A 138998-nucleotide genomic window follows, 5' to 3' on the forward strand; every position below is an offset into this window, starting at 1 on the left:
GGCTATGGTTAAACCCAGGCCCCTGATATTCATTCTGCAGACTGAAACATTGCAAATCTCCTTGCTCTTTTCTGTGCTATTCAGAGCTAGAGACAATGTCCAGCCATTTGGTTGATTGGGGACCTGGAGCAAAGCCAGAAAGCTCATGAAATAATTCTTCTCTCCTTCTCTCCTTTCTCCTTCTTATTTGCTGGTCCTGGGGCTTGAACTCTGGGCCTGCGTGCTGTCCCTAAGCTCCTTTTTGCTAGCGAGCGCTCTATCACTTGAGCCACAGTGTCACTTCCAGCTTTTTCTGCGATTCATTGGAGAGAAGAAGAGTCACAGGCCTTCCTGCCCAGGCTGGTTTTGAACTGTGATCCTCAGATCCGGGCCTCCTGAGTAGTAGGATTATAGGCGTGAGCCACCAGCTCCAAGGTCTCTTGTTTCTATTGGTATTGGACAGTCTCTAGTGATTGGTCACCCACACCCCGTTCCTCTCCCTTAGCTAAGCCCCTGGGTGCCTGGCTTGCCCATGAGATTCTTTTTTTTTTTTTTTAAATTTATTTGTTTATTCATTGAACACAAATTTTTTGACAAGGTGTTGTGCAAAAAGGGTACAGTTACATAGTAGTGTGTACATTTCTTGTGATATCTTACGTCCTGTCTTTCTATCTCTTCTCTAGGTCCGGTAGACATATATACAATATACAATGTATCAAGAACATATACAGTAGCCACGTGGCCACGCCCAAGAAAGTTCGCCTAGGGCTTTAAATGTAATGTTGATATTAGACCATATGTCGACAGTAGTCTTATATGAACGTACATACCTAGCTTTTGAGCTATTGTATTCCCCTGAGAGGTCAATTTTTGACCTTTATATGTTGGGTAATTGTTTGGTTTTAGTTACATACTGTTGGGTCGCTGCCCCAATCCTGTGGGGAATACTATTTGACAGGCAGTTTTTGGTTTCACAGACCTGGTCTCTACTGTCTCTCCGTCTCCCTTTGTTAACAGTCATATATCAGGGAGATCCTGATGAGATTCTTATCTCCAGTTAACTACCCAGAATTCAGTAGTAGAGGGATGGCTCACGCCATACAGCACCAGGCTCAGGCACGAATGAAAGAAACCCCAGGAAATGCTCAAGGGACAATGTGGGAACTCATCCAAAGCCCCACGTTGCTATGTGGGGGCCACCATCACTCAGCACAGCACCTCCACCTGTGCCTAGAAGAAGGTGCTTCATCTGCCCAGGGCGGTGTGTGGACCCCTTCCCCCAGGGCTGGGAGGGGGAGGCCTCGCATGGGGGAGGGGGGCAGATGCTGCTCACTGTCTTATCCAACAGCTTCCACGACCGCCGCCCCCAGGAGAACCAGGATGACTGCAGTCCCGGCCTCTGCCACCAGCCCTGTCTTTGAGAGGTACTGCCAGCCCCCCTGGGGTCCTTCACACCCCCTCCCCACCCCGTGCCAGACGCCCGGCTCTCAGGGGAGCCCGTGAGGATGAGCCGATCTCGCTGGCTGGCTTTCCCTAGTCACCTGTGTCGTGGTGGGTGCCATTGCTGTATGCAGGTGGCTACTCTGAGTTCACCAAGTACCAGGAGCGCTTCACGCCAGCACAGATGTGTGCATCTGAGCACACAGATGTGGCCGCCAGGAACGTCTCCGGGCCTTGGCCAGGTGTGCCTCGGTGGGCACGGCCCCCTCCAGCCCAGAACCACCGTCTGCCAGGCCTGGGGGCCTCACCTGGTGTGGGAGAAGCAGCTGCCCTCCCCTCTCCTCTGACACCCACAGTTCCCCCTCCCCCCTCCCCTCCCCCGCCATCTCAAGTATGTGTGTGGGATGTGGGGCTGGGCTCTGCGGCCTCCTCACCTGGCCGGTCTTATTCCAGCCCACCTACTTCCACCTGGAAGTTCATCGTCGCGGCTGTGGTGGCGACGGGCCTGCTGCTCGGGCTCGCTGGCTCTGTGGCCCTGTGCCTCAAAAAAAGCCGAGGAAGAGCCGGGAAAGGTGAGATCTCCACCCCAACCCCCAGCAGACCATCACGTGCTCCACATTTATTAAGCAGGCCCTGATGAGCCAGGCACTAGTGGCGCACACCTGTCATCCTAGCTACTCAGGAGGCTGAGATCTGAGGATGGTGGTTCGAAGGCAGCCCCGGACAGGAAGGTTTCCATGAGACTCTTATCTCCAATGAACCAATCAGAGACCTGGAAGTGGAGTAGTAGTTCAAAATGGTAGTGTGCTGCTAGCCCTGAGTGAAAAAGCTCAGAGGTAGTGCCCAGGCCCTGAGTTCAAGACCCAGGATTGACAATGAATAAATAATAAATAGAAAAGGGCGGGCCCCGAGTTCCAGAAATGGCAATTCTCACCCTCACTTTACCCAGGAGGAGTCTGAGGCCCCAGAAGGGAAGTATCCAGTATCCAAGTGGGACCCTCCAAGGACTCGTGTGTGTGTGTGTGTGTGTGTGTGTCTGTGTGTCTGTCTGTCTGTCTGTGTGTCTGTCTGTGTGCTAATATACTGGTGCTTGAACTCAGGGCCTCCTGTTCTCCTCTGACCTTTTCACTCAGGACTGGTGGTGCTCTACCACTTGAGCCACAGATGCACTGGCTTTTTGCTGGTTTGTTGGAGATGAGTCTCATGGACTTTCCTGCCAGGGCTGGCTTCAAACTGCGATCCTCTGATCTCAGCCTCCTGAGTAACTAGGATTACAGGCGTGAGCCACCAGCGCTTGGCCTCTTCTAGAACATTTGAATCAAGTTTTGAGCATGGGAATCTGCAGTACTTATGTTCTTCCTTGCTTTTCTTGTGTGGTGGGTGTGTACCACATGCCTAGACCATGTGCCTATTAACTAAATGCCCTGCAGGTGTTTCCATAGACGCACCTGTGTGACTGGGTAGATTTATATTAGAGCTCACGAAAATTTAGTTTTCCAAGTTATAAAAATCCCATGAAAGAAGATGACACGTTTTTTTCTTTTTTGAGAATTGTTGCCATGGGCCGGTGGCTCACACCTAGCTACTCAGGAGGCTGATTCGAGGAACGTGGTTCAAAGCTAGCCTGGGCAAGAAACTGTGAGACCCTCCAATAAACTACTCAAGAAAAGCTGGAAGTGGCACTGTGGCTCAAGTGGTAGAGTGCTCACCTTGAGAAAAAGAAGCTTAGGGAGGGTGCCCAGGTCCAGAGTTCAAGCCCCAGGACTGGCAAAAAAAAAAAAAGCTATTATATTTTCTTTTTTATTGTTGTTATATCATAAGGGTGATGTACAGAGGGGTTGCAGTCACATAAGTCAGGCAAAAAGTACATTTCTTTTTGGAGAATGTCACCCCTTCCCTAACTCTCAGTTTTCCCTTTTCTTCCCCACCCACAAGTTGTAGAGTTCATTTTCAACACAGCGTCTAGGGAGGACCACCGCTGCATTTGTTCACCCTATGTCCCTCCATTTCTGTGCCGCCCTGACCCACCCAAAGACAGATAAATGAACAAGACAGAAAGAAAAGAAAACAACAGCATTGAAGAGAAAAACCTCTTGTTTCCATTTCCTAGAGTTCATTTCGATAAATATTATTTTAGAGGATTGGAGGCATGAAGACATTGCGCCTTTGTGTTCCTCCTTGAAGAATGGCCTCCTTTGGTCTCTCTGTGTGGATGCCTAGAGTCCTATGTAATTCGTTATAACCTGGTGTACCTTAGATCTGACTTCTGCATGTGAGAGAAAACGAGCACCATGGGTGTCTCTGAGCCTGGCTGATCTCAGAGGATTACAGAATTTTATACATGTGTATCTCATACTGGGTAACATCCCTTGAGTGGCTCACCACAGTGTTTTTTTGACAGTCCTGGGGCTTGAACTCAGGGTCTGAGCACTGTCCCTGGCTTTTTTTTTTGCTCAAGGCTAGCCCTCTACCACTTGAGCCACAGCTTCACTTCTTGCTTTTTTGTTTTTTGGGGTTTTTTTTGGTGGTTAATTGGAGATTAAGAGTCTCATAGATTTTCCTGCCTTGGCTGGTTTTGAACCACAATCTTCAGATCTCAGCCTTCTGAGTATCTAGGATTGCAAGTGTGAGCCACTGGCTCCTGGTCCTTTCATCGTGTGTGTTTGTGTCTCACGAGTGTGTGTACAGGTGCATGTGTGTAAGAGGGTGTGCTTGTAGGGAAAATTGTGTTCTGCAGTGAGGTTCCTGGTTTTAAAACTTGGAAGGACATAACCATGTAGAGCTCTTACCAATAGAGTGGTCAGTTGGTGTAGAGTCACTCAGTATAACCACTGACTACATTTGATGGTGAGTTGGGAATTGTCAGTGGTCTGAACTAATCATTAAATCGACCTGTTCTATGGAATTAGCCACAGGAATCCAGTCTTGTCTGGTTTCTTGGTACTCCTAGATGCTGCCCTGGGGTGGACAATGCTCTGGGGTGGGCATTGCTCTGGGGTGGACATTGCTCTGGGGTGGGCATTGCTCTGGGGTGGGCATTGCTCTGGGTGGGCACTGCTCTGGGGTGGACATTGCTCTGGGGTGGACATTGCTCTGGGGTGGGCATTGCTATGGGGTGGACATTGCTCTGGGGTGGGCGCTGCTCTGGGGTGGGCGCTGCTCTGGGGTGGGCGCTGCTCTGGGGTGGGCATTGCTCTGGGTGGGCATTGCTCTGGGTGGGCATTGCTCTGGGGTGGGCATTGCTCTGGGGTCGACATTGCTCTGGGGTGGGCATTGCTCTGGGTGGGCATTGCTCTGGGGTGGGCATTGCTCTGGGGTGGGCATTGCTCTGGGGTGGGCATTGCTCTGGGGTGGGCGCTGCTCTGGGGTGGGCATTGCTCTGGGGTGGGCATTGCTCTGGGTGGGCATTGCTCTGGGTGGGCATTGCTCTGGGTGGGCACTGCTCTGGGGTGGGCATTGCTCTGGGGTCGACATTGCTCTGGGGTGGGCATTGCTCTGGGTGGACATTGCTCTGGGTGGGCATTGCTCTGGGTGGGCATTGCTCTGGGTGGGCATTGCTCTGGGTGGGCATTGCTCTGGGGTGGGTGCTGCTCTGGGGTGGACATTGCTCTGGGGTGGGCATTGCTCTGGGTGGGCACTGCTCTGGGGTGGGCATTGCTCTGGGTGGGCACTGCTCTGGGGTGGGCATTGCTCTGGGTGGGCACTGCTCTGGGGTGGGCATTGCTCTGGGGTGGGCATTGCTCTGGGGTGGACATTGCTCTGGGGTGGACATTGCTCTGGGGTGGGCATTGCTCTGGGGTGGGCATTGCTCTGGGTGGGCACTGCTCTGGGGTGGGCACTGCTCTGGGGTGGGCACTGCTCTGGGGTGGGTGCTTCTCTGGGTGGCTCGTGGCACTTCCCCGAAAGCTGATTGGGCCCTGGCCCCTCCCCGTGGGGGAGGTGCCGCCCTTTTACTTTGTCCTGGTGGGAGGTGGGTAGGGGTGGTCCCTCCGCTCACCTTGGCTGTTTTCCACACAGGCCAGAAGGGATCCCACCACGTCTACGATGACATTGCTGTGCAGAAGGAGGAGCCCCCGGTGAGTGGGCGCTGCCCAGAGGCCTCGCCCGGTTGCCCCGTGGCTCTTGTTCTTTCAACCTTCCCAGGGGGCGCTCACTCTTTCTATTTTTACCAACCCTTGACTCACACGGTGATGGCTCATGCCCCTGCCACCTCGTGGCCTAGCCACAATTCCCCGCATTTCCTAATTCAAGTGTGACACAGAGAGACACAGAGACAGAGAGTTTATCTGACCCAACTCCTCACCTTCACTCCCACGGTAGACAGCGTTTCCTATCTCCTGGGTCACAAGCCGGCCTATGGCTTGGCTACTATTGCCCAATCTCTGTGGTGGACTGCCAGGCTCGGGTCGCCTCCCCTGGCATGGGAGTGTCAGGCTCTACTCTAATCGCTCCCTTTCTCACCCTCTCCCCTGGTCACCTGACCCGCAGGTAAGGCCAGAGTGGAGTGGGGGGCTCAGGAAAGACCTCAGGTGCACGCGGCCGTACGAGATCCCTTGTCCTCCCTCCTTACCCACGAAGGAAGCCAGGCGCAGACGGATCTCGGAGATGCATCAAGAGCAAATCTGACTTAATAAGGGAGGGGCTAACAGTTGATATAGCAGGGGTGACGAGAAAAGGGGTGATTGACCAAGAGCTGGCAATAGGCTGGCAAGCTTGTCTTAAGACCCCCCTCATGAGGTAACATCACCTACATAGCACCACCCCATGGGCAAAGCCCGCGAAGATGGGGAGCACATAGGCTGGCGAGAAAGTTGGGGGGCTGGTTCCGGACCCAGAGAATTGTGGCCTGCTTCCACATTCCCCCAGGGCTGGGGGAAGGGCGTCGTCTCGGGAGCGCTCTCCTCTGCCCTTCCCCCTCAAGGCCAAAGCTGAACCCCAACAGTGGACAACACGGCTTCCCAAACTCCGGCTCAGGCCTGGGACTTTCCTCTTGGGCAGCTCTGTCCTGTAGAAAGAGCTCTTGAAAGCACAGAGCCAAGGGACTGTCTATGTCTCAAGTCCTCTGATCCAACCCACTCTGTGTAATGGGGTGGGGGGGGACGGGTCTAGAAACAACGTGGCTACCAGGTGGTCTTCTAGCTCAGCGCTACTCAAGCTTGCACGTGCGGACGGATCCCTTGTTCAGATGGTTTTCACACGGGCCACGTGATGTACATTCGTGCTCTAGGCAATCGGGAGGTAGAGGGAGGAAGATGAGTTCTATGCCAGCCTGGGTTATGTAGCAAGACCCTGTTCTCCAAACCCAAAGCCTGGAGTTGTAGCTTACACGTGTGATGCCACACACACACCACACACACACACACACACACACACACACACACGTTTCTTAGGCTCTGCTCCTACCTACTCTGCCTCAGTGGTTCTGGGTGGAGCCTGATTCGACATGTTGAGCAAGCTCTATGGTGAAGAGTACGAGGCTCAGTGAGGGTGGGTCCCCCGTGGGCCATTCTCAAGGGTTCTGTGTGACCAACACCCTGTCCCTCATCTCCTTAGCTGGGCACCCAAAAGCTAGTGCCCACTCCAACTGTAACCAGTGTCCCCTGTGTCTTTGCTTGCTGCCCAGGGCTCCGGTCAGCAGAGCATCTCCGGTGAGGATGCAGGGACCATCTGCTATGCTTCCATCGTCCACTTAAACCCGCGGGGCTTCCAGGATTCCATCTATGCCAACACGAACCCTGCCTGGAGGCCCACTCCTGACCCTCTTCTCTCCGTGGAATACACCACCATTGCCGGCGGCAGACGCCAGCTCTCCCTGTCCTCCACCCCAGAGGAGGCGGCTAGGGATCAAAGGCAGAGTTCCCCGAGCACTCAGCCGTTCCCGAATGCTCACTAGGTTCAAAGCCACCCTACCCGCCATGGAGGGACCCCGTGTCACTAAGCTGGCTAGGGGCCGCGTTATCCTGAAGACAGGGGAGGAAAGACAGGGAAAGCCCTTATCCACCCAGAGGGCTGCAGCTCTGCCTTCTGCGGGGTCCGGGACCTGGGTGCCGGGCCTGTGTATAACCCCGGCCCTTCCCTCTGTGACTCTGGCTTCCTTCCTGATGTGGGCTGTGCAATTCCAGGGGATTGTGCAAGTTCCTCTACGGGTGCTTCTCCAGACCCGGAAGCCGGCTGGGGAGCCCTGCTCTCCGGCTGCGCTGGCCTGCTGGGAAGAGCGCTGTCCAGGGTCCCTGAGCCCTTGCACTTGGGGCAGACAGGGGGTGGGGCAAGGGAGCTTCCTTCCCCCACCCTCCTCCCCCCCCAACTCCCCAGGGCTGAGCTCTGCTCCATCGTGGGGCCCCTGGCACAGAACTCCTCGCCTCCCGCTTGGGCAGCTGGTTTGTGACGGGTGTTGTCACCCAGGAGCAAGCCTGTCCCCAGTCACCAGGAGAACACCAGCCCGTCCCACAGAGTGGGACTGAGGCGGGTGGCAGCAAGGCCAGGAAGGGGGTGACATGCTGTGGAGGAGGTGGGAGGCTTGGAGCCTGGCAGGGTGGCCCTGAGGAGGGAAGATGAGTAAGCTCCCATTGCCTCTGCCTGTGACAATCTGCTGCCACCTTCTGGGGCCCCAGGGTCCAGATGTGGCTCCAGCCCCAGCTGAAGCTCGCTGGGGAGCACTGATGGAGCACCCCATTGAGCACGCTGGTGGAAGACAGGGGAGAGAGGCAGGCACGGGGAGGGGCAGGTGCTCTGAGCATTTCCTTGCTCTTGGAGTCTCTGCACCCAATCTGGGGGTTGGGGGGAGAGGCCCAAGTCCTTCTCCTTTGTAACCCGGATGTGCCTGCTAGAGGCTGCGTGATCACTGTGCATCCTATCCTGACCTTGCTCTGCAGTCATTGGGCTGACCTTGACCGCCCTTCACCATGGGCTCCCTGACTTGGGCCTCCTGCCTACCCTAGCCCAGCTGCAGCCAGCTCATGGGCCATTGAGGGACTGGGTTCCTTATGATTCCTCAAAACTCAAAGGATTTTCTCACATGGAAGTGCCTGGAGCTGAGGCCTGCGTAGATTAGGCAGTGGGTATTTCAAGGATGTCAACATGGATGGAGTCCAGATCCTTCTACATGCACCGATTCCCTAGAACTTGTTTCCCCCTCTTTTACAGATGGAGAATTTGAGGCAGACGTTGGTTAATTTCCCAAAGATACATACAGCAAACAGTAGATCCTCAGTGCTGATACTTAGCTGCCATGCTTCTGGGGATGCTGTTCCTTTCAGAATCTCATACCCAGGGCTGGGAATGTGGCTTAGCGGTAGAGCGCTTGCCTAGCATGCATGAAGCCCTGAGTTTGATTCCTCAGCACCACATACACAGAAAAAGCCAGAAGTGGCGCTGTGGCTCAAGTGGTAGAGTGCTAGCCTTAAGTAAAAGAAGCCAGGGACAGTGCTCAGGCCCTCAATTCCAGCCTCAGGGCTAGCAAAAAAAAAAAAAAAAAAAGGACGAAAGAATCTCATACTTGCCAGGTGCCAGTGGCTCATGCCTGCCTGTCATCCTAGCTACTAGGAAGGCTGAGATCTGAGGATCACAGTTCGAAGCCAGCTCAGGCAGGAAAGTCTATGAGACTCTTTATTTCCAATTAACCACCCCCAAAATCACAAGTGGAGCTGTGGCTCAAAGTGGTAGAGTGCTAGCCTTGAACAAAAGAACTCAGGGGCAGCACCCACACCGATTCTTAGTGCAAACCTCATGACCACCACCACCATAAAGACAAAAGAAAAAAAGAATCTCATGCTTGCACATGCATGTGTGTGTGTGTGTGAAGGAAAACAGTCCTGCCAGTACAGGACACTCAAGGCCATGTCCAGCTAGAGGAGGGCTGGGCTTTTGTGAAATGCTCTACCGGGCCGCTCAAGTGCGGGGGGGGGGTTCCCAATGAACCAGACCTGATGCTGTGCACCCCTTCTCTTTACCCTCGCGGCCAGCAATAGCCCAGAAGAAGCCCCTCTAAGAGCTGTGACCTCAAGAATGGGAACCGTTCTCCTGCCTCCCACACCACCAAACCACCCTGACATTCTAGATGGGGGTTGGGGAGAAGGAAGGAGGAATCTGCGATGCCTTGGCCTTTGGGGTGCCAGAAGATTTGGGGTGCACTGCTGATAACTGCAGTGGGGGTGGCATCCCTGGGGTCAGGCCGCCCCTCCCTCCACTCCCCCCTTGTCTGTGAGCCCCCATGTCCACAGAGACGGGGCCCTTGCCTCCTCCAGTTGAGTTTTCAGTGTTAAGCCACTAAGTGTTGGATACTTTGCGACGCAATAACAAAACACAAAAAGAATCAAAATAAATATCTGAGACGATTCCGGAGATCAAGGCCATAGGGAAAGCAGAAGCGACGCTTGTCCCAGAGAGGTTGGGATAATGACAGCGCCATCCCAGGATGGGTGAAGAGCGTTGAGAAAGAGAACGGCTGTGGCGACTTGGGGGGCAACAGCGCCTCCAAGTGGCCGATCGGCAGGGTGGGAGGCCCATGTTGGAAAGCCTTCCGTTTCTAGGAAGGTGAGCCATCCTCCGGCTGCTCATCACCGGAGGGGCCTGCGGTAGGTGGCCGGAAGCCGGCCGCTGCACCGACACCCTTGGTTCCTGCTTTTCTTAAGGGATCCAGCCAGGGGGAAGAGCCAGCGGGGGCCTGGACGGGTCCCGTGTCCTAGGGGAGCCATTCAGCCCTTCCAGGCTGGACTCAGCCATTGGAGGCTCCGGCTACAGGGGCGTCTGGGCAGGCTCAGCTCCTGACTGGCTCGGCAGCCGGCGCCTCAGAGGTCTGCGCTGGTCCTGCGGCTGCCACAGCCCCCGCTCCACTCCCACACTCACCCCCCCGCCCCCCCCCCCCATGAATCATAAGGCCAGACCCCAGGCCTGACGGTTGCTCAATCTCCAGGAGCCCAGTTCCTGTGGGCAGCGCCTGACCCTCGCTTTTCTGCACTTCAAGGGAAAGAGCAGATCTTGCACAAGGCACTCCGTGTCTGCCCCGGGCTGGAGATGGGTGGTATGGAGCCCCTCCGGCTGCTCGCCCTGCTCTTTGTCACAGGTAAGAGCCTTTCTGCCCCGGCCATGCCTCCGTGTTCTGTCTGTCCTTCAGCCTAGGGCTGGGGTGGGCATGAGGAGATGACCGTGGCCTGGCATGCCCAGATGCCCTGCCTGGCACCTTCTCCCTACCCGCCCTCCTGAGGATCAGAGCCCGCGCAGGGCAGAGCCCACGTGTGTGGAGGTTAGGAAAGCTGGCCCTGCGGGAAGGGAAGGCGTTCTGGGGGTGGCATTGGGCAGGATCAGTGAGGGCTGACTGGCCAGAGATACCAGAATGAAGCAGCACATGTGCATGAGACCCGCCCCAGAGAGCATCAGAGAGAGAGAGAGAGAGAGAGAGAGAGAGAGAGAGAGAGAGAGAGAGAGAGAGAGAAGTCCCCAGGGCTGTGCTCTGCACCTTCAAACCATCCCTTTCACACCAGGAAGATCTTCCTGATTATAGCTCTTTTTTTTGGGGGGGGGGTGGGTAGCGCAGTCCTGGGGCTTGGACTCAGGGCCTGAGCACTGTCCCTGGCTTCTTTTTGCTCAAGGCTAGCACTCTACCATTGAGCCACAGTGCCACTTCCAGCCTTTTCTGTTTATGTGGTGCTGAGGAATCGAACCCAGGGCTTTGCGCATGCAAGGCAAGCACTCCACCACTAAGCCACATTCCCAGACCTAGCTTTTTATTTTATTTTATTATTTATTTTTTATGCATGCCTGTACTGGGGCTTGAACTCAGAGCCTCGTCCGCTTGCTTAGCATTTATTTATTTATTTATTTTAAAATCTAGGCTTGTATCTTGCCATTTGAGCTATACCTCCACTTTTAGCCTTCAGTTGGCCAATTGGAGATGAGTCTTTTCTTCCTTGGGCTGGTTTTGAACTGCTATCCTCAGATCTCAGCCACCTGAGTAGCTAGTATGACAGGCGTGAGCTGGTGTTCAGCCTGACTTTAGCTCCTGATGAGAAGTGAGGATTCCACCACGGACACGAGTCCCTAGCGCCCCGAATCCTTGCACATGACTGTGTCTCCCTGCCATCGGGCGCCCTTGGCTCTCCCAGCACGATGGGCTCACTTGAGTGGACGAGGGCAGAGGATCGTGTGATTTGCTTGTAGCCCGTGCCCTGACCACAGATGGAGGCTTCAAGCCCATCTCTTCCACCTCCCATTCAAGAGGAGCCCCAAAATAGCCGCCTCATGTCTCCCTCAAAATAGCCCTGAGACGTTGTCCTTCTTGAAAGGGGAACAAAGCCGCGGAAATAGGGAAGCAGGGAGCTAAAGGTCAGGAAAGAGGAGCATGCAGAGTCAGTGCCAGGGTGGATGGCAAGCATGGTGGGGTGGGGAGGGGGGGGCAGCCCGGGGCCAGGACTCGGGGCCACCAGCCCCGATGCAGAGGAGACACCATGCGCTCGTATGGTAGGGGGAACTAGAGTCTCCAAGATCAAGGCTCAGGGTGGGGAAGTTATTTTTTTCCAAAGATGCCCAGCACGTTCCCGGATGAGAAACCAGACACCGAACCTCAGTTTCTTGGCCGCCAGCGGCGCCCCTCCCTTCCTCCCGAAGCTCCCGAAAGACGGGGTTTCCGTCTGTCCGGGTCACCGCCTGTAGTCGGTGTTCGGTCCATCCCGGGTGAGGGGTGGCGGAAGCGACCGAGTGTCTCCTTCCCAGCGCTGTCCAGAGCCCACAACGCCACGGTGCTGCGGGGCGTGGAGGGCCAGTCGCTGCGGGTCTCCTGCCCCTACGACGCCGCGCAGCACTGGGGCCGCCGCAAGGCCTGGTGTCGCCAGCGGGGCGCGGGCGGCCCGTGCCAGCGCGTGGTCAGCACGCACGGCCTCTGGCTGCTGGCGTTCCTGAAGCAGCAGAACGGGAGCACGGCCATCAGGGACGACGCCCTGGCCGGGCGCCTCACCGTGACCCTGCGGAACCTGCGAGCCGGCGACGCGGGGCTCTACCGGTGCCAGAGCCTCGGGGCCCGCGAGGCGCACACGCTGCAGCAGGTGCTGGTGGAGGTGCTGCCCGGTGAGTCGGCCGCCAGCCGGGCCTCGGGCCTGCGCTTCCTGCCGGGGCTCCCGGGCCCCTCAGACCTGGGGCTCCTCTCTATTGAAAGCAGTTGATGGGGGGGGAGGTGGGGATCTCTCCTAGGCTGGGAGACAGGAGACGGGGACACCCCCCCAGCCTGTGAACGGACCTGGGAGCTTCCTCCCGGGCTTGTCCCCATGTAGCCACCGCCCTTCAGCCCCCATCAGGGCCTAAGGCCCAGCCAGGCCTGAAAGGGCTCAGGAAAACAGTAACTGCCGCGACACCCCACACCCACCGCCAGTAACTAGCAGAGGTTCTCCCTGAGCCTGGCCCCGCTGTCGAAGTCGGGGTGGGGGGGACCTCACCCCTCCACTTTATAGGTCAGGAAGGTGAGGGGCTGAGGTTAATAGCTGATCCATGGGTAGGGGGGGTGTGCTACCACCCCCACAGTGGCAGCCTATAAGCCCACAGCTCTGTCCTCCACAGACCCCCTGGAGCCCCAACATGCTGGAGACTTCTGGGTCCCTGAGGGGTCAGAGAGCTTCGAAGGTGTCCAAGTAGAGCACAGCATCTCCAGGTACAGGGACTGGGCCTTCTCCAGATGCCTGGGCCATCCCCCTCCTCCACGCCGTGGGGTGGGGTGGGGTGGGGTGGGGGGATCCCCAAAGTGTGGGGTGGGGTAGTCGGATCCAGTACCACAAATCCCAGGGGCAGGAAAGGGCCTGGGTCTGGTCCTGTTCATACACCCTCACACAGAGAGCTGGTGGTTTGATGGGGATGAGGGGGTGGGGGGTGAGGGGGTGGGGGGGGTAGAGCACCTGCCTATCAAGGGTAGGGGCCTGGGTTCAAACCTTCGTACTGTCTCCTCCGTGTGTGTGTGTGTGTGTGTGTGTGTGTGTGTGTGTGTGTGTGTGTGTGAGACCTGGGGCTTGAACTCAGGGCCTGAGCACTGTCCCTGGCTTCTTTTTGCTCACGGCTAGCACTCTACCTCTTGAGCCGCAGCGCCACGTCCAGCCTTTTCTGCATATGCAAGGCGAGCGCTCTACCGCTAAGCCACATTCCCGAAAAGTGTTGTTGTTGTTGTTTCTTCAATGAGACAGCGGAATTGGCAACCCCCCCGCCCCCAGGAGACCCCAGAGGATCTTCCCCCTTCCCAGGGGCTCTGTGTTTTTGCCATAAGACTGCATCCTTCAGATCCCCTCGACAGGACCAGGATCTGCTCTGATTGCTCCACTCCCATGTACGGGTGTCTGAAAAATGCCCGGCACACACCTATGCACACGCATGCATGCATGTGCGCACACAATCCGTACATGCACACGCACGTGCACATCTGTGCACGCACACTGCCGAGGGCAGCAGGACGCTGCTGGGAGAGGGCAGGCGATGTGTTTAGGAGGTTGGTGGTAGATCCGGGCCTAGGACTCACTACAGACTCCTGAGAGCTTCACGAAGCCCCAGCCCAGCAACGGTGCCAGGCAGGGAAGCCTCCTGAGCCCCCTGGAAGCTCCTGGCTTCTCCCCATTTCTTCTCCGAGGGCGGATGCCCATGTACGAGTCACTACGAGGCTCCCAGCTACCCTCCTTCTCTCTCCAAGGAGCCAGCCGGGAGAGACCCCCTTCCCGCCCATGTCCCTCCTCCTCCTTCTGGCCTGCATCTTGTTCTGCAAACTCCTTGCAGCCAGCGCCCTGCTGGCCGTGGCCTGGCGTGGACAGAAGCGGGAGACACATCCGGCCATGGAGCGGGACTGTGGCCCCGAGCCGGGGCTTCGGCTCCAGACGCTGACAGGTGAGAGGCAGCTGGGGCTGGGTGGCCTGGTTGGGGGGGGTGTGGGGGGGGGTTGGAGGAGCTGAGGCCTCAGTCTATTGCAGGGCCAAGGAGCACAGGAGAGGACGGAAGCCCGGAGGAGAGGCCGGGTGAGGTCCACCCAGCCTGCAGGCTCATCAGCAACCAGGACCCCTTCGGCCCTGCGGAGCCTGGGCCCGGAAGCCAGGACGCCCGTGGGGGGGTGGGGTGCGGGCAGATCACCCGCCAGCCCTGGAGCTCCGGATATTAAACACTCACAGGCCAGCAGGACGGTTCTGTTCTACTGGATTTATTTAGTTTTGCGCCTCCAGAAGGTCTTGGTTTGCTTGCAGACTAGGAGAATGAATCTGGATGTAAAGATAAAGCATCTGTGAATGGGGCCGAGGGTCTGAGAGCACCTTGTCCTCCCTCCCTTCTCGCAGGCTCCGATCTGGCCCCTCATTTCCTTTTCCTTCTCTTCCTCTTCTTTCCTTCTCCTCCTCCTCCTCCTCTTCCTCCTCCTCCTTCCTTCTTCTCTCCCCTCCCTCCCTTCCTCCCTCTCCCTCCCTCCTCTCCTCCTCTTCTTCCTCCTTCTCCAAGTCTGGACTAGCTGCTTGCTGGTCTTCTCCACTCCTCTCTCTGTGTCATGCCGGTCCCCCGTCCACACGAGGCCTTCCCCCCCGCCCCCGCCCCCCCCCCCCCGCCTCTGCCCCCACTCACCACCAGCCAGCTGACTCACCCTCTCATCTCCCTGGAACTCTATTCACCGCTGTCACTTCCCCTCCAAAGGCAGAGTCACAGGATAGAACAACTAAGCAGGGGGAGGGGGAGGGGGACAGATAGCCGCACCTCTCAGTGAGAGGGGAGAGGGGGTGAGCCCAGGTCCCCGGGCTTTCACGGGGCATTCCAGGCACTCGCCCCGCTGGCTCATTTCTAGGCATTCATTTCTACAATCATTGCTTTCGAGCACCCCATCCGTGGCAGCCGCAATTCCAGACGATGGGGACACAGTGGCGACCCGCGTAGGCCCCAAGTTCAGCCTCCATGGGGTTCTACTGGGGAGAGAGCAGAACACACAGCGAAGACAACATTTGAAAGTGGGTGTTGAAGGGTGAAAGGCGTCGAGGAAACAAAGTGAACACACATCAAGGTGAAGGGCCCCGGTGTGAAGGCCCCGGGCGGCGCCATTTTGGATCCAGTGGTCAGAAGGGCCCTGCCTCACCGACTTCCACTTAGGCGGCTCCTGTGGTCCTGCGATCTGGGTCAAGCTGGTGTCTTGTTTGGTGTCTCCGACTCCGCAGGGTGGAAGACTTTCTCGTTGTGTCTGGAGCTTTCTGCATGCATCCAAGGCCAAGTGGAGGTGTTCAGATTAAGCAGAGCCCCTCCCCGCCCCCCACCACCTTTCCCCTCTACCTGCTCCCACCAGGGAAATCGGGGCTCAGGGAACAGGCCTAGCACTGGAGCTCGGTGGTTGCCCTGGGTTCTCGCCCCAGGATGGAGCTCTTTTGTTCTTGGATCTGCCCTGCCCGCCTCCCCCACCCCACCAGCAGCCGAATGCAGAATCCAGTCCTGTGCGCCACAAAACATCCCAGCTGCTCCATTAAGGTCAAATCATTTTCTTGTGATGTAGACGCACAAGCTTGGGCAAGAAAGACCCAGGTCCTAGGAGACCGCAAGCCCTGCCCTCTGCCCCCCACTTCCACCAGGCTCAGCTCAGCACAGGAGCTGGGGTGTCAGGTCCTGCTCCCGGTTTCCCATTTTCAGTGGCCTGTGCCAGAAGGTAGGAGTAAGGAAGGGAGAGAAGAAGGAAGCAAGCAAGGAAGGAAGGAAGGAAGGAAGGAAGGAAGGAAGGAAGGAAGGAAGGAAGGGGAGAGGAGCGTGGGAGAAGGTTCTCCTAGCTCTTTCCTAGGTTTCACGCTTGAGATATGGTAACACCCTCTTCCCCCATCCATCCCCACTCCTGTGTCTCTGACAACTGCTGCCCCCACTTCATGCATTTGACCCCAGTTCCCATGAACAAGGCCAGCTGCCTTCTGTGTAGGGAATAGGTTTGAGTCCTAGGAGAGGAAGAGAAGGAAGGAGGAGGAAAGCAGAGAAGAGGAGGAAGGAAGAGGAAAAGAAAGAGGGTGGAGTAGGACCAAGAGGAGAAAGAAGGAGGAGGAAGGAAGGGGAAAAGAGGAGGAAGAGAAAAGAAAAGAGTGAAAAAGAGGAGGAGGTGGAAGAGAAGTAGAAAGAGTAGGAGGAGGAAACGAAGAAGAGAGGGAAAGAAAAACATAATGAAAGAAGGAAAGAGAGAGAACAAGGGACGAAGAGAGACGGGGAGAGGAGGAAAAGGAGAGGAGAGAAAGCTTTGCTCTAGAACATAGATCTTCTCTAGGGAAGAAAGGAAAGGCTGCAAACCATTCTCTCTGGATGTCTCTCATTTCCAAGCTAATTGTGTTCAGAAAGACTCGGTCAGCTCTTTGCTCACAAGGCCTGGATTGTGAGGAAAGATGAAAATGCCCACGGAGCGAAAGTAGTATGTCTTGAATAAGGAGTGCTTGAGAACGAGAGAGGGAATCTTTTAAGTTAACACACATTTAAGGAATAAAATATTGGAAGAAGACGTGGGGGAAAAAATCCACAAGGAAATCTAGAAGGCAGAATAGAATGGACAAAAAAAGATCAGTGAGAGAGAAAAAAATAACGGAAACGAGATGAATGCTAAGGAGTCCACGTCCCATGAATGAACAGATTGCACACAGCAGGAAGAGGAAAAGGGACGACGGAGAAGTCACTATTCAGAGGAACACCTGTTTCCCGGAAGTGAAGGGCAGAGAGAGGACTTGGGAGGGAGGGGCCCGGCGTGTTCAGGCAGGACTCGAGGAAGGGCCTAGTCTGCTTGTGGTGGTGGTGGGGGGGACACTCAGAGAGAGATGGCACTGGGCTTGTGTAGGGCCCTTTAATCCCCTCTCGACCTCTTCAGATCCCTTTGGGAGACCCTGAAAGTCTTCTGGGGTCCTCTCGCCTCCCTCCCCCATTGGCGGGAGCCAAGACTCCCTTCTGCATCTTACCCACCTCCCCCTCACCCCCCCCCCCCCCCCCCGCCGGCTCTCAGCATCAGCGTCTGTGCTGGGAGCCAATCAGAAATTGTAAGCTCCCATTCCCCCTATCTCCCTCCCCCTCCCACTCCTGGAGGTACCCACCAGCCCCTGCCTACCCACCCCTCTGTGGTTGCGGTCACTGGGAGCCCAGTGACTGTCTCAGACAGATGTTTCCTGCGCTGGGGCCCAGCTGCGCCAGCGAGCCCGGCCTCCGCACTGACCTCTGCCCAGCCATGCTCCACGGCCGCCTCCTGCTGCTGCTCCTCAGTGCTCCGGGTGAGGGTCCCCGGGAGCTGCTCCCCCTCCTGCCCTGCTCACCACCGGTCTGGGGGTCCCAGGGTCACGGTTCCCCGGGGTGGGCCCCCTCTCCCGCCCCTTGCTCACTCACTCTGGCCTCTTTTCCTCCCCCAGGCTGGGGCTGGGCGGGCAGCCTCCCGGAGGTGCTCCAGGCCCCCGTGGGGGGCGCCATTCAGGTGCAATGCCACTACCCCCTGCAGGAGGCGCGGGCTCCCAAGGTGTGGTGCCGGTTCTCCCCCACGCAGGGCTGCCAGCCCCTGGGGTCCTCGGCTGTGGATCGCCGGGGCGCTGGGAGCCCGCGGACGCTCCTCACGGACATGGGTGGGGGGCTCCTGCAAGTGCAGATGGGCATGCTGCGGGAGGACGACGCCGGGGAGTACGGCTGCGTGGCGGACACGGCCTCGGGACCGCTGACTCTGCACACCATCGCCCTGCAGGTCCTCCCCACAGGTGAGCGGCCACCAGACGGGGGCGGGGGGCGGGCGGGGGGGGGGTCCTAGGGAGTGGGGAGGGTCGGGAGGCCTCAGAAGGGAGGCATCGTTGACAGCTGTGCTTGGAGAGGAAACCAGACTGGTTTGGGGAGCCTGAGATAAGTCAGCGAAGCAGCGGCCCTCCCCCCTCCCCCCCTCCCCCTCCCCCGCCCCACGCCTGCCACCCCCACTTCCCAGCCAGTGGTCTCCCTCCAGCCTTCTTCAGGGACCTGGTGCTCTTTGGTTTTATTTAGAAATGTCTTCCGTGAGGAGTGGAGATGAGCTTTCATTCCTCCCATGTTTTCCCTCCCTTTGCATTTCCCTAAGAGTGAGCTGGAAAACTTAACGCCTATTGAATTCCCATTGATTTCATACGTCTTCACTGTGGTTCTAGTAGACACCTGACCTACAGGTGGGATACATTCAGTGCCCGGAATACTGCAGCTCATTCAATAATAACAATAACAATAAGAATGAAATATAAGAATGATTTTTGTAGTTTCCAAGTGGGGAAGTGTTTGGTCAATGTATAAGCCAAAGCAAACTCCCAGCTCTAATTTCAACATTAAAAACAAAACAAAACTTTTAATACTGAAACCTTTCTAGTACCTAAGTGTTTATTTCAATAAAATTTCTGCTTTTCTCGTATAGCTACTGACAATTTTTCATCTTTTACTCTTTCTTTCCTCAAGTACTTTGTGTCCAATGCTCAGATAATAAAATTAAGCTTACCCTCTACCCTGCCCCCAACTTGGTTTTTCATGCTAAGTAAGAGGGTAGATCATCATTGAAGTATCTTTAATCCTGAGACCATATTATTTTATATTGAAAAACAGCCTCTAGTTATTCTTTGTCCTTCTTATTCTTGGATATGACAAAGTCTAGTAGGTCAAGGTGATCGATCTCTAAAAGGCAAGACTGACCGGAAAGAGGGGCAGGTACCTGGACCCCCCGCCCCTCCCCGCCCTGCCGTGGGACAGAGCTTGGAAGCCCGGGCAGGCAGGGGGACTAGGCTGGGGGCTTTCTGGTGTGGAAGAGGATGGGGAAGGGTAATGGGGCTCAATCAAGAACAAGGCCAGGCCCCATCCCAGATGGCCCGGAGGGCCTGGCCTGCAACCCAGTGTGGATGTTCTCACCCAGGGAAAGCAAACCAGCACACCGCAGAGAGGATGCCGTCCTGTCACAAAACTGAGGCACAGGGAGGGTCAGTTGGCATTGCACTGCATCCGGAGTGATCCTGAGAGCAGAGTCCCACCCCCCCAGGATGAGACCCAACCCATCTGCAGGAGGGGGGTGTGTGTGGAGACCCCATTTGAGACCCAATGGGAGCCTGGAGCAAGGTCACTGTTGACACTGACAGCTGAGGAAACCCGTCCCAGGGCGGCCACGGGCAGTGGGCACAGGTCGCTTGGTGGCGTTCTGACGTGGTCTGAGCAGCAGCCTGATAGGAACTGAGGGGGTTGGGGTGAGCCAGTAAAGGAAAAACTCAGGGGAAAGCAAGCGGGGCGTTGGTGGCAGAGGGAAAATCGGGTGTAATCCCAACCAGGTAAAGGCTGGAAGCGTTGATGTTATTTCCCAGGCTCCTATGCAACACGCCCGATCTCTGCTTCCTCAGGCCTCTCCTTCCTAGTTCCTCAGACCTCACCAGACCATCGAGCCTGCCCGCCACGGTGATGCACTCATCCACGTTTCCTTCTGATGCAGGTCCTGGCCTGCAAGGGGAGGAGGAGGAGGAGGAGGAGGACTCTCATCTGATTGGCAGTCTGGCTGAGGACCCGTCATTGGATCCTACGGGCAGTGCCAAGCCCGGGGAACTCAGTCAGCACTCAAGGAGGTACTCGCAAGACTGGATTTGAGGGGAACGATATGACTAAATCAAATGGGGGCACATAGGCTTCCTTCCCTTCCGGGGAGGCATCAGTCCGGCAGATGGACCAATGGCTCCGCCTCAGTTCATCCTGGCGGATCCTTAGCTAGAATACCTCGCCAGCGTGTCTCTCTCGGAACCCGCTGGCGTCCGCCCTTCTCTTTCCATCCCATCTCCCTCTCAGCTGTGGCTTCCCAAAGAACGTGGCACACCGTCCACCACGTGCAAGGCTCCTGGCTGGCAGATCTTGCAGGGTGCACATCTAAACCCGTTTGTTCTTTTCTGTCCCTCAGCCTCCCTTTGATCTGGGGTGCGGGGCTCCTGCTGAGTCTGCTGGTGGTGGCTGTGGTGCTGTTTGCTCTAGTGGCCAGAAGGAAAGGTACGTCCCTGTCTGTCCATCGACGCCCAGCCCGGTTCCGCTGGTTCGGTACCCGCCAGCTTTTCTCCAACACGAATCCAGGGTGCTCCTTTTACAAAGGAATGTGCTAAGGCTTTAGGCAAAACCATGGGCTTCCCATGGCTAGGGGACCAGGGGAGGGAGGGGGAAAGACAGGAGTTGGGGAGGGCAGGGCAGTGGGATTGGAGAGGGGGTGGAGAAGGCAGGGAAAGGCCTCCAGGCGCAGGTGGAAGGGGGCTGTGGAAGGAAGCAGCAACTGAGTGAGGAGATGGAGAGGTAGAGGTGAGGCTGGACGAGTAAGCGGAGTCTGCATTAGGAAGAAGGGTTCAGAGACGGCTGAAGGGAGCTGGGGGGGGGGGCGGGGAGCTGGAAGAGCATGGAGCCGGCCGCGGAAGTGACAGAGCTGCTGTTGTCTGTCTGCCAGGGAATAAGCTGGGGGTCTGTGGCCGTTTGCAGAAGAGCAGAGCTTCAGGCACGGTAAGAGGGCTCTGAAGGTCCCCAGCCCGATTCCCCAGTCCCTGCACCCATCATTCTCCCGGAGAGGTTCCAAGACGATGGGGTGCAGAGAGAACAGAGACCCAGTCAAGGCCCAAACCCTCCCTCTAGGGCTGTAAACTCGGCCCCAATGAGACTTTTCGGTATCTTACCCCCCCCCCTCCCCGAGATCTGGAGAGTCCCTTGATGATGTTTGAAGCAAAGCCCCTCGGCCCACTGGCATGCTTAGGATTTGAGAGGCAGAGCTAGTGCGGCCCCGGGCCTCCCCTAATAGGGAACTGGGACAGAGGAGGGACTCCTCTCCTGCTCTGATTTCTCTGTGTTCACCACAGGCCCCCTCGTCAGTGATTCACCACATCAGTGATTCTGGACCAGCTGTGACAGGCTTGCCTTCGGACATGCCCTATGTCAGGCTCGACTCTCCGCCTTCCTTCGACAGTCTACCTCTGGACCCCCCTGTAGGGAAGTCTCCACTCTCACCCCCGGCCTCAGGGCCTGCTCCGCCTCCGAAGGTGCTGATGTCCTCCAAGGCTGTGACCTACGCCACAGTCATCTTCCCGGGAGGGGACAAGGATGGAGGGGCCCCCAGGGAGTCAGCGCAGGACCCGCCCTCCAGCCAAACCCCACCAAGCTAACATGTCCACCACACTGATAACCAGAGAACCACGGGGCTTAGGCGTCCTCCATCTAGCACATGCCCTTGGAATAGCTGAGCGATGAGGGAAGTTAGGATTCAATCTAATTTCCTGGCTCGACCAGCAGGAAAATTATGCTTAGATCCGACTGAGGTGTCTTGTTCCTTCTTTCATGACATGCCAGGGTAAATAAATCCTAAAGAATGATATGCAAATGCTTAATGGTTGTGTGTGGGGGGGAGAAAGACTCGAATTTGACTAATCCCTTGGTCTGTGATCTGAAAAGACTGGTCCGGAGTTCGTACTTCATGATCTCTTGACCGTACTGCAGTGGGGAACAATTTCTTCCCTAACTAGACCGTTGCAATGCAGTTGGATTTCAGGGGCACCAAAGAGATTGCTCGAAGGCATTTCCTGCCTCTCTCGGGGTGCTGAAGTGTAGATTCATTTGCCTGAGTCAAGAAGGCTCTGCCGTCTTCTGCTCTGGGCTCTGTGGCACGTCACTTGCTATGTGGCAGTAGGTGATGGGCGTCGTGGGCGTGGGGTTAGTAATGGGGCAAAGGCGGCCCAGGACTGATGGGCGTGAGAGACGGGACTGGAAAGAAACAGGAGTAAGGACATAAGTGGAGATGGACACCACACCTGTTTCCCAAAAGACCAGATGATTGTTAGCATTGCGGGATAAAGACATCCCTAGATAACTGGCTGGCTGTCAGCCAAAAGAGGAAGAGGAGGTGGGAGTGGTGGTGGTGATGGTGGAGGCGGAGGAGGAAGAGGAGAGGGAAGAGGCCATAAATAAGACCTATGTCAGGCAGAAAGATTGAATTCACAATAACAACACTTCTCACAAGGAGACGCTCAGGCCTAGTTGGCTCCACTAATGAATTCTATCAGACATTAAAAAAATTAAAATCAAGGCAAAAGATTGGTGACCCACCAACCAATAGCATTTCCTGGGGCTAGAGGGGGGTCAGGTGGAGAGCAGTCCGTCTTTAGGTGGTGGTGGTGATTTGAGGGAGGGGGTGGTGAGAGGCCACTCTTCACTCTACCGCACCAGTTAAGAAAACAGAACACTTTGGAGAGCAGGAGAGAGGAAGAGAAAGGCCGCTCGAGAAGGCAGAGCGCCTCTTGTGGACCATGGACCACTTAAAGCTTCCAGGTATGGAGATAGTAACCCATTTGTACATCCACTTAAAAGGTAATAAAAAGAGGATAGAAGGGGGGTCTCCGAATACATGCCCTGTAGTTGCAACTACAAGCAGAATCTGATTTGGAAAACACACACACACACACACACACACACACACACACACAGAGTTCTATGCAGCCTTAAATAATAATGAAATTTTGTTGTTTGCAGCAAAACAGATGGAACTGGCAATAACACATTGTAGAGTGAGCCAGTCCCATAAAGACAAGTGTTGAATGTTTCATCTTTAGAGTATGAGCTGGGAGATAGTAAAGAGGGGACTATTAGAAATGTGGAAAGAGAAGGGGCAGGGAGGGAGGGAAGAGGAAAGTAAGGACAAGAGTTGAATATGATTAAAGTGCACTCTATGCATGTATGGGAATGGCTAAATGAGTCCTTTATCTTAGATCACTAATATATGCTTAGAAAAAATGAGTTTCTAGTGATGTAAGATCTGACTGTAGAAAGGGGGAGGCTATTTAGGAAGAGGAAGGGAATCAGTAAGAGGGGGCGAAGGACAAAGGAGGATAAAGGAAGAATGAATCGTTATATCTACCTATCTGTGAAAGTGTCACAATGAAGCCTTTTTTTTTTTTTTCTTCTGGTCCTAGGGTTTGAACTCAAGGTCTGGGCGCTGTCCCTGAGCTCTTTTGCTCAAGGCTGGTGCTCTACCATTTGAGCCACAGCTCCACTTCTGGCTTTTCGGTGGTTAACTGGGGATAAGAGTCTCATGAACTTTCCTGCCTGGGTGGCTTTCAGTCAGGATTGAACTACAATGCACAGATTTCAGCTTCCTGAGAAGCCAGGATTACAGGCATGAGCCCTTGACACCTGGCTTTAAAACCAATTCTTTACAAACCCTTCCAAAAGAAGAGGGGAGAATACTTCCCAACTAAGTCTAAGGCCAGTATTTACCTTAATACTAAAAGGGAGAGCACAAGAAATCTATTGATTGATATTCCTAACGAATGGATATAAAAATCCTCAACAACATACTAGTGAGTGTTACCTAGGAACCAAAAAAATTATATGCCATAATAAAATGCCCCAGAAATGTAACGCTGATTCCACACGTAACGTGGGGGGGGGGGGAAGTGTGTGAGAGGAAAGGAAGGAAGGAGAAAAAGATTGGTGAGGAGAGGGAAAGGAAGACAGCCCGTTGTGCACACTTTGGCGACTTCACTCAAGTCAGGCCACACCAAGGGGACCTCTGTATCCACCCCTCAAAGGAATTCCTGGTCTCTTAGGAGTTCACATGCACTGCTGTCCTTCTCTACGTAATGGCAACTTCTTTCTTTCCAAAGACAGTAGCAGAACATCCCTGGATCTTGATGAACCTCTGGTTCTCTCTTCTGCTACAGTTGTACTCATGACTCTGCTTAAAGAAGACGTCACGGCATGCTTTAGAAAGATAGCTTTATTTGGATAAGGATACAAATATCAGTGATTATAAAAGGCTAGTATGTTTGATATGTAACCTAAACACATATTTCAAAAGGGGTATTAGAGGCAGTAAAAGAATCACTGTTCTTTCTTTAGATTATTTTTCTTTTGTTTGAACAACTTCTTGAGTTTCTTCTGCAGCTTTATTTTCCTTGTTACCAGCCACTCTGTCAAATTCTGAAAGAAGGATCATAAAGACTATCAGAAACCAGACCTGCAAAAGGAAGAGAACTTCAGGGCCCAGAGGCAAGGAATTAAATTCTTTCTTTTCCTTGCCTATACCTTACCTTTTACTTTCATAGAAATGACAGTGACTTCTAAAACCTCCTTTCTTTCCTATTCCAAGGAAATAGCCCAGTTATTTAAGCTAGACCCAAAGAAAAACTTTCTAAGCCTAAGAGTTATAGATGCTAAAACAAAAGGGCAGAGGCTTAAGAAATTAAAAAAACAACAACAACCGTATACTTGTCTGTTTGTGCTGTATCAGCACTAAGAGGGGTTCTATTTGCCTCTAGAGCAAAGAATAATTCTTTACTAATTCCTTTTCATTTTAGATGTAAAGCTTTTGACTACTTCTAAAATATTGTTCTTCATGCCTCCCACAGAAGGTTCCAGGAAAGAATTCTTACATTGTAGTCCTGAATTGGTTTTCTAAAGAGTTGTTTTCCTCTAGGAACTCTCCCTCTATGGAAATTGTGGCCAGACAGGTGTCTAGAGGTCTGATGATATTCGTCAAGGCCATGGCTTCTTTCTTCCCACAGATCATGACAGTGGCCTTGAGCTCAGAGACCCAGCGGTGATAGACGGGGCAGGTCACACATCGAGAGAAGAAGTCCTTAAAGTACTGAAAGGAAGAAGCGTTAATGAGCTCTGGCATTGGTACTCTCTTCCCAACACACCATCTTAGCAGAGCTTACAACAGTCCCTACTTGCAATATATTCATTTGGAGGAAAAGCTAAGTCTGGAAATTTGGTTTAGGATATAGAGAACCTAGAATGTATGCTGGACTCAGAACAGACTGAGCCACAGAATAGGTGTGTTGAAGAAGGGCTAAATAGTTACACTATAACCATAGTGGGTAGTATCTGCGCAAATGGGGAACCATGTCTTAATCAGATGCAAGACTATCTAGGTAGGAGCTTTCTAGCTAGAGAAACAAGGAGTTCAAGGAGCAAAGGGAGACTGAGCCCATAAGGGGAAGAGCAGGGAGAGATGCAAGGGGCCCAGGGAGTCACAGAGAATTAGGGGTCAGTTGAGCAGCAGAGGGCTACCTGGAGGGCTTGTCTGTAGGACAAGGAGGGAATGCGCTCGCGGACACCCCTTGGCATTTTCTGCAACATGAGCACATTGCACTCTAGGAACCGGACAAAGCCATGTGAACCAAACAGGGAGGCGTTGGTTCTTCTCACCAACTGGCAGGCCTTGGAGAAGTGATGCTCAAACAGGTTCCACTGGGAGTTCTGGGCAAACCTGGAGGCGTAAGTTACAATTTTTACCAACCATGGCTGTTAGTCAGTCCTGTGGCACCGACGTGGCGAGTGCACGTGTAAGGATGGTTTAGAGCTTACCGGTGATCCGCAGACTTGCCAGGGCCTACTCTGGATAGTGCCAGGCAGGCACTCTTGCCACTCGAGCCCTTGTGCTTTTTGTAGGCTTTTCAGAGAAGGTCTCATGATTTTTCCCAGGCAGACCCAAACTGGGACCCTTCTACATCTGCCTCCTGAGTACCTGGGATTATTGGTATATTCCCAAACCAGCCCCACCTGTTCCTCTAGCTGTTTCCCCCCCACCCCCCTTGGTACTGGGGTTTGAACGCAGGGCCTTGCATTTACCAGGCAGGTGCTCTACCACTTGAGTCACACCTCAGCTCTCTGTCTAGCTCTTACAGGCAACCCTCAACCTCTGGGCTTAAACCTGCTAAGGGACACAAAGATCTTTCTAGTAAGATACAGGAAATGAGTGGTAAATGGTCTTTATAAGTTCATTAGAGATGTGAAGGTCTTGTCTGTAGGAGACAGATAGCTTAAATGGCTTCAGGGTGTCCCCCAAATTCTCCCATTCCTCCCAGATCCTGAGTAAGACATTACCACATGGCCAGGGAAGAGTGGAGCCCCAGCATAACGCCGCTCTGAGAGGCCAGAATGCAGCTGTGCTCATAATGTTGAGCGAAATCCAGGCACTCACAGAAGGGTCGACACAGCAATCCTGTAGACGAGAGAGGGAAGCAGGCTAGCTGGGCATCTGGTCAGTGGAGGAAATGGGGCGTAGATGTTGTGCAGGGAAGAAAACAAGACCTGGAAGGCAGGCACCCCTGAATCACAGTGCACTTCTCCAACGTTAGGTGACAGGGGCCAGGAGCAGAGACCATGCCTGAGGGACAAACCCAGGGCCCCCACCTGAGGTCTGAAACTCTTAGGTGTATGGTGCAGTGCTGTGTAAGGTTTACCTCTTCCGTAGAGCAGCAGGTCTAAGCATGCAGAGTAGAAGCAGGCCAGACCAAGGACATCATGGCCCTGAGAAATGAGCATCCACTGGCTCTCCAGCACATGGATACACAGATCAAATCTGCCAAAACACAGAGCGGCCAGGACCAGCATGGGGGTGGGAAAGATGGTGCAGAACTGGAGGGGATCCTAAACCTTAAAAGCCACCTGGCATCTCTGAGCGCTCGCTCTCTCTCTCTACACACACACACACACACACACACACACACACACACACACACACACACACACACACACACACACACAGGCAGTAGACAGGAGCCTCTACGGCCTCCTACTTTCCATAAGGAACATGGCGGGGAACGTGGGGAGTTTGTTCGTGCAGTTCTACTCTGCATTTCCATTCCTAAGCCTCGGCCAAAATAATGCTCCCTGGAGGGTAAGGGTGCAGTCAGTAGTGGTGACAGAGTAGTGGGAACGAAACAGCATCTCCCCCTCCCCTCCAAGCTTCTCTGGGAGAACATCAACCCCTTATGCAACAAAATGAGTGACGAAACATAATCTTAATACTTCTTTCTCAGGAACGTAGATCTAAAGAGGACTGAGAGAACCAGGTTATCCAGAGCTGGTTTCTTGAGGTGTCGGCATAGCTCATGGGCTTGAAAACCTAAGGAAGTTGAAGAGCACTGTGTGAGGTCTAGCTGTGGGTCTGGACTCTGAAAGCACCCCCTGCCCCCCGCAAGCCCCAAACCCTATTACCCAGCTTGATGGAGAAGTCGAGCTGGCCCAGGCACAGCTTGGTGTATGCCAAGGCCTGCATGAGGTGCGCTGTGGACAGTAGTCCCTCCCTGGAGAACCAGCATAGGTTGCTCTTCTGAATGGCCATCTGTTCACAGTGTAGCCACTTCTCCCTGTCACCCATGTTCTGGGAGAACTGGGAGACGTCCAGGTAGGTAGCGACAACCTGAAGGGCGACAAATACATTCCCATTACACGCTTACACACACACACACACACACACACACACACGTGACCTTTCAGTGTGGTCCTTGGCTGGGAAGGAGCCTATGATTATGCCTTGCTGGTCTCCCAATCCCAATTCCTTTGTCTCTCTTCTCCCACTCCCTTTCTCCCCAGACGCAGAAATGGTTTCTGCTACCCCTACTCCTCTAATTTCACTATTCCCACCACTCTCTCCTCCCTGTTCTCCCTCCCTTCCTTTCTCTCTCTCTTTCTAGAACTGTTGAGCCTCCCATCTCATACCCAGCCCACTGCCTGTTCTTTAAACGAATCACTTTCTCCACACTTTCTCCTCTTCTTCCCCCTCAAGGACTTTCCCCTTGAAAATGCTGACCAAATTCCCATTTTCTCTGATTAAGGCCTCGTTCCCGTTCTCCCTTCTTAGTGTCCTTCAGAAATGCTGCCTACCTCTCTACTATTACTAGGTCTACATTTGATGTGCTAATGGCTCTCTTCTTGTTTGGCAAGTTATCCTGAAGTCCCTTCAGTTCTCATCACTTGGAATTTTTACATGGGAGCTATAAACTCAGCCCTTGAACCTGCTCTCTTTTATACACTCACTCCTACACTTACCCAGTTTTATGACTTTAAAATAGCATTTACACACTAATGGAACTCATAATTTTATTTCCAGTTCAGACCACCCCTGTAACCAAACTACCTTCCCACAACTCCAACTGGATGTCTAACAGGCATCTTAAACATTTCCCATGCCTTGTTCCCAATCTGTCACCAATTTGTTTTCCTGCTGAAGACTTCTTGATTCAATTAAGGACATCTTAAAGCTCTGGATATAAATCTTGGGATTATTACTGACTTTTGTTTTTCTTTTGCATCCCAGAACAGATTCATGTTATCTGTATGATTGGTTATCATCCAGTAATTGTTGAGCCAATGGGTTAAAGACAGAAGACAGGATACTAAAAGACAGGATACTTTCCCTAAGTCAGTGGTTCTTTTTCAGATCACGGTCTTCTAGGAGAATCTAATGAAAGATATGAATGACGCCCTCCTCTCCCTCCTACTACACACCTTAGCTCTTCTGGACCCTCACACAAATTATACATTTAGTTCGTTGAGATCATACCCATCTCTACCCCTGAAAACCTCTCTACAAACTTCAAATTGAGAAACCAGGCTCACACACATGAGCAGTGGTGTCTAGCTAAGTCTTGGGTATTGGGGAGTCACGTTAAAAAGAGGAGCTGGGCAAGGCCTTTTTCCTCAATACCTGAGGCTTCTGAGTAAGGTCCAGGGATGTCTGACCTGGGTTTCATTTGCAGACTCCTCAGCTGAGTTCTTCTGCATAAGAGTGGCCAGGTAGGCAAGCCTGCGGCTGCTGGCTGTGGCCTCCAGGTTATAGAGCTGCCACAGCAGGGAGAGGCAGCGCACCCGCTGCTGCACGATTGCCAGCTGCTTCTTGCTGTCATAAAGCAAAGGGTGTTAAGCACGCCTTTTCTCTTCACCCATACCCAGCTTTTCCTTCCTACAAGGAGCTGAGGTCTACTCCTCATGTAGCTATGTAGAGACTGTCCAACCAGGAATGATCCTGAATCCCCTGCTCCTAACTCCATATTCCATTTCCAGTCCATCCCTCCTGGCCAAGAAGAGTAATTTTTTAAGAAAGATGGTTTGAATTGCTATTTTCCATTGTCAACTGGCTGGGAGAATAAGGTAGAAGACCTAGAACTGTCTTTTATATACTTATCGGTTATATGTACTGTGTGTCTTGTTTTGTATTTGGAGAAAATGAGGAGTCTTAGGTCAGTTCAGGCTGGGCCCTGGCGTCGCTATAGTGTTCTGCAGCCCTAAAGGGGTCCAGGACTGACTAGTTGGCCATGCTTCTCACTTCTCACGGAGGCTGTTTGGAGGAGGTCTCAACGAACTGGAATACCAATACTTTTCCAGAAATATTTGGAAAAAAACACCAAACCAGGTCCAAGGAAAACTCCTTTTTAGTAGATGAAGGGCTTGTCTAGCCAATCTTTTGGCCAAGGTGATCTGTCCCATGTTGAAACAGACCTGGAGATGGGAAAACAAGAAACAGCAATGGAAATATGGCAGGGGTACCATAGCAAGGTTTTGGATAGAACACACTGGCTGTGCTGGGTTGGAGAGCAGCCTGCTGAGTGGTGATATCCCGGTAACATGCATCAGTAACAAGAGCAGTAACAACAGCAGTAAAGGGGTAGGGAAACAGGATTTCATTTCCCACACGTGTCAGTGGGCAGAGGAGGAAGGTTCTAAATCAGAAACTGATGCTGCTAGAGGAGATAACATTGTCATCTGGCAGACACTCAATATGTTCTCAGCTACCAGGAAGCATGTGGGACATCACCAACTGCCCAGCTCTCCTTGCTTAAAACACTGCGCCACCACAGAGGGTATGGAGGTTGGCACTGGGAAGCTACCTGGAGCTTATTCGAAACCTTAAATCCTAAGGCTGAACCTCCCAAGAACGATGAAGTCTACGTGCTTCAAAAAGACCAATCTTGAGAGAGCCACACAGTAATTGCTTCACGTAGGGGAAAAAATAGTTTTGCTCCAAAAGCACAAATAATGCAATATTCTGGGCAACTCTAATATTCCCTTTGACTTTACATCTACATGTTGGGTTTATTCTCATAACCAGATTTTTCTCAGGATTTACATTAAAACTAGTTTATATCCAATGTGCAAAGGACACAAGTGGATAATCACAGAAAATAAATAAAAACCATGCATTAAAATACAATATGACTTTAAGGACTTTAAGCAAGTTTAGAAAAGACTGATAACATAACATTATGGGAAGAAATGGGAAAAACTTGGTGTCATTTTGGTGGGCCCCTTGGTGATACACACACACACACACACACACACACACACACACACACACATTTTTTGCCAGTCCTGGGGCTTGGGACTCAGGGCCTAAGCACTGTCCCTGAGCTTCTTTTTGTTCAGGCTAGCACTCTACCTCTTGAGCCACAGCGCCACTTCTGGCCTTTTCTGTTTATGTGGCACTGAGGAATCCAACCCAGGGCTTCATGCATTCTAGGCAAGCACTGTACCACTAAGCCACCTTCCCAGCCCCTTGGTGATATCTTAATTAACTGTAAAAATTTTAATATCTTCTGCCTTAGCATTTCTACCTTTGGAAGTTTCTCTTACAGAAAGTGAGAAAGAGATATTTAGCAAGAACATTCACTGTGGCTAAGTTTAGATAAACCTTAGAAGTAGAGACAACAGAAATACACATGAAAAAGGGAATAAACTATGGCATAGCCATACAATGGAGTTCGATAGCCATACAATGGAGTTCTTGCCAGCTACAGCTATGTGATGGGCCAATCACACAGTACCACACTACACTAAGATAATCACACTATGTACACCAATGTGCAAATCTATTCATCCTGCAAAAAGCCAGCTGAAGAAGAAAGAACATGTAGAATACTCTATTAAAACAGTGATAGGTGTGAACACTTGGTGGATCATGAATCTAGTATTTACTTGTAGAGGGCATGAAATGAGCGAGTGGAGGTGTTTTCACTTTCTATATTTTTATACTTCAGTATTTTTTAAGTGTTTAATTGTGTGTTTTGTTGGTCTTTGGGCTTGAACTCAGAAACTGGGCACTGTCCCTGAGCTTTTTCACTCAAGGCTAGCGTTCTACCACTTTAAGCAACAGTGCCACTTCCGATCTCCTCGTGGTTAACTAGAGATAAGAGTCTTATGGCCCTTCCTGCCCAGGCTGGTTTTGAACTGAGATCCTCAGAGCTCAGCCTCCTGAGTAGCTAGGATGACAGGCGTGAGCCACCAGCACTCGGTAAGTCTTTCATTTTTAAAATTTATTTTTTAAATAATATCTTTAGCTGTGAAAGGAGACTTCTACAGTTCAAATTAACCTTCATAATCACATGATCCCATTTATAATCATACACACTAAAGAAGGAATTTAAAAAGACAGAGTAGGGTACCTCTCAGGGAGAAACACCTAAAACCACAAGGCCACACCCTGCGCTCACCTCTGAGCGGAGACGGCAGAAAGTGGCTTCCTCAAACTGACAGATCTTCACCGTGTGCTTTTTCAAGAACAAGAACGCTGAAGGTTGGCCCAGAAGACTGCTTGCTTTCTTCAAATAGAAGAAGGCCTCCCGACAGGACATGGATGAAGACAATGGAATTCGGGTTAGGATGCTGCTGAGGATAAGGCTGGGAGGAAGGCTGGAGAGCGTGGTTGTGACCGAGAGCCCAGTGTGAGCGACGCTGAGGTCGCACACAGTCAGGGGCAGTGCCAGCCTGGGTTGGTGCGCTTTCACCACCACATTCCCGTCTGTCTTCTCCCGCATCCCTTCCAGCGCCCCGTCCTCCCATTTTCCTCCAGTTTCTACTTCTGGTTAGTTGCCAGTGACAGGCGTCAGTCCCAAGTAAAAGGGCTCGGCCGGAAGGCAGACAGCAGGGCTGCTCACCAGGTAATTGTCGGACAGGTCCAGGGCGGCAGCGGCAGCCTCCAGCAGGTAGTAAAATGTGCAGGTGGCTTCCCCCAGGACGAGGCAGTGCTGCACGAGCGGGGAGAGCACTGACGTCAGGATCTGTCTGCAGTAGCACGACGGGCCTTTCTCCAGGCTGTTCTGAGCCATTTGCCTGGTGACTTGATCCAGGAATTCCTCCTCTGTTCTTTGTGGAGAGAAGATGAAGAACTGAGAGTGGGGCTGGGGATATAGCCTAGTGGCAAGAGTGCCTGCCTCGGATACACGAGGTCCTAGGTTCGATTCCCCAGCACCACATATACAGAAAATGGCCAGAAGCGGTGCTGTGGCTCAAGTGGCAGAGTGCTAGCCTTGAGCAGGAAGAAGCCAGGGACAGTGCTCAGGCCCTGAGTCCAAGCCCCAGGACTGGCCAAAAAAAAAAAAAAAAAAAAAAAGAACTGAGAGTGGCCTCAAAGTTGCCACCTGTGCCAGGGCATCACCAAGTGTCAAAGCCATTTTTTAAAAGGACATTTTTCCATATAGTTCACTAATTCTATGTGTACTCTCCATCACTCCCTAATTTTTTTTTTAAAGTCAGGGACCAGAGTTGTAAATGCAATCCTCTGTTAGAGATTTTAAAAACCTAGCACAATCTAAATGGGGAAACACCACTCCTGAAGCATAAATTAACAACAGAAGTGTTAACCAAAACATTGAAATGAGACAAGGCAATAAGTAACATAATCTTCTTGCAATATATTTACCTTTTGTAAATGATATATTGGAATATTACCTCCTACCTTATCAATCCTGAAACTAAGATTTGTGATTATTTTTACTTGGGTCTCAAGTTTTGAGGTCATTTATATTTCAATTTAGAATAACAAAAAATCTTTTGTAAAGAACTTGATATGAATTCATGTCTCATTTCTGTAGATAACTGAAGGAAATAAGCAGTGATAAAACCTCAATTGGTCCTTCTTTTTTGTAGAAATTTTGATTTGAACTTTTTCCATGAAAACTTGTGACTGAGCATAACCTTTTGGAAAAGGAGTAAATGTTCAAGGAACTCAGGATACAAATATAACCTCTTGGGCAAACATTACCTTTCTTTACAAATGAGGGAACTGAGGCGTAGAGAAACTTATATTTATATGTGGTATAACAGGTACTGAGAGGTAAAGCCAGAATTAGTCTCATCCACCTTCTGTAGGGAGCCTGAACTCAAAAGAGATCAGAGTCAGATGTATCTGAAAAAGCAGAAACTGAAGAGGGCCTTGAAGGGTGGGCCAATACGCTGCTAGTGGGAGGCAGCAGAGACCACTCCAGCCTTCCCAAGGGAAAGCTGACACCCAGGGGAGGGTGTGGGTGGCTCCCCTGGAATACAGATTTATTTGAAAGCAGCAGGGCATCAGGTTAGGTAATGAGATTAACGTGTACAGAGAGGGGCTGGTAAACTCAAAGTGAGTACATTTAAAATACAATAGGCATTAGCAAGCCAGGACATTTATGATTGGGAAATGCATGTCCATTATCACATCACCTGAGGTAAAAATAAACAACTAGGAAGATAAAGTTATAGATGAAAAAAGACCTGCTTTGTTTATAGTGCATTTGAGAGTCATTAAATAAAGTTAATCCTAACAGTAAGAAATAATTTCCCTACAGATAACTGTCACCTTGAATTTTAAGTTGTACATGGGTCCTTACTTCTGGGTGGTCAGACTCCCTGTGGTCTGCAGGTGAGGCGAGTGTCCCACTGAGTGGCCATCTGCCGCTCACTCTGCCCTCTCCCCCCCCAGCACCCCCATCCACCTGCTGTGCTCACCTGAGCGGGCCTCCCGGCTTCTGGATGTCTTGGGGATCTGTAAACTATCTGTGGGCAGGGAAAAACAAAGGATTATCCTTCATCATACGTGTTTGGATTAAATAAACCCATTTAAAATTCCGGCCGGCCTTTTTCTTTTCCTCTGTAACAGATAACACAAAATTAAAACAATACATTACAAACTCTTTGGTGACAACAGCTTGTGGTTCACACAACTTCCCTCATTTTCAATGCCTCACTCCTGAAAGAATAATGTTCTAATTTAAAGGAGACAATATTTCAATATTTGCAATGCAGGAAAAAAAATATTGTTTCCATTTTGGTTTGATGGAAATCCATATCTGGTTCAGGTTTCTTTTTTTGCCAGTCCTGGGCCTTGAACTCAGGGCCTGAGCACTGTCCCTGGCTTCTTTTTGCTCAAGGCTAGCACTCTGCCACTTGAGCCACAGCGCCACTTCTGGCCATTTTCTATATACGTGGTGCCAGGGAATCGAACCCAGGGCTTCATGTATGGGAGGCAAGCACACTCTTGCCACTAGGCCATATTCCCAGCCTGGTTCAGGTTTATAACTAGTTCAGTGAACTCCAGAGCCTATAGCCAACTGAAGAAAACTAAGAGTACAAGATGCCACAATTCACTAGCTGACCTCAAATAGCCTTTCCCTCCAGATCTGACCCCTCTTCTGCCGCCACCTTTTGCCTCCTGAGTTTACCTTGGGGAGAAGGCAGTTGTAATTTGTCTGTGGCCACTTGTGTTAGCACTGAGCCTGTGTCTTTGTAAGTACAGAATCTAGAGGTCCTGCTAGAGCTCTTGGTAGAAGAGACTGCGAAACGATGGAACCGGACAAAGTCCCCTCCGTGGCAGCTGCTACAGCGGCAGGCCATGCCTTGGAGAAAACAGGCACACTCAAGATGCAGAGCTATCTGTTGTTCCTTGGGCCACAGCTCCCAGGCAGCTTCCCGCAACAGAGGCATTCCAAATTCTAGCATGTTGGTTTGAGATAGGAGCATTTCCTCTTGAAGCCTGAGAAGAGAGGCTGAGCCAGCATCTGAAATTTTGGAAAAATCCAAGTGAGAGTTTCCCATAGAGTCCTTTCATGCTGAAATATGGCAAACGGGTAAGTACAGGTTGCTACTTCATAAGAAGATTTGGTATGGCTGTCTCCTTTGTAGAAAGAATTTTGCACCAATCTGAAAGTGATACTGTAAGATAAGGTAAGACAGGGGAAATAGGAGCAGTTGAACAGAAGTACAGTGGAAAGATCTGTTCCCCTAAGTTAAGCATTTTTACTTCAAATTCAAATATACATAGAACTCAGACATCTTTCAAAGTCAAAGGGAAATTGTTTGTGGATATGTATGTTTGGGTCATTCATAGTACAATCTTACTCCTTTGCATGGAGATATGAGGTGGCAAGCTATTTAATTTATAGCTTGCTGTGTCCATGTCCGCACCAGTAATGTATATGTCTATTTTCCTTGTGAGTTTCTAAAATTAGGGACAGTGTATCCTTTTTCTTATATTTGCATCTAGGAAATAAAAGATGATGGCCATATTTTATGAACCAAAACCAAAACACAAATACTAAACACATAGATTAATACTGACATGGAATTCTTGGTCTTCTTTCCTCCCTAAGGCTGACTCGCTCTATTCCAGATCAGATGGCCTCCAGCTCATGCCCATTCGGCCTCAGCTTGTCCAGCACGTTTTTTTTTTTTTTTTTTTTTTGGTAGTACAAGGAATTGAACTCAGGACCTCACTCTTGCTAGGCAAGCACCCTACCACTTGAATCATTACTCCCAGTTCTTTTGCTTTTGTTTCTCACACAGGGTCTTATACTTTTGTCTAGGCCAGCCTTGGGCTGTTTCCCAAATAGCTGAGATGACAGGTGAGAACCATCACACTGGGCTTATTTTTGAGACTAGGTCTCACCAATTTTTTGCCTGAGCTGGCCTCGAACCTTGATCCTCTATCTGATTTCTAAGCAACTAGGTTACAGGCATGTAGCACTACACTGACATCTGGCTTTTCAAGGACCTGGAATTCTTTAAGACAATTCTAATGTAGGATATGTTTTTCATTTAACTATGGTTCCTTTATAATTTTAACTTTAAATTATAATTAACCATTAGCTGTCAGAAGGAAGCCCTTGTATACAATATTGATGGTCTTTCGGAGACCAGAATCTCTCCACTCAGTTCAGACCCACAACAAGGGAGCAGCCCTTCCTCACCTGACTTTTTCTTCAGCCCTTCCTCACCTGACTTTTTCTTCTCTTGGGTTTGATTGGCGATGTCGATAATGGAAGGAGGTGCTAATGTGGACTCAGCAGGAGACACTTGGCTTTCCCTGAGCCAGTGGAGCACGTGCAGATCCACAAGATCCCTCAGCACTTGCAGTAGTTTATTTTTACCCCAGCCAGGCAGGAGGTGTTGCAGCAGATCTACATGGAAGGAGTGACCAATGATTGCGGCACACCTGACCAGCAGCTGTTCTTCTGGGCTCAGTTGATCCATGTGGCTGACCACTATTTCTGTTCTCCCAGAAAAGATAAAAATAATTTAAAGAAGCAATGATCAAAGTGTTGAGCCAGGTGTGGTGGAACATGTCTGTAATCCCAGTACTTGGGAGCCTAAAAAAGGATAATTGTCCTGATAGTTCAAGACAAGTCTGTACTACACAGGGAGCTCCTGTCTCAAAACCAAACAAAGGACCCCAAGCCAATGAACAAAGTTTCTAGAAAATATACATTATTGATAATCTGTCCATCTTAAAACAAAAAGCTTGCCCTCCACTTCCTTCTTTATCTTGCTGCAATCCCTCCTTCTCTACCCAGACTGCCTTGTCCCCATGTTCTTGCTTCCTATTGTTAAACCACAATCAGGTTTCTACTATACTGCTGAAAATAGTCCTCCTTGTTCACTAAAATATTGTGAATAACTCAGTCACACCACTCTTTTCCATTTTCATGACCAATTAGTACGCAGACTCTCGCTTTTGCTTTCCTTCTCCTTCTCCCTTTCACTTCTTTTTGAGACAAAGTATCTTCGTTAGCACTTCAGATTTTCCTAAATATCAGAAATATCATTTCCCTTGCTCACTGTCTTCTGAGCATAGGAAAATGCACAAAAGGAAGCTCAAGACCTAACTTTCCCAAGTAACTGGAAATCTTTCCCGATCATCCATCAGCCCCAAAGAAAACAATGGGTCCTCAAGTGATGTTATGTGACTTAAAAGGGCTTTTAAGACATTCTAGAACTTAAACAAGTTTCTGTTTTAGAGGAAAATGAGGCAGAATGATAATGAGATAGCTTTGCTCAACTCACTCAGCCAGTTACCAATGCAACGACATCCGTGATCAGTTCACTTGAGGTACAGAGAGACTTACCTTTCAAGAATGGTGGCAGAAGTACAGTATCCAAGTTCACATCATCTTTGACTGTACAGACATAAAGTTCCTGTTCTTCAAAGTCGGCAGGAGAAATACTACACATTGTGGATTTTATGGCATTAGCTGTGGGTAGAAAACACTGACTGAGGAAACTACCGTGCTTAGTGACTTGAAGGCACAACAGTGTAAGAATTGAATCAAGAGACCACGGGATGAAGATGAATAAAATGTACTGTAGTGTAACATGTTTTACTCCAACCCATTCTACCTATTCTTTTTGTTGTTGGTGGTTGTAAGGCTTGAACTCAGGCCCTGGGTGCCATCCCTGAGCTCTTTCTGCTCAAGGCTAGTGCTCTACTACTTTGAGCCATAGCACCACTTCTAGTTTTCTGATGGTTAACTGGAGACAAGAATCTCATGGGGACTTTTCTGTCTAGGCTGGCTTCGAGCCATGATCCTCAGATCTCAGCTTCCTGAGTAGCTAGGATTTCAGGCACCTGCCTATTCTTAATTTATCTTATAAACTAACAACATTTTCTGTATCATCAGCATCTAACCATGGTTCACCTTATTTATTAAAATGTTCTGCTTATTACCTCTCCACCTAGGATTTACATGTGCTTCTACTTTTTCCTCTTCCCTCATTCTCCCCACTCCTCCCAACCCCACCCATTTAAGCTATGAAGCCATCCTCATCAGCAATGTGTCAATGCTAGACTCTGGTAAATCCTACTTTACCATCTCTACTTCCTGAAACGTTCCCGATCAAATAGAAACTACTACAGACTGGTTGACTCAATTAATTATCCTAGGCAGGGATTTAGCGTTTTTACCATGCCTACTTAATATTTGTAAAGTGGCCTGTCATGTCAGCATGGAGTAATAAGTACATGCCTCCTAAAGGCCTTGGTAATGTGAGACTGGAGACCGTCAGGGTAAACCCGGGAAAGCGGAGTATACCTGAGAGCGATTCCCATTTGCTGTTCTCTTCCTCCTCCTCTTTTAAGTCATGAAAAAGCAGCATATCCTTAGAGAGAAGGTCCTGGCATAGCACCTTACAGTACAGGGGGTTTCCAGCACACCTGTGGAGAAGGTAGCTGCAGAAAGGTAAGTAGGGGATTTCTGATTAAAGATGCTTACTTGTGGGAAGCCAAGTCTAAGTGTACTTTATACTGGAGGATTTTCTTTTGTTAAGGCCAGATCTTGATGATGCACACTAACAGAGGGAAGCCATTTCACAGAAATATAAAAAGAAAACAATTTCTGATTGGCTTTGAAATATATCTGGCAGTAACTTCTTTCTCAACTACTTTGCTTCTATGGATGTTAACAGGAACTAACATTCCCTGGCTAAAAGGCCTGGCAAGAACTGGCCCAATCACAAATAACTGACACATTAAGCAAGCCATGTAAGTCCTACTGTCTGAGAAAACCCCTGAAGAGCAGCCTTTTACTGATCACTGTCTCCACTGAACGTATTTGTAGGCCTCATCCTGGTGAGGTCTTTTCCTCCCACAATTCCAGTGAGACCTGAGCGCCTCATTTATCTTACAAGCACCAGCTCCTCCCTTAATGAAGTGTCCACCTAATCCTTGCCACTCACATCTGCAGCTCTTTGGGGATGCTCACCACCCCAAGTTCCCAACATGCCATTCTCAACAGTGAAGTTGCTGCCAACTTTGAAACCGGCACAAGGACAGCCCGAGGGCTCCGCAGGAAGTGCAGGGCCTCGGCACACAGGCTAGTGGGAGGGGTCAATGTCATCACCATGGTGATAGGCAGACTGGAGAGCAATGTTTCCAAAAATTCCCAGGAAGCTGCATCCATAAATTGGGCCTCATCAAAGAGGAAAACCAGTGGTGTTTCCCTCACTGCCTGGAAATAACAGCAAAGAAACAACAACCACCTCAGATTAGAAATGAAATCACTTGCTTTTAAACTCTACGGTGAATTTCCCATTAATAATTCTTTAAAAAAATGCCAACATAGGCTGGAGCTTTCAGAGTATTCCAAGGTATTCTAAGTGCCAGCAATTATCTTACTTCTACAAATGAAAATACAGCCTATATCTAATGAGGTCTTTTTGGACAAGAAAATACTGTAACTAAAAGGTGGAAGTCATCATCAATATATCCTCTAAATCAAACTTGAAGCTTTCAAATATTTCATTTTGGTAAAGGCTTTATCCTGGATGGAATTCATAATACTTTAAAACAGTACTTCCAACCCAGGCTATACATTAGAGTCTCCCTAGAGTGCTTGCCAATACTGGTAGCAATTACCAGGCCTTCTTCTTGTGTACTGAAAAAGTATATTCACTTTTATCTCTACACCCCAGTCCCACTTAGGTGACTATTCTAATGTGTTTGTCCTATATATTTTGTTATTTTGTTCTTATAAAATGTGCACTGTTATTTTGCCAAGTAAATCTTTAAGCAAATGCTACTGGATGATAGACTTCATTCAGAAATACACATAGTATATTACTCCCACAATCTTTTTGTTCAGCATTATTTTAAAAACTGCTTTGTACTACTGTTTTCATCTTACTCTCTTACTTCTAACATTTGCATTGTACTTCTCGGTGTTTAGCAATGTACTCATGCTAACAACCCCCCTGTCCTCTCCAGACAAACACTGACATGAACATGCTTTTTAGGATACAGAGCCAGGAGTAGAAGTCCTGGGTTTAGAGGATTTGGCATTAAAATTACTAGTTACTTTCAGATTGTTTTCCAGAAGAGTTACATCAATTTCTCTTCACACACACAAAAAAAATTCTCTTCACATGTTTGATTATATAATCCTGAGTTAGAATCTGAGTATTTGTGTTACTTACTAGTAAATATTTTGTAAAATAATCCTGAGTCATAATTTGAGTATTTTTGTTACTTATTAGTAAATATTTTGCAAAATAGTGCATTTGGGAACTACTCTTTTAAGTTAAACGTTCATTAATAAACAGGATCAGAAAGGAGCCAGGCCTCTTTTTGTATGCTATGCTTTGCTGTTGGATGAATAGGTGATTTTTTAAAAAAAGCTTAAAAAACAACTATGTAGACAGCAAAGAAACCAAGAAATGCCTATGTGTTCCAGTATGCTATGGCTAGGTTAAAATGAGCTTCTACCACCTCCAAATATTAAGAGTGAATAGTATGCAGCACAAGTACCCACCTCCTGAAGCACTTGAATAAAATATGCTTTCACCTTCTTTTGTCTTGCCAGTTCATCCATAAGTAAAACTTTGGAAGATAAGGGAAACTGGCCAGAAAAATTATTATAAATTAGCATTCAAAGTGATAACCTAATAATATACAGGTTCTTCAACAGGCATAAGAAGTGATTCTATTTTGACTGAGAATGAGTTTCTTTATGATTAGACAGAGTTACAAGGGCCAATCTAACATTAACTCACAGTTCAGAGGGTAAGATCTCAAGTTTCCTGAGTGTTAGAGACAAGCAGCCATCTCCTGCCACACTGGACTCTGGAAAGCCCTTAAAGGGCTGTGGCCGAGGGATAAGTAACATCTTGCTTGTAGCAGTGCCACTTGGGCAGCTCTAGCATCTCAGTTATGCCAAGTATGCCAGGATGAATCTGCACATGGGACTTCTCAGAAAAAAGATACAATAGACATCAGCTCATGTTCTTTCCTGTGCTGGGCTGAGGGACACAAACTACCATGGATCTGAACACCAAAGTGAGATTCTTTCTAGAGTATGCTAGCCAGTGTTGGGGCCTTAATCAAGGCTTGTTATTAAAACAAGGGGACTTTGCTTACAAATTGAACAGATTTTAGTGTTCTCTATTTTACATCAAATACTTTCTCAGAAGCATGAGAAGATTAGAAGTCATAAAACTAGTAAATGGAATTGTGGACCGGGGTCTCTTCAGCTCGCTCACTACTGGATACCAAGTGAACTCAAGATCACTGGGAGCTTTTGAGGCTTAGATGCTGGTTCAAGTGACACTCCATGGCAGGGAATGGGAAGGAATATCACTCAAGAATAAAAAATTACACTGGACTCAAAAACACCTGGATGTAATCCAGGGATGTGCTACTAAGTCTGATCACCTTAATATATTTAGCACTTTAAAATTTATATTCAAACTCTTACATACTGTATGCCTTAAAATTCATGCAAAAATCATATAAAGTATTTAACTGTCATTCACAGATGGCAAAACTGTGGCTCAGAGAGGCTGTGATTTGTTCCAGGGCATAAAACTGAATTAGTGAGCCCTAGAATTCACTGTTCTCAAAAAGGAGAAAGTCTGAGTTTTGGTAACAAATCTCAACTGTCATGACTAACTATGTGCTGTTAGGCTGTGCTTATATGGTATTATATTAGAAAATAATCCTGGGTATGACTATCTAAAAAGAATAAAAGTAACCCGATTCAGAAAGCCATCGCCTTCATTACCTTAACAAAGAAGATGTCATTAAAAAGGCAATGAAGCGGTTCCTCCATCATCCCAGAGAGATGTTTTTGTAGGCACTCTTGGCGGCAATAGGCTGGGCATGTATCAATCTCAAAGAAGATGGCCATGAGTGTGTGGATGGCATAGAAGCACTGATTGGCATCTGCTTCCTTCAGCATTAGGGGCAGTACCCTGGAGAATGTTACCATAGTCACCGGGAGTGCCTTGCCCCACACATGTTCAAGGATGCTGAATCTAATGAGTACCATCAATAAGGGAAAGAAGCTCCAAGAGAAGTTGGCAATAAGTAAACAGGAGTCTTTACCTTTGCCCTTTCTTCTGGACTAGATAGTTTATTTCAGACAACAACTGGCTTTTTCCATAGCCTTTTCTACCCTCATATAGAACTACTCTTCCTTTCCTCTGGTGCAAACACTCCTGCTGTGCCAAATAGAAGACTTCCAGCTCTTTGTCCCTGTCTGCAGAAGAGACATGTTAAATCCTCCTAACAAGTCTGTGCTTCAGATATTTTATTTATTTGAATTAATTTGTGAAGCTAACTTTAAGAAAGACTGTTCTACCTCCCTATCCCACAGCCCTTGACAATATCCCATTCTGTGATGGAAATTCATATCCCATTCTCGAAAATCAACTCAGGACTAAATAGAGTATATGCTGGTATCTAGGGTTTGTTGTGGCACCTAAGCAATAACATCCAAAGCACTTAGTTACTGCATGGATGCAGAGCTATTGTTATGTTCATAGTGTATTTAAATTTTTTCATAATAATAATTTAGTCTTCATAGTTTGTCGCCATATGTGAAGATAATGAATTAATTAATATAGGTTAAAATAAATAAAATATAGCGAATATGTAGTACAGATGCAACCATCTTGGTGATATCTTTACTCAGAAGAGTAAAGTTTGATTCCCAGACCTCAATAGATGAACTCTGACTTACAAAGATTTTTCTTAGGTAAAATGACAGGATTCTTCATGAAATTTGAGTGTCTAATATGGAAAAGCAATGGTAGGACCTCTTCCAAACAAACATAAATTCACTAAGAAGGCTGATTTCTAATTTTGAGAAAGCTTAAAATTATTTAGTCATGTATTTCACTTGTTTAAACAAATGCTGTAAGTTACAAAAGGAAACTCACCTAACAAAGGGTGAATTTTATTTCTTTTTATGGCCAAATGTCTCTTCCCAAACATTCTGGGAGAAAAAAAAAACAAAGGGAATGTATCTATTAGAAATTGCTTCAGGAACATGGGTCCTCTTAGACAGATTCTTTCATATAACTGAAGAGGCACAGAGTTCTGGGTAAGATTTTAAGGACTAGAAATGTGGGTGGGGATAGGGGGACAGTAGTGTTGATGGTTTCACACTCCGGGAAGTAAGTAAATTGTGAAGTGCACAAGGAAAAGAATAAAGGACATGCGGGATTTTACTGCTACTCGCTTCCTGTTAAGACAGCAAGATATTCATGGAGGAACTAGCTTACAAGCTAAAAATACAAGCTGAAGGTCTCAGACACAGATACCTTCTTACATGAATCTTATTCCAGCAGTAACAAGATACATGCAACAGAAAACTTAGTATTCCTATGACCTGATTCTTTTTTTTTCATTTTTTGCCAGTACTGGGGCTTGAACTCAGGGCTTGAGCTTCTTTTGCTCAAGGCTAGCACTCTAACTGCTTGAGCCACAGTGCCACTTCCCACTTTTTCTTTTTGTGGTATTGAGGAATCAAACCCAGGGCTTTATGCATGCTAGGTAAGCACTCAACCACTAAGCCACATTCCCAGCCAACCTGATTCTTTAAGAGATGGATGGGTATAAACCATCACTGTGACACTCACCTGCATGTTTTATACCCAAGATATTCGTACATCTTCCCTGGGTTGGAAATATTTTTCATCATTTTCTCTGGCAGTTTCTTGAAGTTGTAAGCAGGCAGCATGGATCTTAGATATGTTACTTCATCGCAGGACACCAAGCCTGGATAAGCTGTTACCATTCTGGCCACAAGACTCACTTTTGGGCCAATAACTATGTCAGGGAGACAGCATTGGTTGAAAGTAGTTAGAGTACCTCTTCTACCTTCACCCTTAATCATAGAGCTAACAATCCATTGTTCTATCCTACCTGTATATTCATGTCTTGCTACTGCCCCCACCAAACCACAGAATACTGGTCCATTGGTGATACTGATGGAAACAAGCCTGGGAATCAGAAAGCAACTATAAGTAAATAGCAAGTTCAGAAGCCTGAGTTAGGCTTTAGGTCTGCCATTCTCTAGATATAGAAGTCTAGTTTTAGAGCTCAGAATGGACAAAGTTGGAGGTTGCTATTGGTCTGTACAACATAATGAGGATAAAGGATTTAAGTACTAGGGTGATAACTAAAAGGAACAGACTGGTCTTACTTCAGGAGTTTTAGTTAGAGAGTTGTTATTAGTAAAAAGATAAAGCTTTTTGTTGTTGTTGTTGCTGGTTGTGGGGCTTGAACTCTGGGCCTGGCCACTGTCCCTGAGCTCTTCAGCTCAAGGTTAGGGCTCTACCACTTAAGCTACAGAGCCACTTCCGGTTTTCTGGTGGTTCGTTGGCAGTCAGTGTCTCATGGACTTTCCTGCACAGGCTGGCTTTGAGCAGCATTCCTCAGATCTCAGCTTTCTGAGTCGCTAGTATTACAGGTGTGAACCACCCGCACCCACCGAAGATAAAACTTTTTGAACCTTTGAACTCATTGATTGCCTCATCTAATTGTTTGAGATATAATAACCAACCTGCATGGAAGGTATGGAAAATATTTACCATTTGAGAAAGTGAAAAACAACAATGTGGTTCAGAGACAATGTGATTTGTTCCAGGGCATAAAACTATACTAGTAAGCACTATAATTCACTCTTCTCAGAAAGGAGTTAATTTTCCTAGAGCTATATAACAAACGTCAAATGAGATCCTAGCCCTCCCTTCTAAGATCATGTTATTTCTACTATACTCTCAAATAAAGCAAAAATGATGAGTCAATCAACAGCCGTCAAAACAGAGTTAACAGATCAAATAATGTTCGAATGTCAGAGTAAAACAACAATCAGAATGTCATGACAGTTGATGGAAGAATTCCTGAAGCAAACTCATCTTTGGAATATACTTTTCAAATAATATTTTAAAACATTCTATATTGGCTGGGGCCATGGCTCAGTATTAAAGAGTATATAGCTATCAAGTGTGAGGTCCTGAGTTCAAACCCCAGTATTACCTGTTTTTTAGAAAAGAAAGATAGTCTACATTGATGCATAGTGTATTATTTGACATATACTATACATATATTATCTGATACACATTATTTCTGGTACTAAAAGGGCATAATGATAAGATTCTGAGTTTGAACCTAGTAGGTCTCAAAAGTATCCTGGAAGAATATTCTAGGAACTCAATTTCAGATTAAAAAGAGGCACTTAGAAGCTCAGGAGGTGTAGAGAGGAGTTTGGGATCTAGGTGAGAGTTGATATGATGTCTTGACACAGAAGTATTCTCATTCTTCCCACCCTTCTGCTCTATTAGTTGGCAACCTATCTTAAGTCACCTCTGGAGATCCAGTACATAGTTCTGTATCTAGTGATTTCTTTTCTTTTTCTTGTTGATGGCTCGCTAGACAGGTGCTCTGAGAAACTATACCTGCAGCCCTTGTATCTATTTGGTGATTTCTTTACAGCTGCTATTTGCTGAATTTTCTTTTTTCTTTTTTTCTTTTTTAAAGCAAGCTCCCTTCCTATTAGACAGATTCTGATATTCTCCTCCTGCTCCTTGTTACTGTCTCCTACTGGGTCTGAAGAGCTCCCTGGGGTCTGAAAAGCTCTTTTCTGCCCCACTTCCCTCCTCACTTGGTCTCAGTAAGGTTTTCCCAGCAGAAGCTGAAGATGCTGAAGGAGCTCTCCAGGGCATGTGCACACTCATCTTGCTTCTTATCCCCAGGAAGGCCAAAAACACAGAGGAACATGCAGCTCTGGGATAGATGACAGAGGAAGAAAAGACAAGTTTATCTGGGGAAGGAATAGGGTTTAGCTCAACTACTGGTTTGCTGCTAAGAATAGAAGATTCTACACAGCTCATGAACTGAATACTCTGGGCCATATCAACAGGAAAAAAAGTTAAGTTGATTTAAACATTCTAAGAACAGAAATGTTCAACACAGAGTGGTTATTAAGATTCCATGCAGCGAGGTACAGTGTCATGTGCCAGGGTCAGGTTTCTTTTTTTTAAATTTTTATTTAATTTTTATTTTTGCCAGTCCTGGGGCTTGAACTCAGGGCCTGAGCACTGTCCCTGGCTTCTTTTTGCTCAAGGCTAGCACTCTACCACTCGAGCCACAGTGCCACTTCTGGCCTTTTCTGCTTATGTGGTGCTGAGGAATCGAATCCAGGGCTTCATGCATTCTAGGCAAGCACTCCACCGCTAAGCCACATTCCCAGCCCTGGTCAAGTTTCTTTATACTCACTTTCTCAAACATAAAGACCTGGCTCAGCTGGCCGCCCCCTTTCTCGATGACTGTGGAGATATACAAGGCAGCCTCCTGGATGAGATGGCACAAATGCAACAGCCAGGCTGTCTTGTGGAACTCGAGGTTGACCAAAACCAAAGTCACTGTACGGAATTCTGATATGTACTCCACAGGCTGGCCTTCATCAATCTACAGAGACACCGAGAGTTACCTTCAACTCTTACATCACAGGCAAGAATTTCAACTCGACATTTCATGGTGAATATGAGCAAATAACTTATGGGTGTCAGGCAAAAATTTAAAAGCAAGTTCAGGTTTTAGTGCAACCTAGAGTAACCAGTGTACTTGGAACTAAAACTATTTACTTTTAAACCTTATTCACTGATGAGATTTGATAGGATTTCATATTTTGTAATAGCTTGATATGCCCATTAGTCATTAAATTTCATACTACAGGATGCTAACATTCACTTCTCTACACTTGACCAACTAATATACATTTACCAAGCAGTTACTATATATCCTGTTAATAGGGTACTAGTGCCTGTAGGATAGACTGAAAAATAATAAGGAGCCTATTTTCTAGGATTAAGCAAGCTGACTTAAAAGTACACTGATTATTTTCATGTAGATGGGGAACTCTGCAGGGATTGCAATGAGGAACAGACGAATATGACCAATACAAAAAAGTTATCAAATATAAATGTACATCTGCTTACACACACACACACACACACACACACACACACACACACACACACACACAGAGTCTACATGATGACTCAAGAACTAGGAAATAACCTTGTTTAAAAGAGTTTTCATTATGTGCTTCCGCAGTGTTTGCTCACGTGCAGAGTCGGGATCTAACTCCAGTGCAGTTCTTAGTGACTCTGAGAAAGGAAAACAAACAAGATGTTTCCAGTCATGTGGTTAATTAAGCTTTAAAATTGTGGCATGCTGAGGTAGAAACGGCAAAGAACCTTACCAGTTCTTGTATGGTAATGTGGTAGATAATCAAGGCACTTGTCAAAATGCTCATCAAAATCAAATGGGCCAATGATCCGAATATCTCTTAACTAGAGAAAGGAAACTGCTCAGTGTGAATGCCTTTACTCCCTTAACAGAGGGGCTGAAGATTCTATTTCCCTTACTTTTTATCTTAATAGCCATACTCTTTTGCCCTATCTCCTTTTGTAGGAGACCATCCCTGGCCTTCCTCCGAAAGAGAGTTTCAATCCTAGTTTGGTCAACTGACTGCCCTGTGTAGCAAGAAGGCCCTTTTGGAAGCCTTGTGGGGATGGGACCAGCCTCTCACCTTCACGGCTTCCTCCTCCCCCATGATCTCCACTTCAAACATGTACTGCTCACAGAGCTTCCAGCAGTTCCAGGACAGGACAATCTCATTTGCCTGAGCCAAACGCTGAGCTAACCGGATACCATCTACATCTTGCCCAATCACCAAGAGGTATTGCCGCTGCTCATTGCCAATTATAACCTGGGAAATCCGACCTGCAGACAGACCTAGTCAGAGAAAAGAAAAGTAGAAGATAGCTAAGCCAGTTTGAAAATTATGCAAAGGGAGGGGGTCTGGAATCCCAACATGACTCTATATATCCTGCCAACTTAGTATTGCCCTCAGTTGAGACGTCTCACCTTTAAAAATAGCACTGAATTCCAGACTCCTTTCTCATTTAAAGACATCTAGAAATGGATGTTCTAAAAATCCCGCGTTGTATGGGGGAAGAAGTAAGAAGTCCTATAGCTCTAAGTACCTTGTCCCTAAATTGTTAATCTAATATACAGCTAGGTCCTAATGGCAAAGAACTTAGTGAGAGACCAAGTGATTATACTTAAAAACTCAGCAGTGAGCAAGCCACCCTTCCTCACGTGTAATCAGGTACAGAGAAGAGAAAAATAAGTATCTTACTGGATGTAAATCTTGCTCTATACTTTTATTCTACTTCCTATTTTTCAGGCCCCGAGAGATTTTCATGTTTCCCAGTAGATGATTTATATTTCTTCTGTGTCTTCCTAGTATTTATTAAGATTTAACAAACATTATTATACATCTATTATACAAAAGGTATCAGACTACTGTTTTTCTTATTTATTTTTTTTGCCAGTCCTGGGGTTTGGACTCAAGGCCTGAGCACTGTCCCTGGCTTCCTTTTGCTCAAGGCTAGCACTCTACCACTTGAGCCACAGTGACACTTCTGGCCTTTTCTATATATGTGGTGCTGAGGAATCCAACGGAGGGCTTCATGTATGTGAGGCAAGCACTCTACCAGTAGGCTATATTCCTAGCCCTCTTCTTACTTTGTTTCACTTAACATTTAGAGATATTGTTGTATTAGAACATATTTTCTAAGCATGCAGAGAATTTTAGGAAGTACACATCTTGATTATTTAATTTCGTATATATTATTTTTAATTTTTTATTTTGAACTATGTTGCAATCAATAACTTTTTGTCTACATTTAAGATTTGTAGGTGTATCTACAGGATAACTGTTGAGAAGTAGTGTAGCTGAATTAAAGAATGACATGCATTTATCATCTTGATAAAGATGGCCAAATCATTCTTCATAGCAGTGTGCCATTGTTTTACTTCACTGGTATGAGAAAGGGCATTTCTCATCCCATCCCAAACAGAGTTGGTGTTATCCAGTCTGAATTTTTGCCTATCTGCAAGTAAGAATGAGCATTTCAGTGTACTCCCCAGTAGCATTTTTTTAATTGTGCAGATGACTATCTTTCTGCATATACAGTTGTATTTGCCTATGTACCATTTATTCACGCCTTTTGCCCATTTTTCTCTTATATTAACTTTTCTTGATTTCTACATGCTCTTTCTATATTAGAGAAATCCATCCTTTGAACTGAGTTGTATATATATGTATATATATATGTGTTTTCTATCGCTCTTTTGAAAATTTTATAGTATTTTTTCTTTTCCAACAGAATCATTCTTTTAGGAGCTACTACCAATTTTTAGCTGCAGGTCTTGGCCTTCTGTGGTGTAGTAGATACCAAATTTCTCCTGTATTTCCAGACTGCATTTGGCCACCAGAGTAATGATGTCACTCAGTTGATTCTGTTTCACTGTCCACAGTGCCAGGAGCATATTCCCTAAAAAGACAGAGAATAGCCTGACAGGGATCAAGTATTTAGACTCACCTCGCCAGAGCAAAGCCCCAAGACTGCAGAAGATCAACTTGATCTGGTTTGGATACTATGGAAGGTATTAGGCAAAGTTTCTTAGCACTGTAAGTTATTCTAGTTTAAAACACTACTTTAATTATCGAAACAATTCACTGTGTAAAAACTGAAATGTTCCTGGGGACTTTTGGCAACCTTCCTTCCCCCAATGAACTCACAGAGGAACAGGGGTAGTAACAAATTCACAAAACGTAGGTTCCAGTTGAAATTTCATTTTTATGGCTGATTTTATTAAGTTAAAAAGAGAAGATAGTCGACTCTGGGTGATATGTGAATCATCCCAAGTTTTACCAGAGAGGAGACTTTTGACTCTTTCTTATCTTACACTTAGCTTCTGCTATTAATGGCCATGTCTCTCATGGATTTTTCTCAAGGATGTATTATAAGAACGAATTTTCCTAACATTTAACTCAGGCAGGTGTTCTACTACCCGAGCCACAAGCTACTAGATTGATTCCTGTCATTTCCTTTTCCTTTCCTTCCTGTTCATCACGTCCTCTCTTCCCGCCTCCCTCTTTTTCTTTCCCTTCCTTTTATTTTATTTTATTTTTTTTTGGCCAGTCCTGGGCCTTGGACTCAGGGCCTGAGCACTGTCCCTGGCTTCTTCCTGCTCAAGGCTAGCATTCTGCCACCTGAGCCACAGCGCCCCTTCTGGCCGTTTTCCATATATGTGGTGCTGGGGAATCGAACCGAGAGCTTCATAGGAGGCAAGCACTCTTGCCACTAGGCCATATTCCCAGCCCTCCTTTTATTTTCTTTTTAAAAGAAAACTCAGGGCCTTGTACTTGCTAGGCAAGCACTCTCCCACTTGAGCCTTGAGCCATATCTCCACTGGCCTTCAATCTAAATGAAATGTAAAGTATATGTAAGTTTAATTTGAGCAATGCCTTTTTAGACAGTCTTTTGAAAGAGACTTGTTTTTCTTATCTTCGTATCTCAGGGATCAGTACCTATTAAATAACCAATGAAAGCAGAACACACAGGCAGATCTCATCTAAATTCAACTTTCCTCACTCACAGTTCTTTACATACACAGAAAAAAAAAATACCTGTGATATTTAGGATATCCCCTCCAAAACAGAGAACATCTGAAGGCAGAGAGAAAAAAGTGGGTCAAGATCAGAGAAATACTGGATTATGGCAAAATTAGATATGTTTAGAAAATAGCCTTGGGCTGCTTCTTTTCTCCTACATTCTCCTCAAATCTATTTGTACTTTTATACATTTTTATCAATTGATTACACATGGATACTGCCTGTGAAATTTAATAGGATCCTTATTCTGGGGCCCAGAGTTTCTATTTAAATGGTCTGCCATAAAAGCTAATCATTAAGACGTGTGTGTTGCTGGGAATGGAACACAAGGCCTACAGCATGTTAGGTAAACTGAGCTACATACCAGTGTCAAAGTAACAAGACTTGTAAAAGCATTCCAGGAGGTAATCAGATGTGCAGCTGGGGTTGGGAACTACTACCCCACACCAAATTTCTGCCTCTTTCAGGACTGATCTAATTGTTGCTTCCAGCTTCCATTCTTACCATTCACTCTTCACTTGTTCCCTAGAATTTCACTCATGAAGCAGCCAAAAAGAACTAAAAAAATGTAAATGAGAGGATAGGCATAGTGGCTAAATCCCAGTACTTGGGAGCCTGAGATAAGAGGATGACAAGTTTGAAACCACCTTGGGCTACATAGTGAATTTGAAGCCAGTGTGTAAGCAAGAGCTTGTCTCAAAAAAAAAAAAAAATCGGATCACTACTCTGCTCTAACCTTTCAATTTAAGCTCCTTACTATGGAATACAAAACTTGACCTGACACCTGTTTGTTAATTGGGAAAAATGTCATGTAAAATGTAATACACATTTATTGTTAAAAGACATAACCTACAGGATACTTTATTTTGAAATTAGTTTTCCTTTTCCTGAACACTCAGTCAATAAGATGTGTGACTGAGTAGAACCGTGGACAGAAGCAAAGAACAAGCTTGTACCCAGAAACTCGGTGAAACTAAAGATGAATGACGCTGAAAGGATGACTCTGCCAGGAGATGGGCGGCTCGTGCCCCTCATCCTAGCTACTCAGGAGGCTGAGACCTGAGGATCATGGTTCTAAGTCAGCTTGGGCAGGAAAGTCTGTGAGACTTATCTACAATTAATCACCAAAAAGCTTGACGGGGAGCTGTGGTTTACGTCATAGAGATCCATCCTTGAGGGGAAAAAAAGCTAAGGTGGCAGAGCCAAGGCACTGAATTCAAGTCTCAATACTGACACTAAAAACTAACTAAATAAAGACCCTTTGTTTATTCATTTTAAAGTACTCCATGGTCTTTCCTTACAAACCAACCCTCAGGAGCCCAGTGCCACGCCTCCTTGCTTCCCTCACGCTCCATGATGCCACTAATGTAATCACTCACGCTCCACGATGTCACTAATGTAATAGCTGAAGATGTGGGCCAGTTTATCCATGTCATGTTCCGGCTTGCAGGTCAGGCTGAACCTATCCATTAATGCTGTAAACCCTGACCAACAAAGCAAAAGTTACTGTTCAGGTTCAATGTTTAAACCTTTAGGCCCTCTTCCCTCCACACAACAGGTGAAGCTAAAGGAACTGGATCCTTTCAAGGTGAATAATCCCTTGACCTGTGAAGTATGGTGCTACTTAGGATGTCCTCAGGGCCTCACCCATTGCAGGTCCACACACTGTGCATATCCAACTCTAAGTGCTTTATCTTTCTTTCCTTTACTCCCTTCCTCCGGTCCCTCCCTCTCTCCCACTTTCTTCTCCTGCCCCTCTCTTTTCTATGTGAGGCCAAGGCCCTTCTCCTCAGGCTCTGCGGCCGGAGGAAGCTCTATCATTCTGCCCATGTATGGGAAGGAGGATACACTGAAGAGGGCATTGGGTTAAAGCAAAAAGGACTCAAGTGGCGAGGGCAGGCACGTCCTGTTTTCCTGAGTACTTGGGGGATGAATCTCCCGGTGGCTGCTAGATACCTAGCACCAAGGAAAACGGCAGGCACAGACCTAGGTACCCCAAAGGGTGAAATAGAACTGAGCTGGGGACTTGGTTTAAGTGGCAGAGCACCTGCTTAAGCAAAGTGGGCGCTCCGGGGTCCCTCAGTTTTACACACACACACACACACACACACACACACACACACACACACACACACACTATTAATAAAGAAAGTAAAGGAAAGAGAAGGAAAAGATAAAAAGGAAAGGAATAAAGAAGGAGAAGGCAGAAGGCTTATTGGAGAACACTTGCGATGGGGGAACCGCGCACTGCGTAGCCCCGCACGATCTTTCTGTCGCAATTTTGTCCTTTCAGACGTGACCCCGAGGGCTACACCGGGTCATCTGGAAAGGTGGGGGACTCCGTGCCGCGGCTTTCCGGGGCAATGGCCGCCCTCGGGCCCGCGGGGAAGCCCGGGGCCGCCCTCGCTCTCACCAGTCACGTGGACGCCCAGAAGGACGCCCTGCGACGCGGAGAGCTCGGGTGCCGATTCCGCCGGCTTCCCGAAGACCAGCAGGTCGGGAAGCAGCGCCGCCAACCGGGCCCCCACGGGCCACAGAGGCGGAGTCGCCTCCCGCCCGTCCGTCTCCATGGGGGAAGCGGGTTTTCCCCCCCTTCCCAACCCCACCTCCGACTTCGCCGCGACCGGAAACAGGTGCCTGCCAAGCAGCAGCCAATCCGCATCGGCGGCTCTAGATGGGGGCCCTCCCACCAACCAATCTGCGAGGGCTTTTCCGGGAGCCCCGCCCACCAGCTTCCGGCTGCCTCCCAAGCTTTGACGTCGGGGGGCGGGGGTGGGGGAAGGGCCAGGGACTCTCCAGGCGACGCGAGCCGGCGCTTCTAGGATGCGGTGGGTCGTCAAGGATACACCCCGAGTCTCCTCCCGTGTCCCCAGAGTAGGACCTGGGGTCATCCCTGAGTTTTGCTAAGGGCACGTCCTGTGGGCAGAAGCCTGGGCAGGGCCAGGAGTCCTCCGTTACCCCTCCTTTGCAGCCAGCCCCCAGCCATCTGCTCTTCTCTAGCCCCAAGACTTTGCTTCTCATGCTCCTGTAGAGTGTAAAGGAGCAACGGGCTGGGCGTGCGGTGGATATTCCACAACCAGGGAAGTAGAATTTCCTCTTTCTTTGGGGAGGGGGTGGGTAAAGGGGATTTTGGCTATCACAATGTTTGGTTCTGACAAATCACAAGTGTAGTACAAATCACACGATCTCAGTCTTGTACACAACCCAGAACCCAAGGGATGCCGATTCTTGGAAGTCATTCTTTTTTTTTTTTTTTTTTTAGTATTTTTATAAATTTATTTTAAAAAATAACAATTGCAATGACAATGATCAATTGCCCGTAACCCCTCCCCCACTGTTGGAGGGGAAAACAAAAACAACAAAAATCAAACAACCTCTCCCACCCGCCAAACGACCTATGCAGTTGAGTCCCAAAGGAGAATAAAAACATTATCATCAGGCACCCTGTAGCCAGAAAAGGCTGTTGGTCCAGTGGTCCAGACACTGACATGTTCAGTGTACCAGTGCAATTAAAATATGTTCACCTATAAAGAAAACCCACTGAAATAATAAATGTGTTAAACGAATTTTTCACTCATCCATTCATTTTGCATTTTTGAAGCCAACAGTTAGTACAGTCACAAGGACAAATGACTAAAACAACTAGTAGTGAAGAAACGCAAAAATCAGTCTTCTCAGTTTGTGGGCTATCACTGTGCTAAAATAACCACAATAAAGGGGTCATATGCTGTCTGAAATGACATGTGACAAAATGACAACCAAAGCATTTCATTTTAAACAACATAAAATTCAAACTGGCTGTCCAAAACAAAATTTCAGCAACAGTGAGGTTGGTATTACTATGTACAAACTTACAGGCACAAATAAATAGCATTTTTAGAACTGATGGGAGCTTTGAAAATGAAATTCCTCAGACCTAATGTCTCCACATCTCAGAATCTTTTTCACTGATATCCCTCATTGTTTTTAGTTAGTATCTAAAAGACTTCGGGCAGTTAATATCTGAAAACCAATGTAAAAAGACACGTTTCTGGTGAGCTTACTGAGTTATCCCACCCCCTAAAAATCTAGAAACCAGGAGAAATGACTGGATTCCTGGCACTAGAAAGACATTTCACTTTCTAATTCCTTTGCATAGCTCTGTATCTCTATGTACCATAGTGTTCTCTTCTTCCTGGTATTTTCTTTAAAGGTTGAATTTCTTTCCTGAAAAGCCAATCTTTACTATCAGTATTTAAACTAACTCCAAGTGTTCTTCCTCTTTTGTGTTATAAAGAAGGCAACCAACTCTTTAGAAATGATAGTTTCTTTCAGGAAAATAGGTTTCTGAGACCCAACCTATTCTGGGAGCTCTGGCCCAGATGCAGATACTATTGTTATCTCTGTCTCAGTCTATAGTTATTATTCCTGCAGTATGGATGCAGTGTGAAAACTTGCTGCATGAAGCCTATGGAGAAAACATATGGAAACTGGCACCAAAGAATCAGCTGCCACTGTTAGAATGAGAATGTGCTCTCTGGGGCCAGCACAAAGTGCTCTAGGACAGGCTAACATCCACATGAAGCTCCAGATTGAAGAGTACTTTTCAGAAATTGCCAAGATCAATCTCAAGACTTCTCCTTTTCAGTGCTTGTTAAAAAGATGTTTTGTACAGGTGAATTAGTTTTTCTTCAGTTTAATGTCCAACCTAGGCATCCATCATTAGGGACTTGTGTGCTATAACATACGGATATGTAGACTACTTCTTCTCCCTCCTAGAGAAACATACAGATCCATCCATTCCCCAAATACTGTCACAACTTATGGCTAAGAAAAAATCTGTAGTTTGCTACTCTGTGAAAGAATTACCATAACATCCTCAGCACCAGTATGAAAGTTGCTAAAGAGTTTTGTTCTCTACTTAGGCAACTGTGAAGTCCAATACACTTGAAATTGTCTTATAAGGAGGCGTAGCAAGAACTATGGCTCAGATGATATGACAACAGAGGGACAAGCAAATCACTTGTCAAAACTAAAGAGTAAGGGACAACTGGTTTCTGGTCTCACGGCTCACTCTCTTGAGTGGCTTTTTTTTAACCTTTTCTTTGTTAAACTCTTTACAACTGTAAAGAAAACACCAACCCCCCCAAAACTTAAAAAAAAAAAAAAGATATTCAGCAGTATGTTTGTGTACTTGTGGTCCAAAAATCCCTTTGGACTTCTTTGGCTGAAGTCCAAAAATATCAAGCTAACAAGTGGGCAGACAAAGATTCTTATTACCATAGATTAGATGACAGTATGTCAGAGAATTTATTGTTTCTATATCATAATATGGAACTTCCATGCCATCTCTAAATACAGAGTGTCCATTGAGTCAGTCAGCCTGAGATGCCCATCAGAAGATGGCCTCTGGAATCCACGGGAAGGAGTAGGCTTCCGTTTCCCTGACTGTACTTCAAGTTGAGAAGGGTGCTCTTCCTGCTGAGATGGCTGTCTGGCTTCTCCAGTCTACGTTAAGTGCTTGTGGACTGCTGGGCTGGCTGGCAAGTGTCTCCTTGTATCACCCGAATCCACTAAGTAGCAGTATCCTCAACAGTCTGAAACGGGTCCTGACCGAAAGGGTGAGACAAAGGTTTGCAACTTCAATTTACCAGACCCCACGGCAACTGTAACACTGAGCCACTTATTAAAATCTAAGTGGTTTTCTGTCCTGTAGCAAAGGGCAGAGTGTGACTGCCAGTGTCCTGCTGGAAGAGTCGATCGATTTCCTGAACAGTGCGAGGAGTGTAACCCTTGGCCTGAGGTTAGGACACGCGGATGATCTGTGTCATTGCTTCTTCATCAGCTTGGCTGGGATCCTAGAGACAAAGACAGCACAATAATGACTTAAAGCAATAGGGAACTTCTGGATGTCACAACTTGTCTGCACACATAGTGTAAAACACAGCTCCCTTAGGAAAGAAGAGACAAGGGAGCTTATTCCTCAATAGCCTGGCCTATCCCTCCATTACCAAACCCTCCAAAGTTAATAAGATGTATTTTTCCTGGGCACTGCCCCTTAAGAGTCATAAGCATATTCTATTCGGGTGGCTGAGAAAAGACTCAGAGACACCACGGTGACACAATGTATCACTATTTTCTGTTTATCACATTTAAATACTGAATATTTAGCAGGGCTGGAAAAAGTATAACTTGCTTTTATTTTATTTTTTTTCTTTTTACTGGGACTCAAACTCAGGGCATGGATGCTGGCCCTGGGCTTTTTTGCTCAAGGCTAGCTTTCTATCACTTGAGCCACAGCTCCAGTTCCAGCCTTTTCACGGTAAATTGAAGATAATTCCTACTCAGGCTGGCTTTGAGTTGCCATCTTCAGATTTCCGCCTCCTGAGTGGTTAATATTACAGACTACCAGCACCCTGCTAGAACCTATATACTTTAACACACTCATTTTGCAGATAAACCTGATGCTTGAATGGGTACAATGGTGTTCCTGAGCTAGAATCAGAAAGTCAGGAGTCAGCAAGGGCTAACTTAAGTCTTTGGCTTCCATTTGACTTTTTCACTAACCTCTGGATGCTGCTTATCTCTCACATAACACAGTGTTAAACCCAGGATCAGTCCAGGAGACTTTTTGCAATATTCCACAAGAACACTTGGGCTGGGAATGTGGCTTAGTGGTAGAGTGCTTGCCTAGTAAGCATGAAGAAGCCCTGGGTTCGATTCCTCAGTACCATACAAACAGAAAAGGCTGGAAGTGGTGCTGTGGCTCAAGTGGTAGAGTGCTAGCCTTGAGCAAAAGAAGCTCAGAGATAGTGCCCAGGCCCTGAGTTCAAGTCCCAGGAGTGGCAAAAAAAAAAAAAAAAGAAAAAAAGGCACATTTTAGTTCTTCCACACAAAGCTCTGAAACCTGACTGGAGAATATCTGAGAAAAGGATCAAAGTCTTGTGGATGTGTTGGATCTTAAACCATGAGGAAAGAACCACAGCATCTACTGAGTACTCCTCACTCACAAGGCACAGTGCTAAACAGGTGCCCAGTGTAATTTGATAAAATTGCATCAACTGCCCATAACACTCATGTGAACTAGGCAACAGTTCTGCTTTATAGATAAAGGAACAGATTAAAAGAGACTAAGTACCTTACCATGGCCATAGTGTTAACATCTATAATTAGGAGACCACTTAGGTAGCACTGTGGTTAATATCAGAGAAAACAGGATTAGATCAGGCGGTCATCAGTTGGGAAGGACAAATACACATGGGTTCAAACTATGTTAGTGATAAAGCTAAGAGGATTTTCTTAAGAATTGGACTGTTTCAGCTTCACCTGGTGATCAGACATGTCACTTGTAATTAAGGTATATTTTTGTTACACTGACCCAGAATGCATTTAAGATAATTAATGGAATCAGATATGACTGAGCCAGTATAGTACAGTACAGATATCAACTGTAAACTCTGGAATTAGGCTACCTGGGCTTAATCAGCATTTTAATCGTAGGCAAATTAGATCTCAAAACCTCAGATTCGGGCTGGGGATATAGCCTAGCGGCAAGAGTGCCTGCCTCGGATACACGAGGCCCTAGGGTCGATTCCCCAGCACCACATATACAGAAAACGGCCAGAAGCGGCACTGTGGCTCAAGTGGCAGAGTGCTAGCCTTGAGCGGGAAGAAGCCAGGGACAGTGCTCGGGCCCTGAGTCCAAGGCCCAGGACTGGCAAAAAAACAACAACAACAACAACAAAAAAAAAAACAACAAAAAAAAACCCTCAGATTCAATGTAAAATGATAACAAAAGTCAATTCTTTTCACATGGTCCTGAGGTTGCCTTAGAGATTTCATATACAAAAAGTGCTGAGCGCAGTACCTGTCACTGTGTTAGCTGCTGCTATGATTATTCTAAGAGGCAATATAAAACTTAGTCCTTGAAAAATTAACTTTCAAGAAATAGCAATGACTGAGGCAAAAAAAAAAAAAAGAAAGCAAGAGCATTGGATTATAAGACCTTTAGTGCTTTTATGACCAAAGAAAAACTAAGAAAACACAATTCTGTACTAAGTTCATAGAAAAAGTACGAAACAGTGAAAGCATTCTGAAGAAATACAAGGCAATAATAAACGTAAAGATGGAGGTCTGTGCTTCCTTACCTGCATATGGGGACTATCCTTTTCTTTGGGGGAGAAAAACCGTCCACCTTCTCCCCGCTTCCGAGCCATGGCGTGACGGTGCCGAGACTCATGCAAGTATTTCTGAACAGAGAAAGAAAACCATTTAATTACCAGCCGAACCAAGAATGAGCTACAGCACCAACTTTAGCGTTAAGAGTTTAAGTCAATGGTGATCAAGCTAAGACTGTGGGACAATTAAGACTGAATAATGGAGAACGTTTTGGATAAAACACTGAGTCAGTGAGTAAGATGACAAGTTACTACAGATAATTATTGCTAAGAATATGAAAACTAAATTAGTTTTAAGGTACCTTTTTTGTTCCCTTTGCTTCTAGCTTAGAGCCCAAGCAACCACCCTACACTATGAGTACACATTATGAATACTAGGCCACAGAAGAGGTGTGGCTCAAGTGGTATAGCTCCACTTGAGTTGAGCAAAAAAAGCTAACCAAGAACATGAGGCACTGTATCTACTACTGGCATACACGCCTCCACATCCACAAAGTCAGGCCAGTGAGACAGAAGATGGTAGTGAGAACTACGGAAGTGTGCTACCAGTCCAGGATTATTTATGTACTTCTTTCATATAAGAAAAAACAATCTTGGGGCTGGGAATATGGCCTAGTGGCAAGAGTGCTTGCCTCGTGTACGTGACAAGCCATAGGTTTGATTCCTCAGCACCACATATATAGAAAAGGCCAGAAGCGTCACTGTGATTCAAGTGGTAGAGTGCTAGCCTTAAGCAAAAAGAAGCCAGGGATAGTGCTCAGGCCCTGAGTTCAAGCCCCAGGACTGGCAAAAAAAAAAAAAAAAAAAAAAAAAAAAAAGAAAGAAAAAAATAATCTTGTTTGAACCACTGTTGTGCTTTGTGGTTGTTATAACTGTAGGCGCATGGAGCAACAACAAATACTAAGTCTAAGAAAAGGTAACAGCTTTCTAACTTCCACTGTGTGGAAGGCTCTCAAGGAACCACACCATCTTAATTAAAAGTTGTCTCAAAAGTGGAACCCTGCTGCTTACTTACTGGGTTTTCCCCAGTGCTATACATACATACCCTTCTCTCCTTTGGGATTTTCCCTTCTGCTTCTAGCTTAGCCCGGGCTTGCCTTCTTTTAAGGATGCGGTGGTACTGTTTTGCATTCACGTAGAGGGGCTCTTCTTCGAGCATCTCTGCTCCAGGTAGGGGGATTCTTTGGATAGCAGGTACAGAGCCAGCTCCAGGCACCATCTGGGTAGCAAAAGAGCAGGGCTTCTTAGTGGCATGATGTATGGACCCAGCAAAGTGTCTGGAAGCCTGCTAATTTAATCTACTTCCTTCTGAATGCCACCCAAAGTAACTTTGATAGGGTGTTTGGTTAAATATGGATTCTTGGAGAACATTTAAACGGCCTCTATTTATAAGCAAATATCCAGATAATTCTGTCATAGAGGAAGAAGAGCCATTGGGAGGAGTGGAATAACCACGTCTAACTTCATGTCCATCCATGGCTCCACTGTAAGGAAAGCCTGCTGCCCTACACTGGTCAGATCCAGCGGCCACCACATAATGGAAGAGCACAAGGGAAGGCAAGTACAGACTGACCACATTTTACAAGAGACTTTGACTTTCAAGTTTAAGATGTTTGCAGATAGACACACGGAAAACTACAGTACATGAAAAACTAGTAAAGTGAAGAATCAGTTTCCTTACCATGACCATTCCACCTGAGTTGACCACATTGCCTGCCACCGGGAGCGTCACTGTAACAGTCCCTTGCCCGCTGCTGGTCGTGTTGGTGTTGGCTCCTGTCTGCACAATCTGTGCTCCTGCCAAACTGGCTGCTGGGATGGTGATCATGCCTGAAACAGGGACTGTCACTTTAAGAAAATAAAACATAAAACAAAACAAAAACCAGGTACACAGAACAGAAAGAAGGGCACAGAATTAGTCCCTCTTCTATCTGGCACTCAGTCGTCCACCCTGGAAAAACACACTGAAAACAGGAGGAAAGTGCTGTCCACTCTCTTACTCTGGTTTGCTGTATACAATCCAGGTAGCCCTATCTTTAACATTTCTATGAACTGTCTAAGGCTCAGTTCTTAGTGCCTTTATCCCTCAGTATTTCCCTGAGATGCTCCAATAACAGTTTTCATAAGGAGGCGAGAAACCCTGAAGGCCTGTCCTTCTATAGGTCAGCCTGACTACCTGTAGTCGTGAGAGAGCTATAACCTGCACACAAAGGAACTATCTATTCTAGGAAAGAGATTTTATGAACCTATTATGTGGTAATCCCAAATGAATCATTAGAGGAATAAAACTTGCTAAACAGATCTTCACTTATGTATCATCTATTCCTAGAACATACTTCTGTAAGGGCATTGCACTATGTTTATTTGTTCGCATGTCTCCCTTACTAGACCAGAAATTGAGAACTCTTCCTTACTCTTAGTAAAGTGCTGCATAAACTGTAGATATATATTTTTGGAATGCCCCAGAAAACAAATAAAGCATAAATAGCAACAGCACTCTAAAATGTTAACATGCTTACTGATTTTTTTTTTTTTACCAATAAATAAATTCCACACTTCCAATCATCTATTTACAAAGATTGCTTCTCTAAGAACATGAAGGAGTAATCCCTTGGACTAGTGGTGTTTTTTTTTGGGGGGGGGGGTGGGGGGGAGGTGAGCATTCCTGGGGCTTGAATCCAGCCATTTTGGTTAATTGGAGATAAGAGTCTCATGGACTTCCCTGTCTGGGCTGGCTTTGAACCCTGATCCTCAGATCTCAGCCTTCTGAGTAAGCAGGATTACAGACACGAGCTACTGACTTTGGACCAGTGTTGTCTGAAGCAGTTTCTCAGGGGATAGAAATGTCATGAGAAGCCCCAGGGAAACTTATGGGCATACTTACCTTGCTGGAGAATGGTGCCATCTGCATTAACTGGCTGATAGACAATGGTCTGCCCTTCAGCAGTCTGTGCTACTTGCTGTCCTTGGACAGCAATCTGCTGTTGTGTCTGCAGGAAGGAAATGAGGACAAGTCAATAGATTTCAAAGATACTCACAGAAAAAAAGCATGTCCCTTAAAAAATAAAATCACAGATGCTTTTCTTCCCCATGTTTATTCTATGTAGACTAGCTGGCCCTTCCAGGTGGGTTTTGCTCCAGAGCAGGTGGAGTTACCTGGGTCTGGCCAGCGGTGACAGCCGTCTGGGGCTGCTGGATGATGATCTGCTGGGTCTGGCCCTGCTGGCCCTGCACCTGAACAGCCTGTCCGCCTTGGATCTGTATCTGTCCTGGTGGGACCAACTGTATCTGTTGAAGGAACACGAGAAAGGATAGCATCTCAATGACACCATTGTCCTTTTGTCTCTGGATGCTAAACAAATTCTTCTAGAAAGCAGGAAGTGTTCCCAAGAGGGGAAAACGACATGAGTCTGACTCTGCCCTCAGCTATGAATTAGTGATAACATTTTGCATTTATGAAGTGATCAGAGAATTTTGAATACTGACTATCTGACATTAAGCAATCAATATTTGCTTTAAAAAAGATGGTTATTTTATTTTTTTTAAAGTATATTTATTTAAAAAGGCCCTTTGGCCAGATGGCTCATGTCTACAAGCTTAGCTATTCAGGAGGCTGAGATATGAGGATCAAGGCTCAAGCTTTGAAGCCAACTCAGGCAGACAAATCCAAGAGACTTTTATCTCCAACTAACTAGCAAAAAGCTGGAACTGGAGGCCTAGCTCAAGTGTAGAGCGTCAGCCAGGATGGAAAAAGCTGACTGAGAGCCAAGGCCCTGAGTCCAAGCTTCAGTACTGTCTAACAAAAAAAGAAAACTAAGATGATTTCCAACTAGAAACACAGCTTACCCTTAGGTGGTCCAACATATGTCACATAAAACAAACTAAATTTTCATCCTTATAGGAAGTGTTAGCTTTCACTGTCCAGCAATTCAGGATCATGTCTAATATCTTTGTTTTTCCTGGATAGTCAAATTTCTGCACAGTTCTGTGGCATTACAAAGCAGAAAACTGACTAAATGCAAAATATGGGGTAGGAAGCAAGTGACTGTACCACCAACTGTTAAGCAGCTCACACCTTCCTGTTCTACTGATACACTATTTAAACACTTTAAAAAAATTCTACTCACCTGCTGCAAACCCTGCGTACCAGATACAGGTACTTGCATGATGGTTTGGCCTTGTCCACCAGGGACGGCCTGGACCATGATGGGTTGACCAGTTGATGTAATCAACTGGCCTCCACTGACTTGGACCATTAATGGCTGCCCCTGGACCTACAAAGAAATGAAACAAGAACAATGAACTATCATAAGAAAAAGCTTTTTTCCCCCCACCACTCAACTGGAATTATTCTGCTGCTTGACTAGAGTGGGGAATGGTAGAAGCACTGAGAAGGTAAGTCTTAAGTTAAGCCCTCAAGTTATCTTCTTCAAATATCTCTGATATCTGACTAAATGCGAAGTTGAATAGTCTAAGGTCAGATGGAAGGGTGCACACCTAGAGTGCCTGGGATGTTTCAGTACACATAAGGCATATGTCACCAAACAGTCCAAATTTATGACATAGAACTGAGACATGAGAGCTGTTTTCCTTTTCAATCCAATGCCTAGCAAATGTGTCTAGTGGGGGCTGGAGAGGAAGCAGTGACAAGGTGGTGATGGCAGCAGAGGGCAAATTCTAAAGAACTGCGGGAGGTAAGTGAAACGATAGAGCCTCCATTCCAGGGGTCTGCATCACAAGTGCTCTGAAAAATATATGCAGAAGATCCTTTTTCAACCAAAGTTGTTACGTCTATCTTTTACTCCCTTCTCCACATTTTGAGGATTCTGGGTAAGTTTGCTGCTTAAAGAATCCACTATTAAAGACTTCCTGAAAATATTTTGAGGTCAGTTTGCAACTTCCATAGTAGAGCTTTTCACAATGGACACTAATATATGCAGCTGTTGGAGCTTTATCGGAAATACTGACAAATAATGAAATCAGAGCAGTCAAGTATACAAACGGAATTTCTACTCTTTAAGCTCTTATGAATCAACAGGCTAGGAACTAGGTCCATGCGCAAGTGATCTCACAACTTGAATTCCAATGTTAAATAATAGCTAGAATACTTTAGGGTGGCCAAAAAATAAGCCACTTTAGACATGAACAGGAATGATCAATGAAATAGCTGAAAGTTCAAAACTTTCATTTTCCAAGTCTATTTTGGAGAACTACTTTAACAGAACAAAAGGATATATGACTAAAATGTGTGTGTGTGTGTGTGTGTGTGTGTGTGTGTGATGGTTGGTACAGGGGCTTGAAACCAGGGCTTAGTGCTCTTGCTTAGTTTGCTTGCTCACAGCTGGCGCTCACCACTTGAGCCATTCCTCCAGTTGGCATTTTGATGGTTAATTGGAGATGGAGTACTTTTCTCCCAGGATTGGCTTTAAACCACCTTCCTCCTGGTCCCAGCCTCCTGAGTAATTACGATTACAGGTGTGAGCCACTAAACTACTCTTCATTCTCAATGATAGTAAATGTTCCAATAATAGCAATTAATTAAAAGTCAATTTGTCCTTGATGCATAGCTTAGAGAGAAAGTACTGCCACCATCAACGTATAGGAGTCTTTAGGAACATATAAATCCTAGGTTCTGCTAAACTGCCCTTTGAGGAGCTACATTTTAAGGACTTTTATAGCCTGGCTCATGCTTTCTCTTACACTTTCCTTTTTCCACTGAAATTCCCTTCGCCATACCAAGGGTGAACATTCTGCAGCAGGACAGGCTTATCTAAAGACTGACTGCACAGATAACTGAGAAGACGATTTCAAACTTTCTAAAAAGCAATGTGACCCTTTGGTGGAAAGTTTCCATTAGTTCTATAATGTATAGAACCATTTCTTTAAAGGACAATCTACACAAGTAGTTAACACAAGTTTAAGACACACCATTAGTAATTTTCTGGTTATCTATCACCTTAACTTCCTCCCACACTGACATGCCACACGTGCACACGAGCAAACACTGGAGACTCCGAAGAGCTCACTGTTTACAGCATATGTGAATGATCACAAGGACACATGCAGCAGACAAGAAGCCATACAGTGAAGAGCATGTTACACTCCCATTCTACAAGTGGTTAACAACAACCCCAAATACAGTTGTCTATATTAATAAGGTAAAGCAAGCATGAATAAAAAGCCGTTGAACTTCAAGATTCCGTACCTACAAACTGAGCTGCTTCTTGCTTGCCCGTGTTGGGAGCTGGCTCTGTATCTCCGCTCACTACTTACTAGTGGTGGAGCAGGGAGGGGTGACAGCGGGGACAAGAAGGGCGTGTCAACTGCAGGATGCTTAGCAGCACTCAGAAGACAGTGAGACACTAACTTAGCCCACAATAACTACTTTGAATCATTTCCAATTCAATGGGGGAAAAAGCCCAGGAATCCAAATCTTATCAAATTTCTCAAAAATCTAGTTATGTTAGTAATCTACAGACACAGAAAAGACTAGTGCTTCTCCTCCTGTTTTTATATAGGAACTGGCCAAAGTATACAACTTAGGGCATTTAACATGGCCACATATAATATTAAGGAATTGCATTAGTTAAGCCACAGTGCCACTTCCGGCTTTTCCTGTTTATGTGGTACTGAGGAATCAGACTCAGGGCTTCATGCATGCCAGGCAAACACTAACACTAAAACACATTCCTAGCCCAAGGATTCTCTTTTTATAAAGTTTTTTCTCCCTATCACATTCATTTAACCGGTTAAGAATTCTCATAGTGGCTCTAACACCTTCATCTTAGAAGCACCTTCCACCCTGCCCAATCAAGAATTATTTAACACAAAGGACAGGCCAGTATTCCCCCAGAAAGGAAGCAAAAAAGCAGTAAACAGGAGAGTAACAAGATCAGGAGCTTAGACATTATTACTCTGTAGCTCAGTCACTCATTTAGCAGAAATAAAGCCTATCCCAGCTTCATTTGTGCGTTACCTTCTCTACAAATTCATGAAATTTCACTATGCAATCAGAGTGGAGTTTTGAGTATGTTCTAATACCACTTGTAAGAATTTCTTCCTGTCACTTCTTCACCATCCCTCAGGCATTCACAAAGAAATACACTAGCCAAATAAGGATTTAAGGATAGAATACAGCAGTCACTATAGGACTTGGACTCAAACATTAGGGAATTGGTACTGTAGAGCCTCAAAGACCAGTTAGCAGCATGAGACACATGCAAATGACTCCGCCATTCCTACTTGAGATCCTACCACAAAGAGCACCAGATGGGAGGAGAGAAGTAGTGCATGCAGTGCTCGCAGAGAGCCAGAGAGGGCACCACTACCTGGAGGGTCTGGACTTGCTGGCCTGAGGCGGATGCCACCTGAGCCTCAGTCTGCAGCTGGACAGCAGTGACACCACCCTGCTGCTGAGAACAGGAACAGGAAGAGCTTGAAATGTGTCAGGAAGGAAATGTATAGCTCAAGACATGACATCACTTTACCTCTCTTTCAAAAGCCTCCCCCTACAATGGACCCCTACAGAACCCCATATGCATCTGCTGTGCAGAAGGATCAGAGACCATTCATCCTCTCCCCAGAGTGGACCTCAAAAAGGTCAAAAGGACATCACATTAACACCAACGTTTGTCAAGCAATCCTTCCCTACAGAAGTAGGAATTGCAGTTTACAGCTTTCATAATTATCCCAATTTTCATTTTCTTTCCTTAATAAATTCCCAAGAATAAAATTAGCAGGTTTCAGTAGCCCTGAAAGTTTAATGAAGTTCTGGGACTTATATGCAGTCATTAAGAAGGAAAAAAAAATGAGCGTATCACTGTGAATCAAAAGCGCATTCACCTTGTCACTGCTTCTATGTCCCCAAACTAAGATTTATTTCTTCCTGACTGGATAGCCTTTGAAGCAATGTTTCCAGTGATTCCATCTTATGTCCTATCTCCATAAGTCCTCACAGAAGAGCAGTCCACCCACTGGGGCCTGAAGGGCCCTTTGGGAAACTCCTCTACGGCAGTGGAAGGAAGTGGCAGTATCGCCCAGTTAATGTGGAAGGGAAGGACAGCAAGGGAGGAGACACAATTATATGGTCTTAACCAAGAGCAGCCCCTTCCTTTGGCCATTAGATAGGACCAACTCACAACTCACTGTCAGTACTTCCTTTATTCTCGCCACTAACTACCTTTAAAAAAATCAGCTTAGTTCCATTGTGGAGACAAATTCTCAAGGGATCAATGTGGACTGAAGGTCAAAGGGAAACCTAATAGATGTCTTTAGACATTATTTAGAAAATCTTTGTCAAGTTTTTCTAAAATGAACCCAGATAAAAAGCATTAGAAAATATGTGTATAAATTCAAGAATGCAGCGTTTTTTATTTAGTGAATAAACCAGCACAGGAATTCGTTCTTCACATGTACTTATCCAAAAGAGTGGCTATTGAAAGATTATCCATTATAATGTTAAACTAGAAGTTTTCAGAACTACTATGGTGGACCAATTACAGAAGAGAAGCTGACCATCGTGTACTGTGGCCAGACCTTTACTGAATCACAAGTTAGTTCAAACAAGAAGAGGAACAATGAAATGGGAGGGAAGGAGAGAGAGAGGGAGAACACCCCAATTTCCATCTGAAAAACAGACCAGGCGACCCATTTTCAGTGAGGTAAGAGGTATCAACCAGATCCTCATGAAGAGGAGCACTTTAGCAACCGGTCAGACCCAGTATTTTATAAATCTGGTACCTTTTAATTAATTCCCAGAGCAACTGAGCCAGTGCTTATCATCTTAAGCCCTGCTGTGATCTTAAAAGTCTTGCTTCCATACCTGCTGCTGGATCTGCCCAGCCTGCACAACAATCTGCTCTGTAGAACTATTGCTGTTTGTTGTATATTGCTCCATGGCCCTTCTGAGTTAGAATGCCGTCCACAGTGCGCTTTGCTCTGGAGATCCAGAAGGTGCTGAGGTGACACACTCCTACTAGAGAAAGGTAAGAGAGAAACTAAAATGAGATGGTCCGTAAAGGTCCTGCCAGACAATTAACTTTTAATGACACCACTGTTATGTAATATTTGCAAGAAAGCAGATGAAAAGAATAGGAAGTGTTCATATTCAATACTGTATTTAATTAGGAATATATGGCACAATTATAACAAATCACAGCATTTTGTTTTAAAAATGCTTAGTCACTTGTTTTTGGCAACCTTATCTTTCGATACTATCAGAGCAACACCTGCATCTGTTGTACTCTAAGTTATCTTTGTTGTAAGGCTATCATGATTAGTTCTGCATGTGTCTGAGAATCAGGTTTCTTTATGTCAACACGTGCTGCCCACCGCACATGTGACTTTACTCCAATATATATGGAAAACAATTTAAAACTTTAGGTGCCCAAAACCTTGAACGGTATAATGTTCTGCACATACTAGGTTCTTATTTGCCTTGCAGCTTTGCTACCAACACCCAGTGCATCTGTCCTTCCCTGCTTTATGCACTGGTGCCTCCTCAGCACGACGACCTGTGTGATGCTGCTTCACACAGAACCCAAAGCAACTCACTAGCCAAGGACTGGAACCCTCCAAAACAATGAGCAAAACCACACCTTTGTGTCTTTAGAAGTCTATCCTCTCAGGTATTTGGTTCAGTAATGGAAAGGTCACTGGGCACAATATTCAAGGGTGTATATAAACATTTAGGAAGATATGTAACTGAGACCTCAAATTTATTCTGAAATGACCTAAAAGATGGATGACAGGTGGAGAGGTGAACAGATGTTTGGCACGGCAAGTATAGTAAGAAGCTAATGGTTAAGTATACAGGTCATAAACCTTTTCAGCTTCAGTATTTGAAATTTTTTACAATTGGGAAAATATAAATAAAAAAAACTGATCAAACCTATTTCCAATAATCTAAATGATGCATTATGTATGTCATAAATGACAGGATGGCTATGTCACCATAGCCTGGTGGTGTGTGACCATTTACTTCCCCAGATGGTTGCGAGTGCTTGCTATACACATTTTGGGCTCTTTTATGGAATGACATAGACTAGCCAATGTAACGAATAATATGAGTAGCAAAAAACAAGTCAACTTGATAGTTTCTTCTCATTGCCTATTGACCAACTCGTTTTCACAGTAGTTGTTTCTGAATTGGTTGGCAGTAATCAGTTCTTGGGAGGTTTCTGGGTAGAGTACAGAAAAACCAACTCATCATTATTATATACTAAAAAAAAAAAAAAAAAAAAAAAATCAATAGTTCGTGCCTGAAACGCTTATCTCAATCAAGTCGATCCAAGAAAATAAAGATCATGCTCTGTATTCTAACTTTCATCTACCCTACATCCTCTTCTTGCATGCATTTTTTTCTATCTTATATAGGAGACTAAGGTAAAATATAACTTGAAGCACAAGAGAATGGCTAAAAAATATACAGATTTTCATCTTAACTAGTTTATTCTAGTAACACAAATGTTCCAATTAAAAAGTCATTAAATTCACTCTACTCTGGTGTAAAAATAGAAGCAGCTTCAAATCTAGTGACAATTCTCTCACATTTCTGTGGAGCCTGTGACTGAGACTAAGGGTGAGTGCTATAAGCAACTGGCTCCAGAGTTGTATGTTCTCACTTCTGTGAACTTCAGTTAGTAGAAGTGCAACACAATATGACATACTGCCTTTCCTTAAGTGATGACAAGTCAGTCAGATTTGGTTTGTCTAGCTCATTCTCCTAATTACACAGTTTTGAATGTTTTTGATTTTTTTTTTCTTAAGGGTGGGGTGTTGGGGGAAAAGACAGATGGCCACATCTATGTATTCTGGTCAATAGGACATCTTTCCCTAGTCATTTCAAGGTGCTGAGCATGAAGTTAGCCAACCAGTAGGAACCCATTCTATGTGGACATACACCTTCTAAAGCTGTAGCTTCTACAAATTATATGAAATAAGTGCTTGTATTGAGGCTTGAACTTGTCTTTGTGCTCTTGCTTGACTTTTTTTTAAAAATCACAGCTGGAGCTCTACTTAATCCAGGCCTCCTGGTTAATTGGAAATAAGCATTACAGACTTTTCTGCTAGCTTGGAACTTTGATCCTCAGACCTCAGCCACCAGAGTAGCTAGGATTATAGTGTGAGCCACTGATGCCTGGCCTTTCTTTTTTGGTGACAGGGTCTCACTATGTACCCCAGCTGGCTTCAAACCTTTGATCCTGTTGTCTCAAGCTCCAAAGTGCTGGGATTACAAATGTGTCTAGTCTAACTTTTTTTCTTTTTAAACCACAAACCAAAGTAAAAGATATTTTTGTATTACAATTTGATGTGCACAGAAACATATACAAATGTGAAACAAGTTTCATGAAATACCTTCATATAACATACGTATGCATTTTACATTCCATTGTAAGAACTTAGCTATTTCACAACTCAAAAAAAAAAAATCAATGTCCTTTTTACCAGTGTTTGATCACAGATTAGGCATCAAAGGCCCATCCAACTTCCCTATCCTCCTACAGAGGTTTCTGGAGTGGATCTGCCTAATTTGCTCCTTTTTGTCATTAATGATATCCAAGGTGCCATGTATCTAAAGGTTTTAGAAATAAAGTACCTTCTGAATTGGTACTGTGAGAATATAGCTAGATGATGATGGAGGGTGAGGAAGACAATAAAAATACAGAAGAATTTCAGCATGTGATTCGCATACTAGAAGTCCTCATGTCCAGAGAAAGCTGGAGGCCACATTGCTCTCTTACAGTGCCATGCCAAGAGATTTTTCTGTAGAGGATGAGATTCTAGAGGAACTGACGGAGAGTGGGAGATGTCCACTTTGGCTTTGAAGTCACCACATGGATCCATTTCCAGATACCAAGGTTAAGCCATCTAATCCAAAGTATTTTTTATTTCTCAAAAAGAGATCTTAGGTACACTGTCCCGTTTACTGTTATGTGAGAAAGCCAATTTAGAAAATAATTTAAACAACAAAGAAAAACCCTACAGTGAAAACAAAAGCTGTTTACACAGTGGGAAGAGTGCTAGATTAATCCTGAAGAAACATTTTACTAGAATAAAGGTAGTTCTACCCCAAAGAGATCAGTCATTATAACAGGGCTGAATCTACAATATCTTTACTCAGTGTAAGGTCTGCCCTGGGAAGGCTCCAGGCAGACGGCCCCTCACCTGGTTAAGTCTCCACCCAGTTACCTGGGTAACCAGCATACCTGGAAGCAGTTCCTTCCCTCTTCCCTGAGGTCACATCCTAATCCACTTGGCAGTACCTCCCTGACCCAGCCCCACACAAGGGCTGACCGGTTGGGGGTCCCGCCTTCTCTCTGGCCAAGCATAATCTCGACCACAGGCCACTGTGGGCAGCAGTTCGGTAATAAAACTTTCTCTCCTGCCTGAATACCATGTGGGGTTTTCCTTTATCGGCTACCTGCTTTAATAAACCTAACAGTACGAGGAAAAGTTCCAGATCCTCTCGATCTGGAATTTCAAATAAAATAGCGGCTTCGAAGGAAACAGAAAACGCCTAGCAAGAGCTAGAAACCAGTGGGCTTGCCTCCTAAACTCTCAACGCTAGTGCGTATTTCCCTATGCCCTCCGTTCTGCATCTAATACAGCACAATCTAGGGGTTCTGCGCCACGTGTTTCTCTTCCTAAGCAGTGCTCTCCCATTCACCCTAAAAAAAATAAAAAAAGTCATCACTCTTCAAAGCCAATCAAGGGCTTGGGGGGTGACACGGGGCGGTTGCTAGTTCACCCAACAGTACCTGGCTCCAAACACAGCACCAACCGTGAGTAGTGACTGAGTGGCTGTCACCGGTCGGCCTCCACCACGCAGGGGGTGGTGGTGGTGGTAATTCACCCCTCTACCCACTTCCCCAGCACGCAGCCGATGCTGCCTACCATCAATGAACGGGGCTGCTGGGGGGGGGGGTGCCCCGCAAACCACCCTCCCCTGCCCCAAGGAAAAACCCCACTACTGCCAAGTGTCTGAACCTCTGTGGAACCACAGGGGAGTCTGAGTGTCTCCGATGGGCGAAGCGAGGTTATGTTTTGCGCCTGCCACTTCCCAAGGGGCACAGGGGCGCAAACAAGGAAGGAAGAGTCGGGCCCGGCCGGTGGGCATCGGCTGTCCCTAAGGGAGAAGAGTTGACCCCGAGACCGAGAGCCAGGGAGAAGGAAGGTGACGGGGAGCAAGTTGGGAAGGGTCAGGGAGAGAGGGAATGCGCAGGGCCATCCATCTTCCAGGCACCAGACAAGGAAAGGAAGCCCGGCTTGGTCGGGCTCCAGCACGGAGGTGTGCGCTCCTGCCCGGGCGAGCCGGGTGGGGAGGAGAGGAAATGACGAGCCCAAGACGGCGGAGGAGGGGGGGGGGTTGAGCCCCGGGGCCCGGGGAGGGCGCGGCCCCCTCCTGGGGCCGGCGGGACGGGGCGGGAGCACGGGCCCGCCGCGGCGCGCGGGCCGCCCCGTCCTCTTTTCCATCACGGGGAGGCGGGGGGGGGGGGGGGAAACCTACGGATCCGGGCTTGGCCCACGCAGGCAGGGAGAAGGGTCGCGGACCCGCGGGAGGCCCTTTCCGGTCCGAAGCACAGGGACCGAGCGGGCAGGTTTCAGGACGAGGTCGGAACGACCAGAAAGGGGGGGGGCGGCCCCGGGCGCGCTGTGTACCCGAGGACCGGGGCACCTGTGGCCGCCGAGCCCCCCGCCCCCCGGCCGGGGGGGGGGAAGCTGGGCCCACGAGGCCGGGAGTAGACGCCCCGCAAGGTTTGGGATCTCCGGGAGCCTGCCCCGAAGTCGCCATCCCCGCGCCGGGAGGCCCCTGCAGGCCGTGGCCGGGAGTGCCTCGAAGCGCCCCGCCGGCTGCGGGCCGGGGTTACCGGCCACCCGACTCGGCGGAGCTCAGCCCGACTCCCCGGGCTCGACGGGCGCCTGGGCCTCTCCTGAGTGGTCAGCAAGACCCGCCAATCGGGGCGCTGGGGCCGGCTCTGGGCCGCTGGATATTGGCTCCTCTTACTCACCGTGCCTCGCTCCCCCGGTTCGCTGCCCGCGCTGATTGGCTCCAGTACCGGACTCCGAAACCCAATCAGAGACTCCAGCCGCCGCTGCCGCCGCCACTGCCGCTAGTTGGCAAAATGGCGAACTCGAACAAAGGGAAATAAGGCCTCCCTCCAACCGCCCCCGCGCAGGCGCGCCCGAGGCCACGCCCCCTAATCCCATCCCGGCCCTCGGAGGAGGACCGCGCAGACGCCCTCGGGCCACGCCCACTTCCGTACGGAAGGACTGCGCAGGCGCGCCAGGAGGTGTAGCTCAGACTCCACCCTGCACGTAGCAGCACGCAGGCGCAAACTCACCCCGTGGCCAACGGCTCAGCCCTGCGTACGCGTCCACTGGGACCCAGCCTTGGGGCTAGTGCGCAAGCGCGGCGCTTCCCGACTCCAGGTCGCCCGCTCTCCGTATACGCATGCCCGGGCGGCGGCGGGAGAGCGCGGAGTGGACCGCCGGAAGTGCCCGGGCCAGCACCACCGAGAGCAGGCTCGCCCAGTTAGCTAGAGGGGCTCGCTTCCGCCCCGCTGCAGGACTGGGGGTGGCCATCTTGGGTGCGTGCAATCCCGGCGTGGGAAGGGGCTGCGTGTGCACCGGGAAGGGGGTGAGGGAGACCTCTGAACGGCCGGCTGGTCTCGACGCGAAGCGTGGCCCCGACGCGCCCTCTCCCGGGACGGGTCCCCACGCCGGGCCCTCCCGGGGTGGGGGGGGGCTCTTCCTCCTCCCGCGTCCCCGCGGGCCGCCAGCCCCCTCCCTGGCCTGCGGCTCCGGCTGCCCCTGCCCTGGGCAATCTCCCGGGTTGCAGGTCCTGAGCGCGGGTGGCCGGGTCCTCCGCAGAGAGGGGGCGGCCTGCGAGGTCCCCGCGCGCGCGCGGGGCGTGGCCCGGGCCTTGCGCGCCGCCTCCGCCCCTGGAAAAGCGCGCGAAGGGTCCCCCTCCCCTCCCCCTCCCCGCCGGGCCGGCTCCCGGGCCCTCCCCCGAGCGTGGCTTTGCATTGCTTGCTCGGGGCGGAGCCCACGCTCCGGTGGTGGTGGTGGCGGTGGGGTCCGCCGAGTGCACGGGCCGAGCAGCGCGAACCCCAAGTCTTCAGGGCGCCTGAGCCCTTTCCCTTGCCTTTTCCCCTTGTTGTAGCCGAAGAGAACACGTGAATTCTGGAAGTAGCGCCTCCGTAAGATGGCCACCAGCCTGAGCGAAGAGACCGACGGGGGCAGCGTGCGTAACGACTGTCTAACTTACCGGTGACCCGAAATGCAGAGTGGTGGAGGTTCAAAAGCATACACACATCTTAATTAAACCAAGAATTTGGGTTGTCTCTCCCCCCCCCCCCCCCCCCACCCCTTCTCTATCTGATTTCCTTGAGGAAGGGTAATTCAGTCCTACCCATCACCTACTCTGAGTCCTTGTGGTTAACGCCCTAAATGTTGAAGGTTTGGCTTTCATTCAAACTGCAGAGGGAGCCGGGAAGACTGTGTGTGTGTGTGCGCGCGCTCGCGCGCGGGCACGGTAGTAATCAGAAAGAAATAGTATTTTTGGTTCTGTGTCAAATACAACGTTTTCTTTCCCATTGCACTTTTTTTTTTAGATCACTTATGTGAAAGGAGACCTCTTTGCATGCCCCAGAACAGACTCTCTGGCCCACTGTATCAGCGAGGACTGTCGCATGGGTGCTGGAATAGCAGTCCTCTTCAAGAAGAAATTTGGAGGGGTGCAGGAGCTGCTAAGCCAACGTGAGTTTTGAAAGCAGCTTGTTTCGCCTTGATTAAAGCATCTTTTGATCTTTTGGCATACCTTATTTAAGATGTGCATGCAAAGGGGTTTCCAATGAATGAGTGCTTTTTAACTGTTCAGATTGTTTTTCCTCACAGGAATGGCCTCTGGTCCCTGCCTTTATCATAACAGATTACTGTAGAAGTCTCTAATCTCTTTTTCCTCTATCATCAGATTTCTTTGATAATATTAACCTGCTTCTCTGAAATCTTTGGGAACTGGCTTAGCAAAGTCCACACGTGTCAGGTTGGCTTTTAGGTCCTCTACTTAACTAATGTTCTACTTATTTTCAATGATAAGTTTAGAAGTCATCTCTTTTCACTTACTACCGATGTCTTTACACCTGAAATACACTGTAGGATCACTGCCTGCCATTTTTTCTGACTCCAGCCAAAGACAAAAGCAATTTCCATCTGTCTGTCTTTTTTCTGTTGATTGTGGGGCTTGAACTCAGGACTTGGGCACTGTCCCTGAGCTTTTTCACTCAATGCTAGCCCCCTACCACTTGGAGCCACAGCGCCACTTCCAGTTGTCTGGTGATTAATTGGAAATGAGAATCTCCTGGACTTTCTTGACTGGGCTGGCTTTGAACCTTAATCCTCAGATCTCAACCTCCTGGGTAGCTAGGATTATAGGATTATATAAGCCAGTGGTGCTCAGCTTGATTTGAAATTTCAGTAATTAACTTGTTAAAATATGTTTCTCATAATGTTTCACATGACTGTAGAAGACTATGGAATGGCTGTGTTTGGCAATTGAAACATTCTAAAACAATTTCAAAATAGTAGACATTCCAACTTTAAAGTGGACAAATAAGGGTATAGTTTGGGGCAGGATAAAAGATGGAATGTGAGGAAACACATATACTTATCTTGAGAAAAAGAAAATATAGGAAATGGTAGTTTCTTCATAGGTTAAAGTCTCTTCTGGTTCTGAGATAAACTCAGATCTATAGTGATTTTTTTTTTAAATCTTAAGAGTAGAGATTGGTTGCTTTTAGTTTTCTTTTTTCTGTTCCAGTATTAAATGACTGTTTTTCTTAGAGAAGAAATCTGGAGAAGTGGCTGTTCTGAAGAGAGATGGGCGCTATATATATTACTTGGTAAGATGGGGCCAAAACTTGATGCATTGTGTAGATTGGTGAACAAATGGGCTTCCTGCATTTTTACTACCGGTCATGATGCTCCATTTTAGATAAGTAAGGATGTCATAAAGCTTCTGATCTCATTACAGATGGGGTCAGGTGGTGCTGTTTTCTTGGTTTACCGGCTGCCTTGCCGCTTCACAGGCAAGCCTGTTGTGCCCTGTGCACCACTGACCTCAAAGACTTGTAATAATATGGGACACCTCCTGTGATTTCTTTCCTTGCTATAATGAGAAAGAAAAAAAGAGCAAAGTCTCAAGAGACAGCATTCCCCAAAGAGGGTTATCTCTTTTTCTTCCCTGTCAAATGTAGCACCGAGAAATAAATAACGGAGTTCCTCTCCTGGATGGATGTGGTACTGCCTGCATGCGGGCAGTACCTTTGCCTGTCTAGTTGCTTTTTGGCCTCCCAGAGCCTGTGGCTTCTTTAATGATGGTGGTTGTTGGCTTAGAGCCAACCCACTCACCGCAGGCCTTATCTGGATGGCAGACTGAGTGGGGAGAATTTTGTCTTTAACGCTAATGTGACTTTCATTGTTTTTATGTAGGAAAACTACCAGTTTCCCCGTTGTTTTGTAGTAAACAAAAGGCAAGCAAGTCATGTTTTTTTCCTGATTGTGTCGGTTCTTCCTTGTCACAGATGTCACTTACCTCTTGGAAGTGGCACCATACCTTTCACCTGTCTTGCCTAAAAACATTTTATAATAGGCACAACTTACCTATCTCATGGGTTCCTTAGGGGAAAAAAGATTGATTGCTTGATGTCAGGGCGTGGGTTTCTTGGCCCCATTTAGTGGATTTTCCTGGGGCCTTCCTTCCATAACAGTATGGAATGGGCAGTATGACGTTTGTCAGCAGCGCCCTAGATGAATCTGCCAAAATGCACTTGTCCTCTTAATGTTCATGATGTGGAGGAATATGATGACTATTTCATGCTTTCATTTTTAGCTAATGAGAATTTGAATCCTTTCTTTGTATTTAGATTACAAAGAAGAGGGCTTCGCACAAGCCAACTTATGAAAACTTAAGGAAGAGTTTAGAAGCCATGAAGTTCCATTGTTTGGAGAATGGAGTCACTGATATCTCCATGCCCAGGCAAGGAAATGTAGGGCCCTAACTGAAGATATAACTGATTGATGAGGTTTACTATTTAACCCCAAGACAAACAACTTCAAAGTGGAGCCTGTAGATTCAAAGGTAGACAAATAGCCAAACCTGTAAAGCCAGTGAAAAGGAGTGTGATCTTAGGCCACAACATAGCCATTTTCTAGTTTAAGTCCAATGGATTGGGATAAATAACTTGAAACACACAGCTGCCTCAGCCTACTCATTGGGGGAGGACCCATGGTCTGTCAGTCACACTTGCATTCCCTCCATCTCATGCTTAAAGCTTGTTGTCTGTTCCACAAGCACAGTCAGCTAAAGAATGAGCAATTGTGGTTTCCCTCTTGGGCCACTTCTGGTCTCCCAGACCTGTTAATCCTGCTAGAAGAAAGTTGTAAATGATCACTGTCTTTTGTACTACATGTTTGTTTTGTGGTCAGTGTGGGTAGCAGCCAATGGATTTGTCCTGTGATTTCCCAGAAAAGAGCCATTAGGGACCGCAAGGAATGATCTTGGTTTTCCAGTGACTCTACTTCCTTTTCAGGATATTGTCTTGTCACCCAGTTTAGAATTAGTGCTGACCCTACACATGCTGATTCATCGAAAGTCCTGAGTTACTGTGAATGTGTGTACAATGACCCTCATCTCACACTGATCATGGTTTATATAACAAGGCTGATTTTTTTTCTAGTGTGAGTTCTGGGACTTGAAAACAGGGCCTGGGCACTGGCCTTAAACTTTTTTTGCTAAGGCTAGTGCGCTCACACTTGAGCCACGGCTCTACTTCTGGGGTGTGTGTGTGTGTGTGCGCGCGCGTGTGTGTGTGTGTTTAATTGGAGATAAGAGTTTCATGGACTTTCCTGCCCAGCTGGTTTCTAACCGTGATTCTCAGATCTCAGTCTCCTGAGTAGCTAGGATTACAGACATGAGCCATCAGCACCTGTCTGGACAAAAGACTAATTTTTTAAGATTACAATATTTTAGGAACTTGATTCTTAAGTTATCATTTTTAAAGATACCTTTTTGTCCCCAAGGATGTTAAGTACCAGTAACGTAATGTCTTGGGAGAAAGGTACCAAGTGGTGCTTTTATGGAACGAGATTTTATGCCAGGGTGTGGTAAAGATTTTACTCTCAATTGTCTGCAGCTTAGTATTTTCCCACTATTCCTTCTTAACTTTTTTCAGAGGTCTTGTCCTTTGTTCCACTTCTCCTTTTTATCATCATTAGCATCCCATTATAAGCATATTTGAAGAGTACTAGGTTTTACTGATCCATTCACAGACAATTTTCATCCAGAGTATGTGATAGTGGCATGAAACAACTGGAAAGTGCTATCTTATTAAATAAAGAGAAGTGACAGCTGTTGGATGTTAGTGCTGCCTAGGAACAGTCACGGGTGACAAGAATTGACATCCAGATTCTTTCAGTGGCTGCCTGTAAGCGTGAGACTAGAGGACTCTATGCTTTGAGTGTATTCAACCCAAAGGAAGGGGGAAAGGAGCAGAGTCCTAGATTTCTTTCCTTACAACCAATGGAGGTGTTTTGTCTTTTTTTAGGATTGGATGTGGTCTTGATCGGCTGCAGTGGGAAAACGTATCTGTGATGATTGAAGAGGTATTTGAGGCAACAGACATCAAAATTACTGTGTACACACTCTGAACAGATGAACATTTTGGATGTGTCCCTGTTCTCCTGTGTCGTCCCTCCTTGGCCATAGGAATGAGCAAACTGACTTTAACATGAACAGAGGAAAATGTTCATGTAAAGGACACAATGTCATAGGCAATACTTAGGCTGCTATACATCATTTTTTGGGACTCTGGTGGAGGGATTGCTTGGGAGATGTTGCTAATATTTTTTCAGGAGGTGTCCTGATTTGTTCAGCTGGCCATTAGGTGGCAGCATTGATTGTTTTTCTCTGCATTTTAAAGAGAAATTTCAGAAAGGGAAGGTTTGAGTCACTTAGGTTTGTTTTTATTAGTTATACATTTAACCTGGTGTTGTTCTTCTCATCAGATTTATCCTAGGAGAGAAGTATGTGTTGTTTTCATTACAAAATAGAGAATTGAGGTCTACCTTGTTACCAAGAATTTGTGGTGACAAAAAATGGGAAAATAAATCCTTTTCAGTAAGGTTCTCTGCTCATGTCTGTGCTGTTACTGACTTGGGTAACAGGAGATAAGAGGGGCTGACTTGAAGATTCAGCAGACTGTCTACTGGAAAAGTAGCAAGGTAAGAAATAAGTAAGAATGAACAAGAAATATGGATAGCATGATTGGCAGGCAGGGTTTAGAATCCAATGGTTTAGCCAAGGGCTTAGTATTAAAGCCTTTGGGGGAACTTGAATGTCTCTCTCTTCTCCCCTTGCATTGGTGTTAAAAGTCAAAATCGCCAGACCTGCTGCTGTTTTTCTTTGTTTAACCCCTAGGTCTGTCACAGAATTTGCTGCTTTCTTTAGTGTAAAAAAGCAAGTAGTGGATCTTAGAATGGACTTGCAGAAAGACAAGATAAACAGTGGTTTAAATTGAATCTCTGTGCTTTAGGCTCCTGTTCTTATCACATTTCAGACTGCTAGGAGGCAACAGTCTCAGAAAGTACTAAATTGTGCACCTTTGTAGAGCAAAGAAATGCTGCCTCTCTTTGGTAGCAGGGCGAGCAAGTTCATTGGCAAACCTTTAAACCGAGGCTTTTCTGTAAGTTTGCTTCTGTGTCTATGAAACAAAATTGAAGGAGGAAAAAAAATGAGAAAATGTCTAAAGACACAAAATAATGAAAATGGATAGTGGCAGAAAGCTAAGTATTTTGTTTAACTCTTTGTAGTAAATCTTTTAGTTTAATTTTTGCTATGGTGGGGATTGGACCCAGGGCCTTGTACATGGTAGGCAAATGCTATTCCATGCCTGTCCTTTGGCAAATGAATCCTAACACTCGGATCACAACATTGGTTTCCTATACTTTTAGAAAAGGTTATAGCTATTTTTTTTTTTTTTAATGGAGCATGAGCCTTGTTTTCCTTTGCTGAAACCTCCTCTTACCTAGGATTGGCTGGAGGTAGAATGCTGGGGCTCAGCAGGGTTGTGATAAAGAAGTCTTGTCAGTTGTCTTGGGGTCAAATTCCAAAGACTTATCACATTTGAGCCCTGGGGAAGGCAGCATGGCTTGATAATCAGAATGAACACCTTCTTGGAAACTCAAGTTAAGAGTTTGGCAAGCACTCAACAATTCATATGTAGACTTGCCATTGTCCTTCCATCACTAGCATGTGCCAGGTGTCCAACGTTCTTACACAACGCATATGTGAGCACGGAATTGCTTTTCTCTCTTTAATCAAAAGCTTATTTCTTATTAACGGACAGTTGGGTTGTGGCTACCTTATTTCATTCCCTGTGCTTTTTCTATCATCTGCCATGTATCTTTAGAGATGGGAATATTTATAAGTAATCCAAGGGGAAAATTTTTTTTCAATGTTAAGGAGAGGGAGTCCAGGATTTTGCACATGCTAGGCAAGTATTCTACCACTGAGCCACCTCCCAGCCCCTCCAGAAGAAAATATTTAAGATCAAGATAATGGTGGTGAAGTCTGCATGAGAGAGTTATCACTTGTGTTGTCTTTTCAAGCTCTGGTAGACTTTTCCCTTCTTTATAATGTAATGGCTTGGACCTTAGCCTAGGACACCCCTATCCCCAAGTCTCACTCCCAGTTCATGGATAACTTCCCAAGTTGCAAGTTCCTTAAAAAACCAGGCCGCATTCGTTCCCCAGTCAGGGAACCAAAAAAAAAACCAGGCTGCATTCGTTCCCCAGTCAGGGAACCAAAAAAAAAAAAAAAGAAAAGAAATCAGGCTGCAGAGAAACTGCACTACTTTTTTTTTTTATTATTACTGTAAATAATGCTGTTTTTTTTTTTTCTTGAAAAAAAAAAAACAGCTCACATTGAATGCATTTCTGGACATATTTCAAAGATCTGTACCTCGGGTCTGAGGACCTTTGCCTTAAGTAGCCCCATTGAGGTGTCCTTAAAACCTTTTGCCCCAGATGCTGCTATTCATATGTGGTTGCTTTCCTCTCCTTGTAGATCACTTTCCTCTTTGCCAAGGGCTATGGTAGGGAGACATAGGCATAGCCTAAATGAATTACAGCAATGAGAAGTGTGTTTTGAGTCCCCCCTTGTACAGGAGGATTGGTTGGTTTCAATATGTTGTGCAGCTCCAAGTAGTGGTAGGAAGACAGGCATGTCTTAAATGACATACAGATCACTGCTTCTCTTGGGGACAGCAGGCAGACCTTAGTGGAAAAGCAAAAGCAAAAAGAAAGCATGTTATCAAGAGTCCTGCTGCTACTCAACAGTTATAAACAAGTTTCTGAGCCAAGGCTGCTGCCTCCCTTCCCTAGGAAGTCCCTGGGTTTCTCCTCTGTCGTCTCCTGTGGTTTCTGGCTGACCTGGAATTCACTTACTTCATTTGTGTTTTGGTGTGGTTTACACAAATTCAGCTCTAGATCTACTTTTATTCTGTTCTCTTGAAAAATAGATGGCTAGACAATTAGCTATTACTATTTTTGTTTTGCTTTGTTTTGTTTTTTGCCAGTCCTGGGGTTTGAACTCAGGGCCTGAGCACTGTTGTCCCTCTCTTCTTTTTGCTCAAAGCTGCACTCTACCACTTGAGCCACAGCGCCCCTTCTGGCTTTTTCTATATATATGGTGCTGGGGAATGGAACCCAGGACTTTATGTATATGAGGCGAGCACTTTACCACTAGGCCATATTCCCAGCCCTATTACTATTTTTTTTTAATTTAATTTATTTATTAATTGAACACAATTTTTTTGACAAGGTGTTATGCAAAAAGGGTACAGTTACATAGTAGGGCAGTGTGTACATTTCTTGTGATATCTTACTATTTTTTTTTTTTTAACAAAGGATGAAATAAAAGGTAAGTCAGGTATGGGATGCTGAGATTGGAAGGATCAAAATCAAAGGCTAGCTTAGGCAAAAAGTTCATGAGACCACTTGTCAACCAGTAGCTGGGCACAGTGGTGTGCACTTCTCCCAGCTAGTGAGAGGCTGAGATGGGGAAGACTGCAGTTTCAGGCTAACACAGGCAAAATATTCAGGAGACCCTATCGCAAGGGAGGCATGCTAACAGCTCAGGTGATAGAGTTTCTTTCATATGTACACTAAAGAAAGAGGTATATACTGCATTATTCACTTAAATCTGACTTAGCAATCAACTTTTCTCAATCTGGTTTTTGTTTCCTCATCATCAGCTTCCTTCTTTCTCTTCTCTCTCTTAATACTATTAGGTACAACCCTTAATTATTATCCCCCCCCCCCAAAAAAAATTACTCTTTGAAATGCTTGGCCTTAATGAAAAAAAATCCCTGGAAAGCAAAGCAAGACAAACAAACTCATCTCTGAAGACTGAACTAGCGAGGAAGCCAGAAGAAGTCTCCTTAATAAAAGATATTTTAAGAAGAAGTAGTGAAGAAGTAATAGGCCCTTTTACTAAGCCGCTATCATCATTCTGTAGAGTCTTGGTTGGGTCTGTAATGACAGTGCAAGTACCTACCTTGGAGGAATTTTAAAAGTTTAAGCATTTCCTTTTCAGAGGTCACTCTTGGAAATTGTCTATACTGCTACTTACTCTCTTGAGGCAGAGTACTATTCTCATTTTATGTGATCAGATTGCCACACATGTTATTGCTCTTTCATAGACTCTGAATTCAGTGATTTATTTATTATTTTTTTTTAGAAGAAGGACACAGAGTCTGAAAAGGATGTTTTTACAGACTGTCAGATGCCCATTCTGAATGTCCAGGTGCCCTGTGTCAATATCTGCCCACACTCTGGGACATGGCTATTTCCTAAGCATACCTATGAAACAGTATCTTCTCCACGGGTATGAAATGTGAGAAACAACAAAAACAAATAGAATGGTCTTCGTGGAAGCATGTAGCTTTCATGGTTTATTAATGCATGAGTGCCAGAATGGTAAAGAGCCTTTTCTGTCACTGGGATATTTTGACCAGGGACTTGGGCTTTGTAAAGGGGTTCAGCTCAGTCATAGCCTTTCTCTGGGAGCAAACTAGATCAGACCAAATTCAAAAAGGTAGTAAAGGATCCTTTTTATCCTCTTTCCTAAGGATAATTGGCCTGTTTCTGTAAGAGTCTAATTTACCCTCAGCAAGAGGCCAAATTGGCCTTAATTGTGTCCTAATTATTTGCTTAAATAGCTAATCTTTACTTCCAGTTCTCCTATCACCTCCTGATATCTGCAGGAGGCTACTTCTGAGCTGCTGGCTAGTGTACAAACATCTTTTAACCCTTTAGACATTCCTGTATAAACTAGCTTGTTGCTCTGTCACCCTGACTCCTGGCATTCAGCATTTTCTGTGACTTCTGCTGAGCTCTTCTCCATAAAGAAAATGTACTTGGCATTATAAATTCATACCACCATTATTTATCTTTCTCGAAGCATAAGCATTCATTTGGAAACCTTAAAGCATGTCTGCCCCCAAACCAAAAGATGAAGACACATTCCCCTGGGAATTTCAGAATTACCACCAATGAAAGACCCCCCCCCCCCCCCTTACAGGGCGAAAATCCTGTACAAGAAGCTGGGCCCTGGTGGCTCACGCCTATAGTAGCTATTTGAGCTGAGATCTGAGTGTCATGGTTTGAAGCTAGCCCATGAGATTCATCTCTAAATAACCAGCCAAAAGCTGGTGTTGGAAGTGTGTCTCAAGTGGTACAGTGCTGGCCGTGAGCAGAAAACATTAAAAAAGGAGGAGGCCTTGAATTCAAGCCCCGGTACTGGCACAAACAAAACAAAACAAATAAAACAGAAACCCCACCTATATTAGAGAAATGGAGGCTAGACTGCAAGTGAGTTTGGGAGTAGGGAATCCAGAAGTGCAGATTCAGGCTGGACACCTGTACCAAGGGACATGCTTAGAGGCTGTGCTTCCTGTCCATAAACAGCCTTTCAGTCAAACGTGGAGTATTTGTATTCAAATTCTGGGAGTGGGAGGGAAATGGATTTAGGCACAGGGATGCAGACAAAAGGGGAGAAATAGAGCAAGTTCATCTCTCCCAAAGCAATGAAGTGTTAGGCCACTCATTCCTCCTGACCTCAGGCCTTCTAGCTAAGTAGACAGCTAATCAGAGATGGGCGCCATGGCCCAGGAAAACTCACATAAGCCTGGAGCCGGATGCCTACTTCAGGATGTCCGCCAGCTTCTCCTCATAGTATAGGAAGTTCTCCTGAATGTCCTCCCAGGGCTCAAAGGCCTTCGATTGCCCCTCTTCTTGCTCCACGAAATTCTGCCAGACGTACTCGAAGTCCTGGGGTTTCATGATTCGCAGCTTGCAGCCCGCCTCCTTGAGCTTCTTCAGAGCAGCCTGGATCTCTGGCTCCTCCCACATGAAGAGTCGGCCCACCAGGATGAGCAGGCGCAGGTTCTTGGTGCCGCCCAGGGTTTTGATGATGCGGTCAGCACAAGCCACACAGGGGCTGGAGGACACGTACCAGGTGACATTGTAGCGCGAGGCGGGGTCGAAGGTCGGCAGGATGGTGTTGAAGAAGGCCTCCTCGGCATGGGCACCCGCGTGCTCATCTTCCAGGTAGCCTCGAGACGCCTGCACTTGGCCTCCCTTGCCCTGGGCCTCCACCACATAGCAGAGGAAGGTCTTGTTCCGCCCGGAGCTGTACTCCACATTCCGGAACTGAAACTTAAAGAAGTTGACAGGTAGCCGCTCCCTGGAGAGCAGGAACACAAGGGGTCAGGGGGAAGAGAGACAATAAATTTCTTGTTTCTAGGACCCAGCCTGGGGTAGGTAGATCTCCAAAACACATGTATTCTTAGTAAAAAAAATAGGCTTTGCCTACACTAATGTCAGTGATTAAAAACAAAAGGCAAGAGAGGATCCAAAAGCATTTGTGTGGAGGAAAAGAGAATTTGGATCAGGGTTCGCATTCTGCCACTGCACTAGGAAGGAAACATCGCCATTTTCACCATCACTCTAACAGCACATTCCGTCCTCTTTCTCCCTCCCAGCTTCCTTCATCCCTTCTCTCTTTGCTTCCTTTCTCTTTATTTATTTGGCAGTACTGAGGTTTGAATTCAGGGAGTCACACTTGTTAGAAAAGGCACTCTACTACTTGAACCATGTCTTAGCTCTTTTTCCTTTAGTTATTTTTCAGAAAAAAAATCTCATTCCACCTCCCTCCCCCCCCCCCCCCCCTGCCCTGTGCCCTGGGAAGGGTCTAGTCAGAGACTGGTCATCCTACCTATGCTTTGTGTAGCTGGGATTATAAATGCACCACCATATCTGGCTTTTGTTTGTTGAGATAGGTTCTCCCAAACTCTCTGTCGGAGAGTTGGTGTTGAGCCACAAGCCTCCAGATCTCTACTTCCCAAGAGGATTACAGGTGTGAGCTACCATACTCTGTCCCTCTCCTTTCCTTTCTTCTGACAGGATTTCACTAGGTAGCCCAGGCTGGCCTTGAACTCATGATCCTCTTATCTCAGCCTCCTGAGTGCCTGGATTGCAAGAGGACCATGTAGTTCCTATTCCCGAGTCAGTGAATCTTTAGCAAGACTATGGCTTAGGAGTTTCACAGAGACAAAAATGTTGAGACAAACCCACCGCAACCTAACTCAGAATGTCGAGGCAGGAGGAGATTCTCTGGCATCAGTATTTAAAAAAAAACAAAAACAATACATTGTCAGAATGCGGCTTGGTTTGAGACTTAGTGTTCAAACAGCATGTTTACTAAGTCGCAAGCATGTTAAGTTTCTCATGACAGCAAGACAAAGGCTTTTCAGAGTACTTCATGCTTCCGTTTCTCCGTGCAGCTCATGTGAACTATTTGGGGCATGGAAAAGCTTATGTCTTTAGTACATGCTCTTCTGTTTTGCCAGTCTGACTTTTCCTTTGTACCCAAGCCTATGGACTGTGAGCGGGAAGACCCGGGAGCACCCTGGGACAGTGAAGTTCATGTAGAGCACTGAGCCATTTCAGAATCTCCAGAGATTTGACCTTTGCTTTCTAGATGCTTCTAATCTAGGAGCTAGATTCTAGCTGGACAGGAAAATGTAAATAAAATAGCCAAGAACATCAGAAGTGGGCAGGCAGAATAGAGAACATGGATTCCTTGATTTAGGTGGTAGTAAGGAACAGTTCCTTGCCTTCTTAATCTTATCTTTTGGTAGTTTCTGTGTTTTGAACTCAGGGCCTCTAGGCTTGCTGGGCTGGTGCTGTACCACTTGAGCCATACCTCCAGTCCTGCTTTTTGATGATTATTTGGAGATGCAGTCTAGAAACCGTTTCTGCTTTCCTGCCTGGGCTGGCCTTGAACTGTGATCCTCAGATCTCAGCCTCCCGAGTAGCTGGGATTACAGGTGTGAGCCTCCGACACCCAGTGTATTTCCTTTTCTTTCCCCAGAAAGGTCATCAGATGCCCTGGGCAGCGAGGGAATCCCTGGGTCCCAAGTCCTTGGCTACTATGGATAAGCAGCAAATGCCAAAGAGCTGAGTGGACTTGAGTCATTTCTCTGCAGGATTCCTCCCCCCCCCCCCCCCCCCCCATCCATTACCCACTTCTCTCCACTCAAGTTTCCAAGTCTCTTGCTGTCAAGTTAAGTCTCCACTGTGGAGATGGCTGTGTTTGAGGACCCAGCCCCAGGATTCCTTCAGGTCCTATATTTAGCCCTCTAAGCCCCTCTGTCCCCGGTTAGAGGTGTTTATTATTTACTTAACATTTTAGCAGAGTGCATCACCTGATAGTTCCCCTTTCCTCTTCCAATCCTTGTGGGAACTCCATGCACACCGAGTTCTTCCTTGTTATTCTCACTCTACCAGACTTCTCCTGAACTCTGCTGCTTCTGCACGGGTCCCTAAAGTGGCTTTTTGCTCTTGAGAAATGCATGGCTTATTTTTATTTATTTATTGAGCCACAGCTCCTGTTCTTGAGTGGCGATAAGAGCCTCACAGGGACTTTTCTGCCCAGGCTGGCTTCAGACTATGATCCTTAGATCTCAGCCTCCTGGATAGCTGGGATTATAGGCATGAGCCACTGGCACCGGGCTAGCTTATTTATTTAAACCTAAGTCCTTTTTTTCTTCTTTAAGGCCTGTGACAAGACTACCTGAGTCCAATCCAGAGCTACCTGTAGAATGGATTCTCCGTTGGAGAATGTAGTGGAAGTATTCAGGGAGTTGAGCAGTAGCCGTCCATGTGGTCCTTCATGTTTTGTTCTGGAGCCCCCCCCCCCCACCCCTCCAAGCCCTATTCCTCTAACCAAGAGTAAGAATACAACTGCAACTCAGCTGGCTGACTGTGAGAAGCAGCCTTTCTATAGCTCCTCCCTCCCTTGCAGGTTCTGACATGTGTCCCTCGGCACCAGAGAAGATCCAGAGAAACCCAAGCCCTACGGGAGAGAAGAAAGGTCACCTCTCTATAAATATCTGTTTCTGACCCCGCTGGCCAGCAGCCCCAGGGTCTGTCCTGGCCCTCAGCAGGGCCTTTTGCACAAGGAGTCCTCAGGAGAAGTGCTTTCAAGAGGCAAAAGAAAGATGGGAAAGTTTGGTTCCTCATGTTTCCCTTGAGTTTGGCCTAGAGACTGAGCTTGCTTGGCTTTTCAATGGGCGTCTGGGAAGTTAAACGAGGTTCTATGGGCTTCCCATAGACCACAACAGACAGGGCCTGGAGGGCAGTCAGGACAACAGAAGTGGAAGAGGTCTGCAGGTTCTGTAGGCAGCATGGCCATCTTAGGTGTTTTAGGCCAAATAGTAGCAGGAGACATTTAACTTTGAAAAAATCATAAGCTCCCCCCCCCCCAGCAGCATGACATGCCTAAATATCGTATTTAGCCCTTTGTTCTCTACCCCAGCAGATAGTTCACTGTGAAAGATGCGTGTGTGCATGTGTGTGTGTGCACATGTGTGGTGTGGGTGGAGCTCTCTCCCTCCACGTCCAGTCCCTTCATCCACAAAACCAACAGCACAGTTCTCCTCCGCTCCCCACAGCCTCACCATTAGGCATTATTTTCACATATTTTCTGAAAACAAGGCCACTCACTCCTATTTCCTCTGCTTAGACTACGAGGCTACTGGGCATCTCATGATACTAACAGGGAAGCCTGGAATCCTAGTAGCTAGCAAAAATTAGGAAGATGGGCTGCTTGATGAGGGAGAAGATAATATGGTACCTAGTCTTCCTCAGGTTTGCATTTAAAAATTGGCTTTTGCTTCGCAAAAATCCATAGCAAAAGGGAGCAATCTGGAGGCCAGTAGAAGCAGATCTGAGGTTCAGCTTTTGCTCCACAATAACCCATAGAGAGGGAAATCTATTCACAGGTGCCCGAATGTCCACTCATTTCAACTTCTCCTCACCAGACCTGTCAGTGATCTGTTTGAAAGAGGTAGAGTTATTGGTTTCATTTGGCTGCCTTCTTTTGCGGATCACTTTCCAGACAGATGCCAAGGAGTTAGCATAATCAAGGAGACGAGTGTAGGTCAGAAGGAGCAGGTTCTAGGTATAAGGAGGGGGTCCCAAATTAGCACAACTGGATGGGCTCTTATCCAAGACAAGCAGGGCATCACCCTCTTCTTCTTAGGAGCTAACTGCTCACTCAGCTTTGACCTCCTCCCAGCCTTCCACACAGTCCAGGGTTGCCAGCTGGGCTTTCTTCCCTTCTGAATGGCCTGCCTCCCTTCTCCTCTGTGTCCCTCTGCTGAGCCAGAGTAAAATGCTGGGAGCTAAAACATTGAGCAAAAGATCCTTTCATTTATTTCTGGCCCATCATGCTCCCTTTGATAGCAGGATCTACAGAAACATACACAACACTTCTCTAGACAAAGACAAATAGGCAACTAGCTAGGTGTACCATGTAGGCCCATTCACTGCTCCCTATGACAGAGAGATGAGATGGGGATTCAGAGCCAGCCCCAGAGACCTAGAAATCCCGTTAGCTTGCTGCAGACCAAGACACACGCTCACCAGGGAAATTCTCCTTCTACCTGCGCTGCCTACACCCCTTAGACTCTCCTGAGTGTACTTCCATAAGAAGCTCTGCCCCAGTTCATTCTATCAGGAGATCTGGCAGAGAGCCTAACACCCAGTGGGTGCTAGTTTATTAGTTCATTCATTCACTTATTCCATTAGTATTTATTGAGTACCTACTAGGAGCTGAGTGCCAGAGGTAAGGCAGTGAAAAAGGCACATTCCTTGTCCCTATGGAGGAGGGTAGATGTACTGACGGGGGAATCAGGCTGGAAGAGAACAACTTGTATTCAGTAAATATTTGTGACTAGGAAAATCTAATTTATGGTTTTTTATTTGCGGTGTTTTGGAGTCAGCCAGGCCTAGGGTTCATGTCCTTATGCTATCTTTGGGCAAATCACTTATAACTACCTGTCCCTCTAAGGTTTAGATTCCTTATCTGAGAGAAGTACTCCAACCCATCAGATTTTAGACAACAAGGAGACACACAGTAAATTAAAGCTAGCCTTGATGGATGGAGCCTTCTCCAGCTTTCAGGGCTCCGTCCTGAGCATTACCAAACCCCATCCCTCCACTACTCTTCCAGAGGTTTCTTTTTATTCTCTGCTTCAGTGGTATGCTTGCTAATTGTTTAACAACCAGCTCTCTGAAAGAAAATAAAAAATCTCAGATTCCTAACACTTGCTGATTTCTCTAGTGTATTTCTGCCATGGCAGTTTGGAGCCAGCAATATGAAGTTGCTTGACACAGACAGGGAATAGGTGCACACAGTGGGCTTTCAAGCCGGTAGGAGCTGCCCGCCACCCCCTTCCCAATCTTTTCTACCATGGTATTTTGTTAATGTGCTTAGGTCTGCTTTCTGAGTATACTATTCAACCAGAGTCTCAACAAACAGAGTTGTGACTCCTCATTCCTACCAGGTATCCTCTCATGTTAGATGTTTCCCTGAAAACCAGCTGTCTGCTAGCTTTAGCCCCAAATGTGCAGGGAGCTTGAACAGGAAAGGAGTTGCTTTGCTGATCCCTTATATTACGGGGCATGTGGAGTCAGTGGAGAGGAAAGCTGTCTCCTCTCCCTGGCCCTGCACAGACATAGCTTGTACCTCTGGGCTATTTTAAGCCTCTGTTTACCCAGAGGGGTCCAGGAAACAGATTTCCACAGCTGTTCCCTGTGGCCAGGAAATCCTCAGGGCTCCGCCTCCCACCTGAATCCAGCTCAGAACAGTCGCTGGGAAAGCTGAGCCTCTGTGGATCCTTGGCAGCGCTCGCCCTCACCGTCTTGTAGGTGGAGCTAAGAGGAGAGCTGCTCTAAGAACCCTGGGGCTCTGAAGGAGTGAAAAGAGTTGACCAGACACCTGACTAGGAAGGAGTCGGAAGACCTGTCCTTTCCTGGTGCTTTGGTCTTGGGCCTGTCAACTCAGTCTTCATGAGTCTCAGTTTCCCTTTCTGTTAAATGGAGAATATTAATCTGCCTCTTCCAGCATTGCACCAAGGGCGGGAGGGGTGCGTGTGGTAAATAAACTCATTCACTTAAAGTATGTCGGGATTATAAGACCTTGGACAAATGTTAGTTATATCAGAGGATCTAACCCTCCAGGACTTGCTCCCCTGGGAGCCCAAAGCATGTTCGCTGAACGCAGTAGTCTAGCTTTGTTCTTGCCCCTGTTCTGGGGAAGATCACAGAGCTGCGTGGAGTGGAATTGTGCCTACATGTGTATGACCAAGGACAGCATGGTCCCGAGTGCTCGGGTCCTGGAGGAAGGCTCACTTTCCATAGGCAGCCATTGGAACCGCTCCTGCCCTGGTTGCCCTAGGCCTTCCCTGTGTCCGTATTCACCTGTGCCCGGCTGCACCCTGAATCTCAGGATGAGGGTGGGATGAGGGGAGAGCACACGGGCAAACGGAAATTTGGGGGCCACTCAGGCCTCAGGAATGAGGCTGCATTTTGCTATAAACTCTATGAAAAAAATGTCTGAACGGGAAGGGATCTTAGCCATCGACCAGTGTAGCTTCCTCATTTTGAACTTGAAAATGGTCCCATGGAAGCCAAGCCTGGGAATTCACTTGTCCAGCTCCAAACAGTGAGTCCATATTACCACCCAGGACTGCTTCTCCCTTCGGAAGTATCATATCTCCATTCTTCCTGAACTTTCTCAGTAGGGTAAGATCTCTGCCTGTGCACATTGCTGGAGACCCCCAGGAAAGCCTAAGGGTGGAAACCTTAGGCTCATGAAGGAACTGTGGCCTCTCCCATTCCCTTCCTGTCTTCTGCTTAGGAAGGGAAAAGGTAGAGATGACCGGTTGGTTTTATCCCTGGAGATGGCATGATCGGACGCCTTCTCCGTAGCTGTAATCCTCTTTCTCTGGGCTTCAGTTTGATAGGCTGTGGTTGAGCTCATGGAAATGTTTCTTTGTCCATAAGCCTCTGTGCTGTGATCAGGGTGGGGGTGGCAGTGTGGGGGTGTGTGTGTGTGTGGGTAGAATGGACAGACTGTGGAGAAGCTCCGTAGAGATTCGGTAAGATGGAAACTGCTTCTCCCTTGCCTTTTGGGAAGGACAGATCTATCGGCTGTGTTTTAGGCTTTTCTGTTCCAGAGAGAAGCACTACAGAAAATAGTAGAGACAGGTACACAGAGGAGAAGCCCACTCAGACGCAGAGCGGAGAGAAAAGCTGACTTTGACTGGGGCCTTCGTTAATTGTGCCAGCCTCACCAACCCCCCTGGGATTGAACGACCCAGAGGGACAGGTGAATCCCTATGTTTCCAGGCCTGAGAAGCAGTATCCTTCTCTGGGCCTTTGCCTTTAGGGAGCTCCTCCTACCGTCTTCCCATTAGAGAGCCCAAGATGTCACCACGAATCCAGCAGAAATGGGCTCTGTTCCCCGGAGACCACTGCAGAGACACGGGTGTATTCTCATGGCCACAGTGAACCCGGCAACCTCCACTTCTATTTGAAACTACCCAGGCCTGCTCCAAGCCCTTGCTCTCCTGGGGAGTGGCCCAACCCCCCACGCAAGTCTCACCCGCTGATGATCTCGAAGGGTGGCAGGTCAATGAGTTCCTTCAGCTTCTCGGGGTGTTCAGCAAGATCCTCCAGGTCCTCCCCATTTTGGGAGGCTGGCTCCGGGGCGGCGGTGGTGGTGGCGGCGGCGGCGGCAGCGGCCTCTTCTTTCTGGGCCATGGAGACGCTGTGGCTCAGGAGTCACAGAGAAAGGAGAGGCTGTGGGCCTGGCCAGGGCCTGGCGGCAGAGGCCCAAGCAGCTGTCAGCGGCTAAGTCTGGCTGGGGATGACAGAAAGAGGACCCGCAGGCCAGGCTTTATGCTCGCGTCCCCGCAGCCCCGGGTTTTATAGCCAGGGCCTCCCGCCCCTCCCCTGAGCCCTCTCCCTCTATCTTTTTTTAATTGAGTGACAGCAGATGCCAGAGTGGGGGAATGGAAACTCTGGCCATGAATCCCCTATTTATCAGTGGGCAAAGACAGGAAGCTGGCAGGTGGGAAGGGCTGGGCCTGGTCCTCCCCGCCTCTCCCTCTTCTCTCACACTGTGCTCTTCCCTGGTTTTGGATCCAAACTTTTCCAGCTCCCTGGGAACGCCGTGGAAGGGGCCGTGGAGTCATCCTGAGATTCAGGAGAGAAGCCATCTCACAGTTAGTTGTGAGCAGGATGAGGCCTGTATTGAAAGAAGGGTGGTGGTTGCAAAGAAACCCGGGCCATTTCCGCTGGAGGGAAAGCTGGGTTTGGGAAAGGAGGGCTCTAGGGAGGGATAAAATGAAAACCAAGGATTTGGGAGGAGAGTATGTGTTGTGACTGACTCGCCTATGACCAGCCCATAGTGATAGGAGCTGCCATTCACTGAGCTTCAAGACTTTTAAATGGGCAAGGCAAGGAGTTTAGTGCAATACCTGTGAAAGCAGATTCATGCACTCTACAACCCTGGAAAGCAATGGCCCTCATGTTACAGGTTGGTATGTTTGAGCAATTAGCAAGGCTACCTAGTTGAGGAGAGAACTCCTCAACTAGAGAGGGAACTCAAGTTAAAGAAGCTGGGGTCCTGTGGATTCTTCTTAAGACCTTGGCTTTCTCCGCACAAGGGGAAATCATTTGTCTCTGGACAGATGAGTCACAGATTTTCACTTCTAATTTTTCAGGACCACCCTGGCTTCTGGCTTGAACTTGAACAAAAGCAGGGAAGAGGAGACACAGAGGGACCACAGTTGAAACTAGATGAGTGGGGAGGGGACACTGAGCTAGAACAGCAGCAGATACATGCTGGACAGTTGCTATAGCGTACATGGTATGCTTAGCAGGGGCCACACCTCTACATGTTTGGGGCAGTGTAAATACTCTAGGACACTCTCAGGGAAACAGAAAGGAGGGTCGGGGTTACCGGCAGGTTGAAAATGAGGAACCTAGGATCACTGACGAACTGGTCTGAAAAAAAAAAACCTCTGACTAGGGGTTAGGTGCTGTGAGAATCTAGACCTTCCCAGAGTGTAACTAGGGAATAGGAATTGGGTTGTTTGAGTCAGTCACTTGGAGCTCTCTCTGTACCAGAGAGTTCTGGGCAGCACAGCACATGCTTAGTATGGTTGGTGCCCAGCATTTTCCTTTGCCCAGGATGTTCTTGGCATCTCCCTGTAGTTCAGGTACAATCACTAACAGTTCCCCTTTCACACCTGAATGCATTCCAGTTGGACAATAAAGCACACCCTACCTGTTAGACTTATTACCAAACCCATTCGTGCTCAGAGATTATTTTCTCAAAGATCTTCCCCAGGGAATCAAGCACAGGGTAGAGGTAAGAGTGCTTCTGTCCACAATGAAAAGGCAGCAACAGCCGATGAACAGCATGGAATGTTTATTATGACGCATACGTAGAGAATTCAAATGCAAAGGCTTTACTCCATTCTTTTATGGAATCAACGTTTACTACGGGCTCCTCGGTGCCAGGTGCTGTAGTAAATACTAAGAATGCAGAGATGAATAAGTGAGGCTCCAAGGCTTTATAACATTTGGGCATCCATCAGGCCCTCAGGCGTGCCTTGTCTCATTCAGCCCGCATGCCAGTCTCCCTTGGTGTGAATTATTGGCTTCATTTTGCAAGTCAGGGACCTGAGGCTTAGAAAGGAGAAATGATTTGTATTAAGATCAACAAGGATTTGAGTCCTGATCTTCTGAGATCATGTCCAGTCTTATTTCCAGGGCTGTACCCAGACAGATCTGGTTCAACGTCTCTAACACATTCTAAGTAGGACCCCCTCTCCTACTTCCCAATGTGGGTCAACCGAGGGAGAGCCAAATGTTTCCAGGAGGATACATCCAGTCAGTTCACTGGCCCTCCAAGGGAGAGACTCCCTTAGTAAAAGATCTTCTATTTGGACTCTCACATATAATCCTGGATCAGGAGAGAAAAATGTTCACAATCCTATCTCAGGCCCTGATTCACGGCGTGATCTCGGCCCAATCATTTCACATCTCTTGGTGATTGACCAAAAGCCTCCCCTACTGAAGTTTGTCAAGTTTGTCTCCAATGATCCAGGCTTACTTGTAAGTCACTCTGTACCAAGGATGGTTGAACAGAGGAAAGGGAAGAAGCAGGGTATGTGGGCAAAGGCCACAGGGTACAGAGGAACTGTGGCCAGCCTTCCCCGACACTCCGACAACTCTGAGTGACATAGTCATAGTGGTGCACAGGTGTCCCCAGACAGGTCCTCCCTCAAGAGAGGGCCCCTCATTCTCACCACACCCCTCTTTGACCTTTGGGAGCGTGTTCAGAGCCTGCCCCCAGACTGACGATGGACAGCTTCCTTTTCCTCTGCTCCTTTCCAGCCTCTCTCACCCCAACTGCCATCTCTGGAGGCCTGCTGACCCGCTCTGGCTATTTATGGCACCTCCTGGGGACCTGAATTCCTGGCTGGCCCCTGGTTCTCCTTTCCAAGTCAGAATAGTTCCCCAAATGGGGCCCCAGAGTGCAGCAGCTAATCTGGTGGATCAGGCGCCAGAAGCTACCCTGTAGCTACCCTTCCAGTCTTTTTTTAGGGCTGGTATACCAGCCTCCTCCTATATTAACCCTTCTGGGCAAGGTTCTGTCATTCCCCCCCCCCCCCAATTGCACAGGAGGGAACTAGACAGAATGATATTTTGTTTAAAGCCACACAAAGAGTCAGTAGGACACCAGGACTTGAGCTCAGCTCCTTAGCCTCTAAGTTCCAGGTTTTTCCCTGTCTAGAATTCAGTAACATGGAGCACTGACATTAACATGTCCCGGTCGTCAGCCTGGTGTACCCTAATGTGCCTGCCAATAAATTCATTTACTTTTAACTAGGATGTCCCATTATGCTGCTCATTTTACTGGTAACGAAATAGATCCAGAAATTGAGTGACTAGTATAAGGTGGTTCTACTAGAGAAGGTAGAGTTCTTGGCTTCCAGACTTATGTTTTTTTTAATATTTTCCCCCCCAGTCCTGGAGCTTAAACACAGGACCTGGGCGCTGTCCTGAGCTTTTGTGCTCAAGGCTAGCACTCTACCACTTGAACCATAGTGCCGCTTCAGATTTTCTGGTGGTTAATTGGAAACGGGAGTCTCATGGACTTCCCTGCCCAGGCTGTTTTCAAACTGTGATTCTTCGGTCTCGGCTTCCTGAGTAGCTAGGATTGCAGGTGTAAGCCACCAGTGCCTGCCTAGCATCATGCTTTTAGCTTCCATTGGTCACTCCCTACTGCTCTCAGGCCTTTTGAACTAAGAGAAGGGGATGAGACAGGGAACTGGAGAGCGTGGGAGTTCTCGCAGGGAGAGTGGGCTCTGAGAAGGATAGGTCCAAAGAAGGGTGTGTGTTTCTGTGTTGGAGATACTTACACAGAGACGATCTAGCTGTTGCTGACCAGAAAGTCTGTCTCTGTAGCCCCTGCCTCCTGTGGGAGTGGCTAGAAGGAGCTAGGGTAAACACAAGACAAACTAAATCTCGTCCCATTTCCCAGGCCCATCTTGGAAAGCATTCAGGGGTTCTTCTGGTGGCTGACGAGGAGGCGGAGATGGTCCAGCATGATTGTTCTTATTGTGTCTTGGCAGCATGCAGGGCTGTCCTCGCTGTGAAGGGATCAGCAAGGCCCGGAGAGGGGCTGGCGGAAAATAGAAGCCTCACCAGGGGAAAGTTTAAATTCTCACTCGGTGAAAGAAGATACCTTTGGAGCATGTTGATGGAGTGGGTGCTTTATGTGCAGGGACAGCTGGGACCCCAACAACACGTTGCCCAGAGACCCAGCCCAGGCATGCTACTCCTCTGGTCACTACTGAGACAAGGTACACAAACAACAGTCATGGGCGCCAGACACCCTCTGGCGGGCAGGAGGCTGCCCTCTCTGGCAACCATTCTGTTGACATAAACATGAAGCGTCCAGGGCTTTAAGAGGCCTCCTCTGAGGATGGGGGAGAAGGCCGGAGGGTCTTTCAGAGTCTGAGGCTGGGATTGGAGAAGGCACCCAAATTACAGAGCAGACCAGGGTTTTTAGTCATCTTCTGTCCCGGGCACAATGCTTGCCTTACCTTGCAGGACACGCTGCCCCAGGTAAATGGTGACACCCAGGACTTTAGTCCAGGTCACCATAATCTTCCGTTTGAGCAGCCATTCCCAGCACCACCCAGTTTCCTTGGCATTGCCTGGCTAGAGTCTCCGAGGAAGGTGACCTGATAAGAATCGTGCCCATGAGGGTGACTAATAGTATTTCTCTTTGCAGGTGTGTTTGCCAGGCCGCTCGGTATACTGGGAGAAAAATCTATAAACTGAAGAATCAAGTTTTGAGAGACGAGAAAAGTTTTGGAGTGTGCACAGGGGGAGAGAGTGGAGGCTTTTCTGATGCTCATCTGACACAGAATATTTCTGGGGTGAGGGGAGCTCAGGGACATAGACACTAGACCGTGACTGAGGCCTGTAGTCAATGACCAAGATGATTTCTGACTTGCATGATAGAAGGTGAGGGTTTTTTTTTTTTTTTTTAAAAAGCTGCCTTTTTCCAATTCTGTGTCCCCATAGAAAATATGCTTAGAGAAGAAACAACCCGTCAGAAGCTCTGGGCCCTGGTGCCAAGAGAGTGTAACAAGAACCCAAGAAGCCGGAATTGTGACTTTTGTGACTTATCTCCCAGCTTAACTCAGTGAGTTGAGTCTACACATAGGTATTTCCTGGCTATCATTCTATCCATTCTGTTATGGTCTGAATTTATGAAATGCCCCCAACAGACTCATCATGGAACCCTTTGTCCCCAGAGGGCAGTGCTAATTTGGGAGGTCCAAGAAACTTTAGGAGGGTAAGTCTTAGCCAGAGGAAGGGGGACAATGGGATCGAGGCTTTTGAAGATCATACCTAATCTCTGATCCCTTCCTGTGTCTGTGCTTCCTGTCCACCATGAGGTGTAGAAGCTCTTTCTCTACATGCCACCATGATGTTCTATCCAAGCATATGGGACCAAACAACCATGGGCCAAACCATGTGAAGCTGTGAGCAAAATAAATATTTCTTCCCTTAACTTGTTCTCTCAAGTATTTCTGTCACAGTGAGGAGAAAGCTAATATATGCTCTATAAATTATAGCATCGCTCTAGGGAAGGCAGATACCAAACTTAGAATGGCTATCCCCAGCTTTAGCTTAAACTGTAAATAAATCCATTTTTCTTCCCATTTTATATATGTTGTCATTTTCTCTCAGGGCAGACGAGCAGTCAGAGCCTGGTTTGTTTTCTTTCTTTCCTTTTTTCTTTCTGGTAACAAAGTATCCTCAAAGCTAGAGTGGTGAAGGGTTTTTGAAGGGGCTCTGTTTGGGTTGTCTTCACCTGAGCGTAGAAGAGCAAGGTTGAAGATGTGAGTGAGTCTCCAACAAAGCCAGGTTTGGGGGTGAGGAACTTTTGAGCTACTAATGAGCATCAGTGGTAACATCCTTAAAAAGAAAGGTCTTGGCTTGTTTTCTGGAACTACAGAAAAGGTGAATTCTGGGAAGGCTCTGAAACTTGGCTTAAGGCAGAGGAAGTTCCCACTGATAAAGTGGATAGGAAGATAAGAGACTTCAGAGCCTGACAGCATTGAAGTAGCTTGTGGGCATCTTTGATGACATGGGCTATACCAGCAGGAAGGTTGGAAGAGTTAGAAGTGCACAGAAAAAACCCCCACAAAACACTTCTTTGCCCCCTTCCAGGCCAGCTGACCATCCTTTGATGACTGGCCACATTTACCAGTCTGCTATTGGACCTCACCCCTCCAGAGTTCCAGCCCATCACTGGCTGGCTCCTTGCTGTGAGGAAGAGAATCAGGGCAGCTGGAGCATGTGGTATAGGAAGTGTCTCTTACCTCATGCAACCAGGAAGTGGGGGATGGGGCGACAAGATGTACCCTTCAGAGCACACCATTAGTGATGGGCTTCCTCCATGTAGGCCCAGCCTCCTAACAGCCCATCAGCTTTGACTCCATCATTTTGTTAACCAGCTGATGGGGTTACTTTCCTCTGTGTCCATTCACCTCTGAACACTGTTGTATGGAGGACCAAGTCTTCAAAGTGTGACTTTTTGCTGGGTGCCCGTGTAATCACACCTGTAATCCTAGCCACTTAGGAGACTGAGATATGAGGATCTCCGTATGAAGCCATTCCAGGAAGGAAAGTCTGTAAGAGATTCTTGTCTTCAATTAACCAACAAAAAGCCAGAAGTGGAGCCGTGGTTCAAGTGGTTAGAGTACCAGCCTTGAGGGAAAAAAGCAAAGGAACAGTGACCAGGCCCCGAGTTTAATCCCTAGTGTGGACAGAAAAACCCAACTAGACCCATGAGGTTTTAAGGGACATTTGACATCTAAACCATAACAGTCCGGCTCCAGGACCAGAATGGCAAACTGTGCTATACTGCTCTCATTCTGCAAGGTGGGCTGCACTGGGGTCTATTCAACAAGGGCCTGGGGCCTGGGGCCTGGGAAGGTCACTGTGCTGCAACCTCTTGAGAAGCAGTCCCACAACAGCAGTTTGTCCTCTGGCTTCAGATGAGGACCAGAAGTTTCTAAAACTATCAAAGACCTTCCCTCCTTGCTCACTTGATCCTGTAGGGGTGATGTCATTTTTTTTTTAAGTGCAATAGACAACATGCTCATTTGTACTTTCATTCAATTGCAAGTATGTAAGTACCTACTCTGTGCCTGCCCTGCCCTGTTGCGAGGGTTACAAAAGTGGGTGGGACCCTTTGTTCTCCTGGGGTGCAAGTGACCTGCCCCCTGGGTGGAGCTGCCCTGAGCAGAGGAGGGTGAGGGGCTACAGTGCCCTCTGGCTGGGTGAGCGCAGAAGAAGATCTGGTTGTTCTCAGAGGATGCTTCCTGGCCTCTCCTTTGTGACACCTTTAGTCCCCATCTGCCAAGGCTCAGTTTGTCTCCACCCTCAGAACCACAGCCTGTCACTGCGAAGCAGGCTCCGAAATCATCTGTGTGGAGAACCCTGGAACTTCAGGGAGCTGCTGACCGGAGCGCCAGGGAGCTTACTGAATCCAAAGATGCCAGGAACCCGCCCAAAAGATCTGATGTTGCGGGTCTCAAGGGAGGCCCCCAGTTAAAAGACTTAAAATGGGCTCTGGTGCTCAGCAGTAACCTCCAGCCCTGGCCCTACCTGAAGACGGCCTGGGGAGTTCTATCAATGCGATGCTCAGGTCTTACCTCTCCAGAGTCTGCTTGGTAGATTAAAAGCTCCTCCATGACCTCACCTCACCCCACTTCCGGTGGAGGACAACCCCTCCCGTAAACTGCCAGGCATCTGGGCCTTCTAGCCCATTTGGGTGGCGGGCGGGGGGGGGGGCATCCCCTGCTCCTCGTCACATTCAATGCGTTGAAGCATGAGGTAGAAGGTGAGCAGAAGAAAATAAGAGGAGACAACAATTTTTTTTTAAAAGCCACTGAGGTTTAAAAAAGAGAGAAGCAAAAGCTGGATAAGAAGTTCCTACTGAATTCACCACTCAGAATCCTTTTCCAACTCTTAGAAAGTATGAACTGTAATTATTTGATATAAATTATTGAAAGCATGAGACTATAGGAGAAACATTCTAATTTCATGGATCAGAGATAGTCACCTAAAGTCTTAGCATGGCACATACAGTGGACTAGTCAATCATGTGATATGTATGCTATAAAATACATAACAAAAACGATATGCTATATCACGTCTAACCTTAACATATGATATTAGTTATTTGATTTTAGTCTTCTGGCTTGTCTTTATGTGACATCTCAAGCAGATCTTGGTTTTGTTTTTCTGAGTGCTAAACTGTTGTCTGGGCTTGGGAGAGTGTGGAAGCGGAGTGGAGACAGTGGCCGCTTTCTACTGCGCGTGTTTCCACATCGGCCCCCCTGTGCCCGCTCTGACCTCTGGATGCCACACACCCAAGTGCACACGTTGCATCAGACCTTCAAAACCATCGAGAGGATTTTATTCTGTGTTAAAAAAAGTTTCTACCTCTTTCCCATGTTGGTGAATTCTAAAGAAAAAGGGCACTTTGGGGGGCTTAGGAGAGTGGCCCCCTCGGGTGTGCCCAGCTCTGCATCCTACCCTCACACCCCCCTCCCCAGCCATCTTCCCTCCTCCCCGTCCCCTAGGGCCTCAGTTACCCTCCTCTGCGGGCTGAGGCTGGTGTGCAGGACACAGGCTGTCCCTCCAGAGGTGGTAGGTGATGGCAGCGGTCACAGTGAGCCAGGCCAGGTAGGGCAGCAAGAGCAGAGCAGCCAGCTTGTTGATGGGGTGCCAGACACACACCGTGCTCACCACCAGCCCAAACAGCAGCAGCAGGTACATCAGTGCCTGGGGTGGAGGGGCACGGAGGGGAAAGGGTCAGCACGCAGCTCCAAGAGCTGGAACCTTCTTTCTGTGGTGCCCTGATCCAGTAAGCCAAGTCCCTTAGACTCTGCCACCCTGTCAGCTGCCCACACCTCCTCCGGACCGTCTGCTTCTAGGGCCTGGCGATGTTCTTTTCTGTTCTCTCCATTGCTGAGTACCGGTGCCTTACCTGACCAGAGCTGTCAGCTGACAAGAAGAGCATCAGGACGATCCAGCTGATGACCAGTTGTAGAGCATAGAGGCCAAGGGGCAGCGCCAGGGGCCACCGGAAGCCCCCTCCCAAGCCCTTCCACACCAGGTAGGAGGCATAGCTGCAGAGAGAGGATGGCAGACATGATGGGCAGGAGGGTTTTCCTTGGCAACTGGAGGAGCCTGCGAGCATAGGTCTCTTGGTCGCCAAGAGGGAGCCTTGTGGCCTGAAGTGTGTCATGATTTTGAGGGCTGGGTTGGGGGAGCTTGTGAGAGGAGTTGGGCATGGTGGTGGTACTGGGAAGCAGGGAAGGGGGGGACTTGGAGACAGTAGAAGAAGAGGGCAGGTGGAAGTCCTGGGTAGGCAGAGGGTTTTTGTCTATGGGATCCACCCCAAAGAAGTAGGATGGGGGTGCTATTCCTTGGGAGGCCGGAGGGACTTGCTCCCACCCCAGTAGATACCAGGGCCAGGCGCTAGGCATGCTCACCCCATGACAGAGTAGATGGTTGTCCACACAAGGACTATGACCTTGTGAGGCGGGCACCAAGGCAGCTTCTTCGGGACCCTCGCACCATCCGGACATCTGGTTCTGCGTGACAGTCCAGATCAGGATGGGCCCCAGGTGGGGCAGGCCCACAAAGATGGGCCCTTGAGGCCTCATTTACCTCAAGGAGATGAAATCTGGAGAGGCAGAGAGCATGCTCATGAGGAGCTGACCCTCAGCCCTTCCCCTGGGTGTCTCTAGCTCCTCCTCCTCTCCTGCTACTATTCTCTGGCTAGCGCTCCTCACTGGGGTCTGGGCATGGAAGCCCTGCCCTGCCCCTTGGGCCAAGCTCCACTCCCATCTCCAGCCTAGCCATCACGGCCATGCCCACTTTTCTGGCTTTCATGGACTTGTTTTCTGGCCACTCATTTGGATGCTATCCCACACCGGTAACTGCTTATGAGTGAAAGGCTTTCCTCCCTCCTTGGGGATCTGAGTCCAAGGGGCCAGGTCCACATCCGGTCATCTTTTCAACCTCCCACAGTGGGCGGCCCTTGGGCAGGTCTGTAGCAGGCAACGAGGACAATGTCTTCCCTAAGCTGACAGCTACCATCCTAGAAAGCCTCTGTTCCGAAGGCAGGAGCCAGAGAGACTCTTGCGATTATTTCCAGCCCCAAATGGGCCTGCTCATCTGCCCCAGCTTATCTCACCAGACCAGACTGATAGGCTCAAGGGCCCACCCAGCCTGATCTCTTGCCCAAATTCAAAGGCAGCCCCAACGGACACTTCTCTGAAGCCTCAGCTCTGGTCCGTTCCTGGAGTCGTAGGGATGAGTTTTGCCCATGCAGCTCTTCATTTGCAGAGGGTCGGGCTGCAGACACAGACGTCTAGATTCTAGTGGTGTAATTCTGCCTGGTCTTGGTTGTGCCGTGGTCATTTGCGTGTTGTATTCACTGCATGTGAGACAACTCTTCAGCCCAGGCCCCCAGCTGATACCATTCTTATTTGCTCATGATATTTTGGGACTACTTTCCATGTGATAGATGGTGTATGAAGGAAAATATCTGGATATTTTCAATGTCCTAGAGTGACTGTCTAATCTATTTATTTTTTTCTGTCCGGGGTGAGGGTCCCTTGTCCTGGGGGCTCTTGGGACGGGCCCGAGTGGAGTGTCTACCTGGGCATCTTTCTGTGTGTCTCTCTCTGCTCCTCACTGTCCGTTTGCTCAGCTTCTGCCTTCCTACCTCTGTCTCAGGTTTTCCCGCTCACCTACTGTCGCTGCCCCTCGTGGTCTTTGCTCGCCCATCTCCTGTCCCCCAGTACTCCCACGCCTCCTCGTTCCCAGGCCTTACCCCTCTGACCGCCGGCAGCACACCTTCTGGGTCGGGTGTCTGATGGTATATGCTGTGTGCCAGGTGGAGGAGGGGAAGGGAGGGATAGGGCGAGGGGTGGAGCAGGCCTCCCAGCTGCTCTGCCTTCCTCAGACAACAGGGTGGTGACATCTCCGGGCAGCTTTGGATACGAGCTCATGATCTATGGCCCTGCCCGGCTTGACCTCAAGCTTGGAAGGTCTTTCCCAAACCCTCAGGATTTTCTGCCTCCAAGGGAAAGGCAGGAGACCGTGGGGGTGGGGGTGGGGGTGGGGAACCTGGGCAGGAGGCGATTGGTGCTTCCTGGAAGAGTCCTGCCTCCTGGTTTCCCTGGAGAATAGTAGCAGACCATGTCCTCCGCTCCCGGCAAAGTCCAGTCTCCTGTGTGACTCAGACAGAGCTTTGTCCAGCAAAGATGGACACCTCCTCTCGCTGCTCCCTGCCAAAGTTCTGACTACCACTGTTTTGCTTATCCTTTAGGCACAAAGTCTCCTTCCCAGGTTGATAGTTCCTTTTCACCTGTTGTCCTCTTGTGACATCTCTCTAAAGTCGGGAGCCAGGCTCCCTGGGGGCGTCCTACTCTACACCGGGGAACAGGGGAGAGGGGAGGGCATGGCGGTCGGGGACAGGAGGCTAAAGAGCCACTGACTGAGAAGAGAGCAGAGGAGCTGCTTCTTTCCTTACCAGGACACACACGTGCACTATCCTGGGGCTTGGATTCGAGGCCTAGGCTCGGGCCCTGACCTTTTTTTTCTTCTCAAGGTTAGTGCTCTTACCATTCAAGGCACAGCTCTACTTCCAGCTTTTATATCTCAGCCTTCCAAGTAGCTAAGATTACAGGCATGAGCCACCAGTGCCGCTTGTGTTGTATTTTTACTTTGATTGGCACATAATACTTTCTGAGCTACAGTATGATGTTTTGGTACATATGTACATTTTATTTTATTTTTATTTATTTATTTATTTTTTAGAAGACAAAATTTTAATGAAAATTGGTCAGTAAGCTGTATACTCCACTGGGTTAAATAGTTACATGGGACTGTGACCAAAATTTATAACAGACTCTGAAATGTTACATATTATCATCATCTGATTCATCTTCTTCCTTCAGAGATTCCTTAGCATATTTCTCTGCTTCTTCCTTTATATCTTTTGGAACAATTTCATGTCTTCCTTTGGTTAATTCACCAACACAACTGAGCTCTAGTTCAAAAGCTTTATCCTTAACTTCATCATGTACTATGTAAATTATTTTTGCAACTTCTTTAACCACATCACGGCAGGTCATTTCTTTCATCTGAAGTTTTTCTATTTCTTTCTTTGCAGCTTGCCTGGCTTTGCCAATGGCACAGCCCCAATAACCATATGAAACACCTGATGGGTCAATCATGTACAGTTGTGCACCATCATTCACACTGTAAGACCCTAACGTGAAACTGCAGCCAAAAGGTCTAACAGCACTGTACAGTGTGTAAGTGTGTACGTACATAGCCACTCTGTCTGCAAGATGTTTTAGTGGAATGTTATAGCCAAAGTTTGATCTAAAGTTAGAAGCTTCTTCTCTTGCTATGTCTGCTAAAGAACGGGCATCTGCCAACAAACCTGCTACAGCCATTCCAACATGCCGATCAACATTAAAAAGCCGTTTGTTAGAACCTTCTTCATAAAGTTTAGAAAGGACTAACTTCTCCACCCCAAAGACAACGCCATCTTTACATCTGATCCCAATAGCTGTGCTACTATTTTCCACAGCTTTCATAGCATATTCAACTTGAAAAACTCTTCCATCTGGAGAGAAGGTAGAGGCTGACAGGTCATACCCGGTGCCGATGGAGCTCATCTTGCCGCAGACCGGGACGCGCGGGTCTCCCACGCCTAAGATGCCTGCTCCCTGCGCCGTCATATGTACATTTTAAATGATTAAATCAGGGCAATTAACATCTGTCACCTCAAACATTTGTCTTTTTGTTGTTGTTGTTGTTGGTCATGGGACTTGAACTCAGGGCCTGGGTTCTGTCCCTAAGCTCTTGAGCTCAAGGATAGTACTTTGAGCCATAGCACCACTTCCGGTTTTCTGGTAGTTAATTGGAGATCAGAGTCCCATGGACTTTCTTGCTTGGGCTGGTTTTGAACTATGATCCTCAGATCTCAGCCTCTTGAGTAGCTAGGATGGCAGATGTGAGCCATGGTCGCCTGGCAACATTGTCATTTCTTAGTGGCAAGAACATACGAACCTCTTTCCCCTCTGTCTATAAATCTGTAGTCACCTTACTGTGTCACAGAATGCAGAACTCATGATTCCTATAAGATTATAACTTTGTACCCATTGACCAGTGTCTCTCCATCCCCTCCCCCTTGCCCCTTCCTGTCTCTGCTATCTGCAAACTTCCATGTTTATTGCAGTACTGTTCATAAGAGTCAAGATAAAGAATCATCTAAGTGTGTCTCTCATGGATAAAGAAAATGTGACATGTGACACGTGCATGCGTGTGTGTGTGTGTGTGTGTGTGTGTGTGTGTGTGTGTATACACAACAGAATTCAACCTTAAAAGACTGAAAGGAAATCCTATCATCTATGACATGTGGATTAAACTAGTCACAGAAGCACAAATTCTGCATGAGCTCACTTGTGGGCAAACCTGGAACAGCTGATGAGGGAGAGAGAGAGAAAGAGAGAGAGAGTGAGAGAGCGAGAGAGCGAGAGAGCAAGCAGCAGAGTGAAAGTCACGTGTTAGCTATGGGCGCTGATAACTCTGGTTGCGGGAGTTCACCACAGTCTTCAAGCCCGTGCTAGATCGTGTGATAACAATGACCATTTGTCAGCCATCCTGTGGTAAGCACTTTTTATCTTCAATAATGACAATTACTACGCCACACAGGTAGCTTTTTTTTTTTTAATAAAAAAAAATCTGATTTGGCAGAGCAGAGAATGAAGTAAGGTGCCCAAGGATTGTGGGCCACTGGACTCCATGCAGGCGGGCAGTCCACATCCTAACTGCATCCGTTTCGCTATCAGCTGGTCGCCTTCATTCAAGAGTGCTTGTGGAGTACCTCTTCTCTGCCCCCAGAGCCAAGGAGCAGAGGCAGCAGCTGTGGGGAGTGGAGGCATGCCCTGTCCACAGAGGGCGTTTATTCCGGGTTGCTGACAGCAGACCTCAGATCTAGGATCTGCTCAGCCCCAAGTGCAGGGCGGGAAAAGACCTCTGGGTGGGAAGCAGGTCTGGGTGCTTCCTGGTGTCCGCCGGCACTGGAGAGCTGGGGCCGTGGGCTGTCTTGAGGAGACAGTGTCTCTGTGCATGGGACCAACTTCTTACAGCTTCAGAGTGAGGACGAGGAACTCTGGTGGGGAGGGGATGAAAGGTGCACTGCCTGGGCCCAGCATCTTCTACCCTCTCGCCCCTTTCCAGACCTGTGCAGGTAAGTGCCCTGACTGCCCAGGCCTGGACTTCTCCCCAGCCCTCTTTAGAGCCGCCCAGGGGCAGGACTCTGCCGGGAAGCACCTGGCCACGCCTGGCTCCCCCGCCCACCTCCACTCGCCTGATGACTGGGCCTGACCTCTCTCTCTCTCTCTCAGAGAAGGAGCTATTGTTCTTGGACACGCCAGCAGCCTCCGAAAACACCTAGACAGCAAGGTGAGCACTCTCGTGGGGGCTGCAGGGAGGTGGGCATTGTATAGAAGTCATCTGGCGTTCAGGAGGAAGGGCCAGGCCCACTAAGCCTGACTAGCTAGGCGTGGGGACCCGCTGCAGGCGGAGGGAAAGAAGGGGGGGCCTGGAGAAGGGCCACTGCTGATGGGTGTGAAGAAATGTATACGAATGAATGCCATCCATTTCAGGGGTGGACTTAGCCATTGTGTGAGGTTTTCTTTCTTTAAGTGTGTGTGCGCAGGTCCTGAAGCTTGAAATTAGGGCCTGGAAGCTGTCCCTGAGGTTTTTTGTTGTTGTTGTTGTTCAGGGTCAGTATTCTTATCACTTGAGCCACAGTTCCACTTCCGGCTCATTTGGTGGTTCATTGGAGATAAGAGTCTCATGGACTTTCCTGCCCAGCCTGGCTTTGAACCACAATCCTCAGCACTCAGCCTCCTGAGTTGATAGGATTATGGGCCTGAGCCAAGGGCACTGGGCCCCATTGTATTCTTCATGTCCTGCAGCGCTCTCTAGCAGTAGGTGTTGGGGAAGCTGGGGACAGCCAATGGGGGGGGGGGTGGCTAAGCATCCTGGGTGCGAGCTGAAGGGAGCAGCTCCAGTCTGGATCTTTGTTCTGGAGAGAACAACTGTCAGGGAACAAGTGCCATCGGCATTTCCAAAGGCCGTCATTTTGGAAAAATGCTACCCAGGATTGTGTGGGCCCTGGGGAAAGCAAGCTGGAGGAATGGGCGCTGAGGAAATCGGCCGTGGAGTCTGGAGATGCCAAGGAATGGACCACTGCCCTATAAACCCTATTCAGCCCAACTCTGGTCCCCTTTCTTCCTGGAGTCAGGGAAGAAAGAGGATGGAGGGAGGTGCTGTCTGCTGGGCCCCGTGGGCCGGCTGGAGGACTGTTTAACCTGCCTCGGGCCCGGTAAATGAATGGGCACAGGGGGAGGCCCGGGAAGCTTTGGGAGTGGTCATTCCACCTTCTCCAGGATGGGAGGCCAATCAAAGGGACAGGGCCCCATGCAACGGAAGGGACATGGACTCTGGTCTCTCCCAGCCTCAGGAAGTGCTATGGAAACAGCACACGTTCCCACCTTTCATTCCCTTTACCTGGCCCATCCCCTGCCACGAGGCCTTTGTGGGCACAGGGTGCAGGACATCGCTTGCCCAGGAACCATGGATGTGCCTTTAGTTCCTTCCATTCCTTTCTACTTTGGTCTCTTTCTTGCCAAGCTCATTTCCTCTACAGGAAAAGAAGAAGGGATGAGGAGAGTAAGCGGTGATTCTGCGAGTCCTTGTCTGTCTTCAGTTATCCACACGCTGGGGAGGAAACTCAACTTCCTTATCTAGGAAATGGAGACACAAATGGCATCAATTCATAGGACTGTATGAGATGAAGTGAGATAAGCATGCGGAGTGCTTTAACGCTGCTGCTGAGTAAAGCTTTGTACATTATGTAATTACAAGAGCTATTAGCCGAGGGCTGGTGGCTCACGCCTGTCATCCTAGCTACTCAGGAGGCTGAGATCTCAGGATCCAGGTTCAAAGCCAGCCTGAGCAGGAAAATCTGTGAGAGTCTTATCTCCAATTAATCACCAGAAGTAGCACTGTGGCTTAGAGTGGTAGGGCTCTAGCCTTAAGGCCCATGACCAACCACCAAAAACAAATAATTAAAAAAAAAATGACACGGGCTATTACTATGGAAGGCCAAAAGGAAGGGAAAGGGGCTTACGGGCAGTGTGCTGCTCTGCCCTACCGCTACCAGCTCATCTGATTCACCCGCAGGCCCTGCAGGCCACCTGGCTGAGGAAGGCGGAGGCACTGGCCACAGGGTTGGACTTTTAAGGCAAAGAGAAGACTACTACCTCCACCTCCTGTCCACATTTTCAGTGAGGACATAGGGTGAAGGGGAGTATCCACCCTGTTGGGAAGGAGCTAGGAAGGGTGTTGTCTTCCTGGAAGGAAGGAAGGAAGGAAGGAACGAAGGAAGGAAGGAAGTGGGCAAAGCTCAGCTCCCCATGGCTGGAGAGACAGATGGATGGAGGGGAAAAGGAGCGAATGTCAGACGTCAGATGCTTCTCAGTGCAGACTCTCAGTGCAGACCCTGGCGAGACAACCAGAGGGACTTCCAAGGACTGTGAAGGAGGGCCTCTGGTCTCCACTGCCAATTTACTGAGTTCCATTCTCTCTGCCCCTCCTTGAGGGCGGAAGAAGACATCTTCTTGGGCAGGACGGAGCCCCCCTCCACCTTGGGGAACACACCTGACGCTCAGAGAGTGTTCATTTGGGTAGTGCCTGATGACCAGGGGAGAGACCCGGCAGGGAGGGTGAGGGAGTCTGGATGCCACGGGGAGGGGTCCAGGTGGGGAGACATCAGAAAGAGCAAGGCTGTGGGGAACTCACTCCCACCCGCAGAGTCTGGGGGTGCTGGGAATGGAAAGGACTTGAGGCCGGGCAGTGGGAGGGGGCGGAAGCGAACGCAGGCGCTTGTGAGGGTGGCCGTGGAAAAGTTGAATGTGCGGCCACTCAGAGAAGCAGTCAGGCATGCGAGCAGAGTATGCTCTGGCCCGGCCTCATTCCAGATGCCCTGCGGGCCCCTGCCCTGTTCCTGTTCTGCTTTGAAGTTGTGTTACTGGTGTTGTGTTGTGTGTAACCCCGTGGGCTGTCTTTGGACCTTTCTGGCAGGAGAGGCATAAATAAATACAAGTTTGGACTTTAGCATTGGAAAAGGCTTTCCATCCTCACAATCACCTGGGAGATTTATTTTCCCCGTCCCCCTTGCTTTGTCTTTTGTTCTGGTGCCAGTATTGGGGCTTGAACTCTTGCACTCCTGTTTGGGTCTTTTTGCTCAAGGTTGGTGCTCTACCATTTGAGCCATACCTCCACTTTTGCCCCCCCCTTTTTTTTTTGCTGGCTAATTGGAGAGAAGAGTCTTGCAGACTTTTCTGCCCTGGCTGGCTCAGGTCTCAGTCTCCAGAGTCGCTAGGATTACAGGCGTGAGCACCAGTGCCCCGCTTCTTTTCACTTTTAAGAGCTTCCAAAAGATGAAACACTAATACAAAAACACACGCTAGATGTGAAAATTCAAAGAAGGATTTAAAAATGCCAATTAGTGAAATCTAGTACTTGTGCATGCCTTTGGTCCTCTTAATTGGTCTTGTCTTGGTGGGGAACGATGGTGGTTGGGCATGGCCTCCCCGGCCTTCACTAAGAGCTAGGGCCTTTAGTACCGTTGGACAACTGAGCCTTTAGGCTTAGCGGGTCCTGGGTGAAGAGTGCCCTAGGCCCGTGTAAAATACACAGGGACTTCAAAGACGTGCGCCACCAGGGATGGGACCTACCTCACTCATCAGTTCATAGCCATTGTCTGCTGAAACAGCATTTTGGATACATTGCAGCCAGTACCCATATTACTCTGATTAAAATGTCTCCTGTTCCTTTTCCTTTTTTAACATGTGCCCTAGAAGACATTTACAATGACATATTTGGCTTGCATTATATTTCTAGCACACATCACTGGTCCATATCCCCCTTTGTGCAATTACATTCACACACATGTGCGCACATTCGCATGTGTAAATGTGTCTATACTTGCATGTACTTTTTTGGGTGCGTGGTGCTTAGGTTCCATCCCAGGGCTGTTTGTATGAGCATACACCGAGTCCCAGCCTATGTTTATTTTTACATGAATGAGGTCACCAGCTGTCTCTTCACCTTTTGTTTTTACTTACCTATTGACTTTGCAAATCAAAGTAGATATTTTGTTTCTGGGACAGGGTCTCACTCTGAGGCCCAGGCTGGCCTCAAACTCATAACCCTTCTTCTGCCCCAGCTGGGATTACAGGCATGTGTCTCCACGCTGAGCTCAAAGACAGATGCCTTGTCAGGTAAAGAAACTGATGTACGTTAAGCATATGATAAGCTTACTTAGCCCCAGTGCAAGATGGTATTTGAATTCTTATCTGTGAGATCCAAACACAGCTTCTTCCTTATTCAGCTTTACTTTGACGTACTGGGTGATAGGAAACCATGCCATGTTCTTTCTTTTTGTTGGCATACAAGGTCTCACTGTATAGCCTTGGCTGGCCTTGAACTCCAAATCCTCCTGCCTCAGCCTCCTAACTTGGGATTAGCCTTGCCCTAGAAGGCTCTTGAGAGAGTGGGAGAAGAGGAAGAGGTGGACTTGCTCCTCACCTCAGCCCCACCGGAGCCAAGGACCTCCCTGACTTCCAGAAGCCTGCTCTGATTTGAATCCTCCTTTCTCCCCCAGGCCCCGGGCCTTGGCCTGCACACGGGCGCAGGAGAGCCCCCATTAGCAAGTGACCAAGCGGATGTGCCCCCAGGAGAGTTCCTTCCAGCCCTCCCAGTTCCTCCTGCTGGTGGGGGTCCCAGTGGCCAGCGGCCTCCTTCTGCTCAAGTGTCTTCACTGGCATTGTTCTCGGTGGCTGCCGGGAGCCTGCTGGAAGCCAGATGGTCAAGCGGAGCCGGTGCCGCAGCCCGCCCCGCTGCCCGCGTCCGAGGTCCCGAGAGAGTGCCCGCCCCCCACGCTGCCCGAGGCGGCCGCCTTCTTCCAAGAGTTGCACACGCCCACGCAGGGCCGCACGCTCACTCGCCAGCTGATGCACAAGCTTCTGGTGTTTTCTGCTCGAGAGGTGGATCACCGTGGCGGCTGTCTCATCCTCCAGGACATGGGCATCTCCCTGCTTATCCCTCCCGGTGGGTGCTCCCGGCCCTCTGTCGGGGCGCGGTCACTCGCTTCGGGGGACGTCTCTGTAGTTTTTGCAGACCGCGCCTATCCCTCGCAGAACTTTTGGTTCCAGGGATGGGCTTGCCACATCGCTTTCGGGAACAGGTTCCTGGCAGGCAAAGGGCCTTGACTCAGGGTGCTGTGTGTTGATTCTCTAGTTAGAGCAGGAAGAACCCATGTTACAAGTTCAGGCAAGGCGTGGGGTGGCCCTGCGGTGACCCTAGAGAGGGAAGGAGGGTGTGGCTCAGGCCCGCACCCCAAGCTGGCTCACAGGGGGTCCTGTTCGCCTTCCACGCTGCCTCCCGTTGCCCCGCCGCCCGGCTTTCCTCCTCGTCTCCCCTAGCCCAATGGGGTTCCTACTCGCCAGACCCGATCTCAGCCCTCTGTCTCCCTAGGTGCCGTGGCCGTGGGTCGCCAGGAGCGGGTGTCGCTGATCCTGGTGTGGGACCTGACAGATGTCCCAGCGCTGTCCCCGTCTCAGGGGCTGGTGAGTCCCGTGGTGGCCTGCGGTCCCCACGGGGCCTCCTTCCTGAAGCCCTGCACCCTCACGTTCAAGCACTGCGCCCAGCAGCCCAGCCACGTCCGCACCTACAGCAGCAACACCACCCTGCTGGACGCCAAGGCCTGGAGGCCCCTGGGCCGGCCGGGGGCCCACAGCTCCCGGGACGAGTGTCGCATCCAGCTCTCCCACTTCAGGTGGGCCGCGGGCCTCCCCCGAGCCTCAGTCCCTCCGACCGCTCCTTCCAGATCCTTTCCTCTGTCTCATCCTCGTCTCTTTGGATGGCATTACTACCTCACCTGCCCTGTGCTAGCCCCTCACGCCGCTGTAGCCCCCCGGTCCTGATGTCCCTGGCAGCTTGTTTCACCGTGACACCCCTCCCCCCCACCCCCCGCCCCACTTTCAGGGTGATCTTGCTGCCTGTACAGACGTGTCTAACTCTGCCTGCAGATCTTTCCCATCCCATATCCGTATCTCCCTCCGGTTGTCCCTCTCTGCTGTAGTCCTCTGATGTGACTGTCTGACAATGTCTGGGGGCAGTTTGTCTCCTCGGATCCCATGTCACGTGTGTCCTCTGTCGCGTTCACATTCTGGATTCTCCTTGCCTTCCGTCCATCGGAGCAGAGCTGCGTGTGAGCTCCTTCCCCGCCAGGGGAACCCTGAGCCCCCCCTCCCCTGGCTCCCTTGCCAGAGAGTGCATGTTGGCTTTTCTCCCCACTTAACCATGGGCACGGTGCCACGCTCACTTCTTGACCATCTAGCCGGGGTGCTTTACCCGGGCCCTCCCTCTCTGCACCTCTGGGGCGCTGTCCCAGCCGGCACTGAGGGCCCTCGGTTGACTGTCGGGGCCTGGTGGCAGGTGTGCCGGGGTCTCTGCCATCGTCTCTCTCCACAGCCTCTACACCTGTGTGCTGGAGGCGCCCGTGGGCCAGGCCCCCCGCAAATGGCTGCAGCTGGCTGTGTTCTGTTCCCCGCTGGCCCCCGGGCAGACGCACCTGCAGCTGCGGGTCTACTTCCTGAACAACACGCCCTGTGCCCTGCAGTGGGCCGTGACCAACGAGCGGCCCCACGGGGGGCGTCTGCGCGGGCCCTGCCAGCTCTTTGACTTCACGGGGGCCAGGGGCGACCAGTGCCTGAAGCTCAAGTATATCTCCGAGGGTGAGGGAGGGGGCGCGGGGTGGGGGGCGGGGGGGGCAGGGAAATAGGGAGCCCCGGGAGAAAGATTGGCTCAGCACCTCCCATTGGGCCGGGAGTCCGGAAGGCCTCCGTTTCTTTCTAGGATTCCTGGGCTGGAAGTAGCATTGCCCGTGGGACGCACCGCCTTGTGTGGGTGTGGACAGGGCACGGGGGGCAGGGAGTAAGGGTGGAGTGGGGGATGGGAGGTTGTAGGGAGGGTGATGGCCTATGTGCTGTGTGTGTGTGTGTGTGTGTGTGTGTGTGCATGTGTGCGTGTGTGCGCGTGCAGCAGACAAGCAGGGGCTCTCAGGCTCTGGGAATCCCCATTCCCTTCAGCCCCTCCTGCTTCCCAAGTCCTCTTGTCTCCTCCTGGTGTCTCGTGAGAGGCCCCGCCTCTGAGGCTGCCCCCCCCCTTCTCCACCCCCCTCCAGGTTGGGAAAACGTGGATGACAGCAGTTGCCAGCTGGTTCCGCATCTCCACATCTGGCATGGAAAGTGCCCCTTCCGCTCCTTCTGCTTCCGGAGAAAAGCAGGTAGTCCAGGGGCTCCTGGCCTCCTTTCCTGTCCCCCCTCCCCACCTCGCCCCCCTCCCCACTGCCCCCAGCAGCCCCCCCCCCCCACCCCTCCGTGCTCTGCAGCCCCGCCCCAGGCCTGGCACAGGGCCGCTCTCCACCATGAGGAACCGCAGCAGATCTTTTCAGGGAGACAGGAAGACGGCCCACCTGGTGTCTTCAGAGCCCCAGCGTGGAGCTTAGTGTTCCTTTGACTCCTCCCGCACTTCACCGGGGGTCCTCCTCCCTCACCTGCCACTCCCTCACCTTCTCGTTGCAGCGGGTGACAGCGAGGACTGCTCGGCCCTGACTAACGAGATCATTGTCACCATGCACACCTTCCAGGACGTGAGTTGTGCTGAGGGGCAGAGTCTGTTCAGGAGCCCTGGGCCGGGACGGTGAGGGCTCTGCTCTGGCCCAGCCAGTTTGGTCTAATCACAGTCAAGAAGGCCTTTTTCACAGAGCAGCCGCATCAGCTCTCTGAGGGACCTAGCGTCTGCCTCCAAGGTGCCCCGCATTCTTCCCTGTCTTGTCCTGTCCGTGGATCCCAAAGGCTTCAACCCTAGATCAACCCTGTCTCCCAGCTCGGGGGAGCCAGGGCATCGAGGAAACTTGGTCTCTACCGAGGCTCCCTATCTCCACCTGGGACACGATGCGTTGTGTCTTCAGTGGGGTGCTATGATGGGAATTAGGTAACCTCCCCTCCTGCCCACAACCTCGGGAGGAAATAGGAAGAAATCGGGGTCTTTGGGGAGACCATGGCAGCATCTTAATGGAAGGTAGTCTTCTATATTCACATTGCCACTTGGAGTGGAGAAGTTGGGGTGGAGGAAGGGAGCAGAGCATTTATTATCACATGCCGAGCCCCATGGCTCCATCCAGAACTCCTCCTGATAGCTTAAAATACACCACTCGCGGCTCGGTCTTCTAGTAGACACATGTAAGGCTGGGCGTGGAGCTCCGGGGTCAGGGAAGCAGAGGGTAGAGGGTGCCGGCCGGGCCTGGTGAAGTGGAGCTGGGCCTGCGGCCCTCGCTCAGGGCCTCGTCCTCTGACCCCTAACTGTGGCCCCTGCTCTGCTGCTGACCCAGGGTTTGGAAACCAAGTACGTGGAAATCCTCAGATTCCAGGCCTCAGAGGAGGAGTCCTGGGCCGTGCCACCCCCTGTCTCCCAGCCATCCCCCTGCAATAGGTGAGGTGAGGGGAGGGGAGGAGGGGTGTCTGGGAGATGCATGGGGTTCCCGTATCAGCACCCACAAGCCAAATAAAGCCTGGGGTGAAGGGAGGCCTGGGAGAGGCCTCTTCGGCCCTTCCCTGAGTGAACAGCCCCTCCCCCCCCAGGCTGCCCCCAGAGCTCTTTGAGCAGCTGCAGATGTTGCTGGAGCCGTACAGCATCACGGGAAATGACTGGCGCCGACTGGCATCCCACCTGGGGCTCTGTGGCATGAAAATCCGGTAAGGAGGGCGAGATGGGGGGTTGGAGGTATAGGGTAGACCGGGGTGGGTGGGTCCGCCCCAGAACAAAACATCTTCACTTTCCAGATGATTTAAAAGTTAAGACAATGGCAGCTCTTCCCAGGGACTGCTCTGTCTTCAGTAGCTAGGGTGATGCCTGGCTAGCTGCAGGTGCTCAGGAACTATCCCACAAGGGATCAGTTACAGTGCAAGTCTTTGGGTGCCCGTGAGTGCTGGCTATACTGTAGTCTGAGGAGTTCAGCAGCAGCCTACCCGAGGATGGTGTTCAAGCATGTAGTGGGTTACCTGGCACACGCGAACTCAGTGAATATCAGCAATCATAAGCCCTGTAGCGATGGCCCCTGTCAAAGATCTACAAGATCTCTCTCTCTCTCTCTCTCTCTCTCTCTCTCTCTCTCTCTCTCTCTCTCTGGTCTTGGGGCTTGAACTCAAAGCCTGATCACTGCCTGTGAGTTTTCTCATTCAAGGCTAGTGCTTTACCACTTGAGCCACAGCTCAATTTCTAGTTGTTTTGGTAGTTAATTGGAGATAGAGTCTCAGGGACTGAGAGTCTCAGGCTGGCTTTGAACTGTGATCCTCAGGTCTCAGCCTCCGGGGTAGCTAGGGTGACAGGTGTGAGCCAGCCTCACGGTCTGAAGGCCTGGGTGTCTGTCTGGGAAGGCGGGCGAGAGCAGGTGGGGGACCACAGCTGGGGCGGGGAGGAGACCTCGTTCTGGGCCAAGGCCCCATGCTGGGCCCATGGAAGAGGGAGAGTCCTCCCTGCCCTCTCCTCCCTCCCGGGCCAGGTTCCTGTCCTGCCAGCGCAGCCCCGCAGCCGCTGTCCTGGAGCTGTTTGAGGAGCAGAACGGCAGCCTGCAGGAGCTGCACGACCTCATGACGGCCATGGAGCGGCTGGACTGCGCCTCAGCCATCCAGAACTACCTGGGCGGGACGCCTGGCGGAGGTGGCGCCCGGGAGAACCGGGGCCTGGTGCTGGACGAGAAGCTCTGAGAGCCCGGCGCGGTGCTAGGACCTCCCCGGGACCGGTCCTGCTGGATGCAGCCGGCCAAGTTGCCTGGATCACCCTCTGCCCAGAAACTTTGGCCTGGGTGCAGTTGTGCTCATGGCCAGCAGGAGGCGCAGGAGCCCGGGAGACCATCACCGCCCAGCCGGCATCTGGGCTGGGCTCAAGACTTCATAGGTCAGGGTGCCCTGTCCAGTGGCCTGTCTGGTGGCCTTCCTGGTGGCCTGCCGGCATTCATGGGCAACTGTAGTCCACGAGTCTTCACCAAGCCCTCAGAAGGTCCCAGCGCTGGGCTGGAATCGTGGGGGAACGCGGGATTATCTGAACCAGGGCCCGGAGCTCGACAGGCACTTGTCTAGAGGAAATGGAGATGCACTCAAACGAGCTGAGAACAAACTGCAAGATAGCACATCCACATCCACATTGCACCCACGTCGAAGCCTAGCCACATCCCTGTCTCCATCCCCCTCCCTGCGGTGAGGGGGAGGGGGTGTGGTCAGCTTGGAGCTCTGCTCCCTTTAGGAGTTGAGAAAGGAGAGAGCTGTGTCCTGGCTGGAACAAAGAGAAGTCTCCAGGGAAAACACTGGGAGGGACGTGTGGGTGTGCTCAGGCGAGGGTGTGTGTGTGTGTGTGTGTGTGTGTGTGTGAGAGAGAGAGAGAGAGAGAGACTACACAGGGTAGGAGCTACTAGTGAGTATGGAGGGCAGCAGACAGGAAGGAGCCCACCGTGCAAGGCCAGATCCGGAGCTGGGCACGCACACCTGTGGTCTCCATCTGTTCCACCTTCATCTCTTCATGCTTGGGCTCACATCGTGTCTTCCCTCTCCCATAAAGCATTAAAGTGGCAGAGAAACCTCAGAAATGAACGTTCTTGCATCATCTCCAATGTGATCTGTTGGGGTTTGAGCTCAGGGCCCCCATGCTTGCTCTAATACTTGAGCCATACCTCCAGTCCTCCTTTTGGCTGATTATTTTGGAGATGGAGTCTTGTGGGCCTTTCTGCCTGGCCTGGCTTTGAGTTTTGGTCCTCAGCCTCTTGTGGAGCTAGGCCCAGCAAACTTTCGGAGATTTAAGTCTCTGATTTCATTTTCCTCTGCTTCCCGAAGCTACTCCATCTCTGAACTCTGTGCAGTATGTATCGTTTTGTCTCCACCTAGTTACTGTGCCCTGTCTTTGCCTGTTTCTTTCTTTATCTGAAATCCTCAGTCTTTCCCTCCAGGCAAGTGTCTTCCAAACCAATGTCATAGATTGAAAGAGTCTGGGTAAGCCTAGGAATGAATGAGTGGGATATTTCCCCATGGACCAAGATCCAGTGTAGCCTCAGGAAATAAAGAATAAGGATTAAAGAACACCCCACTCGGTCAACAAATACTTATTCAGCACCTACTGTGTGTTAGGCACCGTACACAAAAGCAATGAATAGGCTAGATCTTGAAGGGAGAACAAATGGCTTGTCTTAATTCAGAGCAATGCTTTTGCTCACACACAGGTGTTGTTAATTTGTCCAAGGGCAGGCAATCTCTCTGGTAATGCTAACAATTCACTTCTGTATTTAATTAAAAATATTAATGCATTTTTAAATGATGGACAATATTGTATAGTAGAGTATGAAAATTGCCTTTCTTTGTTACTAGCCATATTTTGCCTAGATTGGTCAATTTGGATGTGGGTATGAATGGTTTTAGGTGGGAAATTATACCCGTGGGGATGAGTTGGAGGGAAGCACTTTGTACATTGCTATTCCAGTGTGAAAATTACCCAGTATGGTACCAGGCTTCATTTCCCTTTCCATTAGAAGCAAGTCTTTCTGTGGCGTCTTTCCACCCCTTCCTCCTCCCCCCGCCCTGACTGTCCTCACTTCCCCTTTGCCTCACTTTCTCCCTCCCACCAGGGGCTGATGGGCCCTCTGGGTCGGAGTCCTGGCCTTTCCAGTTACTGGCCCAGGATTCAACCAGGAAGAGCGCTTTCCTCCCCCGCAGCCCTGCGCCGCGTTTGCACGGCTCTTTCCTGCCCTTCAGGCCTAAGTCCTCTGTGCGCTCCTCTCTACCCTGCGGTCGTGAACAGAGCACCGCTTTCCCGCAAAGGAGTAGAACGCTTTCTCGTCCCCAGTCTGGTTTCTCCAAGGATTCCCAGGACTGGCAAAGGAGGCTCAGAAAATCCAAGGGTAGGTGCAGGCCATCGGGGGGGGGGGGGAAGCAGGGGACCCTTCCTTTGTCAAGGCAAACCCATCTGGCCTGGGTTTCATGGTGCTGAAACACAGAGGATGACAGAGGTGCCCGAGGATGACATCAGTGGATGTCAGGAGACCTGGCACACAGTTGCGGATCCGGGGTGGACTGCAATGGCTGGCTCTCAGTGGTCTGGGCTGCAGTCTCTTCACCCTCGGGACAAAGCGGTCACAAGTGAGGTACATCAAGGGTTACCCCTCCAGTCCGCAGACCCGGCGCAGATGGCACATTGGCGACTCAAGGAACGTTCGCTTGGGACCTTTTCCTTCGTGCGTTGCATTTGAGTAGAACGACTGATTGCTGCTTGTGGCCTCCCTTCCAGATCTTTCCCTAATAGGTTTCCTGCCTCATCCCTAAAACCAAATTCATGACTTGGACTCTTTTGTCAACGAGGCTCCTGTCAATCTTCCCTCTGCTGGGTTCGAGTCTAGCGTGGGTCAGGTGGAGTCTCGGTCTGCAGAATGAGAGCCTCCTGTACTCAGAGATCACTGGGTCTTTCGTCTCCTTCTGAGTGACATTCAGATGGACATCCGGGCCCCTACTGTGACAGACACACACTGAAGGCCACATACATAATGTTTCATTTTTCCACATATCACCTCATAAAAAATAAAACGAAAGAGGTGACCTCCATTTGAATATTATATTTGGTTCAACCTAATATGTCTAACATATTATGATATTCACATACAATTGTTAAAAATTAATGCTCTCTTAGAAACATTTCACGTTGGGTGCATCTTCATTTGCATGCTGGTATAGTTTGGATCTGAAATGTCCCACGTTGATGAATTGGCTCTTCAGTGCCGCCTCCTGCCCTATTTGCCTTTTTATACTTCAGAAGCTAGGGACAAGCTCTGTTTTCCAGCCTCTTTAGGAATCTAGGCACATATATATGCTTCCAACCAGATAAACTTGGGTGGGGCTTTGATTGAGAATTGGAATAATGTGTGTGTATGTGTGTACAGGTGGGGTGTTGAATAGACCACCAAGCTGGTGTTTATTTTGAAGAACTAGAAGTTTGCCCGAGAGTGGCCATCAATCCTTCAGTCTTTCTCATGATTGTGACCCATTGAAGTTTGTTTCATCCTACATTGTTTGCACTTAAACTAGCTAGATGGAGACTATAGAATGCCCCATAAACACCTGTCCAATGTGCCAACGAGTCTTTCTCTGGACAAACTGTCCTTTATTCTGTATCATACCCTTCTTGCTTGCCTGGTGTTGGGGGTCTGTGATGTGAAGGGGCCTGAAGTAAGAGAGTTTGATAAAACTTGTTGTCCTTATTCATCCTAACACAGGTAGACGTCCTCAAACGCTCAGCACACATCTCACTGCTTACCTTGTGCTTAGAGTCCTGGTGGGCTCTCATTCTTTTCTTATCTTGAGGTAATCTCTTTCCTGCTGGCTTTAATCCAATTTACACTGTTTTCTTGTTGGTGGAGATGTTATTGCTTCTGGCCAACAAAAAAAGCAAACATGAATTCCAGCTGGTTAATGTCATCTTGTCCCAAAGATAGCAGCTCAAGGACAGGAATATGCTTAGTATCAGTTATCAAACTTCAAGTGGATTCAGATTCCAGACACATTAGGAAAGACTAAAAAATGAAGAATGAAACTGGGTGCTGGTGGCTCACGCCTGTAACCCTAGCTACTCAGGAGGCTGAGATCTGAGGATCAAGGTTTGAAGCCAGCCTGGCCTGGAAAGTCCATGAGTCTCTTATCTCCAAAGAACTACCAGGAAACCAGAAGTGGTGCTGTGGCTCAAAGTGGTAGAGTGCTACCCTTGAGCAAAAGAGCTCAGGGACAGCCCCCAGGCCTGGAGTTCAAGCCCCATGACTGACCAAAAAAAAAAAAAAAATGCTTAGGAGATGCTGAAGGGGGTGAAGAAAGGATCACAAGAGAGTTCCTTAGTGAAATACAGAACAAGAGATCGCCTAATTGTTCCATCCTTGGGAAGTCTGGACAAATATAAAGCAAAGGTACAATAGAGAAGGAGACTTAGCAGAAACTCTTTGCCCTGGGTCTTGAACTCAGGGTCTCCTGCTCTCACTTAGAATTTTCGCCTCAAGGTTGGCGCTCCATCTTGGGCCTCTGCTTCTAGCTTTCCTCTGGCTAATTGGTGGGAAGAGTCTCTTGGATTTGTCTGCCCCAGCTGGCTTCCAACTGTGGTGCTCACATCTCTTGAGCCATGAGGATTACAGGCGGGAGCCTCTGTGCTCGCTTCAGAACAAAGGTCTTATCCGTGTGCCCTCCCATGAATTCCTCCAAGTCAGGCTCTCTCGGTCTCTGTGGGGCAGAGTTCGGAGCAGTTTCAGGTCCAGGGACTCTCATGGGGCCGCCATCATCTGAAGGTTCGTCTGATGACCCCTGCATGTGGCCGTCCAGTTGGCAGGGTGTTTGGCCGGGGCCTCAGTGTTTCTCCACAGGGCGCTCTCAATAGGATTTCTTGAGAGTCCTCGCAGTGTGATGCTGACTATGTTATTCATTCCTAGATGTTCTGTTGGGGGTAAGAAAACAGCTGTGAGCTCTCAGGCTTGGAACTGTTCTCTGCCAGGCAAGTCAACATCCTTCCTCTCAAGTTGTTTGTGAGTGGAGGAGGTTTGCCTTATTTATGCATTTTTTTTCAATCTGATGTTTTAGAAATACGGTACACATTGTGTGATCGCTAAGTAGAGCCAATTAGCATATACATCCCATCACATACTTAATTCTTATGGCGAGAACTCTTCAAATCCCTCCCTTTCAGCAGTTTTCAAGAACACAATACATTGTTATGAACTATGGTAAGGGAAGACTTAACTTTAATCTTGGGCACTCCCGACAGCAGCTGCTTTGAGTGCGGATGTAGAAAACCTTGGCGTGGTGCCGTGTCATTCCATTGCTTGGAGTCTGGCGACTTCACAGGGCATCTTGGCAATCGTTCCTCAGTGGGGCCCCTCGTAACAACTCTCTAGGGCAAGCAGAGCAGGGTACAGTGGCACCATTTCACAGGCGAGGAGACGGAGGCCTGGTGCCAGCAAGTGTGCATCGAGTGTGCCCTTTACAGGCTGTGTGACCTTGAGTGAGTTGCTCGCCATCCCTCTGCTTTCATTTCTATAAAATGAGCAACCTACAGTGCCACAGCAGCGGTGCCCTCTTTGGGATGGCTAAGGGTTAAATAGGAGAGTACATCTGAAGTACTTAGCATAGCACCTGGCACTTAATAAGTACTCAGTAAAAGTGGGCCACTGTCATGAATGCTCCTGCCGACTGGGACACATTATATCTTGGAGTAATTTTCAGTGTTGGTTTGTGCTCACCAGTGAATATGCTCCCTGGAGCTTGGGAACCAGAGGACCAGCAGCTGCGCTCCTCCTCTAGCCCACTTCCTGGTAGCTCCTCCTTTCCAGGCGTTTGCTTCTCTCTCCTCTGCACCCCAGGTGGCTTCTAGACTGTGGCAGCAATGTTCCCTGCACAGCAGGCCTTCAGAACGTGTCTCATCAGTCTTTGGTCATCGAAGGCTGAGTTAGCTTTGGGGATCCGTGACTGGCTGTGCAATGAGTTCTGTTTGTGTGTGTACACACGTGCATACACATGACTGTGTATTCTCTGTCTCTCTCCTGGTATGATTCTTGCAGCTCATCTTTAGAAACACGGTCATCTAGGGCAAGGCCATCTATGATCTTCCCAAAGGGAAGCTTTGTGGTGGGCTGGATGAGTACCCCCATATGTAAAGTAACTCTCAATGTGTGCCAGTCCCTCAGGACTTTCTGTTATCTCCCTGGACTCCTGCCTCCGGTGAACTGAGGGTTGGGAGGTCAGGGACCTTTCCATGTCAAAGATTTTGACTCAAAACCAGACCTACCCCTTCTAAAGCTGGGAGGAGGATTCCACTGAACAGGTGTGCCCCAACTCCAGTCCCGGTCCTCACTGCATGCTTCCCGGGTCTGCACGTCTGCTCCAGCCCCCAATCCTGTCAGAGCCAAATGGGGCAGAGTCTTGCGTCTCCATTCGTTGCCACTGAAAGGACTCTTTGCTCTACCTCCTTGGCTAAACTATTTATCAGTCAGCTAGCCATTACGTAGGGCTATCACAACTTGGGCATTCCTGCAGGGAGTGTGGTGGAGACCAGCTCCCCGCCCCAGCGCGAGCTCCCCTCCTTTCTCTATAAAAGACTCACGCTGAGCTGCATACGACAGGCAATGCTGACTTCAGTGCAGGCCCATCATCTCAGAACCGGGCAGCTAAGGCAGGAAGATGGTGAACTCAAGATCAGCCTGGGCTATGTAGCAAAATTTTGTCTTTGAAAAAAAAAATCACAGGGCACACTCAGTGTCTCCAGTTGTGTTCCTGTTCGGTGAGTCCATGTGACGAGATTTTGTCACCAGAGTGTGAGTGGAGGAACGCAGGGAGGGGACTTGCAGGCCTGGCGACTCTGGGCATCACTAGGACTCCTCAAGCTGCAACCACTCCCTGCTATGTGGTCTCTGAGTTCTGAGCTTAGAACAATTGGGGATGGAGCATAAACAAGAGACAAGATTCTCTGTTCCAAGCCCGCTTCTGATCCAGGTGGCTGTGTTCCTCCCCAGCCCTTCTAGCTGGCCACCTGGGGAATGGAAAGCCAGTGTTGGGTGTTCACATGCTCTCTTCCTGGCTTTTGCCTGTGAGGTCATTGCTCTCTTGCCCTGCCGCTGTCTTGCTGGGTGGGCTGCTCCAGTCAGAGATCTCAGTTGGGGCAAGTGATCAGAATCTGCTTTGTCCTCATAACCCCATATTACTCCATGGCCTACTGACCCCTCCTGTTTCTCAGGAAACTTTCACCCCTGACCTTATATGCATCCCAAACAGGACAGAGTAGAGAAATTTCAAAGAAGATCTCACTCTTGAAGGTATAAAAACTGAAAACCTTCCCCTCTCCACACTGTTTGTGTCTCTAGGCCTGCTTGGAGTTATGTGGAGTCCCCGTACAGCAATGACCGAAGCCTGTTCTAGTTTGTTGCGGTCCCTGCCTCCTTTCTCTCCTTTCTTCCACATGTTCTTTCCCTAACAGTGGGGGTTACTGCTGGGCAGAAGGCTGGCTGGAGATCTGCGTGGATCCCAGGGCTGTTCTGTATGTTGGGCTTTCTATGGCATTTCATCTCTTCAGGCCAAGCTGCGATTTCTACAGAGCTGCGGGCTGTTGTGGTCTAGTGGGCTGCGATAGGACCTGGTTACAAGGACTTGCTTTGTCAATTTTTTTCCTCTTCCTGAGCTATAAGGTGGATGTGTGCAGATGGATGCTTATTGCTGACTGATTTCTATACATGGCTTCAAAAGGGCTTAGCATTAGGCTGTATTAGGGCTAAGCATTAGTGCTGTAGTTTGGCTAGGAACTGTCCCTCACAGGTTCGTTGTTGAAGGCCTGGTCCCCACTCAGTAGCACTGTTTGGGGGAGGTTCTGGAACCATTGGGAGGTGATGCCTAGCTGGAGGGGTAGGTCACAGGGGGTGTGTTCCTGGGGGATATATCTTGCCCTGAGTTTTTCTTTTCCTTCCGGATCTTTCTACTTTCTGTCAGCCATGAGAGGAGTGGCCCCTGCCGCCTGCTCCCATCGCTAGCATCTTCTGCCTTACCCTCGGCTCAGAATCAGCAGAGCCAAGGACTGTGGACTGAACCACGAGCCCCTTCTTCCCGTCACGTTGTTTGTGTCAGGCGTTTGGTCACAGCAACGTGGAAGCCGACATCTGCAGGTCTCACAGCTTCATTGAGCTTCCAGCAGGCAGATGAGGGCCGTGTCTTGGAGGATGGCAGAAACTCCAGATGTGAAGAATCTGAAACGTTGACTCTCTGCTAGAAGCACAGCTGCCTGACAACCGGGAAGACTCCTTAGATCACATGAGAGAAAAACGCGTCTAATATCTTTAAGCCACTGGGTTACTGTTAGATCTATTCCAGTAGCCTCTGTATCTGTCTAGATTAGACAAGTTTACCTACAGGGCTGGCGTGTGGTAAATGCTCAGTAAATGTTAGCGCTTGCGATGACTATTTGCCTTTCCAAAGCCTGTGTTCATCTCTAAGCCTTTCAGTGGAGAATTTGGAGCAGTTTTCACAAGGGCTGTTTTGCTGCAAAACACTGCCTTGCTCCGGTACCCAGAGAGCCAAGCAAGCCTTGCTTCTCTTCTGCATGAAATGCAAAGCAAGCTGAGGTCAGGGCTGCCCCGCCGCAAGGAACTGGGTGACGCTTTGCCAATCTCAAGAGGCCTTAGGATCACAGGTGGGCAACCTGTGCTGTTTACTTTGAACAGATTACAAATTCACAAGAAGTTGTGAAAACAGAGCAAGTTTCCAAGGGCGGCTTTACCTAAAGAAGGCAGCTTCCTGTGTAGCACATTACGAAAAGCGGAAAGTGGACACTGAGACAATCCGAGCGAGTAGACCCCAGGTCTTCTTCAGCTTTTCCCAGGATAGCTTTTGTAGTTGGCCATCTGGGTTCTGTATGTGAGGATTCAACCAACAGTAGGATGAAAATATGTGGGAAAAATTTCTCATTTGAAAACAAAGTAAGAAGGAGACCGATTAGAGAAGAGGAAGGGGGCTGGGAGGGCAGGAGAGGTTAATTGAAGGGTCGTTTATGAACAAAATGCCTTATATGCAGGGATTCAAATGTCATAGTGAAGCCGGTTATATTGTCCTGTTTGGCACTACCAATATATGCTATTACAAAAAAAGATAAGGAAGATGAAGGTGTTAAAAATTTCCATCTTCACTGCACGTGTACCATCTTCCTCCTTCCCGTTATTTCCTGAACAATCTGACAACTATTTACATAGCATTTATATAGGTATGACAAGGGAATCGAGAGATGATTTCAGGTGTAGGCAGGATGTGTGTGTGTTATAGGCAAATATTGCAATATTTTATATGAATGATAATCACATCCTTGGATTTAGACTCAGAGCCAATGACTACACCTGTTCTCAGTGTGTAGAGCTCAAAGTCATACAACATCCTGCAAATAGCTCTTGGGATCTCCATACTCTGGAGGCAGAACCATCAAATGACCTCTGTACGTGGGTACCAACGACCTCCCTCTCCAATGGTTATAGGATAGGATGTGCCTTACTTTTACTTCTCTTTCGTTCTGTCCTGGCCAATCCCTAACCTCACCTAATAAGGCTCTCTGAGTCACCCAGGAGGGGATTCCTACAAGGGCAGCTCACATTGATGAAAGCCGTCCTTTGTCACATGGATAGATTTGCACTCACTTCCCTAGGAATGTGTCTTTACATACTGTGTTAGTACATGCATTGGGTAGTGTACAGTAAAGTGTTAACTGAAGTGCGGTAGGTTCAAGGGAGATCTTAAATACTGTCATTCCTTAGAAAGGCCAAGTCAAAGTTCAGAAAAATACTATACCAAGAAGAGGGTGCTCAAAAGGGGGTGGGCCAGGGGAAAGGGGCAGGTGCATGAAGAGGGGAAGAGGGGAGGATACAGCCAAGAATTTAAAGTATAATCTACAAACTTAAGAAGAGTGAGTGAAAGGGTGGGTGGAGGAAGGATGGGTGAGAATGTTGAAAGGGTTGACATTGATCAAGATACATTGTATTCACAGATGCCTCTGTTAAATGGCAACTCCTTTGCACAGCTACTTAAAGATAATAAAACAAACAAATGAAAGAAGATTATCTTAGTAAATACTCAGGACTACCTGGAGGTAGAGTTTGTTCCTCCTTATTTCACCTGTGAAGAAACCAGGGCTTATAGGATTAACCTGATTTGTCCAGTATAATGGGACCAGTGCATATGATGTTGATGACTCCAAGCTCAGTGCTCTTAAACAACATCTCTCTGTTACCAATATTTCAAGATTTGGCATGTAGGAATGAGAAGTTGATGATAACCCTGTCTTTGGCATCTTGGCTTTCTTCCTAAGAGATGACATGATCATTTCCTGAATTTTCTTCCAGAGTTATTCCATGCACATTAAATATGTATGGCAATAATGCATACTACTTTTTCTGTTTTCTCACATTTTCCTGTGCCTTGCCTTTGTCATTTAACAGTGGATCTTGGGAATTTTTCCATACTGCTCATGAAAACACCTTCCTTTTTTTTTATAGTTGTGTAATGTTCCATTACCAGGATGGACCGTTATTTATTTAATGAGTGGACATTTAGGCTTATTTCTGATCTCTACCACAACAAATATATTCTTGCATTTATATCATTTTTTGTGCATGTAAGTGTATTTTAATAAGGACCCCTACAAGCCAAATTCTGGGGTCAAAGGAATGTGCACTTGGGGTTCTGAAAGTTATTTGTACTTTGCTCTTATTAGGGTTGGTTTGAATGCGTGCACTGCCAGTGCTGTTCTGCATTATGCAAAGTTGGAAGAGGTACAAAGATCAGGAAATAAGAGACTGTGTCACTATGGTCTCAGAGAACCAGGCTTCTGAGATCTTTGTACACTCCAACCTTTCTCTCCTAGGAAAATCTCCAGATGTTCTGCAGCTGGAGAAAAGGGGAGATTCCACCCAACCCCCCCCCCCCCCCGCAACAAAAAAACACAATTCTGTTTAAAGTGTCTCCTACCAAGAGCATCAATGAACCCTAAGATCTTTGACAGGCTGAAGGGAACTCAGGGCTGGTGGAGGCAGGCTTCAGCCTTCAGTGAAATATTAATAACAATATTAAACATTTACAATGCATTTCTTTAGTGCTGGGAATTGTGCTAAGCACCATACCCGGATTACCTCATCAGAACCTCAGGATAACCCCACTAAATCCACACTGTCACTGTCCTTGTTGTGCAGATGCGGAAAATGAAGAAGGAAGGTTGAAAGTTTCCCAAGTCTACATCGTTAGCGAGTGACAGAGCTGGGATTGGAGTCCTGATCTGTCTGATTTCACATTCCCAATCGTGACACCCAAAACAGTTCCTGGCAGTGACCTTTGCAGCTCCTTCCTTCTTTCACACCAACTTCCTTCCCTTTAGGATGCCCCCCCCCGCCAAATCATTGTGCCTCCTGGACCATGCTGAGCTGCCTCTTCCTAAGCAAAGGCTCAGCCGTTCTCACTACCTGGTCCCTTCTCCAGCATGGCTGACCACTCTTTGGTTCTGTTCTTCCCATGGTACCGGCTTCCCAGAAGTGTGGGGAAACAAATATATTAATTAAAAGAAAACAAAACAGCGCACAAAGCGTAACAATATATGGGTCTCCATGAAACCTTAAGTTCAAGGGCTGAGGTGAGCCAGTAGGATTTCTGCACGTATGTGTGTGTTTGTGTATGCATGTTTGTGTATGTGTGTACGTGTGTTTGCCTGTGCGTTGTGTGTCTCTTCTACGTCCTCTTTGATCACACTGCGTGAGCAGCTGCCGCCATGAGGTTGGCTGCAGGGTGTCGGGAGTTGGTCCAGAGGAAGCCTGTGGTTGAGGAGTGAGCGCTCTGTGGTTTGTACAGCAGGTGATGTATGGAGGTGATGCACGAAGGTGATGTGGGAAGAGCAGAGGGAGCACACAGGTCAGCCAGGGGCCAGGGGAGCTGACGACCTGGAAGGAAAGGACCACTTGGGGTAGCTCGTTTCTATTTTTCATTTTCTTTCTTCTTGCTGCTAGTATTGGGCTTGAACTCAGGGCCTGGGAGCTATCCTTTAAGCTCTTATTTTTGGCTCAAGGCGGGCACTCTACCAATTGAGCCACAGCTCCACTTCGTTTTTTTTTTTGCTGTTTAATTGGAAATAAGACTCTCATGGACTGCAATCCTCACATCTCAACCTCTTGAGTAGTGAGGATTATAGGATTACAGATGTGAGCCACCAGTGCCTAAATCTCTATTTTCCACTATTCTTCATGTCTATCCGCTCATCTTTTCGATGATAAATCTCCCTTGTGAGGTTGACAATGACCAGCATTGGGATCTACTGGCCACCTGCCAAATGCCTTCCTCCAGAATGGCTACCGGTGGGTTGAGGTAAGAGACGGCGCTAGCATGCGGGCAGCCCTCAGCCCAGTGCCTCACACAGAGCATGCGCTCAAGGACTGTTGTTTTCGTGGCTATTTTGTTCAATGATTTTGATTTTTTTTTCCCCCTTCATTTCAGCCATGCTCTTCCCCTGACCCTGAACACTGAATCTGACACTGGAGCAAATACCCCCCCGACACTAGCTAGCTGTCTAGACTTGCTCTCCCAAATCCTCCTTCCCATAGCCTGCTCCCGTCAGGGCTTTGAGGACGTGTTGTCTCTGACCCTCCTCACACATAGGTGGGGCCCCAAACAGTTGGCCGAGAGCTGGAAGTGGCCGTGGAGATGAAGATTGCGACACGTGGTCCCGATGGTCCCCTTGGAGAAGTGGGTGAGGGGCGAACGCCCCGGCGTGCTCTCTCAGGAGGAAGCGAGGTGCGGAAGTGCACCCCCTCACGTGAGCAGGGGGCTGAGCGCGCCCGCGAGGGCTCCATCTGCCCATCCCACGTGCAACGATTGGAGGCAGGCGTTGTTTGGAGAAAATGATTTAATGATCACTGAGAGGGAAGTGCTGCCTAATTACTATTTTACCTCCTCTAGTGAGGAAAGCTTTTATTTTTTTTTTTCCAGCTGGAGAGGAGAGAATAAACATTATCAAGAGGGGACTGAGGTCAAGGGCAGGTGAGGAGGTAGTAAAGCCGGCAGCGGGAGCAGTAATGGACTTGGGGCTTTGAGCTTGATGAATGATGTCCTGCAGCTTCGGAGGGACTTGACATGGGATTTCAGAGGCACTGTCATTAATCTTTGATAAATTGCAGAGGAGGGATTTGTGCTCAAAGACAAGGGCTGGGCACACGAGCTCTTGACGTTCAAAGAGGGGAGAGGGGTGAAGGGTGGACGTTGCACCGGGAAGGGGCGCTTTTCCCTCCGGGGTGTGGGAGGGTGACTCTGAAGTCAGTGTTGAGTCTCAGTTTGCTTCTGGAGAGGGCCAGGGCCAGGGCAGAAATCTGGAGGTTGGGGTCCTGTTTTCAGAGGGTGGCCTGGTTCTGGAGGGGATCACATACAGGAAAGTGATGGACTTTTCTTACTCTCCCTTTCCTCGGAATACTTGGTCTATATCCGGGACCTCTGGTGGCCATGGCCATGTTTTTTTTTGTTTTTGTTTGTTTTTTTCTGCCTTAGGTTGCCTAGAAGCCAAGCCTGAAACCTACATGAGAGTGTGGAGAAGTATTCCCAAGGAGAAGAAGCAGAGTGCGGGGAGATGGGGCAAGGCAGGACAAGAAATAGGGCCAGAGCCAAGTCCCAGACAGAACCTGCCTTCCATCTCTCCCTTTCTCCTTCCCTTTCTTGTTCCCTCCTTCCCTTTATCCTTTCCTCCCTATTTCTTCTGTGGTACTGGGGTTTGAACTCAGGGCCTTGTCCTGGGTAGGCAGACACTCTACCACTTGAGCTATATTTCCAGACCTTTTTTTTTTTCCTTTTCTTTTCCACATAGAACCTCTCACTGTTTGCCAGAAGCTGGCCTGGACCTTGATTCTCCTTCCTCCGTTTCCTGGGTATTCAGGATTACGTATCAAGCACCACCATGACTGTGTTAGTTGAGGTGGGAATCTCACTATTTTTTTTTTTTTTTTGGCCTGGGATAGCCTTGAACGATAATCCCTCTGAACCACAGTCCTCCTGATCTCTACCTCACGAGTAGTAGGGATTACAGGTATGAGCCATTGCTCCCAGTGCAATCTGCATTTCTGCCTTGACATTCACCACCATGATGTGTGGTGCTCATTTCTTGGGTTCCAAACCACACTGAGCAAGCAGTAGGGCTTCCAGCTGTGATTTCCCAGACTCTGTTGGTCAACATGGGTAATTCTCAGAGGGCTGAGGGTGATCCTCTGGGCAGGGCTTAATGAGAAGGTTTAGAGAGAGTAACACTGCCATCTTTCATGTCCAGGAGAGGTATGCAGTAGTCAGGCATGCTAGCCTTTGCTGTAATAATAGACAACCCCCCTAAAATCCCTGACTTAACCACAGAACTTTATTTCTTGCCTATACTTCATGTCCTTTGAGATCCAGCTGCATCTCTGCCCCGCACCTTTTCCTTCTGAGATCCAAGGCTGCTGGGAAAAGTTCCACCTCAATATTTCTTGTCATGGTGGCAGCTGGAGGAGGAAAACACAGAGGACCTCACAGTCAGTCCTAAAATCCACATCTGTGGCATATGCCCTCATTTCCTGCTGCGAAGCAAGGCCCGTGGCTGGCTGTTGAGCCCAGCGGTGAGCAGTGTCTATTCCTCAGCCAGGGCGGGCCACGGGGCATTGGGGATGATGGTACAGTCCCTCTCAGGAAGCTGCCGATTCTGCATGGATCTTAGCAGTTGCATGCCATGTGAAAGTCCGACAAACCAGATTGTCAGGAAAGATCTGAAGGAGGCTGCCAGGTGGGGAATTGTCATTTTCTCCCTAAAGATTATTTCACGCTTGTTGGATCCATCATACTCTGAAATCCTTTTCCCATCCAAGGAGGATAAGTAGAGCCCCTCCAGTCACACATCCATTAGTGGCACCCCTGTACAGTCCCCCCACATGGCCCAAGTGGCTAGCTTTGTTTTCTTTAAAAAATGTTTAAACTTTATTTTATTGTTCTTTCATACAGATGGCATATAGTTACATAGGTCAGTAAGTCAGGGGTTACAGTTTCCTAAGTCAGGTTACATTTAGTTTTGAATCTACAGATTTTTTTTTTTTTTTTTACAAGAGGTTACAATCTAACACGGCCATTTATGGGTACAGTGCCTTTTGATCAGAGTCACCCCTTCCATTGTTCTCCTCCCCCGTCCACCTCCCCCTTTCCCTGCCAGTCACATCAAATTCCCCACTTCCTTCTCCCCACATTGAGTGGTATGACTGCGTTCACCCCCTCCGGCTCCCTTTTCCAGTCATCACCCTTTCCTGCAATCACCTCTCTTATTCAAAATATGTTTCAGCTTCTTGATATCTTGTTACACTATCTGTTGATTATTCAAATGGTTTACTAAGCTGAAAAGATAGCCTACAGAATGTGTGGTCTTTGCCAATGACACACTGGACAGGGGTCTAATAACTAGAATATACAAGGATCTTAAAAGACTAAAAGCCCAAAGAATCAATAACCCAGTCGATAGATGGACAATGAACTTAAATAGACACATCTCAGAGGAAGAAGGTCAAAGAGTCTATAAATACATGAAAAAATAAAAAGGCTCAACATCCTCAGCCACAAAAGAAATATAACCCCCCAATACCAAGACAAAAACAACCCCCAATAACTATTGAGCTACCATCTGACCCTAGTCAGAGTGACCATCATCAAGGTAGGGACAACAAATGGATGCAAGGAGTCAGGGAAGAGGGGCCCTTATTACACTATTTTTTTTGGTGGGAATGTAAACTAGTACAACCCCTCTGGAAATCAGTATGGAGATTCTCCAGAATCTAAACATAGGATGACCCTATGATCCCAAGTTACTACTCCTGAGCACTTATCCAAAAGATTGCAAGACACCAAACAACAAAGGCACCCACATAGTCATGCCCTTTACAGCATTATTCATTATAGTGAAGTCATGGGGACAGCCCAGAGTCCCTACAATGGATGAATGAATCAGAAAAGTATTATAGATAGATTATATTTCATATCATAGATCATATATGATATATATTTCATGTATATATAATAGAATTTTATTCATTTTTCACTAAGAGGAATAGAATGATGTCATTTTCAGAGAAATGGATGGAAGAAAAATCATACTGAGTGAAGTAGCCAGCCCCAGAAAGACGTAAGGATATGTGTTTTTGGTTACATGTGTATATTCGTCCTAAAATATAATCTCTCAGGTAACCACACATAAGGATATATGCGCACACACGCGTGTGTGTGTGTGAGAGAGAGAGAGAAAGAGAGAGCGAGAGTGAGAGCGAGAGAGAGCAACTGACTAAGGTATAGGACATGCAAGAACTAGCTTTGCTTTCTTTCAATTCCTATCTCCCTGGTCCTCTGTCCACCCCTACATTTCTGCCTCGTTTCATTTCTTCTTTAGTCTCCAAATCTCAGGTGACTGTGATGATTCCTCTGTGGTCACCTGAGAGTTTCAAATGTCTAATGATAATTTCCACTTGAGAAGTTTCCTACTATTTGTGAAACTAAGCAGAAGGTTTTAAAGGAAGACTTGTCTCACCATCACTAAGAGATTGCCTCTTTTTTCCCCCCTCTTCATCATTATAAGAACTTGAATACAAATTTAATAGTCATGTTGGCCAGAACAGAAATCACCCCATATCCTTACCTTTAAAAGTACCTTAACAAAATAAACAGCTGGCGCCTATTTGGTACTTTACTATTTGCTCTTTCTTAGTAGAGGCCCCAGCTAATTCTCAGTCTTGACTTATACCCAGATGGGGGGTGTTGAAGAGTCTGGAGACTCCGGTGGGGGCATCAGCACTGTGTGTTGTGTTTCAGGATCTTAGACCAAAACCTTTCTGGAGGGAGCTTTTGTTTGCAGGCTGGTTTCTGGGCCGTAGCCACAGGCAGCCATTCACTATCCTGGTGGAAAGCTCATGAAAAAGGCAGCCGATTGTACTTCTTTGTATTTGTTCCCCCTCTTGTTTCCTTATCAACTGGGACAGTTTGTTTTTCCTTCTGCTTCTTAGATCCAGAATTTGGAGAGTGAAAAGGTGCTCTCCTGCTGTTTCCTACAAGGGACAAAAACACAAGACTTTGGCTACCTGGAGTGCATCTTTGAATTTCAGCATGAAGAATATTTATAATTGTCTTTTCCAATCAGAGATTAAAAAAAAATCTTTTCCAGTTTATTTACCTTACTTTGACTTGGAAGAAGACCGTTCTCTACCTTTTTATTTTTCCCTGGCCTTAGCGGAGTCTTTTGTGAGCTGGCAATTTGCTCTGTGGTCTCTTAGCAACCAGGAACTTTTCCAGCTCTCCACTGAATCAGGCCCTGGAGTTGTGAAGTTTATAACAGAACCTGCTAAAGGACAGTATCACTTCCAGAGCCAGCGACATATTTTTTTAAATGAGTGTTTGGATGAGAAAATAAGCGAGGGTTTCAGGACAAGTATATTCATAAAGGCAACAATGATAAGACAGGCGTCTGGTACCTCGGCATGGCTCAGTCCGGTTGACCAGGTGCTCTCAGGCTTCCTGTGTCTCTTGCCCCTGTCACACCAGGCTTAGCTTGTGCCCTGATTTTGGACTCTTGTGAAGTAGTTGGAGCCAGGTAGGCTATGACTATGTCCCACTTGGTAGAGGTCCTGGAGCTGCTGCTTTTTCACAGAGGGTCGGGGGCCAGCAGCTGGTCACGTGGTCTTTGCCTCTTCCATTCTGCACACATTTGTTTCCTGCCTACTGTGTGCTAGGCACTGGTCCAGGACAGGCAGACAATATAACTAGAGGCCTATAATTCTCACAATCTGGTGGAGAAGACAGATATGGACCGCCACTTTACCATCCAGTGTCACAAGCATGTCATTTGTGTGTGTGTGTGTGTGTGTGTGTGTGTGTGTGGCCTTGAACTTATAACCTCATGCTCTCCCTTAGCTTTCATTCTCAAGGTTGGTGCTCTATCACTTGAGTTATGCCTTCACTCGCAGCTTTTTGCTGGTTCATTAGAGATAATATAGTCTCTCTAATGTCTGCCAGAGCTGGTGTTGAACTGTGATCCTTAGATCTCAGCCTTTTCTTTCAGTAGCTAAGGTTATAGTCGTGGGCTTGTCATAGGCTAAGCCCATCACTTTTGATAGGAGGGAAGAATTAGACAGCAGAAGACAGGGACACTATGTTCAGGACGTTAGAAGGTGCGTGTCTTTCCTGTAGTAGAGTCAGGTTGGGAACCACGAAGTTGTGAGCAGACAGAGCTTCTCTCTCCACCTTCGACATATGCTTGTGCCAGGTGCCACAAACTGGCACGGGCCACTCAGGGGCGGGGAGCTCAAGAGCCACTCTTAGCCAGTGTATGAGTTTGCTCATTGGGCTAAGTGATCTGTGACTGCATTAAAAAAAAATCCACCCCAAATCTCAGTGGCATAAACCAATGACCATTTTATTGTGCTCCTTGATTCTGTGAGTTAGGAGGTAGAAAGAGGGGCGAGGGTGGTTTTTCTGTGCTCCCTGGGGTCTGGAGACCTTGAGGGTTCCCTCACCATCTGGGGTGCTCCTCTTTCTGGCAGCAGGCTGGGCTGGCTATGGATGGGCTCTGTGGAAGCAGTGGTAGGAGTGTGTACACGTAGCCTTTCCAGAACGGAGGCCTCGGAATCATTGGATTTCTTGCATGGAGGCTCAAGGCTCTGAGGACAAACTAATTAATGACAGTTAAGTAGAAGCTTCTGTGTGGCCTTCCTTGTTGTTACTGGGGAAGTCATGTAGTATTATTTCTAAATACTTCCTTTTTTCTTTATGCCAGTTCCTGGAGCTTGAACTCAGGGCCTGGGCACTGCCCCTGAGCTTCTTTTGCTCAAGGCTAGCACTCTACCTCTTGAACCACAGCACCACTTCCAGCCTTTTCTGTGTATGTGGTGCTGAGGAATCGAACCCAGGGCTTCATGCACGCAAGGCAAGCACTCTACCGTTGAGCCACATTCCCGCCCTCTAAACAAGTTCCTTCCTGCTGGAGGGCATCAAGCAGTTATCCAGATGAACAGCAGGGGCGTTGCCAGGGAAGGAAGATGGCAACATCTGCAGCTCTGCTTACAAGAAAGAAGAGGATTCTGGGGCCTGGAGTGGTGAATTTGAGTTTGACTGTGTTTCTCATTTGCTGTGTCGGCGTTAGGCTCACTGCTTTCCCTTTCTGGGCCGCAGCCTCTCCATCTGTAAACCAGGGGTTCTCTGGCTTAGTCTAAAGCCCTTTCTAATGAGGAGCAGCAGCAGAGCAGGCACTCCACAATTACCATTGATCAGGAGGGAGCTGAATTTTAACCATAGAAATGGATTTCCAGTGGAGTTATGTGCACCACTGGGTAAATACAATTTTTTTTTTAAGGATTTTTATGCTGAAGGAACTTAAAGAACTCTAGCTGACCAGAAACGGAAGCCTTAGCGAGGTTTAAGGTCTTGCTCACGGTCCAGGAAAAAGATAATGATGGCCGTTGATGAAGATTCTCCCATCCTGTGTGCCTTCCGCTCACATGTCATGCTTGGAATTGCATTCAAGAATTTACCTTCGGGAGATTATCTGTTACATAACTCCAAAGGAAGACGTTGTCTGGAGATTTCTCAGCATGTCCAGCCTGAGAAATAGCCAACTAGGCTGGAGGGTTTTGTTGATCAGATCTCTGCTGGTTGGCTTAGCTGTCTGGCTCTCGCGGGCTTCTTGGCCCAGGATTGGAGCTGAATGACCACGGAGCTTCAGGATGGGTTGATACGAGGTGAATCTGCTTCTGGTTTGGGTGCTAATTTGTTTTGTACCAGCCATATTCGGAAATGGTTTTGTGCATATATAATACAGTGATTGAGGTAAATAATAAATGACAAGAGAGGCTATGGGAGGTGGGGAGGCGAAGGCGAAGGCGAAGGAGTCTGGTTTCAGCTGAAACTGGAAAGGGCACAGAGTCACCGAGAGAAGGAGGTGGGAAGGCAGAAGAGGCCGGTGGTAACAGGAGCAAAAAGAGCCGGCAGGGCGAGCCACATGGCCCATTACCATCCCAAGAACGGGGATGGGGGTAGGGGAGAGAGCTCAGAGTGGCAAACGAAGCAGGCCGCTGGGCATTGAAGATGTTGAGAATCCCGAAGTCCCATTTAGTGCTGGAGAATAAAGCATAAAATAGAGATCTGCCACGAAACGCCGACTCCTTGTGACAAATGGGCTTTTCAGAACCGGATCAATCACAGACAAGGCCTTTAAATAGAGTCAGCTGGGCAGAGCTGAATTTGTCATGTGGTTTGGACACGGACTGGGACAGTGTTCACCTGTGCTAGGCCATCAGTCAGGATGATGCGGCTGGGGAAGTCGGGGGACAGGAGGCACGGAGCAAGGCAGCCGGGCCTTCTTGTGAGGAGCCTGTTTCCTCATGGCAAGCTCACCCCAGTCTTAGTGTGGGAGTTGCAGTCTTTTTCTTTCCAAGTGGCTGCTTCCTATAGGCACTGCTCTTTTAAGGGTAGCCGTCGTCTTCCCAGACATTGTTTTAGTTAAGCCACGCCCTGTTATAAGAATCGCTTTTCTATGGGCTGAAGGTGTGGCGCAAGTGGTAGAGTGCCAGCTGAGGAAGAATTGCTTTTCTGGCAAGTTCCCATATTGGCCAGGTATCCTGGTTTTTGGTCGATTGCTTGGATAAACTTTTAACCCCTTTCACACTAGCCAATCAGGGCAAGAGTGTAAACCTGTCTTGACCAGTCAGAACAAAGGGCACGCATTAGGGATAAAAGCTCGGTGGCCCAGCTGCCCAGTGTGCTTGCTTACTTGGCTTCCTGTCAGTATTATGTCCTCTGAAGTGGTAAAATCTTGCTTTTCTGAGTTCCTTTCAAGTTAATGACACCTCACTATCCTGAGACGTTTCCAGCATTAGCTATCTCCGACCCTGTCCACACCCACCTCCGACCTACCCCATCGCCTTGTGTCCTGGCTGCGGTGCATCCTACCTGACTCTTCTTATCCCGCCTAGGTATTCCATCACAGCCTTTCACCACACTTGACAACACAGGCTTCTCCCCTCTCAACTCCTCATTCTTAGGCCTTCTCATTTGACTTACACAACCCCTTTACCTGGGGACTCAATTCATACGAGGGCATTTGTAGGATTCAATCCAGAAGATGGTTGGCCTATAGGTTCTAGGAGTTTGACATCTCAAAGTAGGGCTCTCTAGACTTAAAAAAAAATTTCACAAATACACAGAAAGTGATATTTGTGCAGCCCATTGGCATAAGACCAACCCCGGCCCGGCCCACCTCGATACCCCAGGGGGGTGGTTTTTAGGCACACCTGAAGTCTATTCTCAGTGCCTTGGGAAACTCGATAGAATTTAACACACTCTGAGTCACGGTATCTGTTTGCTGTTGAGTAGTATGTTGTTTATTTGCCCTTTGGCTAACTCTATAAACACCATCGGTTGTAGTGACATGAAGGCCTTACCCTCTGCTGGTGCTTAGGGTATCAGGAAATGGACGAGGAGGTCATGAGGGGGTGCATGGCAGACCCAGGCTTGCCTTAGCCGGGGAAGTGCAGCCAGACACGCTCGGCACTCCCGTTAGTTAGAGCTAGTAATACTGCCCGGGCCTGAAAGGGAGACAAAAGGGAGTAGCTTGTAGTCCCTGCCTTTGTGAGCTTTGATTCTATCTGCTAGCAGGGATGAGTCAGGCCTGGAGGACTGTAACAGAAGACCAGAAAGCTGGTAATCATAGAGAAGGTCACAGCCCTTTGGAGTTGTCAAAGGAGGCCGTGGGCCCATCCAGCTGTGGGAGAGCTAAGCCCTGCCGTCGCCAAGTCACGTTCTTTTAGATGGGCCTCAGCGGGGACCAGGAGTCCCCAGGAGAAGGGTGGGATGGAAGAGTGCCATTCTGGGCCCAGAAAAGAACAGGAGCAGAGGTAGAAAGGGGACAGAACTATAGACAGGGTAGAGGGGAAAAAAATACACCATTAGTTTAGACTGCTAGCTCCCAGATTCGAGCTGGCATCAGAATCACACCCTCACCTCTCTTTGCCCCACTTCCAACTCTCTGAGTGGGTGGATGTGGGGTGGGGCTCTGGAATTCCCATTCCTACTGGGGATGTTAATGCTACCAAGGCAAACATCACTTTCAGAACCCTACTGGAGGGTGGTGGGTTTCAACTCTGGTTGTGGAGAACAACCCTATTAAATCCAGTTATAATCTAATCTATCTAGTTTTGATCTATTCTACGTACACATACATATATGTACATTTGTATGTGTGTGAAAATGTAGATCCACACTCTGTATCTGTGTCTTTGTCCAGCATCTATGTCGGTATCTTAAGTGCCTGAGCACTCAGAACGTTAAGTAGTGGTGGGCCTGGGCACGGAAAGATTGAGAACTCCCCCCAAATAACGCTACCTTGCAGCAGGGTTAAAATGCTGTTCTATACCAAAATTTACTCATCCCTGGCGGTGAGTGCAAGACGATCTGACACCTCAATAACTTCGGGGTTCTCTGCACAAGAAGTGGGTGAATGACGTTGGACATTCAAGCAATAATGCTAAACTCAGGAAACTGTCCCAGAGAGCCAAGTAGTAAACGGCAGCCCTGGAGGGGACAGGGGCTCAGGATGGCAGGGGAATCGGCTCTGAGCATCTTGGAGTACCAATGGAGCATGACAAGACAGGCAGGGGAGATGATGATGAATCCCGAGGGCTGGAGGGTTTCTTGGGAGCTACGAGGAGAGTAGTCTTGTAGGGAACAGAGCGGTGTTGCGTAGAATGTAGTGGTTGAAGACTCTGGTGGGTGAGAGAGATTTAGTGCTTGCTTGGGCAGGATCTAGGCTGTGGACACATGATTAGCAGGCGATAGTTGGAGGCAATCAGGCTCTCAGGGCCAGCCATACCCAAATCCCACCACCAGCTACTGCTTTCAATCTGTGGTCTCCATGATCTAGGACCTCACCTAGCTTCTCCATCTCCAATCATCTGCTTTCCATTCAACCCTCAGTAATCTTCCTAAGACAGAACCCTGGTCATGTGATTGTGTCTTCCAGCTCTCCCATAAGTTCTCCATACAATAGGAGGCTCTACATTAGTCACTATGGAGGGAGTATTGACACATTCTGGGGGTGTGAACCTTCCTTTTCCTTTCCCTTTCCCTTTCCCTTTCCTCTTCCCTTTCCTTCCCTTCCTCTGATGTAATCTCTGTGGGCTGGGGCTTGAACATAGGTAAGCTCTCCTGTTACACCCTGCAGGTGTAACAGGACCTTTTCCTTTTGGGTTCAGTTGGCTTAGCTTCTCCTCTACCCATGGGGCAACCTTGGCCTGGAAGGGTGGAGTTGTCAGCTCTCTCCTGGGTGACCAGCTGGCTTTCTTTCTCCATTGTAGCTCCCATTGCGGAGTGCTCCCGTCCCTCTGATGGCTTTTGGGTCCTTTTAGCCTTGCACATCTACTTGCTGTGTGATTCCAGGAAAGTTGCTTCAGCCTTCTGAGCCTCTACATTAGACAGTAACGATGTCTACCAAAGGAGGTCTAACTAAAGTAATGCGTGTCCTGGTAGGGTGAATA

At 48.3% G+C, this 138998-nt stretch overlaps 9 protein-coding genes across 23 annotated transcripts; 4 read left to right on the forward strand and 5 right to left on the reverse strand.

The window, feature by feature from the left end:
- The first annotated feature begins 10289 nt into the window (after positions 1-10289).
- Positions 10290-17247, forward strand: Trem2 (triggering receptor expressed on myeloid cells 2). Its single transcript, XM_048349198.1, has 5 exons — positions 10290-10480; positions 12127-12477; positions 12964-13054; positions 14075-14265; positions 17228-17247. The coding sequence occupies exons 1-5, from the start codon at positions 10432-10434 to the stop codon at positions 17245-17247; spliced, it is 702 nt and encodes a 233-aa protein (XP_048205155.1). The 5' UTR covers positions 10290-10431.
- A 265-nt stretch (positions 17248-17512) lies between these two features.
- Treml1 (triggering receptor expressed on myeloid cells like 1) lies at positions 17513-21537 on the forward strand. Its single transcript, XM_048349199.1, has 6 exons — positions 17513-17621; positions 17757-18092; positions 19832-19946; positions 20273-20358; positions 20801-20853; positions 21204-21537. Exons 1-6 carry the CDS (start codon positions 17513-17515, stop codon positions 21504-21506), a joined length of 1002 nt encoding a protein of 333 aa, XP_048205156.1. The 3' UTR covers positions 21507-21537.
- Positions 21538-24099: 2562 nt separating this feature from the next.
- Positions 24100-53030, reverse strand: LOC125352606 (adenylate cyclase type 10-like). The gene is made up of 31 exons (XM_048347798.1): positions 52873-53030; positions 51839-51943; positions 50475-50513; positions 49192-49335; positions 47523-47728; positions 47193-47283; positions 47009-47097; positions 46205-46396; positions 45591-45712; positions 43850-43926; positions 43564-43753; positions 42862-42917; positions 42026-42179; positions 41703-41892; positions 40455-40541; positions 38884-39155; positions 38241-38377; positions 37278-37403; positions 34599-34934; positions 33886-33933; positions 32058-32260; positions 31614-31739; positions 29453-29625; positions 28870-29026; positions 27343-27547; positions 27154-27250; positions 26586-26704; positions 26227-26380; positions 25411-25609; positions 24768-24982; positions 24100-24315 (listed from the first exon to the last, which is right to left on the reverse strand). Exons 1-31 carry the CDS (start codon positions 53027-53029, stop codon positions 24309-24311), a joined length of 4473 nt encoding a protein of 1490 aa, XP_048203755.1. The 5' UTR covers position 53030; the 3' UTR covers positions 24100-24308.
- A 689-nt stretch (positions 53031-53719) lies between these two features.
- Positions 53720-72743, reverse strand: Nfya (nuclear transcription factor Y subunit alpha). 11 transcript variants are annotated; one of them, XM_048347800.1, is made up of 10 exons: positions 72625-72743; positions 67437-67586; positions 65941-66027; positions 62743-62889; positions 61772-61903; positions 61500-61605; positions 60297-60463; positions 59661-59834; positions 58586-58687; positions 53720-56296 (listed from the first exon to the last, which is right to left on the reverse strand). In XM_048347800.1, the coding sequence occupies exons 2-10, from the start codon at positions 67509-67511 to the stop codon at positions 56243-56245; spliced, it is 1044 nt and encodes a 347-aa protein (XP_048203757.1). In that variant the 5' UTR covers positions 67512-67586; positions 72625-72743; the 3' UTR covers positions 53720-56242. The 11 variants fall into 11 exon arrangements, with proteins under 11 accessions (XP_048203757.1, XP_048203763.1, XP_048203761.1 ...); XM_048347806.1 differs by having other exon boundaries at positions 65944-66024; positions 67437-67589; XM_048347804.1 differs by having other exon boundaries at positions 65941-66024; positions 67437-67589.
- A 183-nt stretch (positions 72744-72926) lies between these two features.
- Positions 72927-93175, forward strand: Oard1 (O-acyl-ADP-ribose deacylase 1). 5 transcript variants are annotated; one of them, XR_007211192.1, is made up of 8 exons: positions 72953-73203; positions 73779-73859; positions 74230-74374; positions 75458-75516; positions 76540-76652; positions 78220-78531; positions 85242-85244; positions 93165-93175. XR_007211192.1 is itself a non-coding variant. In XM_048347812.1 (6 exons), the coding sequence occupies exons 2-6, from the start codon at positions 73821-73823 to the stop codon at positions 78320-78322; spliced, it is 459 nt and encodes a 152-aa protein (XP_048203769.1). In that variant the 5' UTR covers positions 72953-73203; positions 73779-73820; the 3' UTR covers positions 78323-78808. The 5 variants fall into 5 exon arrangements, 4 of the variants coding, with proteins under 4 accessions (XP_048203772.1, XP_048203769.1, XP_048203771.1 ...); XM_048347812.1 differs by lacking the exons at positions 85242-85244; positions 93165-93175 and having other exon boundaries at positions 78220-78808; XM_048347814.1 differs by lacking the exons at positions 85242-85244; positions 93165-93175 and having other exon boundaries at positions 72958-73203; positions 73779-73911; positions 78220-78808.
- Positions 80524-91978, reverse strand: Apobec2 (apolipoprotein B mRNA editing enzyme catalytic subunit 2). Its single transcript, XM_048347811.1, has 3 exons — positions 91689-91978; positions 83856-84419; positions 80524-80947 (listed from the first exon to the last, which is right to left on the reverse strand). The coding sequence occupies exons 1-2, from the start codon at positions 91844-91846 to the stop codon at positions 83876-83878; spliced, it is 702 nt and encodes a 233-aa protein (XP_048203768.1). The 5' UTR covers positions 91847-91978; the 3' UTR covers positions 80524-80947; positions 83856-83875.
- A 6818-nt stretch (positions 93176-99993) lies between the features above and the next one.
- Positions 99994-101362, reverse strand: Tspo2 (translocator protein 2). Its single transcript, XM_048347818.1, is given in 4 exon segments — positions 99994-100474; positions 100680-100821; positions 101188-101261; positions 101263-101362. Coding segments are annotated over 4 exon segments (513 nt in total). The 5' UTR covers position 101362; the 3' UTR covers positions 99994-100276.
- A 2164-nt stretch (positions 101363-103526) lies between these two features.
- Positions 103527-104447, reverse strand: LOC125352613 (proteasome subunit alpha type-3-like). Its single transcript, XM_048347817.1, has one exon. It carries the CDS (start codon positions 104392-104394, stop codon positions 103627-103629), a length of 768 nt encoding a protein of 255 aa, XP_048203774.1. The 5' UTR covers positions 104395-104447; the 3' UTR covers positions 103527-103626.
- A 1685-nt stretch (positions 104448-106132) lies between these two features.
- Unc5cl (unc-5 family C-terminal like) lies at positions 106133-115823 on the forward strand. Its single transcript, XM_048347816.1, has 10 exons — positions 106133-106186; positions 110460-110905; positions 111332-111632; positions 112331-112593; positions 113043-113144; positions 113443-113510; positions 114252-114352; positions 114502-114615; positions 115422-115657; positions 115706-115823. The coding sequence occupies exons 2-9, from the start codon at positions 110521-110523 to the stop codon at positions 115624-115626; spliced, it is 1539 nt and encodes a 512-aa protein (XP_048203773.1). The 5' UTR covers positions 106133-106186; positions 110460-110520; the 3' UTR covers positions 115627-115657; positions 115706-115823.
- Positions 115824-138998: the final 23175 nt, after the last annotated feature.

Source organism: Perognathus longimembris, chromosome 6, assembly GCF_023159225.1.
Source record: "Perognathus longimembris pacificus isolate PPM17 chromosome 6, ASM2315922v1, whole genome shotgun sequence".
Lineage (NCBI taxonomy): Eukaryota > Metazoa > Chordata > Mammalia > Rodentia > Heteromyidae > Perognathus > Perognathus longimembris.

Coding starts and splice junctions, on each gene's coding strand:
- Unc5cl (XM_048347816.1), top strand. CDS start 110,521: ATGTGCCCCCAGGAGAGTTCCTTCCAGCCCTCCCAGTTCCTCCTGCTG. Junction 112,594..113,042: donor GCTCAAGTATATCTCCGAGG/GTGAGGGAGGGG, acceptor ACCCCCCTCCAG/GTTGGGAAAACGTGGATGAC. Junction 114,616..115,421: donor CTCTGTGGCATGAAAATCCG/GTAAGGAGGGCG, acceptor CTCCCGGGCCAG/GTTCCTGTCCTGCCAGCGCA.
- Oard1 (XM_048347812.1), top strand. CDS start 73,821: ATGGCCACCAGCCTGAGCGAAGAGACCGACGGGGGCAGC. Junction 74,375..75,457: donor GCAGGAGCTGCTAAGCCAAC/GTGAGTTTTGAA, acceptor TGTTTTTCTTAG/AGAAGAAATCTGGAGAAGTG. Junction 76,653..78,219: donor ACTGATATCTCCATGCCCAG/GCAAGGAAATGT, acceptor GTCTTTTTTTAG/GATTGGATGTGGTCTTGATC.
- LOC125352613 (XM_048347817.1), bottom strand. CDS start 104,394: ATGAGCTCCATCGGCACCGGGTATGACCTGTCAGCCTCTACCTTCTCT.
- Apobec2 (XM_048347811.1), bottom strand. CDS start 91,846: ATGGCCCAGAAAGAAGAGGCCGCTGCCGCCGCCGCCGCCACCACCACC. Junction 84,420..91,688: donor CCCTTCGAGATCATCAGCGG/GTGAGACTTGCG, acceptor CCTGCTCTCCAG/GGAGCGGCTACCTGTCAACT.
- Nfya (XM_048347800.1), bottom strand. CDS start 67,511: ATGGAGCAATATACAACAAACAGCAATAGTTCTACAGAGCAGATTGTT. Junction 66,028..67,436: donor CTGGGCAGATCCAGCAGCAG/GTATGGAAGCAA, acceptor TCCTGTTCTCAG/CAGCAGGGTGGTGTCACTGC. Junction 61,606..61,771: donor TCACCGCTGGCCAGACCCAG/GTAACTCCACCT, acceptor TCCTTCCTGCAG/ACACAACAGCAGATTGCTGT.
- LOC125352606 (XM_048347798.1), bottom strand. CDS start 53,029: ATGGAGACGGACGGGCGGGAGGCGACTCCGCCTCTGTGGCCCGTGGGG. Junction 46,397..47,008: donor TGAAAACTCTTTTAAACAAG/GTTATTTCCTAG, acceptor GTGTCTCTGTAG/ATTGATGAAGGCCAGCCTGT. Junction 42,918..43,563: donor CTTGGGTATAAAACATGCAG/GTGAGTGTCACA, acceptor TTTTTCTCCCAG/AATGTTTGGGAAGAGACATT.
- Trem2 (XM_048349198.1), top strand. CDS start 10,432: ATGGGTGGTATGGAGCCCCTCCGGCTGCTCGCCCTGCTCTTTGTCACA. Junction 10,481..12,126: donor CGCCCTGCTCTTTGTCACAG/GTAAGAGCCTTT, acceptor TCTCCTTCCCAG/CGCTGTCCAGAGCCCACAAC. Junction 14,266..17,227: donor TCGGCTCCAGACGCTGACAG/GTGAGAGGCAGC, acceptor CGACCTCTTCAG/ATCCCTTTGGGAGACCCTGA.
- Treml1 (XM_048349199.1), top strand. CDS start 17,513: ATGTTTCCTGCGCTGGGGCCCAGCTGCGCCAGCGAGCCCGGCCTCCGC. Junction 17,622..17,756: donor GCTGCTCCTCAGTGCTCCGG/GTGAGGGTCCCC, acceptor TTCCTCCCCCAG/GCTGGGGCTGGGCGGGCAGC. Junction 19,947..20,272: donor CTCAGTCAGCACTCAAGGAG/GTACTCGCAAGA, acceptor TCTGTCCCTCAG/CCTCCCTTTGATCTGGGGTG.